Genomic DNA, 122598 nt, shown 5'->3' on the forward strand with positions numbered 1-122598 from the left:
AAGCATAAACCCAAATGGACCATCGTTTTATGCTTATGAATCTTATTAATCATTTGTAACAGCGTCCTCTATCATAACCACATCTCTGCTGTGTGAAAATCGAGTAAAACTTGTGATTGTGATTTATTTTAGTCGGGTTTCCTCACCACAAATAAATGCACTGGGGTTGTGTGAGAGACCCATCCAAGATGGCGGCCGCGCTGGTCCGCTCCAGTAGGCAGCTCCATGGGGCGTCTACCTATCAGTGTTGTAGTCAAGTCACTATGCCTCGAGTCCAAGTCCAGGTTCGAGTCTCCAGTGTTCAAGTCCAATCATTAAAAAAAAATTTGAGTCGAGTCACTATTGATCCAAGTTCGTTGTAGGAACATGCCGTGACGTGTGATGTATGACATGAAGCAGTAATAATGGCGTTCCGGTAGCGAGTTATTTTTAGAACGTGAAGTCATATCACGTACATGTAGGGCAAATATGCGTTTTCCTCCACTCTTTCGCTGTAGTTACCCTAGTTTTACTTGATAAAACGACTGCTCTTTCCAAGTCTAGGACGTCTCCTAACTTTTTAAACATTGTTGTTATGGAACGTGCAACAGCGACTCGAGGTACGCTGATAGGCCGCATATGAAGGATGTTAAAGCCGCAAGCGGCGTCGATCGGCCCTCGCAGCCAAGCGCACTCCGGCCTATTGGCCACCGCCGAGGCTCCGGCCCATGACTCACAAAAAATCTGGTGTGGATCGGTCGATGCAGCGAGGAGATACAGCCGTTGGATAATGATAATGCATTTGGCCACCGGACCGGACTAAATTGTTCGGCGGGCCGGACAATTTATACCGATTCCCGGACGGTGACTACAAAAAGAAAAAAAACGGCCGATGACGCTATGAACGCCAAGCAGGAGAAAAACAACGACTTACCTTCCTATCAACTCGGCCCGTTTCCCAGTCTTTCCGAGCCCTCGACACTCAATCCATGGTTTGAGCTGAACGTTGGTATGTTGTTCCACAGTTCTACCAGTAAAATGGTCGCCTGGACATCCTCTTGTGAAAGTTTAACAGCTGTAAAGTCGGTCATATAGTTGTTGCATGTGTAATGGCTGGTTGCTACGTGCGCTCTCACACTGTTTGCCCAACCTTAGCAGCAAGGGGCGTTGCTCATGAGATGGTGACGTCACGTGCGCGGTACGACATTTAGATATTAAAATCATACACCAAATAATATTCTAATGACATATTAAAATTATAGCCTAATGATATAAAGAAAAGTCGAGTCTTTTTCTCAATTTCCGAGTCAGAATGATCTGAATGTAGGAGTCCGAGTCCAAGTTCGAGTCATCAGTGCTCAAGTCCAAGTCAAGTCACGAGTCTCTAAATTTAGCTAATGACTCGGACTCGAGTCCTACAACACTGCTACCTATATAATGTCTATGGTCTGACCAGTAGCACCTTGTCACTAGGGGGCGCTAAGGCGCACCCTATCAGAATCTCAGGTAAAAAATGTAGACAGTTAAAATAAATGATGAAATAAAAAGTATCTGTTCTCTGATAAAATGTGGCCAGTGACCGTGGACGGCGTTATGTTCCAGTAGTTCAGGCAGTGCCGTGTTGTAACCTCTGACCTCTGGTGCCCCGCCCCTAAAGGTTTTATCACCAGCCTGCCAGACTACAATCATTCAGCTGCTTCCTGGCATCAGATTCCTACCACAGCGATGCTGTTTGTGTGTTTCTCATCGGTTTTTGTGGATAAGGTGAATGAAAGGATTATTTTTTAAATAGGTTTTGTATCTTAACTTTTGCCGCAGCTTTTCCTGCTGCTCCTCCCTCAGCATCGCCACGCTGAGGATGCTGGGAATTATCCGTCACTAGAGGGTCAGAGAGCGAATATGCAACAGCAGACGGAGCTGCAGAGCCTCTCCTCCTGTCAGCCTCTAACAGACCAGCCGCACTCAGACGTTTCTGATAAACCTTTTATTACCATTAGTCAGGTTTCATTGTTTAGCACACAATACTGCATGTTAACACAAAGATAAGTCATGTGACTCAACACCTGTCCACCATCTTTGATTTTAGAGTCCAAAAGATGGAACCAAAATACCTAAAATGACCAAAAATCATAAAATATAACAACAAAAGTCAAACGTTGGTGGTTTCAGTGCTGCAGATGGAAATGTTGGAGAAATAGTTTTACATGCAAAAGACCAGAAATACAAGAGAAAAACATAATTTGCTGATTTTAAATTCAACTCTCCTCAGACCCTGACTCAGCAGGTTTAAGGTTCTGCTGCGGTGCCTGCAGGAAGTATTCACACCCCATGGCTGTTTCAAACCTTCTTAGCTTTCATGCATGAAAACATGATAAAAATCCTTTAAATGAGGATTTGCAAAAACAGAAACTAAAACAAGGCAGATGTTGCTGACCATCAGCAGGTGGATGTGAAGAGATTTAGGCCATTTGTCATTTAAAGGGTGAACATTGATGCAAACCCACATTTTATACTAGTTTGTAAAAGTTAGTTTTTTCTGTCCAAAGGAAACAAATTGTGCTGAACATCAAAGAGGAAAACATCCACGGGGGTGAATACTTTTCACAGACGGTGAGTGAAGATGAGGAGGAGGAAGATGAGGCAAAATGAAGGAGATCAGGACTTCCTGGTCTCTGCCCTGCAGACCTCAGACATCTCTCAGCTCCAGAACCACCTTCACATTCCTGGAGAATCCTCCAAATCTAGACTAACATCTGCTGATGTAATTTATTCCTGTGAATCAGGAGGACTGAAGCCAACCGTGCTCTGGTGGCCGATGCATCTACTCCATCCCTCCTGGAGGACCTGAACGCCTCACCAGGTCCACAGCGAGTCTAAAATCCAACGCTGACGGACTGATGATGATCGTTGTGACTTCCTGTAAATGTCTTTATTAAAAATGTCAGAACAGAAAGGTTCTGAGCAGAGACCGGTACGTCAGGTCTGGCCTTGCTGCGGTGGATCAGGTAGGACAGGTGTCAACGGCACAAAGACGGCAGAATCTAGCCTAAACATTTCTGCAAAGATACTCAGTTTGTGCTTTTAAATCTACTCACACGGCTTCATGCTGGAGAGAAGAGCAGCCTGATCACTGTAAACATCATTATTACCTCATTAAGTCACTACTGAGGAAACTAGCAGGAACCACGGGCACCAGGAGGCCAGCGTGGAGCTTTGCATGCAGACAACACCTCATGCATCTGCCTCAGTTTGAGAAAGGCAGCTCACTTCTCATCTGACAGACATCCAAGACGCTTTGCAATATACCAACGTTACGAAATTTAGCAAAACCCTAATATAGTCTTATAAAAACACCGGGGGGGTACATTCGTCATCGCTGCTTCCCTGCACGGCATGCTGTCTGCAGGGAAGCAGCGTTTGGAGCGCTCACGGTTCTGTTTGTGTGCTTTTCACGTCATAAAGGCCCTGAAGACGATGTGCTCGGCCGGCGCCGGCCCGGCATGCAGGCGGACGCTAAAGGTGCTGCAGGGAGCTGTTCTCCTGCGTGTCTCCATCATGGACTCAGTTATCTACTTTAAAGGAGAAAAACTCTGACAGCTTCCTGACTTCACATTAGATCAGCTGTCTTCATGAAGGATTCAGTCTGGTTCCACCATTCTGGGACAATAACAGAGTTTTCTCATGTTCCTGCTGCAGGGGGGGTCCAACCGGCACCAGAACACTGGTCTCTCACTGGGACAGGCTGAGAGACATTAGGGATCTGCTCTGAGCTCCTTCCTCTGAAGATGGACGGAGCAGAAGTCCTCAAGGTGGAGCTCCTTGGGTTGAAGCTTCTACAACAACAGGCAGTAATCTGAAGAGCTGGAGCAGATGGAGATGTTGGTTCTGGTGCTTTATGCCTGGAGGACAACCAAGGTCACCATGCCAAGAGGAGAGGGACCATGGAGCTCCCATGAAGGAGAATCTGATGGACCAGGTGAGATGGAGGCAGAACTTCTGCTGTATGAACCTCTAATGGAGCAGAACCTGGACCTCAGTTACTGCGGTTCCAGTTTCTGGATCGACCCGGAAACATGACAGCTGCAGAAACTGGCAACAGGAAAGGCGTTCTGAGATGGGGACGGCCGTGTGATGGACCTCTGGTAACCATCCAGACATGACTGACCAGAACCAGAACCGCCTTAAAAAGAACCAACGTAGGAATCTGAAGACCATGGCTTTCATGGTCTAGTCTGCTACGTTCCACAGCGGGGGAATAAATGCAGGAATTTCTTCACCAGAACCTGAAGGCGACTCCTGCAGCCAGAACCTTCGTTAGTTCAGCCTTAAAGGTCTCTGGACCGTCAGGAATCTGACGCTCCTGGAGACGTTCTCAGAGGCAGGAAGTCCTCCATGGACAGGATCAGGCAGCTGGTGGAGACCATGAGCTCTGAACATCACCTCCACCTGACTGCAGCTCCACCACAGACGAGGTTGGGGGGGGGCATTACTTGACCCAAACGTTCTGGAAAGCCCAGGTACTGGACCAGCAACAGTGAAATGAGAGGTGTAGCATGTGGACCGGGTCAGACCGGTGGCGTCGTGGTTAAATGCTGCGTGCATCACCTTTAGCATCCGCCTTCACAAAGAACTAAGACAGTAAACATGGTGAGGAGGGGGGGGGGTCTGCACGGGGCAGCTGGGGGAGCGGTTCAGGGCCCAAAGGACCTGGAAGACTGGTATTCACTGGGCACTTTGGGCTTGATGCCCTTGCTGTTGTAGTAGTCCACCACCTGGTTGGGCACTTCTGCTAGAACGCTCTTGGCCAGGGCGGCTGGAGAGGCCTGCAGAGGAGACAGAGCAAGCATCCCGTTAGTTTTTAAAGGAGCGCTGCGTCTGGAAACAGGTGAATGTGGTTCTAGCAGCTGTTTAGAAATGATGCTGCCATACATCCCAGAAACCAGCTGTTCTAAACATCTGTTTTCCAGCCCATGAGGAGAGCAGAACCTTCTGTCTAAATGTTGGTTGTTGCTCTCTGTGTGACCTCAGTGGACCTGATTGTTACCAGGAGATTTCACAGCAGGTTTGATTATCAGACTGATGATGAATAAACCATAACTGCGTGAGAGCTTCCTAACGCTGATCAGACAACAACACAAATGTTCCTCCACACGTATAAAGCCCTTAATAATCAAGCTCCATCATATATCAGAGCTCTGATTACCCCGTATGTTCCTAACAGAACACTTCGCTCTCAGACTGCAGGTCTGCTGGTGGTTCCTAGAGTCTCTAAAAGTAGAATGGGAGGCAGATCCTTTAGCTATCAGGCTCCTCTCCTGTGGAACCAACTCCCAGTTTTGGTCCGTGAGGCAGACACCCCGTCTACTTTTAAGACTAATCTTAAAACTTTCCTTTGTGACAAAGCTTCTAGTCAGAGTGGCTCATGTTACCCTGAGCTACCTCTATAGTTATGCTGCTGTAGGCTTAGGCTGCTGGAGGACATCAGGGCCTATTTCTCTCTCTCTGCTGAGTTCTCCTACTGCTCTCCATTCTGCATTGTTTGTTGTTATTTCAGCTTTTAACTTTTTGTTCTCTGTCATTTTTCTCTTCATAGAAGGTACACCTGGTCTGGTGTTCTGTTAGCTGTGACATCATCAGGGGAGGCAGATCATCCTCTATCACCATCTACCATAGAAAGTACTCCTGGGTCAATGTGAGCTTCTGAGCTTTCTGTGTCTCTGCTCTGTCTTCTCTAAGCCCCAGTGGGTGGAGGCAGATGAGCGTTCACACTGAGCCTGGTTCTGGTTCTGCTGGAGGTTCTCCTCCCTGTTAAAGGGGAGTTTTCCTCTCCACTGTTGCCTCATGCTTTGAATTTTATGATAAGCTGCTTTTTTAGTAAACTTTAACAAACTGAAAATAGTTTTCATTTCTATTTCTATTAAATACATATAAATGTAGGTTTAATTGTGGAAAAAATGTAAATAAAGTATTTATGTCATAATTACGTTTCCACCTGCATCTGTCATGCAGGAGGACTAAAGGCCTCAACAAACTCCAACCTCTGTGTCTTATTTAAAGCGATGGAAGACTTTTCTCTGAGCCATAAATGAACTCCTGATTTATCAGGACTAATCAGGTTCAGTCCAGTATAACTTGTTCTGTTCAAAGGAAACACTAAACCTGAACAAAGAGGTCAGAAATCATATGATCCACTTATACATATGAATACATATGATTCGTTTTCATGAATTTTCATTTTTTTGTGCAGCTTGTGATCAGAGGCTCACATGTTTGAAGCTGCGAAACGGGACAAACTGGACGATGTCCCGGAGGACGGGTTCTCCTTTGGGCGACCGGAGGATCCCGTCATCCCCGTCCAGCATCTGCATGTCGCTGAAGTCGGCGTTCCCGATGCCGACGATGATGATGGACATGGGGAGATGGGAGGCCTGGACGATGGCCTCCCTGGTGTCGGACATGTCGGTGATGACGCCGTCGGTCAGGATCAGCAGGATGAAGTATTGCTGGAGACGTTAGGAGGAAAGTTCTGAGGTTAGACGGTTCAGTCCAAGCCGACTGACTGGGAGAGATGAAGGCAGCGTTTCACCATGGCCTCTTTGGTGTGGACCTCCTGGGAGGCGGACTTGGCGACCTTCTGGATGATGGGGGCGATGTTGGTGGGACCGTAGAGCTGCAGCTTGGGAAGGCAGGCCTGGTAGGCCTCCACCACGCCCTGAATGCCTGAGCAGAAGACAATAACCGTAAGACGTCTCAGCCTCACAGATGTTGCTTAACCAGGATGTTAAAATGGAGTCAAACACACTGGAACTAAAAATGTACAATATTATTATAAATCTGGGAACCTTCTGCACAGAAAGACGGTAAAAAGGGAAAAGGGGCTAATCAGGGACCCAGATCTGTCTGAACAAGAGAAGCTTAACGGCCTCCGGTTCTCACAGGTTCCTCCCTAACGAGAAGAAGTGACTCGTTAGGGAGGAACCGTCCTGCTGCCGACCCTGGAGGCCAGAGGCTGCAGTGATGTGACTGAAGGCCACAGAGGAACAGGCTGGGCTCTAATTAAGCTGCAGAACTCAGGAGTGACCATTCAGCAGCCTGCGGAGAGAAAGACCGTCTCACTGAAGAGAACGGCTGCCATCAGGGAGGACTGAGAACGTTCCATCTTCCTGTTAGAGGAAATGCTTTCATGCATGTTCTGCTCCTCCACAACCTAAAAGTTCACAGCCTGATTTAGACATTGTTTAAATCTCTGCTTCAGTCCGTCTGGGTTTCCCCTTCCTGCTGAAGCAGGAGATCAAACGGCTCAGATTTAGTCTGGATTGGGCGTCTTTGGCTGATCTGAGTAAATATATTCAGGTTCATGATGCACCTTCTACAGCTTTATCAGGCTTTTGTCTCTGATCCTCGTGGGTTTTACTCAGACACAGTGGTGGGCAGCTGGATGAGGTCAGAAGGTCTCTGAGGCAGAATAAACCTGCAGAAGGTCAGAAGGTGGAGGAGCCACCAGCTGATCTGTGGGATCAGTGCCGTCAGTCAGGAGGACGCCGCCTCCTCGCTTTCTTCCTCTCTGGCTGGATCGATCAGCTCAGTCTAGAGGTCGTGGTCATGAAACGGAAATGTGACTAAACTGAGCTTTCTAGGACGGGGGGGGGTTAAAATCAATCAAATCTAAAAGTCCGTTTTCCTGGAGTCAACATGAACTCTAGGTTTCACCTCTGATTCCAGATCTTCACGTGAAAATTAAACCCAGACGTTAGGAATGCTGATCAGACAGAAAGCAGTTAGCATCAAGCTGCAGCAGAGACCGCCCCCCCCCCCCCCCCCACTGGGTTTAAGTTAACCCTGTCTCTGCTGGGTTTAAGTTAACCCCGTCTCTGCTGGGTTTAGGTTAACCCCGTCTCTGCTGGGTTTAGGTTAACCCCGTCTCTGCTGGGTTTAGGTTAACCCCGTCTCTGCTGGGTTTAGGTTAACCTTGTATCTGCTGGGTTTAGGTTAACCCCGTCTCTGCTGGGTTTAAGTTAACCCCGTCTCTGCTGGGTTTAGGTTAACCTTGTCTCTGCTGGGTTTAGGTTAACCTTGTATCTGCTGGGTTTAGGTTAACCCCGTCTCTGCTGGGTTTAAGTTAACCCCGTCTCTGCTGGGTTTAGGTTAACCCCCCCCCCCCCCCCCCCCTCACCACCCCGCTGGGTTTAAGTTAACCCCGTCTCTGCTGGGTTTAGGTTAACCTTGTCTCTGCTGGGTTTAAGTTAACCCCGTCTCTGCTGGGTTTAGGTTAACCCCGTCTCTGCTGGGTTTAGGTTAACCTTGTCTCTGCTGGGTTTAGGTTAACCCCGTCTCTGCTGGGTTTAAGTTAACCTTGTCTCTGCTGGGTTTAAGTTAACCCCGTCTCTGCTGGGTTTAGGTTAACCTTGTCTCTGCTGGGTTTAAGTTAACCCCGTCTCTGCTGGGTTTAGGTTAACCGTGTCTCTGCTGGGTTTAAGTTAACCTTGTCTCTGCTGGGTTTAGGTTAACCCCGTCTCTGCTGGGTTTAAGTTAACCCCGTCTCTGCTGGGTTTAGGTTAACCTCGTCTCTGCTGGGTTTAGGTTAACCGTGTCTCTGCTGGGTTTAGGTTAACCTCGTCTCTGCTGGGTTTAAGTTAACCTTGTCTCTGCTGGGTTTAGGTTAACCTCGTCTCTGCTGGGTTTAGGTTAACCCCGTCTCTGCTGGGTTTAAGTTAACCCCGTCTCTGCTGGGTTTAGGTTAACCTCGTCTCTGCTGGGTTTAGGTTAACCTCGTCTCTGCTGGGTTTAGGTTAACCCCGTCTCTGCTGGGTTTAAGTTAACCCCCCCCCCCGTCTGTGGACACCAGCAGCAGCTCCTCCTGGATCCTCAGCCTTATTCCTCTGGTGTCTGAGGCTCTCTGCTAAATAACTCCAGCATTTTTCTCGTAGCCCAGGCGGAGAATCGTCTGAGCTCCTACCTGCACACTCCGGGTTGTCTTCGTTAAAATTCACAGCGAAGTCGTGGGAGACCTGCGGAGAGACAGGAAGCTGCTTTTGATCTTTGACTCAAGGAGAAAAGTTCAGGGTTTGCTTTAAGCTCAGCTTCCTCCATGCTGCAGCGTCTAGATTTCATTCATAACTAAAACAGAGACCAGTCTGACCTCAAGGTCTTTAAATCGTTCAGAGCCAATCAGAGCCGTGTTCTGCTGGCCTGAATGCAGCATCAGATGCATGCAGGTCAGCGGGGGGCGCTGTTTAAGACCCCCCCCCCCCCCCCCCCGCTGTCACACGGAGCCGTAATCACGACGCCGGCTGGGCCAGAGTGCATGCTGGGAGAGCGCGGCAGGCGAGTACCTTGTAGTCGGGAGGGATGCGCGCTCCGAAGCCGAACGCCGGGAACATTTTATCACTGGAGGAGAGAGAAGAGGCGGAGTTAGAGACGAAGAGCAGGAGGCAGCCTCTGATTGGCTGAGGAGGGATGACTTCCTGTCCAGAGGAGAAAACCTGAGCAGAAGCAGAAGTTCAACATCAATGACACAAAAGTTACATTTCTGGCTTCAACGTCTGCATTTCCTTCTCAGGTTGAAATGATTGTCCTTCATCAGCAGATCCATGGCCCCCTCTTCATCCTCCTCCCTAACTCCTGATCTCCTGACCTGCTGGTTAGGAACTTCTGGACCAGATCTTGGCTGATGGTGACCCGTTCTGGTTCAGATCTGAGGCGTTTCCTGACTGCAGGTCCACCTCTTTCTGATCTTTCACTTTGTTCTCACTTCAGCCCTGAGAATCCACAGATCATCACCAGACTGTTCCTGCATGGCTGCAGGAGGATGGAAGAACTTCCTGGAGGACCTGAGGATCCAACTCTTCCTCCACGTCAGAGTCCTTGTGCAGAACTGGAGAACCAACCTATGGATTGGATCATGAGGCCGCTCTGCAGGAACCACACAGATCTCTCAGCTTTCTTCTCCAGATGATCCAGACAAGCAGAAGATCTAGAACCGTGTCTCTCTGGTCTCTCGTTGTCCATCCTGTTCTTCTTCCAGGACCTCCGTCTGTTGTTGATGGTCCTCTCAGACTAAAGGGACTTCTTCACCACCGGCGTTGTCTCACCTCCTCCTGGTGCTGCTCCTGTCAGCAAGCTCTGCACCGGTGGTTACCTGAGACGGCCCTGGACCATGGAGCATCCCCTGAAGCTGAGGATCCAGAGACGGTTCTCTGAGCTGGTTCTGGTGGGAACCAATGATCTCAGCTGGTCATGTGACGTACTGACAGGAAATTACATCATCAGTTTGGGCTGGAATCCATTTCTGTATTTGAGCTTTTTTAATGATTTTAAGTTTCTGAAATGAAGGAATCTGCTTCTGATGAGGATCAAACCTGAAGCTGCAGAGTTTCTAGAACAACATCGTGTCTCTGAGACGGAGAACCGGGGATAAAATCCTCTGTTGACATTTCCATGACGCTTCAACCAGATGAAACGTTCTAAAAGGTTCTTTATGTAATTAAACAACGGCAGGCTGCAGAGTTTCAGCAGAACAGACGGAGAACAGATGGAGAACAGACGGGGAACAGACAGAGAACAGACGGAGAACAGGTGGAGAACAGACAGAGAACAGATGGAGAAGTGAGAACATACTGAGAACACACAGAGAACAGATGGAGAACAGACAGAGAACTGGTGGAGAACAGACAGAGAACAGACAGAGAACAGATGGAGAACAGATGGAGAACAGACTGAGAACAGACTGAGAACAGACTGAGAACAGACAGAACAGACAGAACAGACGGAGAACAGACGGAGAACAGATGGAGAATAGGTGGAGAATAGGTGGAGAACAGGTAGAGAACAGACGGAGAACCAACAGAGAACAGACTGAGAACAGGCGGAGAACAGACAGAGAACAGGCGGAGAACAGGTAGAGAACAGACTGAGAACAGGTGGAGAACAGACAGAGAACAGGTAGAGAACAGGTGTAGAACAGACAGAGAACAGACTGAGAACAGGTGGAGAACAGACAGAGAACAGGTAGAGAACAGGTGTAGAACAAACAGAGAACAGATGGAGAACAGGTGGAGAACAGACAGAGAACAGGTGGAGAACAGACAGAGAACAGACAGAGAACAGGTAGAGAACAGGTGTAGAACAGACAGAGAACAGACAGGGAACAGGTGTAGAACAGACAGAGAACAGACAGAACAGGTGGAGAACAGGTGGAGAACAGGTAGAGAACAGACCGAGAACAGGTGGAGAACAGGTAGAGAACAGACTGAGAACAGATGGAGAACAGACAGAGAACAGGTAGAGAACAGACAGAGAACAGGCGGAGAACAGATGGAGAACAGACAGAACAGGTGGAGAACAGGTGGAGAACAGACAGAGAACAGGCAGAGAACAGATGGAGAACAGGTAGAGAACAGACTGAGAACAGATGGAGAACAGACAGAGAACAGGCAGAGAACAGATGGAGAACAGACAGAGAACAGACTGAGAACAGGCAGAGAACAGGTGGAGAACAGATGGAGAACAGGTGGAGAACAGACAGAGAACAGACGGAGAACAGACTGAGAACAGAAGGAGAACAGACTGAGAACAGGTGGAGAACAGGTAGAGAACAGGTAGAGAACAGGTAGAACAGACGGAGAACAGACGGAGAACAGGTGGAGAACAGGTAGAGAACAGGTAGAGAACAGACGGAGAACAGGTGGAGAACAGACTGAGAACAGGTGGAGAACAGGTAGAGAACAGGTAGAGAACAGGTGGAGAACAGACAGAGAACAGACAGAACAGGTGGAGAACAGGTGGAGAACAGGTAGAGAACAGGTGGAGAACAGACAGAGAACAGACAGAACAGGTGGAGAACAGGTGGAGAACAGGTGGAGAACAGGTAGAGAACAGACCGAGAACAGGTGGAGAACAGGTAGAGAACAGACTGAGAACAGATGGAGAACAGACAGAGAACAGGTAGAGAACAGACAGAGAACAGGCGGAGAACAGATGGAGAACAGACAGAGAACAGACGGAGAACAGGTGGAGAACAGACAGAGAACAGGTGGAGAACAGGTGGAGAACAGGTGGAGAACAGACAGAGAACAGAAGGAGAACAGACTGAGAACAGGTGGAGAACAGGTAGAGAACAGGTAGAGAACAGGTGGAGAACAGACAGAGAACAGACAGAACAGGTGGAGAACAGGTGGAGAACAGGTAGAGAACAGACCGAGAACAGGTGGAGAACAGATGGAGAACAGACAGAGAACAGATGGAGAACAGACAGAGAACAGACGGAGAACAGACGGAGAACAGACAGAGAACAGGTGGAGAACAGGTGGAGAACAGACAGAGAACAGAAGGAGAACAGACTGAGAACAGGTGGAGAACAGGTAGAGAACAGGTAGAGAACAGGTAGAACAGACGGAGAACAGACGGAGAACAGACGGAGAACAGGTGGAGAACAGGTAGAGAACAGACAGAACAGACGGAGAACAGACTGAGAACAGGTGGAGAACAGACGGAGAACAGACTGAGAACAGACGGAGAACAGACGGAGAACAGATGGAGAACAGGTGGAGAACAGACGGAGAACAGATGGAGAACAGATGGAGAACAGATGGAGAACAGACTGAGAACAGATGGAGAACAGACAGAGAACAGGCGGAGAACAGATGGAGAACAGACAGAGAACAGACGGAGAACAGGTGGAGAACAGACAGAGAACAGACTGAGAACAGGCAGAGAACAGGTGGAGAACAGATGGAGAACAGGTGGAGAACAGACAGAGAACAGACGGAGAACAGACTGAGAACAGATGGAGAACAGACAGAGAACAGGCGGAGAACAGATGGAGAACAGACAGAGAACAGACGGAGAACAGGTGGAGAACAGGTGGAGAACAGACTGAGAACAGGCAGAGAACAGGTGGAGAACAGATGGAGAACAGGTGGAGAACAGACAGAGAACAGACGGAGAACAGACGGAGAACAGACGGAGAACAGACGGAGAACAGATGGAGAACAGGTGGAGAACAGATGGAGAACAGACTGAGAACAGGTAGAGAACAGACGGAGAACAGGTAGAGAACAGACGGAGAACAGGTGGAGAACAGACAGAGAACAGGTGGAGAACAGGTGGAGAACAGGTGTCTGTAACGAGCGCAGAGGTCCAGGTGTGCTGACTCACCTGTCGTAGTCCTGGCAGATCTCTCCCACGGCCACCAGGGCCTTCAGGTACTCGTTGGGCTGGAACGGGTGGATGTAGTGCAGAGAGCAGCTGTTCCGCGGGTCGCCGTTAGACGCCGTGAAGTCGATGGCCACCTGAGGGGAGAACAGCCAATCAGAGGCTCTGGTTTCTGCGTCTGAACAGCAACCAGGAGAAACTTCTCATGGTGATCAGACAGGAAGCATCAGTGACCGGAGCTGAGAGAGAAACGTGGAGGTTCCCTCTGGAGACGCCATGAAAGCGCCGCGGCGTCCTCCTCCTGTTTGCTGGCCTCCCTCCTCTCCTGGTTCTGGGATGGAACGTGAGAACGGCCTGAGGGGAACCGGAGGGAGCGAGGGAGCAGCCGGCCTGCAGCCTGTCGTCCCAGCGAGGTCCTAACTGGGACACGGAGGCTAAGGAGACGGTTGTCTTGGTTACCGTTGCCACGGCGACGCCAGGGAGACCCAGACAGGAGCGTGAAGCGGGACGAAGATCCGGATCCTGTGAGAGGTTCTGGGATCCTGTGTGTGTGTGTGTGTGTGTGTGTGTGTGTGTGTGTTACTGTGTGTTATTGTGTGTTATTGTGTTATTGTGTTATTGTGCGTTATTGTGCATTATTGTGCATTATTGTGTGTTATTGTGTGTTATTGTGTGTTATTGTGTGTTACAGTGTATTATTGTATGTTATTGTGTGTTACTGTGTGTTATTGTGTTATTGTGTGTTATTGTGTTACAGTGTATTATTGTGTTATTGTGTGTTATTGTGTTATTGTGTGTCATTGTGTGTTATTGTGTTATTGTGCGTGTTCTCACGGTGAACTGGATCTGGCAGCCTCCCATGATGTAATCCAGGAAGGAGTGCATCTTGATGATCTGCAGACAGAAAAAAATGAAAACACTCGTTAGAAGCTGCAGCTTTGTTTCAGAGTTACACTGGAGCGTCAGCTGACCCGAGGCAGCCAATCAGAGGAGGGGATGCTGCAGGTAACATGGTGAGGAACATAGATAACGGTAGAAACGTTCCACACAGACTCCCAGAGGGAACATCAGCAGACCTTCAGGCCTCCAGGAACCAGATGAGCTCAGCGACTGATTGGGTCAGCAGCTGCTCTCTAGAACCCATCAGAACCCACTAACACTGAGCTGTGAGAGTGGACATTAAATGACACGGAACGTTCCCCTGATCATATTTATCCTTTCTGTTCTCAGAGCCGGGTGGCTACGGCCCGCTTTGCTCTGACAGAACCGGGTCAGGGGGAATGTTCATGTCTGCTGGACGCTCCGACGTTCTGCAGACATTCTGCTGGACGCTCCGACGTTCTGCAGACGTTCTGCAGACATTCTGCTGGACGCTCCGACGTTCTGCAGACATTCTGCTGGACGCTCCGACGTTCTGCAGACGTTCTGCTGACGTTCTGCTGGACGCTCCAACGTTCTGCAGACGTTCTGCTGACGTTCTGCTGGACGCTCCGACGTTCTGCAGACGTTCTGCAGACGTTCTGCAGACGCTCTGCTGACGTTCTGCAGATATTCTGCTGACGCTCTGCAGACATTCTGCAGACGTTCTGCTGACGTTCTGCTGACGTTCTGCTGATGTTCTGCTGGACGCTCCAACGTTCTGCAGACGTTCTGCTGACGTTCTGCTGGACGCTCCGACGTTCTGCAGACGTTCTGCAGACGTTCTGCAGACGTTCTGCAGACGCTCTGCTGACGTTCTGCAGATATTCTGCTGACGCTCTGCAGACATTCTGCAGACATTCTGCAGACGTTCTGCTGACGTTCTGCTGACGTTCTGCAGACGTTCTGCTGGACGCTCCGACGTTCTGCAGACGTTCTGCTGACGTTCTGCTGGACGCTCCAACGTTCTGCAGACGTTCTGCTGACGTTCTGCTGGACGCTCCGACCTTCTGCAGACGTTCTGCAGACGTTCTGCAGACGCTCTGCTGACGTTCTGCAGACGTTCTGCAGACGCTCTGCTGACGTTCTGCAGATATTCTGCTGACGCTCTGCAGACATTCTGCAGACGTTCTGCAGACCTTCTGCAGACGTTCTGCAGACCTTCTGCAGACGTTCTGCAGACGTTCTGCAGACGCTCTGCTGACGTTCTGCAGATATTCTGCTGACGCTCTGCAGACATTCTGCAGACGTTCTGCAGACATTCTGCAGACGTTCTGCTGACGTTCTGCAGACGTTCTGCTGACGTTCAGCTGACATTCTGCAGACGTTCTGCAGACGTTCTGCTCGCTCTCAGTCCTTCACCAGGACACGAAGCTGCACCCTAAGACCCGGTCCCCCCCCTGCAGGCCTGGCATGAGTGGAAATGAGCCGCCTGTAATTGGGGTTCTGATGAAACGTCCCTCTGTGGACGTGGGAGTTCATCTGGTGTGGAGTGTCCTCAGCCTAAATGTAATGTCGCTGTCATTCGGCGGCAGGGTTCCCCAGGGTTCCCCAGGGTTCCCCAGCGCGCCGTCTCTCCTCAGCAGGAATGTCAGGGTGAGCAGCTGCTCAGTAATTGCTTCTTCTGAGCTTCGGCCTGCAGGGAAAGACGAGCGGCTGCTAGCCAGACGTCACCTTGCACTGGTTCAGAATGACGATCCCCGAGTTCTTGTAGTTCTTCTTCTTGACTTTGTACTTGGGGTTCATGCACGGCCACTGCACCTGCAACACAAACACGGCGGCATCAGTAGAACCTGCAGCTGTGGATCATCTGCACACATGAACGTTCTGCAGCGCCGCATGGAACCCTGGACAGGTAAAAGCTTAATCAGCACAGAACCCGCCGGGCTGAAGGAGAACGTCTGGGGTTCTGACCGATGGAGAAGGTTCTCTGAGCAGCAGCGATGTTGGACCGTGACGGGCTCTGATAGCAGCTGTCTAGAACATCATGGTGGGCTCGTTCTGCAGAGCAGAAACCTCAACGATCTGAAGGAACATTTGAAAGAAGTCGACCAAATGTTCTCCACAACACGAGAGAAGGTTCTGCTAGCTGATGAAGGTTCTGCAAGTTCTACCAGCTGCAACAGGACGAGCTGCTTTATGCTAAGTAAATGTTTTAGAACCTGAGGGGAGGGAACGTGTTCCGTCAGTGGGAAACGTTTACCCTGCAGCAGAACCTGCTCTGGAGGTAGAACAGCTGATTCTACTCAGAACGTCACATTCAGGCCCTCAGGGAGCGATCTGGGGCAGAGGGTGGTGCTCAGGGACTCTGTGGGAGTTGAACCAGGAACCTCAGCCTGTAGCGCCCCGTTCTCTAACCACTGGGCTCTACATGCTGTGGATCTGGAGTTCTGGCAGCGAGTCCCGGTGTTTGGGCCGCGGTGCCGCTCAGGCTGACACTCGCTCAGTCGGTAAATTGATTGTGCAGCAGGAGAACGCCGGCTGTCTGCTTCCACTCCCACAGCAGACTAACGAGCTGCAGGAACACGTTCCGCGTTCTGCAAACCTGCAGCTCAGAAGCATCAAACTCCTGGTCCAGAGTTCTCAGATCAAAGTTCTCACCTGCCGCCCGTCGATGGCTCCTCTCATCTCTGTGAACGAGGCCTCGAACTCGCCGATGTAGTCGTGCTTCCCGTTGGAGTCCCAGTCCCACACGGTGCACTGGATGGAGAACAGGAACGTCAGAGAACACTGGATGGAGAACAGGAACGTCAGAGAACACTGGATGGAGAACAGGAACGTCAGAGAGCTCCGGATGGAGAACAGGAACGTCAGAGAACACTGGATGGAGAACAGGAACGTCAGAGAACACTGGATGGAGAACAGGAACGTCAGAGAGCACTGGATGGAGAACAGGAACGTCAGAGAACACTGGATGGAGAACAGAGAGCAGAAAGACGCTGCTGCTCCTTTTCCACCAAACATCTGCAGAACCGGACCTTCTGGGCCGAGCCAGATGTTCTCCTCTGAGTCCAGCTACTCTGTACCCCCCCCCCCCCCAGAGACGGATAGAGAGCTGCAGACGTGGAGGAGTGATATTACACATAGATTATTTATATTTATAGGTAATCCACTTTATAATCCAGTGCAGTTTATAGTAATCACATTTTTAAATTCTCTTCTTGAAATGAATGAACGTTCTGCTGATTTGTGTGAGAATATCCAGCCTCTGTTTGAAAGAAGCTGAAGGAGTAGACGTGTTTTCAGGAGGAACGTGGATCATGAGGAAGAACCCAGGAGAACTCCTGCACCTTTAATGACGTGCTGCTTTATAACGACCCCACAGCCTAACGAGCTGCTGCTGGTTGACAGACGGCCTCAGATCTGAGGAACGTTTATCTGACGCTTAAAGCCTCTCAGAGATCACAGCAGCACGCTGCAGATGTCCCAGACATCACGTGGCTTCATGTTTTCAGAAAGGTGAGACATCAGCAGCAGGATTCCACTGTTGATCCAGCATGCATGGACGGTTATTCTCTGCATTCATCATCAGGAGCCACCGGGTCCTTCCTCGCTCATTAAAGCAGCGGCGGCTGGACGAGCCGTCATCTCCGCAGAAATGAAGCAACACATCAGGATAACGGGGAAGGAGGAGGCTCCCCCCTTCATCTACCTGTGAGGAGACACACTGAGGCTTTTAATGAGCTGTCACACTCACAGCTTCATTCACGCTGACAAATTAGCAGCTCAGATGTTTGCTGGATGGAGACACGGGGATTTCCTGCTTCACAGATTCTCAGCAGACCTGCAGCGAGCTCTCAGACTCGTTTACCTGGAGCTGATCCCACCTGCAGGGCCGTTTAGCAGCAGAGGGTTCTGGGTAACAGGAGCATCCAGCTCCTCCTGCTCCTCCATCGGTTCCTCATCCTCCCTCAGCGTCAGAAACACTCAAACATCACATTCAACTCAGAGCAAAGCAGCTCAGAACCTTCTGGGTCCAGATCAGGATGCAACTGGTTAGAACTTCTAGTTTCCACACAGACGCCGTTGGCCTGAGCTCCCTGCTGCTCGTCATCAAGGTAACACCTTAACGAGCTTCATGGAGAGGAGATGACTTCTACTGGGTTCAATCAGAAGCTGATTGTCAAACTTCTAGATGTTTTATTTCAGCTGCAGAGAAAGTGGTGACTGAAAAATCATCGAACATCTGATAGCATCCACAATGGCGTCTCATTGGGTGATAGAATAGAATAAAATAGAATAGAATAGAATAGAATAGAATAAAATAGAATAGAATAGAATAGAATAGAATCCTTTATTGCCCCCAGCGGGGACATCCAGGCGTATCAGAAGGTCACATCATGCACATGTTTACCTGTGCATAAAACCACAGACATCAGGTTTTGTTCCCTTTCTTTTGCACGGCTTATTGATAATCCCTGCACACGTAAATCAACTTCTATGCAGATGACATCTAGCTCTATAAGCCAATAAAAGCCACCGATCCCAGCAGCTACAGAGTCCCACATTTCCCCATGTTTCCTTACCTGACTCCGCCAGATAGATTTGCTCCGCATATCCATCTGGAAACCTTCCGTTGAAGTAACTTTGGGAAGGGGCGAAAATACTGGTTAGCTGATTGGCCTATGTTGGTGATAGACGGGCCAAATGAACCAATCAGATCCAATCCCGTTGCGTCACACCTCAACCCGCCTCAAAGCCAACGCTGATTGGACGTTCGTTTGGTGAACGGCTCCAAATTTTCTTTAAGGGAGAGTAGCCAGACTGATCTGCGAGTGAAACCTTGAAAGCTCGCGAGATCAGGATGGTCTCACGAGGCTACATGTTTCCACCTTCTAACACAAAGAGACGCATTAATCAGCGATATCTTCCTGCTTAGTCCTCGTTAACCTGCTATAACCTACCATAAATACATTATGAAGCAGGAAATGAGCTACAGCAGCGCGTGTTTGCAGCTGGCTAGCAGCGGCACATCAATAATTAGCCTGCCGCCACATTAGCTCACCAGGCTAGCTGCTCGTTACTAATTACCATAAATTTCCTGCTTGTGTTACGCAGGAACAGGATTAAAGTGGGAGTGGTGGCCTTGTGGTCAGAGCAGAGAGCCTGCCTCCTGAGAAGGTTGAGAGTTCCCCGGTTTGAATCCCGCAGACTGAGCAAACCCCAGAATGCTGCCCAGAGGCGTCCCGCTGCTTAGACGCAGAGGACACCTTTGTTGTAATGACAAATAAAGATAATTACTTTAATTCTGCTGCAACAGATACGTCCACAGTGTTCAGGATGCATGAATGAACACAACAGCCTCCATAGTTGTTCAAACCTGGAACATCTGCCTAATCCAGTGGTTTCCAAACTGCATCAGGATCCCAGCAGCTGTTTGCATTCAGTCAAATCTAACATTCACAGTTTCCTCTCATCTGATCTTCATCCTGACCTGCTGCTGATTATTTAAAAGCCCTGGACACGACCCCTGGCCCTGACTGAGGGTCTAAACACACCTGATGATGGGGAGTCCTGCCAGGTAAAGACGTGTTTAAGCAGCTAGAACCATCACTCTGATGAATTTCTGAGGCTCCAGCCGTGAGAAGAAGATATAAAGGTTGTCTGTCCCTGCAAACTGAAGCCTGGCCTGCTGCAGCAGCCAATCAGACGTCCAGATTTAGCCTGGCGCCACCACCTCCATGGACCGACACCAGAGACACAGAGAGCTTTACCTGCAGCTTCCGCTCATGGTCTCCACTGCAGAGCGAGTTCAGAGAGACTTTGAAGGTTTTCCACACAGGATTCAGATTATTCATGACCGTCTGAGGAGGACAGAGACAAGATGTTAGACCTGAAGCTGCCTGAGGTCTGCAGCATCCTGCAGACAGTCACATCTGCTTAAATCCAGCATTTACCAAACCTGACTTATTTCCTCACGTTAATACCAAATGAGCATGCTGCTTCATGCTAACCATCTTCACCCTGTTTACCTATTGTTAGAATTTCAGATGTTTAACGGTGGAATCTGCAGCTTTCATGATTTCCTGCTGTTATCAGCAGATTATAACACCGCTGCAGTTCTGCTACTTCCTCTGGGTTTTATTCCCTGTCTGTCTGGAGCAGAGCTGTAAAGTAACTAAGTACAAATACTATTTATAGTGGAGTAATTATTTTTTAGCTTACTTTTTACTTCTTTTCCTTACATTTTCATGCAGTTATCTGTACTTTCTACTACTTTAATTTTAAAAATAGTCTCATTGCTTTTATTTTAATTCTGCTTGTCGATATAAAACAAGGTGATTGTGATGGCAGTACTGCAACAAGCTGTTCACTAAACGCTCCAACAACAACTTAAAAAGAACAAAATATGAAGAAGAACATTCCATTTTCATGATTATTTATTATTTCCTTTTTTGTTTTTGATTAACTGCTAAGATTAATCATGCATTGTGACAACACTGTCTAGTGTATACAGAAAACCATAAAAATTGTTATAAGAGGGTGATGCTCTCATTTTCATGTCCAGTTGTGTTATCATCTGTTGTCTTCATCTTTTCATTTACATTCCAATAGCAAGTCAAAGGTTATTGTCTCTAAACTTTCACTTTTTGCACCAAGACTTAAAGCCAACCTTCTTTTCTGCTCCATGGATCCATTAATATAACTTTTAATATATTTGCGTTGTACTAAACCCTGGTATCTATAATTCTGCTAGAGTGATAGGTGTTAATACTTTTAACACCTCTGGTCTGGAAAATGATTCATGTTTGATTTCAGCAGCTTCCTTCACTGAGTAGACAAGAACCTGATGTTCTCCTCACAAGAGGTCCAGCTCTCTGGGCTCAGAAGCTTCTGGGATGGACCAACATGGACCAGATGGACCATCATGGACCAGATGGACCAACATGGACCTCCAGAAAGCTGAAGGTCAAACAGCATTTCCTGGTGCTCCGGGTTTATTTGAATGAATTATGGTTGTTTTTGTAGCTTACTGTTGTTAACATAAAGTGTCAGTTTTTCTGGGGACTTCTGAAGTGTCATGTTCTCTGTGAGTCTCGTACCTCTGTCCTGTAGACGAGCTGCATGGTGGCGTCGTCGTTCACTCGGTAGATCTCCAGGAACGGATCAGATTTACTGAAAAAGTCCTGAACAGAAACACAAACATTGAGCTGCAGATCAGCTCTGGATCCCTCTGAGATCTTCCTGCAGGACAACCTTCCCTCCTTCACGCTGTCAAGCTGTTTAACGAGCAGATGGACCTTTAATTCTGCTTCATTTAGCTGCAAAGACTGGGATCCTAACCTGAGGACCAGAACATTTAGCTTATTATGTTATAATATGCATATATTTATATGCATATTATAACATAATAATTATATTATAACATAATTATAACACTCTGCTCTCTGTTTATTTGGGTCTGCTTTCTGGAGAAATGTCCCAAAGTTCAGCTGCAGAAATGTTACATCATGTTACAGGATACCAGTTTCTGTTCAGACGCTTTTTTTACCAACCACAGCAAGCTGAAAACTTAAAAACTGCTCCTGGTTTTCTGTGGTTTAACGCTTAAATCCTGAAATATTGCTCCTGCTCAGAAAGCTCTTACCTTATCGTCCAGCTTCCTGGCGCTGAAGGAGAGCTCGATGTAGTCGTCGTTGCCCGTCAGCTCCTCTGCTGAGATCTGGAGAGACGCACAGGCTGATTACGAGGCGAGGCCGCCGTCATTAAGGCAACAACAAACACTGAATATTCAGATCAGGAGCAGAGAGGAGAAACAAGCCAAGGCCTCCGGGGCTCCTGCAGAGGCCTGGAGAAGCTCCAGCAGCAGAGACGCTCTGGATGCTGGTGAATCAGGAGGAAAGGTGCAGCACAGAGAAAACTGGAGCAGGTTTAAAGGCCAAAACACAGCAAAACTAAACTGGGTTAAAAATATGACCCAGTTCAGAGACATCTGGAGTAACAGCAGCGGCTGTTTCCTGGTTGACCTGCAGGTGGCGCTGCATCAGACGCAGAAAAGCGTCCGCTTAGATCTGAAGGCAGAACATTTCACCTCCAAGAGTGATTCTGCAGATGAAGATGGACGGTTGGTGAGGATGAGGAATCCAGGTGACGATGAAGATGTCCAGCTACCATCCAGAACAGAACTTCAGGATTCTTCCAGGAAACATTTTAAGATTGTTCTCCTCAGGGCTTCTTCCTCTGAATAAATAGAATCTCTGTTTTCTTCACAGGAGTCCTGGTTCTGGGGTTAAAGGAGCGTAGCTATAATAACTGAACACTGAGAGCTGATCTCATGTTTCCTGAATAAAAACCGGGGTTTTAAAATAATTCTCTTATCCAGAAAAGCGTCTCTGGTTGTGATCTGCAGCAGACTCATTATTCGCCTTTTCTTTCTGTTTTTTGGTTGACTGAAGCAGAAAGATGGAGCCGTGCAGCTCGTCAAACATTATAAACTGAAGTGATCAACAGGAAGCAACGACCCAGTTGGCCTTCCTGGAGACGGACCAGAACCGCTGGAAAGATAAACGATCCGTCTGCAGAGCTCTGAGGCAGTGAGCCCATCAGGACTTCAGCAAATGTAGACACAGCAAACAAACTTTCTACATCTGTTCTCTCATATAATGTCTGACTTTTTATTGGAGCTTATTCTTTGTATTAATCATATTTCTTAAAGCCGTGAGGCGCTGGACAGATGAGGGTTTATAGGTCCTAATACTTTTGTCTACCATGTGACTTCATGCTGGTCTCTAATTGGTTAAAGATTCTCTGCGTCGGCCAATCAGCGCTTTTTGTCATTCATCATCCAATCGGATCGCTCAAACCCTCAAACCTGAGAAAGTCGCGCTCCTGGAAGCTTAGAGATGCTAAAGTCCCAAAACATGATGCAAACGGAGTCAGACCACAACGACAAGAAGGAGAGAAAACTCCTTCATTTATTTACACAGTAATAACCTCATAACTTCATTTATTTACACAGTAATAACCTCATAACTTCATTTATTTACACAGTAATTACCTCTGGGTTTCGCTGGAGGAAAACAAACCTTTTAATTGACCCTTTTTTCTATTCAACCACACGTCTATTGATCGATATACATTGTTACTAAATTATCGTCTATCCCTAAATATTATAGTCATAAAATTATATGACTCAAAATAAAAAAAGAAAAGACGGATGAAAGAAAAATGAGAATAAAAATGAAACCAAATGAGAAAAACTCTTAAAATGAGAAAATTCAATAAAAGATTAAAAGACAAAGAGTTGAAAATAGAAAAATGCAAGAGAGAGAGAAACGGGTTCAGCTGGTGGCAGGTTCATTCCTCAGAGACCAAAAACATCCAGACATCCTGATGATCCAGCCCACAGGAACCAAAGTACCAGAGTTCTGGTCTCTGGCGGGTCAGAACTGACCCAGACTGTCAGAACCAGCCAGTTTGCACATTCTTTGGGCTCAACTGACCAGAAAGAAATGTCTGTTCCTATCTGGGTCCATCTTTCTGCTGAGTTTATTCTTCTGTAACAAAGTGGAATAAAAATGAAAGGAAACGTCTTTAGAACGTGGGAACGTTCTAAAGACGTTTCCTTTTAACGCTGCTGATGCTTCTAAAGCGTGACCACCGCTCCTGTTCTGCCCTAAAGTTTGAACCGCGTTTCATTTTCTGCTTCAGCGTTTCTCCCGTTAATTAAGAAGTCGGGCAGCCGTCCTACTGAGCATGCTCAGAGCAGCGGTGGGCGGCGCCGCCCTCAGTAGCGGCTGACAGGGACAGAAACAGAACCTGGAGGTTTTCCTGCTGCAGACAGTAAACGTCTGAACAACTGAAAACATGAAAAATGCTCCTTCCTTTGCTCCTTTGTATCCAGCAGCTCCTCAGCATTGTGTCGCCAGATTATTGAAGGTCCAGCGGTTTAACCGGCTCTGCTTTGAAGAACAACGAGCTGCGGCCCACATTTGTCAGAAAGTTCTTGCCTGGTTCCTGAAACCAACCGTGTCCTTCTCTGAGAAGCAGAAACAGCTCAGATGTTCTGATGTGAGATGATCCAGTGAGTCTGAGGAAAACATGGCGCCGTTGCTAATCTGCTGCTTGGAAAGAAGGAACGCCATCAGGGAACCTGGGATCCAGGAGGACGGACCTCCATGGAACCCACCAGGGTTCCTCCAGGATTAAAGCTGACAGGAGGAGGAACATCAGGATCTCTTCATTTTCTTTTAAATACCATGAAGTTGGCCAGCGGAGAACACCTGCAGAACCACCTGAACCCGACCCACTTCCTGCCCCGACCTCCACGGAGAGGAGAGTCAGACTCACCGTGATGATGGCCTTCCCGACGGTTCCGCCGGGCCGCAGCAGAGCTTTGGTCAGCTTCCTCTGGGAGATGATCTGCAGACAAACACAGAGAAAACCTGCTGAAAACGTGGAGCGCGGGTAACCTGAGACGTTCTGAGGTTCTGACCAGCTGAGTCCCTCAGGGGGCTCAGATGTCTGCAGATCCAGACAGACACAGAAGGTTCTGACCGCCCAGAACCGCCCAGACTAAGGATGAAGCTTCCTGGTGTCTAATCCAGACGGGAGGACAGAGACGTCTCCCACAGAGAGCAGCTGAGCTGATATCTGCTCCATGAGAGACAGAACCGGTCCACCAACAGCCAGAACCACAGCAGGGGAACCCACCATGAAGATGAACCAGAACCAGAACTAAATCCCAGAGCAGCGTCCCCTGACAGAGGAGACCAGAGAGTCTCTGAATCTTTTAGAGGCTTTTCACAATAAAACAGGAAGTAAAGAACAGCCATGAGTCAGGAAGGGGAACTGCAGAACCCAGAGACGTGCAGCAGCAGGTTCTTCAGCCTCTTTACAGACGTCTGCAGGAGGAAGTTCCTCCTGATCAGGAACCGCCGTGGTCAGCAGGAGACAGACGGAGCTCCTTACGTTCCTCCTGGAGCTCTGCTAGCAGGAACCATCAGCCATCTGGAGGAGCTGGCAGCCGAGCCCAGAGACGCTGCTGGCAGAAGCAACAGCCAGGAGGAAGAGGAGGAAGAGGAGGATGTAAGAGATAACTGCTTCATCAGACTAGACTGCTGCTCCTCTTTCCTTCAGCCCTGAGCGGTAAAACCTGTTTCTTCTCAGGAAGGAGAGCTGACCATGATCAGGTCCTCTCTGCTGAACGTCCATTTCCACCCGAGCAGCAGCAGATCATGACTGAGCTTCTCAGCCCTCCGTCCTTCAACACGTTCTTCACATTTCTCTCAGTCTTCAGGACCCTGGAGGACCAGAAAGTCCTCTATGAAGGTGTCAGGATCCTGATCATCAATCAATTCATAGAAATGAATTAATTAACCGACTCACTGCTAATCACAGTTAATTATATTTCCACTCAGCTTAACGATAATTGAAGGCTTTTATTGTTTTTTCTTTGACATATTTTAAAAAGTAAAACCGTGAGATAAGCTGAGCTTCAACAATCCGTGGTTAAGACAGCGTCTCCTCGTCCTCCAGAGCCAGTGATGGTTCTCTGGAGCGTCTGCAGGTCAGGCCAGGTGTTCATATGGACTCTGGCAGCTGGATGTCTGCAGGTTTAATTAAATGAGTCAGTTTTCTCCTCATGGCTCTTCACTCAGAGTTAACCCAAAGCAGTGCTGACACCCTGAATAAAGTCAGCCGCGGCACGCTGATGATCGCATGAGAGCGACATTCTTGCTTTGCTGCTGGGATTCTGACCAGCGTCTCTGTTCTCATCGTCACACCTTACCTCACAGGTGAACGATGGGCGGAGCATGACGTTCCCATCGCTAGCTGGACTGAGCAAGCCGATGTTTATACAGCAATGCTGTTTTATTATGTTCTATAGGTCTTGCCATATATAATTTCATATCTAAGGTGTTGCCATATTGGTTTGTTCTTTAAATTAAGATTTTAGTTTCTTTGTTCTTCTGTTCTTTGTCTGTTTAGAAGTATTTCTGTTGGTTCTCTGTCAGACCTTTCCCTTTGGTTTGATAGTTAATTAGTCTCCCTTCCTCAGCCTCCCTGTGCTCCTTCTGGCCAATTTCCCTCGTTCTCCTGATAAATCTATCTGCATTTAGTGTCATTCTCCACTCCTCCCTCAGTATTTATGCTCTTTGGTTCTTGTTGTTCATCACTGGGTTCTTCTGGTGGACCGCCTGATGTTCAGTTGCTTTGTTTCCCAGCCTGTTTCTCCCGTTGCTGCTGCCGTTGCTCCTGTTCTCCTGGGATTTCCCCCTCAGGTCAGTTAAAGAACTCATTCAGTCGCTCTTTGGTTCTTCACAGTTCTGGACGGACGGGACAGAAGGTGGACCGCGGTCTCCAGGCTGGAGGTGAGGCTCAAATGAAAAAGTTTCCTGGTGCTGCAGAAACATCAGCGGTGGCCCTTCTGGTCACCAGATGTCCCCGTCGCTCAGAGCTCTACAGATTTAACTAAATGAGTCCGTTTTCTCCTACAGACGGTTTGTTTGAACTGATAAACAGCAGCAGTCAGGGAACTTCTGCCAACCTTCTACCCCTTACATATAATTACACTTCATTGTAATTATATTCCACATTTTCATCATGTGCTTTCATGGCTGTGACAGAGAGATATTCTCATCAGCCTCACTAACATTTATCTCAGAGGCTAAATCCATCCATGTCTTCCTTCCTGCTCTAAAAACAAAACCTGCATGGAAGCAAAATTATTCTGCCTGACTTTAAACATTTAAACAGAATTAGTCTCTGACATGCAGCTCTTTCCTAATCTACACAGCAATGTTGGCTTGGTGTCCGTTTCAGGTCATTCTGCTGCCATTGTGACAAAAATAAATAAGTTATATCCAGAAAACATCAACGCAATAATAATTCTAATCAAAATAATTAGATTAAATTAGATTTTCTCACAGAAACAACGGAAGGAAAACTGGATTTCTTTAAACCTCCTGAAGTCGCTTTAATGAATTTCTGCCGCTTTAGAAAAAAGGCTGAGAAATGTTTGTGGGTTCTAAATGTTATTTATGAAAAACAAGCTCTATATCACACAGAGCCAGATTTCTGTCTCACTCCAGCGTTCTGTGTCATTTCCTGACGTGTTTACCGACTCGGCTCGCGCTCTCAGGTCTCTGCAGGAAATTGAACTCACAGCGGTAGAAAATGAAAAGAAGGACTTAAAGTGCTCCTGCAGACGGAGGAAAGCAAACCAGCAGTAGTCAGAATCATTTGGGATCTTAATAATAAGAAGAAGATCTTAATTTAATTGCATCTGATTGGGTTTTTATGAAAGATTTTAATGAATTGTTTGCAGAAGAGCTTCACCTTGAGTCTGGTGACGGGCTGTTCTTCTGAGACATCATTCCTGCTGTTTAAACAGCTCCATCAAAGGTGAATAAATATTACAGTATGCAAATACAATGACTAATAAAAAGGGGAACTGTGTGCTGGAGGTGCCGTTGTTATTTTCTGGTTGAGCAGCTTCTCTTTAGATTAAAAGTGTTTTAATGCATCAGAATATTCCTAACCTGCTGGTTAAAAGCTCTGTGAGGATGTCAGAGAAACACATTAAAGAGTTTTTCACCATGAGGATTCGCTGTGAAGCCGCAGGCCGGGTTCCCCGGTCAGGAACCTGTTCATGGAACAAATCACATCTGACTTCTGGCTCTGGGTCCAACATTTCACCTCTAATTATGATGGATGCTCTCACTGCTGGGAGCAATGACCTGCCTGGATGTCATTTGGCCTTCATGCAGACCTGGACCGGAGAATAACGACCATTCTGGGATCTGCCACATCTAGGATGGCCACCAGGGGGCAGCAGCTCAGTAAGGGGGCGACGTCGTTCAGACCGGACGCGGTTGGAGCAACAGGGGCGTCTGGTGGACACGCGTCTCTGGGCGCCAAAAGAAAGGTGACCGGACGTCCCACACATCCAGGGACGGTCCCCGTTTTGGAGGACCTGTCCCCGGCAGAAGCTGTCCTCGCAAATGTCCCAGATTTCAGCGAATCCTGATGGAGTGAAAAGGTTTAACGCAACAGGAGCTATTGACCCGGTCCGGTCCCGGCGTAGAGGAGCTGGGCCGAACCGGCCTTCCCGCCCTGCTAAAGCAAACCAACCCCCAGACAGAGACTCTGCGGAGACATCATGGACGTCCCCGGCTCTCATTAGAGAACTCTGGTCACTTTAGTCAAGAGTCCTGCAGCGTGTTTTAAGATTTAAACCGTCTGACAGGCCCTACATGCATCTAACGTCGTCAACGTGTCCCAGACTTTCTGACGCCTGAAATGTGTTCAGCCTGAAATTCAGAACGTGTTTCTTCTGCAGGAATCTGTTATTCTTTTATGTTCGTTGTTAAAATACCAGAATTCGTTGCTACGCCTTGATTCCATGTTACATTCTTTATAGTATGGGTTGGTACATTCAGCCGGTTGTATAGCAAGGTCTGTTTCGTGTTTTAAATCTGTGCCCTCTTTTAACTTTGAGCACCTGCCCCTCCAACCGTCTCTGCACGGCCCTGTTTATAATATTATCTGCTTGATTATATAAGTTTTAAACAACAAATCAGATGTTATGATCAGTTAAGCAGCACTTAAGGAGACTTTTTTACAAATGCTTTAAACCTTACCTGAGTAATTTCTAGTGTAGCTACTTTTTACTTTAACTGTATTATTCTAGTAATAGTGCTACTTTTATCAAAATTAACTATTAGATTATTTTTGTCAGATTATTTCATGTGTACCTTAGCAGCTCTAAGCCTCTCTCTCTCTGTTTTTCATCCTCTAATCGCCACTTTTTCTTCAACATGGACGTTGAGCCTTACCGTCGGCCCATTCTCTCATTTCTGTGAACATTATCTCTCGTTAAACAGTGAAAAGACGTCTCCAGCAGAGCTTCTTTCTCTGCTCATCTCTGCACGTCAGAGCGTGCAGTGAAAGCTTTCTAAACATGGCCGCTCTCCTCCATGACGGCCACTGATGGCGTGCTGTGTGTCTCATGGGTAACAGGTCATAGTGGGTCACCAGGACCGTGGTTTGGTGCCGGTCCAGTCCTGCTGAGCATGTTTCCTCACCGTCGTCCCTAAATGGACTGAGAGCGCAGCTTCAGGGTTCCTCTGGAGGCTCACCTGCACAGAGGCTCACCTGCACAGAGGCTCACCTGCACAGAGGCTCACCTGCACAGAGGCTCACCTGCACAGAGGCTCACCTGTCCCAGCGTGCACTCCACGGAGCCCAGGAAGTCGGCCTCCTTCAGCCCGTTGTGGCCGCTGTTGATGTCGTACAGCTCCAAGCGCAGACGCTGCACCTCCTCGAAGTAGAAGTCCAGGGTGAAAACCTTGGAGTAGGTGGGGTTGACGCAGCTGCGGATCACCTCGGTGCGGTCCACCTGTGGAGAACACGCAGGTACAGCATGAGAGCAGAGAACAGACGAGTCGGCTCATCCTGACGGGACGCGAGCTTTAGCTGCCTAAACAGGCGCAGAGCTACAGAAAGCTGGTCAGACGGAGAGGAATGCCACTGAGTTAGCAGAGATGTGCTGAGAATGTGCAGCCTGGAGGAGAGCTGCGCCTCCTCCTCTCCTCCTGCTAACAGATGGCGTTCAGGCTGCTGCTCCTCACCCAGCTCTAATTAAAGACGCTTTAATTGGACACTTAACGTTTGTCTGAATCAGCTGAAAGGAAAGCCGATGTCCTGTGAATGCTGGCGGATCAGAACCTTCTCTGCGTGCGGCTGGAACGTGAGGAACCGTCCAGCAGGCTCTCTGATTAGTCTGGTCTGCAGCTAGGAGACGGATGGTGAGAAGTTTCTCTAATTAGAGCTAAAATCCTGCTGCTGCTGAGCCTGAAGGCAGCATTTATGCCGCTCACCGCTGCTTCCTGCTCCCCTTCAGGAGCTCCTTCTGTTCCTGATGCTCGCCTTCTCCCAGAGACCAGCGTCCCGTCTCTGTTTACCAGGTGAGACAGGTGTTCCTCAGACCTGAGCCGAGGCAGCCAGGCCGGCTGAGCTTTAGATGTTCTGGCTTCTTCTGGGACCTCCTGGATTCTGCTGGGTCTCCTAGGAAGGTTCTCCACAGTTCTGTGGGTTCTCCATGTGTGGACCATGGTTCCCTAGAGTCCCAAAGCCTTATGGCGGTCTTTGTTACCTTCCCAGGATGATTTATCTGTGTTTAAACGTCTCAGATCGGACAGTAAAGCGTTTTTTTTCTGTAGCAGACGGAAACTTTCTGTATTTTCCAGGGTGAGAATTTAATGACACATTTTAATCTTCTTAAAAGGAAAACTTAAGACTCAACAGGAAATATTTTTTCATTACCAATTACTTTTTTTAACATAGTGAAGAGACTATGAGTGTTTCTGCAGAGTCCGGTTAGGCCTGTGGAGCATCGGGTTAAAGGGTTAAAGGTTTAAAGGTTTAAAGGGTTAAAGGTGAACTGAACTCAAATCTGAAAATATTGAGAAAATCATTTATTGAAGAATTTTTCTCTGACCTGAAACTAGAAGAACTTGTTTTTAGCCTTTTTGTCAAAAACTGCCAACGCGGGTTTCTCTCTGGGGGCGGAGCTACGTGACGTGCACCACAGCCAGCTACAGGAAACCACAGAAGAAGAGTGGTCAGCCATACCTGTGGGAACCTGCAGCTCTGGAATCACCTGAGGACTCTTCAGGCTGGGATCCTGATCATAAGGACCGACTGGGAACGGTAAGAACCGAATTCATCCGCGCCTCATGGTGCAATGAGGGATGTAGTGGAACCGTGGAACCGTGGAACCTCATTCTGGGAGGATTTGGATTCTGTTAGCATTCGTAGCCGGCCTCTCTGCAGGCACGGTGCTGATTTCCACTGATGATGGGAGGGGAGGCGGGTCAGTACCTTCTCCTCGCCTGGAGGTTAGCGCTCTGAAGGTTCTGTAGCTCAGCTGGAAACGCTGCATCAGGGGTTCAGGTAACGCTGCCGTCTCCTGTCAGACCCACAGGTTGGAGACGGCGTGAAGGATCCATTCAGCCGTCCTGATGCAGTCGGATCAGCAGCCGCTCTGCAGGAATCTCTCATCCTTGGTTCTCAGTCTGGGGGCCGCGAACAATAAAAGTCTTAAGAGCGAACAATAAAAGCTTATTTTTGACCCGTTTTGTTCTGTTGGGATGGGGCCAAACATGGAGGACTGGCAGGTTTTACAGACTTTATTCCTTCAGACTTTATTCTCTTAAACTTTATTCTCTTAAACTTCCTGGTGAAGGGACTCCACACCCATCAGTTCAGCTCCTCATGGGACGACGGTTCCTCTGCGTCCTCCTCTGGACTCCGGGTCTCTGGGAGCTTTCAGAGGACGGCCTGGAAGGAACGCTGACGCCACGTTTAGCTGTCGCTCTCTTCGCTCTATTCTTTCTCCACTTTTCACAGCTTGCTTAATTAAAGGATCCAGGAATACATCGTAGAGATGTCTGGCCTGCGGGGGCCGTGTGAACGTGAAGTGTGATGGTTTAATGAAGACTGGAAGAAATAATGCAAATATTCAGAAATATCTGAAAGATCTCCACCAGCAGCTTCTATTTATGGACGTTTTACTCTTGTTTATGTTTTTTATTCTCAGCTGGAATAAAACCAGCAGCAGGAAAACGAGGACAGGCTGCGTCAGATCTGCTCTAATGTGGATTTTTGTGCTAAAACACCAGTTGTTATTTTGGTAGAGATGAAAGTCTTTGTTGATCATCATCATCATCATCATCATCATCATGTCCTCCATCCATTAAAACTAAAAGCTGCTCTCATGTTTTAGCTGCAGCATTTTGCAGAAGTGAATGGATCTGTTGTACGTCTGCATGGTTCTTTAGGATTTAGTTACAAGCTCTGTTCTTGCTTGATGCTGAAGAGAAAATGTCCATTTTATGTCAGTTTACTGGACAATTAATCTTATTTTTAATTATATGATCTAGCATTGAATAAATTTCAGTATAAAGCAGCAAACATTGACAGATTAATGGATTAATTAAAGACGATCTAACATGCCGTATTGATCAACGTACGGCCAACACTCATTACAAGAGCACTAAAGATGTTGTAATTAAAGCTCGTTAGGGATCTATCAAACCGTCTCCAGCCTGTCAGAAGCTGGACGGAACCCATTTCAAAACTGGGTTCTTTGTTCTGAACTGTTTCAGTCCTCGTATGCATTAAAGGAGGTCAGAGTACAGAACATAAACCAACGTTTTTAGAACCTCTCAGTTCTAAAAGATTGTTCCTTGTGCCATCAGACGGTGCTGTTGGATGTCTCATGAACCCAAACCCATCTATCTCCAATAAATCTATACTGTTACCTAATATTTCAATTCAGTTTTATTTATATAGGTTCATTTAATAAATGCTGCCCTGAACAGAAAATTAAACTCTTCTGTTGAACCAGTCGTAGATCTTCTAATTCCCTAATCATGTCTGTACTCCCATCTGATCCCCGCGGCTTCAGGACGAAGAGGAGGGAAAGCTGAACCAGAACCAGAGCATGAGAAGACCGGATAAAACCCAGAAGAGTTCAGGAAAGACATGCTGAGACGGTACGGTGTGAAGACGGAGACACTAATGACTTCGTTCTGACATGATCCATGATGGTCTGAACATAATGTGGACTCTGACCTCCGGTCTGTTCCCAGAACCCAGCAGGAGGGAGGAGGAAACAAGACGAGAGGAAGAGGAGCAGAGGCTGCAGGGTGAGAATGAAGAGGAACAACTTTTCTCTTTCTGTGGCTCTAAAAATACTCCAGTAGGGCAGAAGATGAAGATCTGATGAAGATGAAGATCTGATGAAGATGAAGATCTGACCAACAGCTTAGAAAATAGTCCTGCTTTCTGCCCCGTGTCTGACTGCTGTGGACACTTACTGTGGACATTTACTGTTAAAACACGTTTACCTCGTCAGATATCTGGACTCTGGTGTTTCAGGTCATCAAACTAATTCATTTACAGACTAAGAATGAGAAAATACGTCACGTTTACATCAGGCGCACTCAGGTCAGTTTAACACATTTATAATAACTTGATGCTGACCAGCGTCTATTTGCACGTTGATTGGATTATCAATCAGCATAAACCGCCCCTCTCATTCAGATTACAATCCCCGTCTGGTAGAGTTTAATTCGATCACAATATTCAGACTGGCTTGTTTATCTGATGCTGTTTTATTCTGATCGGCCCTTTTTTCAGATCGCTTATGTCCATGTGAACGTATACTGAACTGCTGGAAAGCTGGACTTTACAGCTGCTGGAAATCAGCGGTCCAGTTTGAAATAACGGTGCGTCTTTAAAACCCAAATCAGTAACAGTTTGTTAAACATCTGCTGTCAGGGGCCCCAGATCCACAGTGGTGGACCTACAGGGGCCACTTGGTCCAACCATGTTACCTCTGTTTCCTTTTCATTAAACATTTAGGGCTAGCCAAGCTTTAATATCATCCGAGCCAACAACGACGTGATTGATAAATTAAGTGAGATAGATTAAATTAAAGATTTAAATTAAATTAATTAAATTAAATTAAAGATCTATCTAATTAATTAAATTAGATAGATCTGGAGATCGTCGGCATAGAAGTGAAATCCAGTTTCATACCTTCTAAGTGTGGAGCCCAGAGGCAATAAACACAGAGGAACAGCAGAGGAACTAAAACTGTTTTTGCTGTATCAGTTCATTTCTTTGTGATTATTATTGTTAGATCGTTAAAGATGTGTTTTCTGTTTTAGTTCATCCTTTTGATTTTAACTTCCTGGTTTATTTTATGTTCTTTCCTGTTAGAGGCTTCCTCCGGTTCCTTTGTGTTTCTGTTCCTCTCCATTCTCGTTAACTAGTCTCCCTCCCTCAGCTGCCCTGCCTTCACTCAGCCGTTCCACGCCTCATCTGATTGGCTCCTCCGGTTCGTTGGTCATCCTCCATCCCTCCCTCAGTAAATCCGCTCTCCGGTTTGCCACGCCTGCTGCATTTTATGCGTTTCATGTCCGTTCTCCAAGTGGATCCCCGTTTAAGTTCTCCTCAGTTTAAAGTTCTTTATCCCAGTATGTCTCAGCATTTCAGTCCCTCAGAGACCAAAACATGACAGATCAACTGAAATATAAAAGTAAAAATGCTTCAATTACATTTCATTTACTAACAAATGTGGTGATTAAAAACCTTTATTTCCTTAAAATGAAAGCTTCCAGTGGGAAGATGTGTTGCTGCAATAAAACCTGCGTTAATTTAGGGTTTTTTAACCAGGGGGGGGGGGGGGGGGGGGTGCTGTGTCGTAGTCGCTGCTTTTGGAAAGTTGGACTCAGTTTAACTTTATCTCTCTTCACCTGCTGCTGCAGAAACATCTCCAACAGACAAATTCCCACAGCCGCTGATGTCCAGCCACTTCCTCTCACGGTTCCTTCTATCAAAGGTCCGTTCTTCTTCTCTAAACATCGTTATTCCAGCTCCACTGCTTCCTTTAAGCCCAGAGCCGTCTGAGGTGAAGCTAAATGTGAGGAGGGGAAAATGCAGGGGCCTTCAGGAGACGGAGCGGCTGCAGCTCTGAAGCTGATCCCTGAGCCAATAAAACATTTACAGACGCAGAGCAAACATCATCCATAATAAAACCACCATTACGCTTTGATTACTTACAGGAACCGCTCAGGTCTGAACAAGCCTTAAGTGCCTCGTAGTACGTCTGTGTCCCCGTTATTATAATCCCCGACGACACAGAGGGACGGCCAGGGAAGGAGAACGCAGCAAGCTGGTCTTCAGGAAGAAGCAGGAGAACCCTGGTCCTTCAGGCCGGGTCAGAGATCATCGTCGAGGTTAGATGACCTCTGACATTTAACGATAACAGGAGCGAGCAAGAGCTGAAGTGCTGCTGGAGCTGGAAAAGCAGCATTTCAGTGCAGAAACACCCAAAGTGGGACAGAATGAGGACCAGAACCACACAACAGGTGGAACCAAGCAGAACATGTGAGAACATGTGAGAAGGTGTCAGAAACCAGAGACCGGAGAAGACAGGCAGGAGTAAAACTACCTGAAGAAGCCAAGCAGGACAACTTCTACAAAAAAAGGCAGGAAGTCAGCCAAGACACAGAATCATTAATGATCATTACAGCGACTTGGAGCTAATTCGCTTTTTATTTCTGTCAAAATCATCTGATGAAGACAAATAAAGTTAAATCCTTCAGCAGAGCAGCTTCTCCCTCCTTCAGGCTCGTTAATGAGCTCGTTATCGACCCTGAGACGCTCAGGGGTAGATCTGTGTTTTATAGATCTGTAATGTTAACAACATTACTACATAATAATAAAATGTCTGATTTAACTACTGGCCAGCCAGGCTGGCACAGAAGATCTGTTCTAAAGTTAAAATATATGACTAGGAGGATTTATAGACAAATATTTGAGTTTAGTTCTTTATCCAGAGCAACATTTACACAGAAACAGGCTCCAAATGTTGGTTAAACGATGGCTCTGCATTAATAGAGCATGCAGACTTTACACAGGCTTCCCCATGCTGTACCAGCAGCAAAGATGATTTACAAAACAAGGAAAAATACTTTAGAGGTATTAAAACTAGCATACTTTAATTAAAGATGTGTGCAACTAAGTAGGTGACCTTAGGAAACATACAACATGTGTATTTATGAATAAAAAACACCAACAGATTATATACAAGAATGAACAAAACGAGTAAAAACAGCGGTTTGGTCTAATTAGAGGAGCTTAAAGCAATCAGGGATAATTGGTTATTATTTGCTGAGACGTCTTTGAGATCAAACCTCGTAGCATCAACATTATCATCAGCAGTACAACGTAAACAGTTTCAAATGTTATAGATATTTTATCTCTGCTGAAACCGTCAAATTAGATCATTTTTCTCATTCTCAGTAAATACATTTTAAATCTCTGGTCTGTGTTAAATTCAAGCATGTATGGGAGCACCCTGATGTTTTGCTTGTGCCTTGGGCCGGCTCCACGTCACGGCTAATGTTAGCAAACAAGCGCTAACCCCACGGCTAATTATTGGGAATTGCAGGTTTCCACATTAATTGTTGTAGCGTCTCGTATATTTAGTTCAACAAAACAGAAACGATGTCTCGGTTAAATAAAAGTTAATAAACATGGCCAAATTAAGGTTTAATCCAACATTAGCAAAACAATAAAGGAATAACAGTGGCAGGTCTGCAGGGCTTCATCTTCTCCAACCATGAGTCCATCAAAGCTGTGGATGACATCTCACCAGCGCAGCCACATCTGGCAGAGCTGCCGCTCACCCGGTTTATTACTGCAGATGTTGGTGCCGTCATAAAGGTTCTGACAGGAAATTATAAATCATGAATAATCATACATTATTCATGCCTAACAAGTGACATCTTCCTGCTCTAACTATGTCCCACATGGAGAAGGCTTGTTGTTAGTTCCCACCCTGCACAGATCCATGTTCCTACGGTGCTTTACAACAAACTATCAGGTGGATCAGCTCCCTGAATAAAACGAGCAGAGAGTTTATTCATGCAGTTAGGTTTTAGTGATTAACCAGAAAAGAGTGAAATCAGCTCAGCTGTACCGCTCCAGTCCTCCAGAGCTAAATGGTAACTGGACTGAATTTATTTAGAGGTCTTCTCATCATACTGACCTCTCAAAGAGCTTTACCCTAAAGCCACGTTCACCCCAATCACACCCATCTCTAGACAACTCCAGGTTAAAGGTAGAGTCGGCGAGTTTCCCCAAGTCCCTTTCTGAATAACTGCTCCAGACGGTGTTATCTGCTCTTCCGCTCTTCAGGGGGATTGTGTGAAAAAAAAATCCCCCAAACAGTGTTGCCAACTCCTCAGTAAGGAAAGTAGCTATTGGCTGGTCTAAAAGTCGCTAGAAGTCGCTGAATGACGTCATCGCCTAATTTGCATAATCTGCCACACGATGTGATGTGCATATTATTGACGCTGTGTGAGAAATAACGTCGTTAGAGAGAGACAAAAAGTGAGAAAAAACACTCAGAATATATATAGAGCTACTTTTTTCTGTCCATTAATGTTTATTTATTATTATTATTATTTTATTTATTTTTTATTAATGTTTATTTTATTACAATACTAACCCTCCTCCTTTACCCGGGTTTGAGACCGGCAAAATGAACCATAAAGAGAAACTATGGCGGAGTTACAAATTTTTTCCTTTCAACTTTTTTTCAACATTTTCTTTTTTCTCTTGTGGTCCACTAAGGAGCCTACAAATCACGGTAAAACATGAACATGTGGCTGTGTGAATCAAATGCCGTTTTTTATTTAAGATAAAATATTTCAAATTCAGTTATTTATGATCAACATGCGCCGTCAATCCCAGCGCATGTTAGCTTTATTTGCAGTCTGGACGCTGACGGTAAACATGCTGTGGCTCTGACTGCAGCGCTGAGAGGGACTCCTGCGGGAGGGGGAGAACGGGGGAGGCGCCCCACGGCAGTACCTGCCGCTGGAGGACAAGAGTATGAACGATGCATGCTTTCACGTCAGAGTCTCCAGAAGTCGCTAGATTTGTCGCTAGTCGCTTTTTTGAAAAATAGTCGCTGGAGGGGTCTGAAAAGTCGCTAAATATAGCGACAAAGTCGCTGAGTTGGCCATACTGCCCCCAAATCCTCTCTGTTCTTCCTTCTTTCTACTGAGATCTTCCTCTTCTTCTCATAAACATGAACACGGTTCACTTCTTCTGACTCTCAGCCATGTTCAAAGTCTACGGTTGGAGCAGCGTAGCTACAGGGAACGGCTAACAGAGAAGCTAACCAATAACCGCTAAGCTAACTGCTAAACTAACGGCTAAGCTAACAGCTATGCTAACGGCTAAGCTAACAGCTAAGCTAACCAGATACATAAACACTGGAAGTGCGCATGAGCAGCCAGCAAGCGGAAACTAACAGTAGATAAGATGATTCCCCAGAACCAGAGGGACGGGGGGGCTGGGTCAGAACCAGAACTCTGCCATTTGGACCGAAGAGCAGGGATTGGTTAACGTTTACAGGCCTGCAGCTCCACAGAGATACAATTTTTTGTAAATACATAACTTACTACTGTCAGGATGGTAGGATCATTTTACCCAGAATAACAAAAAGTGTTTCTGAACAGGACTACCAGCTACAGCTTTAAGTGCCTTGCTGTTGTGGGAAATAGATAATAACTGATTTCCTGTTACTTATTGCATACAATGAAACAGTGAAATTCCAGAACTTTATTGAGAACCAGAGCAGAGACAAAGTAATCACACCCTGTCTGCTCTCAGCCCTGGTCTGACCAGAGCAGGCGTAGCAAAACATCTCAAACCCAGACATTTAGAGTCTCTCAGAGAAAAACACGCAGCGCTGAGCTTCATTAACCCGATGATGTTCTCCCTCAGCACAGCTGCTTACATGAGCTGAAGAAGATAGGGCAGAGGGGACTTCACCTGCTACACTGTTCATTAATACTTGCAGGAGCACATCCACATGTGGCTATGGGGAACTGGAATCAAACCCGCAACCTTCTGATTGTAAGACAACTACCCACAGAGCCAGGGTCACGGCGGAGCGACTACGGGCCGGGTGTGTCGGTACCGGCCCGGGCAGAGCGCTGGTCGGGGAGTTCAGCTGGTGGACAACGGCTCTGCAGAACTGGATCGGTTCCGGGTCGATCCTGAAACGCTCGCCACTTTAGTTTCTCCTCGTCCTCTTTTCAATTTTCTGTTTCCGAGATGTGAGGTTCCAGGCCCAGCTGCAGAGGAACCGCTGGAGAACCCTCGCTCCGCCTCAGGTTAACATTTAAATATCTCCATCTACATGTTTGATGTGACCAAGCTGTCCAGACGTGGCCGGTAATCAGCTGCAAGGAGAAACTCCTGCTGGAGAATCCCAGAGAAGATCTGACAGAGTCTCTCTAACGAGGATTTTAATTTGTTCTGCCACCTTATTGGTCCAGAGACGGCTCTGCTGGAGCTTTTCTGCTCCTCGCTCTGACCCGATTCAGGAGGTTCCCCCTGACCGGAGCTGCAGGTGGAAACGGCTCCACCTGGACTCCAGACACAAGCAGACAGGTGAACCCCTCACCTTCCCTATACAGCAGATTCCTCTGGAGGTGAAGTCTGGATGGATCGCTACCAGGAAGCTTAATTTGCTGTAAAACCAAATTCTGGATGAACTGAAGGGTCTTGGGTCAGATTGTCTAAGCCTCGGCTTGCTTTTGGATCAGAGGGAGAAATAACCCTGTTAACATGGAGAACCACAGATCAGCTGAGATGTTTTAAAATCTCAGTCCAGGTCGGGATGGAGGACGGGTCCTGAGGAGACTCAGAACCTGGAGATCCAGTCCTGACGTGGCTCCACAGCCGACGGTGAGAACCTGGACTGGAGGTTCTGTCTGCTCTGGTTTTTATTCAGCTCAGGAATAAAACTTCTCCAAAGGAGGTCAGATTTTCACTGAGCCTCTGAAGCTGTCATTTAAAGAGTCCAACCGACCCAGAGGAGAACCGTCAGGCCCGGTTGACCCAATAAACAGTAGAAACTGTTTTAAAATAGACCTGAAGTTTATCAAAGATAAAATCTCCTATCTATGTCTGACTTATACTCATAATGTAGCTGTGTGCTGTAGAAATAACCCAACCTGCTTTGGTGGTGATGCAACGTCCAACATCCAATCAGAAGCCTTTCTGGTCTGTTGCTAGGCAGACTAAGAGACATCCATCCATTCATCTCCAGTTTATCAATGATGGTTCAGGAGGAACATCCAGACTCACGGTGTTCCCAGAACTCAGGGGTTTCCTAGTTCTGGTTCTGGTTCTGGCTCTGGCTCTGGTTCTGGTACTGGTTCTGGTTCTGGTTCTGGTTCTGGTACTGGTTCTGGTTCTGGTTCTGGTTCTGGCTCTGGTACTGGTTCTGGTTCTGGTTCTGTCCCAGGGTCCGTCCACAGAGGGACCTTCATGGAAAGCCTCCAGAGGGAGAAGTTTATGAGGCATCCTAAACCATCTAGCTCCCCTCCTGCCCCAGATGATGGTTCTCCTCACCTCGCCTCAGAACCAGAACCCGTCCGCCCCACAGATAAAAAACATAAACAGACGTTTGAGTCCAGCTTCACCGGAACCAACCATAAGCCGGTGCTGGTAGCAGAGGCCTGGCAGGGAGAAGAAGCTCCTCCACCGTTTAAACATGAGACGTCCACATTAATCTGCATCCAGATGAAGAACCTCTCTAAGTTATTCTGTTTGTTCTGAGGTTCTGATTAAAGCTTTATTTAAGTGCAGCCTGTTGTTGTTTTAACCTTCAGAGCCGTTTTGGGCTGAAATGACTGCTTTTAGTGCTGAAGCATTAAAACGTCTGCTGCTGCTCTAGTTGCTCTTTAACTCATAAATGAATCAATAAAGTGCAGCGCTGCACAGAAACTGTGAAGTGTGTCAAATCTGGCTCTGTTTCCACCACCATGCGCTGCAGATGAAGCCTGCAGAGCGTCTCCACTGCTTCCTGCATCGGTTGCACCACGGCGAGCTGCAGCAGCCTCCAAACACCGGCGGCATGTGGCCGACCTCAGAGAGGAGCAGAGCCGCCTCTCATCATCGCTGTCAGCGAGGGAAACCGGACCTCAGAGAGGAACCACAGCTGTCTCACAGATAAAACCCTGATTCTGCCTCTGAGGCTCAGATAGAGGCTCTGGATTCAGTGGATCCACCTGGTTCTGCTGATGAAGGACGGTTCCTAACGCACCCACAGACTTTTCCTCTGAGGAGCAATCTTCTCTCTCACCTGCTGCCAGAACTTCTGTGCTCCTCAGGCCTTTAGGGACCCACATGTCGGACCCAGTCAGTCCCCCGATGGACCGGTACCGCTGCTCCATCAGAGAGCTCTGCAGCGCTGGAGCTGCAAGACTGCTGCCTTGCTAAAGAGGTCCTGGGTTTGATTCTGCTCATGGGGTTTGCATGCAGGCATATGTCGGTTCTCTTTGGGTTCTCCTGCTTCCTCCTGGCCTTCAAACACATGCATGTGTTATGGAGGTTAATAGTGCTGCGACGGACAGGTGAGCTCTACCTGCCCGGGCGGGTCAGCACACCTGTGTGAGGTGGGTGAGCCATCTGCATGCTGCAGGAATCACACTTCTTAAACTTTGCAGAAATACTTCAGCTGATGACTTCATGATCTCAAGTTTTGCTGCAATATTCGTTTATAAATGTGTGAATAAACTTATATATACAAACAGCTGGACAAAGCAGCCAATCAGATTCTTCCTCTGTCTCTTTAAGAAAATATTAAAAGGCCCACAGGTGGTGGATCTGACGGATCTACCTGCCGTCTCTGGTGGATCTGAGAGGAACCGGGGTCCGCTGGATCAGCCCCCCTCTGACCAGCTAACAGAACCGGGACGGCCCGTTTGGGAAAAGAAGTTCTGGATCTGGGACTCAGTGGCAGTGAAGACGGCAACCAGACAAAGACATATTTGTTCATGTTGCTCCAGATCAACCCGGCTGAGCCCGGCTCCACCACGCCTACCATGGGACCGGTTCCCGGGTCGGGACCGGTTCCCGGGTCGGGACCGGCCCAAAGCAGCTTAAAGAGAGGCCAGACGTTTCAGCCAGAACTCACTAAAGGGTTTTATAAAAGCAGATTAAATTTTATTTCTATAGCGCTGATTCATGAAACATTTCATCTCAGTGATGACAAAGATGATGGGAGCGAGCCAGCCAGGAGGCAAGGAAAGGTTCTGACCCGCTAGTAACAGCTGCCTCCACCTCTGAACCATCCATGACCTGAACAGATGCTCAGAACAAATCAATGCATGGAGCGCCAAAACGTTCTCCAGCTGAACAGAAACAGAAACAGAAGTTATTCTCTTTGGACCAATAGAGGAGAGATCCAGAGTTAGCTCACAGCTTCAGCTGCTTCAGCTAGGAACCACTGATCAGGCCTGAAACCTGGGAGTAGTGATGGACTCACACCTGAACCTCCATCTAAAGACAAAGTGGACCTTCTAGAACCTGGAGAACATTTCCAGGATTAAAGGACTGATGTCTCAGCATGATCTGGAGAAACTAATCATGTTTATCTTTAGTAGAACTGATCACTGCAACAATCAGACTAGAACCTGTTCAGAGCTGCTTTCAGCCTCAATAACAGCAACTCTGACCAACATGTTGATGTTTATTCATGTTTTCACCTGATAGAATTTAATGTTTGTTATTGTCTCACAACCAGAGACTGTTTCCATGAGTTTATTTTGATGTTTTCATGATATAAAACACTTTAAACGCCTCGCTGCTGTGAACCCAGACTGAGACAAACAGGGAACAACGTTGATGAAGAAATCTGGAAAACTTTTGACAAATCATTAAAACAAAATGGCCTTACAGGAAAATAAAGTCCTGGTTTGAATGGTTTCTACAATGTGCCTCCTGCCCGTAGCTTGGAGGGGGGCTTTTTATTCCAACACTAAAACAGAAACCAGAAAAGTCCTTCTGCTGTGAGAAAGCGGAGCTGGAGGCGCTGAGCAGCAGAGAACCAAAGCAGTCGGTGGTTTACCCTGATGGATCTTCACCTGCGGGACAACGAGCAGCAGGACGGATGTTTTCTGCAGCTGAACCACCAGCAGCCTCTGAATCAGCAGCAACGGCCTTAATGCCACAGAAAGTGGTGATGAAGCGCAGAGCGGATCAATGCAGATGCTTTCAGACATTTATCTGCACAGAGGAGTCCTGCAGAACCTTTGTTCAGATGAAATAAGATCCAATAAACACAAGAGAGCTTCCATCATCCTGAGGAACATCAGGAGTTCTGACCCGGTTGCTCTGGGTGGATTTTAACCAACAACCAGGAACACAAAGACTCCTGTTGCCTCCTGTCTCTAAGAATCTGCTCCAGAGGATCTGATCCACCAGCAGAAACAAAATCCTGCATGATCAAGACCAAGAGAACCAAACCCAGTCCATCCAAGACCAGCAGAACCCGTTAATGATCCAGGAGGTCCATAACAGTCTGTGGATCAGCTCGTTTACCCAGAACCTGAGGATTACTGAGCTGGACTGGACTGAATTAAACCAAAGTGAGCGACTTTAATCTAAATGTAATTAAATCTAACCTGGCTGGGCAGAACTGAGCTGAAGACATGCAGCTGAACCAGAACTTCAGGGTTACCATACCAGACCACCTCGGCGAGTTAAAGCACGGAGCGGCGTGCAGCGGGGCTGACGATGGAGACCCACCTCCATCCACTGGCCGTGGGACTTCATCTTGAGGATGACGCAGGGGTCGGGTTTGGACAGGGCGTCCCGGTCTGAGATCCCTTTGCAGGTGAGGCGCAGCTCCACCTTGGTGAGGCAGGGGCTGCTGAACAGACCCAGAGAGTTGGCCGCCGACTCGTAGATGTCACTCATGGTGGAGGCGGGACGGGACGTCTGCAGGAGCAGGGAGCAGGAGACGGGTCAGAACACCACAGTGCAGATCCAGAAATACGGTAAAAAGAGCTTTACTGTGGTAAAAACACACGGTTACACTTCAGAGCAGTGATGAATAACCGGCTAATCTGATGTAACGTTAGGCCTGCAGCAGCAGAGCATGAGCCTATCAGGAAGGCCCAAATAAAGTAAATTAAACCAGAAGTAATGCAGTTATTAATAACATGCTATTCCAAAAAAAGTTATAAAAAACAAAGCAACTGGACTTTTTTCCGAAGTTTGAAGACGTTTCGCCTCCCATCCAGAAAGCTTTCTGATTTCAGACCAGACCAGGAACCCTAAAGCCAAACGATCCGCCCTCACAGTTAAAGCGTCCTAGAAAAGGTTCTGGTCGTGTTCTGCAGCCGCCACGCAAAGACCCAAACTTCCCACATCTGGGTTCATGTGTTTGCTGTTCCCAGCTGTTTCCAGCTGTTTCCAGCTGCATCAGGATTTAGCTCGTCCCACCAGCGGCAGATTGATCACTTCCCATCAATTTACATCTTCCAACAACAGAAACTTCCTGTCAGAATGAGGAAGGACCCACCGACCGGCACCACGAGCAGCTAATTACATTAACAGAGGACATTATTTTCTCCCTGCTGTCACTTAATGCAATAAATCCATGTAATTGCATTTGATGAAACATCTGCGATTCAGCTGGAAGAATCTAATTATGCTGAGCCCAAAGCGCTCTGGCTGGTGTTCCCTTGATGAACTCAGGCGTTGTCTGGACACGGCGCTGCTAATAAGCGCCTCGCTCCTGTTAAACAGCCGGAGATAACGGCTTTTATCCGGCGCTGAAAGACACATTCATCACTGGCGAACAAACTTGGTGACATATTCAGTGAAGAGCTGTAAACGCAGCCCTGAGGGCAACTTAACGAGCCAATTAACCCAGCAGGCCTGATGTTGGACTGTGGCAGGAAGCAGGAGTACCCAGAGAGAACCTCTGGTAAATCTGGTCTTCATTCAACAGTTACACCAGGAAAATACTGAAAACATAAACCATGTAAGAATAGTTTTTATATCTAAAGATGAAAGAAAATCACCGTCTTACAGGAAAATCATCACCGTGTCAGACTGAGACAGAAATTAACGCGTTGCTTTTTACACTTTTATTTCCTGTAAAACTCAATCAAAGGATATTTATGGAAAATATTCTTATTTTCATTGTTTTTTTTGCAGCTCTTTCATTCATTTTCCGTCCAGTTCTCAAACCTTCAGAGCTGTTCAGTAACCGTTGTTAGGCGGTTTGATCAGAACCGAGCTGAAGCGGTTCCTCCTGATAAATTAGCTCCAGTCTCCTGCTGTCCTTCCGTCTTCTTCCTGTCTGTCCTCCACGGTTTTATGGGACAGACGTGTCTTAAGCCGTCCCGTCTTGTCCTTTGAGTCCATGTAGACCCGGTGCTGACCAAGCTCTGCACCGGCGGCGCCGTGGTTCGGTTGCTCCCTCCTCTAAAAGCTTCTCCTGCACATCTGGACCTCCAAGCCTGAAGTTCTTGATGATCCAGATGTTTAACGTGAAATAAAGTTAACAGAACATTCTGTAGCAGAACGTAAATGTTGTGAAAAATGTTTTCAGGTTAATTAAGGTCAATTAAATAAGTTCATTTGCTAGGTTTTTTTTTTAAAGGTAACTTTTTGTCATACTTTTAGTACGCAGATTCTAAAATGATCATTTTTCATTCTTTAGTTGAATCTAATTTAGTTTCTGTATATAAAAAACATCCAATGTCAGAGTCAAGATGTTTTAAACATTTTCTCCAAATTTCCTGAATTTTTTCATCTGTTTTAAAGAAAACTGAGTTAAAGGTCTGAAAATATTTTATTTTTTACACTCATGATATAATAAAACTCTCAGTTTAGCCGCCTGCATAAATTCATTAATTCAGCTCCAATTTTCCCTCTTTCATGTCAAAATGCTGCGATTTTCAAAAGATTTGGACTTGTAGAAACTTTCAGAAAGAAGAATCTAAAATACTGAGATGATTTTCACAGAGAGAACAGGAACAGAACACACAGAACCCTCCAGAACCAAGATGTGAAGCTGCTCTTCATCGTCTTCGTCTGCGATGAGAAGGAGCCGGCTGATGACCTCCACCCTGATAGGAAGCCATCCGATCTCCACCTCCACCAATCGCTCCATCTCCACCCTCCATTATCCCGTCAGCAGCTGCAGATCATCTGATTAACCGAGCGAGGCGGCAGATACAGACTGGAGGAAATGTCAGATATCCTCCTCCTCCTCCTCCTCTTCCTCCACGCCGCCGGCTCGGGTAACACAGGATGTGAGGAGGAAGAGCAAACAGAGGCGATCTCACATGTTCTCTGAAGCAGGATCCACTTTCTCTGCTTCTGGTTAAACTCAGCGGGACTTTACTGCTGCTGTCATCAGATCAACGATCACATGAGATTCACATGTGAATCTCATGTGATCACACGTTACTGCATGTGTTGCACATGTGAGACACGCCATGCTGACACGCCTGTCCAATCACGTGTTTCAGTTTGCTGAGGTCCCGCCCTCCTGGTTGGCCTGGGAGAATTTCATGTTCATTCTGTTAATTTTTTTAAATAATTAACAGAAAGGCTGAAGAGATCTGGGCTGAGGACCCTCGTGGTTTTTCTGTTCACTTACGGTGTTAACGTCAGGTTCCACAGGTCTCAGAGCTTATCTCTGGCATCTTTGATGGAACTGGAGTTTGGGAAGTTTTTTGAGATGATGTGTTGTAAATTGATGCTATATAAATAAAACTGTGAGACACTGATGTACGTAATTGTCCTCCATATTGAAGGGGTGAGGAGAAGCAGGAAGTGGTACTGACCAAACCCGTTAATCAGACGCCAGATTTCTCCTTCCCTGGACCCAACTTTGGGAGCATCCTTCTTTTTTTTACATTAGCATGAAAACCTTTTGCCTGATAGTCTTGGCTCATCTTTGTGGATGTTAAATATTAAAGACTTTCCTGTGAAGCAGCTGCTTTCCTGAAGAACACTTTTCCCTTGAAAAAGAACTTGACCTGATAATTGGTCAGCTGGGGACGGACAGACAGGTAATGCCAGTGTTCGTACGTTCTCTAACCGCAGCATCATCGTTAACCCTGAGATTCCTCGTTAGCTCGCTGTGAAGCCGAGCAGATGGAGCCTGAAGGCTAACCTCGCTGTCTAGGATCCACAGGGGTGTGATTACTTAGTGTCAGGCTCCTGTGGATCCCACAGTTATGTTGCCGTTTTTGCACTTCTTTAGTGTCTGTAGATCCTGTCGTTGGTTTTCTGTCCATTATTTATGTTTATTCGTGGTTCTGTTTTATTTATGCCAGTTCTCAGTTCAGTTAGTTAAGTTATTCTTCTCTATCAGCGTTCCTGTTAGATTCAGCTCTCCTCCTGCCTTTCTCAGATCATTGCCCTCTCTCACCTTCAGTCTGATCACCTTCACGCTCCTCACCTGTGTTAATTGCCACCTGTCCATCTGCTCCCCCATATAATCAGCTGCTTCAGTCTCACTCATTGTCAGGTCCTCCTTTAAGCAACCGCTGTTCTATCTCTGCTCTGTCATGTTCCGTGTTTTCCGGGCTGTAAGAGGTATTATTATTTTTCTTAAACAACCCCCCCCTCCCCCCCAAACCAAAGCAGGAGGCTCAGAGACGGTTCTGACCCGCTGCATGGCTGTCTGGTCCGGGCCTGCAGCGCCTCAGACTGCAGAGACTCATCAGGACAGATCTTCCCTCCATCCATGATGTGAACCGCTGTGACTGCTGGACCATCAGAACCGTCATCTGGGCCGATCATTGCTGCTACCCATACCTGAACGCTAATAAAGTGTCTAAGTGTAACGCCCCGCCCCCACAGACACGTGATCAGGTGTATCTGCAGAGCTTTCTATGGTGCAGGCCGTGCTCCACATGGATGCAGCGTTTCAGACCTTAAAGGACTCCAGACTGGATGAATAAAAGCATTTTTCTGTGTGCATCTTAAACGATGACGTCATAGCTTAGCTTTCCTCTGTGCTCTGTAAACTTTTCTTTGTTCTGTTCATGCTCACCACTTTGAATTGTCTTGTTACTGAATCGTGCCACAAACAAACCCGGCTTCTCTTCTCTGACTCCCGCCTCACTTTCACACATAACAGCAAAGATGGCGCCGTCCGCTGTTACGGCTTCATTATGGCTGTTAGCAGCGTCCTCGGACTTTTCCATATCCTCCGGTTCTGGACGGGTCCGTTCCAGACCTGCTTCCTTGTTTGGAGCAAAAGGAGTGGTCTGCATCCCATATTTGAGTAAAACACTATATTTTATTGTGAATATTTTTTAATAATCGTCTATGAAAACATCTCGTGTTTGTCTGCATGCAAACGAGGCCTAAGTGTCTGCACACAAACAAAAGGCTTTTCTTAAACGCATATTTATTCTGTGAAATCTTAGGAAACATTTTGAAGTTATTAATGATGAAACAAAAACCACGAACTGTGCTATTTTTCTATAAATGATTGTTTGCACAGATTTTTGGTTTCAGCAGCAGATCTTAAAATTAGTAAGGATTTTCTAAAACTGTTTTCTTTTCTAAAAGCCATAATCTGGTGTGTTGAACTGTGAGTCAGAAATGTTTTATTTGAAGTTACCATTCATGACGCTGAGGAAAATGAAACGACAAATGCTTAGAGTTGGCCGACTGAGGATGAGCAGCTTTCACGATCAAAACTTAGATTGGTGAATAAAATGCTGAGAGCAAGAACAACAAAAACTGTGTTATGGTTTTTAAAACTCAGACCTGTGCTGGGAGAAAAGACATTTAGCGCCTTTAATTGAAGATCCCTGCTCTGACTACAAATGATGAATAATTAGGAAAATGTCATTTAGCTGTCTGATTATATGGTGGTGTAGTGGGTTAAGTCTCTGACTTTAATCTGGGGATCTGGGTTTGAATCCAGTCTGATCAGATGTGTATCGATTGTGTTTATAAAAAAAAAATAGATGCAATTGTATTTTTTGTTTTATTTTAGGAATAGTTCAGTGATAGATGCCGTTTCTTGGCTTAAAGACCTGCCTTGAAAGATGTCTGAGCTGAACTTTGTGACATTAACTGTTGCAGCAGCATCCTGTAATCTGTGATCAAAGCATTTAAATAAACTTCCACAATTACAGATTAAGTCTTCCCCTAATTTAAATGATATTTCCTTCAGTGTTGTTACATGTTTGAAAGATCATTCTGTCTCTGCCCTATTCGTCTCCTCATCTCAGTGTTTTGATAGTTTATGGATTATTTGTAACCAAATACTTAAAATGTTGCATCGATCGTTAGTTTTTTAATCTCAAAAAGCATCCAGAGACAAAAACAGAGGAAAGAAGGAATACATTGATCGGTACATTCTGACATTTGTAGTTTTCTTTGCCTGTAACCTGAAAAAGATTCTCTCTGATGGTGGAAAAGTGCATAAAGCAGCTCCACAGACACCGCCGTGTACTACAGTTCCCATGAGCCTTAGCAGGTTGTTGCTATGGAAACAGCCCCATCCTGACTGAGGCCAGTGATCTGAAGGAGATACGATAATGTAATAAATGATTATAGCATTCATCCATTCATCCACTCATCCATTCATCCACTCATCCATTTATCCACTCATCCATCAACTCATCCATTCATCCATCCATCCTTTCATCCATTCATCCATCCATCCATCCACTCATCCATCAACTCATCCGTTCATCCACTCATTCATCCATCCATCCCTCATCCATCCATCATCCATCCATCCATTATCCATCCATCCATCTACTCACCCGTTCATCCACTCATCCATCCATCCATCCATCCATCCCTCATCCATCCATCATCCATTATCCATCCATCCATCATCCATCCATCATCCATCCATCCCTCATCCATCCATTATCCATCCATCCATCCATCCATCCACTCATCCGTTCATCCACTCATTCATCCATCCATCCCTCATCCATCCATCCATCCATCCATCCATCCATCTACTCACCCGTTCATCCACTCATCCATCCATCCATCCCTCATCCATCCATCATCCACCATCCATCCATCCATCATCCATCCATCCATCCCTCATCCATCCATCCATCATCCATCCATCATCCATCATCCATCCATCCATCCATCCATCATCCATCCATCCATCATTCATCCATCCATCATCCATCCATCATCCATCCATCATCCATCCATCCATCCATCCATCCCTCATCCATCCATCCATCATCCATCCATCATCCATCCATCCATCCATCCATCCATCATCCATCCATCCATCATCCATCATTCATCCATCCATCATCCATCCATCCATCATCCATCATTCATCCATCCATCATCCATCCATCATCCATCCATCATCCATCCATCCATCATCCATCCATCCATCCCTCATCCATCCATCCATCATCCATCCATCCATTATCCATCCATCATTCACTCAGAAACATGATGACCGGCTGCAGATCTTCAGACCAAAGCTCTCCAGAGACTCCTTGCTGTCCTCCTCATCTTTCTCTCCAGAAATAACCAAGCCGGACGTCAGCAACAACCAGCTAGCAACAACGAAGCAATCAGAGCAAATCAGTCCAGAATAAAGTATAAAGTTATGGTGAGAAACAGAATAACCACAACTTCACCACCTCTTCTGTACGAAGACGCTGGTCTCATGCTTTGGTCTCACTCGTTCATACCAGCTGACTTCCATCTCTCCATCCTTCCTTTAGCTCCATGCCGTCTGTCTGAAGCACCAACCTGTGACGTTCCCACCTGTAAACCACAGGTGAACCTCCTCCACCTACGGTTCAGCTCCGCCCTAATCTGACCAGACTGCGTCCTCCCAGGATTTCACTTTCTTCAGCAGTGGAGTCTGGTGCAGTGACTGCTCACCGCCACCAACCTGTAGCAGCTTTTTCCAGGTCTTCCCGGAGCTCTCTGGGTTCTCCTTGGTTCTCCTCGGCTCTTACAGGAGTCGGTTTGTGGTGAAAAGAGGTTCTCTCCATATCTGGACTTCACATGCACAGGTGTAGCCATCAGCTCATGCAGGTGCGTGTACCTCAGAACGGCAGCTGCTGCTGTTGGTACATTCTTAACGGTGAGACATGCAACACTGTGGTGATGGGAAACCTTTGAGTGCCTCAGGTCTTTTCTTGACTCTGTTCACTTCCCAATGACACACATAACTGCATTTATGCAGTAATCTGCTGGGATTTGTCTTTGTGTGAGAATTGCTTGTTTCTTTGTCTTCATGCTGCAACAGTTTCCCACAAAGCAACTGAGGACCAGCAGCAGCAGCGAGCAGCATTAAAAGGTCTCAAAGCTTCAGCAATTATCACATGCAGCTTAGAGAGCCCAGCAGATAAATGGTTTCCCTGAGCGCAGCAGAGATCAACCAACAGTGACCTGAAATAAATCTCCACAGGTCCTCAGACTGCAGAAACGCCTGAACTGCACCTGGAGTAAAACCAGCTGGGAGGAGATTATTTCTGTCAGGCTGGAGTAAAACAGAGGAACATGCGCTGATGATCAAAGTGCTTCATCAGGGCAGAGATGACAACATGCAGCAGACTTTCTCCAGCTTTACCTGCAAAGATGAGGAAAAAGCTCCAGCCCGGTAAAAACATCCGAAAGTTTGCAGCTTCAGCTCCGAGGCGCTGAACTGAGATCAGCTGCGCAGCTTCATCCTCCTCCTCCTCCTCCTCCTCCTCCTCCTGTGGCTGCCGGGGAGCCTCTCCAGCCTGCGCCTCCTTCGCTCCGTTTTATACCCGGAGAGGTCTGGCGCACACGCCGCGGAGAGGAGGAGCGGAGCGCCGGGGAGAGCGGGCAGCAGCGCCGCCTGCAGGCCGCGTCAGGCGGCGCTGCTGCTGCTGCTGCTGCTGGAAACAGCAACAAACGATTAAAATACTTTCCAGAAAGCAAAACTTATATATAGATTAATGACCGTACAGTGAAATATTTCAAGCGTTAATGTCTCATAATTTTAATGTTTTACGCTCACAGTGGATGAAAACCCAAAATTCAGTAGCTCAGAAAATATTATTTTTATAATTATAATTTTATGTATAATACATTATAAAAAAAATTATGATAGGAATATTACATCAGATCAATTAAAAAAAATAATATTTTAAACAGAAACATCCGACTGTTCATTTCCACGGACTCATCGACGCAGTAGGTGAAGCTGGGGGCCGCTGGCTCAGCACAGGCTCCGGGTCCTGGAGCTTTAGAGCCTTTTATCATCGTTCTCAGAGATCTTAAATCCAGGCAGGAGGTCTGGGGAGGAGGGCGGCCTCGTGGTTAGAGCAGCTCGCTTTAGTTCTGAGAAAGCTGCAACAACCCGGTTTGGTCCCCACAGACCTGAGCGTGACTCTTGACCACAGATTGTTCCACAGGGGCCACTCAGCACGGCGGCCTCTGCTCCCTGAGGGATGGGTTAAATGCCCCTCAGTGGGACTATAAAGGGAAATAGTTATCAGCAATAAGAAATAGTTCATTTTTCCACAACATTCTACTCTAGCAGTTTTATTTTAAACCAATAATTACCAGCACTCCTGCAGACGAAAGATCAGTTACATTATTATTATTATTATTATTGTTATTATTATTATTGCCATTAATGGGGTCTTATTTTCTAGAGTGTCCTGTAAGCTCATATATTCATGAAGTTTAGGTCAAACCCCTGATCCCTGAGGGATCAAGGAAGATTGTGGCTGATCCCTTCACCCCAGCCACAGACTATTTCAGTCACTTCCCTCTGGCAGGAGGCTGTGCTCCATCAGGACCACAACTCTCTGTCAGAAAATTTTTTTAACATTATGTGGAAGTTGCCGGTTTCTTAGTTTGAACATAAATTGTACAGTTTTGAATTTTACAAGGTCCCAGAATTTCAATACATTTGATTTAAAAAATACTGGCTTTGTATGTTCCCAATATCTTAGACTTAGACTTAGACAACTTTATTTGTCATTTTGTATGCAGAGAGTGTGTACAGAACGAAATTTTGTTGCATACAGCTTTGTAAATTGCAGTAAATATTAAATTACAGTATAAGGTGCAGCAGTGATTTAAAAGTAAACAATTTAAATGCAGGAGAAAGTCACAGTGTACAGGTGAGTATTTTATTTTTAAAAACCATTTGTATGTACAGAATTTGATTGTGCAAAGGGCATTTGTTCAAGAATGCATTTAAAAACTAAGAGTTCGGCAGCATTTGTAATGCTGGATGGAGGTGCAATGATGTGAAATGTGCAAATATGCGAATGTTGGGCAGAGTTTATGGGTTATAGTTCAGCAGTTCAGCAGCAGTCCAACAGTCTGATGGCAACAGGGAAAAAGCTTTTGCAGAACCTGGTGGACCTGGAACCTCTTCCCAGAGGGCAGCAGGGAGAACAGTCCATGGTGGGGGTGGGGGGGGGGGGGGGGGGGGTCCCTGATGATGTTACGGGACACACAGCGCTGGGATGAAATGTCCTTAATGGAGGGAAGAGGAGCTCCGATGATCCCTTCTGCTGTCCTCACCACTCTCCTCACGTTCTTCCAGTAGGAGGCACTGCAGCCTCCACACCACACAGAGAGACAGCTGGTCAGAATACTCTCTATGGTGCTTCTGTAGAAGGTCGTGAGGATGGGCGGGGTCAGGTGGGCTCTCCTCATCCTCCTCAGGAAGTAGAGTTGTTTCTGTGCCCTCTTCACCAGTGACGTGGTGTTCACAGACCAGGTGAGGTTGTCCGTGATGTGCACCCCCAGGAACTTGGTGCTGCTGACCACCTCCACAGCTGAGCTGTTGATGAGCAGTGGAGCGTGGTGAGGCTGGTTCTTCCTGAAGTCGACGATGATCTCCTTCGTCTTCTCCACGTTCAGGATCAGGCTGTTGTCTCTGCACCAGCCCACCAGCTGCTCCACCTCCTCTCTGTAGTCCTGGTCATTGTCGTCTTTGATCAGGCCCACCACCGTTGTGTCGTCTGCAAACTTCACGATGTGATTGGTGGTGAACCTGGGGACGCAGTCGTGTGTCATCAGGGTGAACAGCAGGGGGCTCAGGACGCAGCCCTGAGGGGAGCCCGTGCTGAGGGTGATGACATCAGAGGTGTTCTGATGACCCAGACTGACTGAGGTCTGTTGGTGAGGAAGTCTAGCAGCCAGTTGAAGGGGTGTGCTGAAGCCCAGATGTTCCAGTTTTCCCACCAGATGTTGTGGGATGATGGTGTTGAACGCTGAAGTCCAGGAACAGCATCCGCACGTGCGTGTTCTTCTCCTCCAGGTGTGTCAGGCTCAGGTGAAGAGCAGAGGAGATGGCGTCCTCAGTGGAGCGGTTCCGTCGGTAGGCAAACTGGAACGGGTCGAGTGTTGAGGGGAGACTGGAGACGATGTGTTCCTTTACCAGCCTTTCAAAGCACTTCATCATGATGGGAGTCAGTGCAACAGGCCGGTAGTCGTTGAAACAGGTGACTTGAGGTTTCTTTGGCACCGGAATGATGGAGGCAGACTTGAAGCATGCTGGCACTGTGGCTTGGTCCAGCGAGGTGTTAAAAATGTCTGTGAGGACACCAGCCAGCTGACCTGCACACTCCTTGAGCACCTGCCCAGGTATGTTGTCGGGGCCTGGGGCCTTCTGCGGGTTGACTCTCCTCAGAGTCTTCCACACGTCGACAGTGTCAAGGTGGAGGACCTCCTCTTCCTGATGGGGAACAGCTTTCACTGCTGGAGTTCTGTTTAGTGCCTCAAACCTCCCAAAGAAGTTATTTAGTCCATTAAGAAAATCAGCATCAACTTCACCCACTGGGGGGGGGGGAGGGCGTGTTGTATTCTGTGATCGCCCTGATGCCTTTCCACATGCTCCTGGTGTTGCTGCCGTGTGGAAAAGCTCCTGGATTTTCTGACTGTGGTTCCGCTTCGCTAGCCTGATGGCACGGTTCAGGTTGGCTCTCGCTGTCCTCAGAGCCTCCTTGTCTCCAGACTTGAAGACTGAGTTCTGCTTTTAGCGCTTGACGGACCTCCTCTAGAGGTTTATGTCGTCTCTGATCAGGCCCACCACCGTTGTGTCGTCAGCAAACTTCCCACTTTATGTAGTATTCTGACTGATTGTTTTTTGAATTGTGTAATCTTGTAAACTTGTTTTTTTATGAATTGCCCCAAACTTTTAGCTTCGTGAGACCATCCTGATCTCGCGAGCTTTCAAGGTTTCACTCGCAGATCAGTCTGGCTACTCTCCGTTGAAGAAAATTTGGAGCCGTTCACCAAACGAACGTCCAATCAGCGTTGGCTTTGAGGCGGGTTGAGGTGTGACGCAACGGGAAGCGCGTCAGTTCAGTCTAAAGAACATGGCGGTTTCAGCCGATGAAACTAGCGTTAGCGTGGCTATCGAGCAAGTTTTATCGGAATTACAGAGTATTTCTTTGCTGAGCTAACGAGCCTTTACCTGCAGCAGCAAGAGTAGCTTGGCTTGTGGTTGTGTTTTCAAATCTGATTGGTTTATTTGGCCCGTCTATCACCAACATAGGCCAATCAGCTAACCAGTATTTTCGCCCCTTCCCAAAATTACTTCAACGGAAGGTTTCCAGATGGATATGCGGAGCAAATCTATCTGGCGGAGTCAGGTAACCAAACTTTCACACAATAAGTCAAATATGGTGCAATGAGATAATTATAAAATATTCTCCACAAAGCAGCAACCCTTTTGCCCAGTCTTGAGTTTACTTGGCAGATCTGATGTTGCCAGCTAACTTCATGATTCAATATGAATCCAGAAATTTGATCTCATGGACTCTTTCTACATCAACACTGTTATTTTGGTTGCATTGATTTCTAATTTACTACAGTTTCCAAACATCATGAATTTTGCTTTTATCTAAATTTAACAATAATTTATTGATGTTAACATGATGAACAAAAACATCTGTAATGATTTAAAAAGATGAAGCTTCTATGCTTGTTCAAACACCTTCAGGCTTCTTTTCTCACCTGAATCACTTTGCTGATCCCTGAAATCCAGGTGACCCACTGCTTCTCATATTCCCTTAATTCCCCCCAGCAGACCAGGTATGACAGCTGGAAAATAAGGTCAAATATATCAGTTAAATCATCAGGATGGAGGAAAATGATAATAACCGATTAAATATATTTGGATATAATTATGCAATTTTTTCCCCCTTTTTGCTTAGTGTTATTGATAAGTTTTTGTTTTTTATAGCTTTACCGTAACTATGAAGGAAACCTGCTCTAAAAACAAAAATACCGATCCTTGTCTTTCTGTTTTATAACTCATGTGTCTTTAAAGCCAACATATTGCAGCGATAAACTCTAATAACTTTTAAAAATACACACTTGAATAAAACTCGCATACCTTTATTTTTGAAAGTTTTACACAGGAAGTTAAGCGTCGTACTTCCGGTAGTTTCCTGTAGCGTCATAAAAGTCAGAAACGCGGAAGTGTCAGAGAAACAAAGGCCGGCGGTGACGGAGTTCTGTTTTAACTGTAAAGTGTTTTTTTTTCTGTGACCTGGGAGACATCAGAACCGTGAGTTTTATTTATTTCATTTCTTTAACGTCACAGATTCGTTAACTTTTCGTTTCTTTAACTTTCTGCTCGGGTCGATCAAAGCGGACCGACGTCAGGCCACCAGGTGAAACCTCCCAAAGGTTCCCGTGTTTAACGGCAGTTAACGCCGGAAAAGTCACTTTTTATCCGTGTTCCGGTGAGCTCTGTTGGGTCTGAGAATGTTTAATGCAGTTCTGCAGCAGGGCTCGGTCCACATCCGGTCCGGGGTTTATTTACGATCACTCCCATTCCTGCCTCTGGCTTTCTCCCGTCGGTCCAAAACAGGCAGCCAGAACCACCAGAACGAACCGACGGCGGGTAAAAGTCCAGCCGAACTTTCTACAGAACCCGGTCCCGTTCAGGCCATCGCTAAATCTCTCTCCTCGTGGTTCTGCTGGGTTTCCACGCGCATCTCGGTGAAACCTGACGGTTTCTGGGGGGAGTCTGGTTCAGGTGTCGCTGCCGGATCGACCAGGAAGCGATTTAAGGCTAAAAGTTGTAAATCCTGCAATGAAATGTTCCTCTGAGTCTTTGTGGGGTAAAATAACGCGTTAAATGTTGACATTTCTGGCCCAGGTTCGCCTCAGAACCCAGCGGGATGTTTTCTGGCTGCTGCTTTTCCACTTTCACTTTCAGAGAAATGAGAAATCCCCTGAAAACCGGCGCGTCTGCTCGTGTTTTGGGTTTAATCTGCAGGAAATAAAGACACGATTCTGATTTTTTTTTTTTTTAGGCGTTTTTCTTCCAGCTGCAGAAGTCAGGACGTTCATCTGGTGCTGCTGGGGATAAATGGATCTGTGTTGGATATTTAATTTAGTTACCACAGATCTTTTCCACCATGGCATTAATATGGCAGCGATGAACGTGACCAGATGCATCCTGCAGATAAAATGATCCAAATGATCCAAATGATCCAAATGAACTGTTCAGGCTGTTAAATTACATGGAAAGAATGGAGCTAAATGTTCGGCGCCGTTAATGTTCCGCTTGTGCAGCACGATAAGAGCTTTTTATGTCCACATGAAAACAGTCGAGCTGATTTTGATCAGCTGGGCCAACAGAGGTCACCCTCAGCGGTTCTGGTTCCGGTTCTGTTCTCCAGTTCACATGGAAACGTTCTGCTGATGTACTGAGCTGGTCCCGGTCCAGCAGAACCCGGGTGAATCGGATCATCAGAGGCACTCTGACCGAGCGGCACCGAGGACCCGGTCCGGCCTGTTGGACCTAGAGGTAGCAGAACCCTTGGAGGGGTTGGACCCCCTGGTCCATGCCCCGTCCTCTGATCTGGACCGGGTCAGACTTCGGTCTGGGTTCTGTAGTGTACCGAGGGGAACCGGGATCCACCTATAATATGAAACTTTGTCCGACCCGTCCCTCAGGCGGAAACGGGTCGCCACTGAGCGTTCTGGTGCCGAGGCTCTTGCTCAGGGACCCAGAGGGGCAGCCTGTGGGATTCAAACCGGGGACCTGGGAGCGTCTCGGACCGCTGACTCACCCTGAGGTTTCTCTTGTCTCTCAGCTTCATCATGGCCAACGACGTCTACTCGCCCACCACGGTCTCTGATCCCAAGTCGTCCTTCTTTCTGGGTTCTGGTTCCCAGTTCCTGGATAAGGTCCGCTTCCCCCTGAAAGTCTCTGAAGTGGTGAGTAGAAACGTTCCCTAAAAGTTCTGATCTGTTCTGGCTGCGCATGTCCCTGTTGGTGTACAGTTCTGCTCCCTGAGGTTCTGCTCAGGTTCTGCTCAGGTTCTGGACGCTGGTGCTGCTGCCGGCTACCGTGTGGTTGGGTGGTTCTGTGCAGCGTCCTGATGGGTTTTAGATCCACATATGGAGGTTCTATCAGAACCGGGGGAAGGATGGGTTGTGATGTCATCATCAGAACCGGTCATCCTGGTCCAGCTCTGACTCCAAACAGGACGTGAGTTGATGTAGTAGAGAAGGTTCTGGTTAGGTCCAGTTCTGCCACGGGACCAGTTGGACTTTAATGAGAGCTTCGGGTGGATCCGTTCTGGTCCAGTCGGACTCTGGACCAGTCTCTGTTGGCTGGAAATGGGTTCATTGTTCTGACCGTGGAACTTTGCTGCTTTTTCTTTGCCTCAAGACTACAGAACAAACGGGTCCGATTCAGACGCAGGTTTTGATTCGGTTCCATACGTTTAAGTTCTGAAGCTCGGGTTCTGTCGGGTTCGGTTTGTTCTGCCAGACGGAAACCAAATCGATTGAATCCAATTTTGCAGCCAGGATCTGCCTCCCATTCTACTTTCAGAAGCTCTAGGAACCAGCGGCCCTGTAAATAAGCGCCTAGAACCGGAGAAATAGGCCCTGATATTCTCCATCAGAACCAGAACCAGCCCTGATGTCCTCCAGCAGCCTAAGCCTATAGCAGCATAACTATAGAGGTAGCTCAGGGTAACATGAGCCACTCTGACTAGAAGCTTTGTCACAAAGGAAAGTTTTAACATTAGTCTTAAAAGTAGACGGGGTGTCTGCCTCACGGACCAAAACTGGGAGTTGGTTCCACAGGAGAGGAGCCTGATAGCTAAAGGATCTGCCTCCCATTCTACTTTTAGAGACTCTAGGAACCACCAGCAGACCTGCAGTCTGAGAGCGAAGTGCTCTGTTAGGAACATACGGGGTAATCAGAGCTCTGATATATGATGGAGCTTGATTATTAAGGGCTTTATACGTTAGAAGGAGAATTTTAAATTCTATTCTTGATTTAACAGGAAGCCAATGAAGGGAAGCTAAAATTGGAGAAATATGATCCCTCTTGTTGATTTTCATCAGAACTCTTGCTGCAGCATTTTGGATCAGCTGAAGGCTTTGAACTGCATTTTGTGGACTTCCTGATAGTAAAGAATTACAATAGTCCAGCCTTGAAGTAACAAATGCATGGACTGGTTTTTCCTGGACACGATGTTTCCGGTTCCAGTGGTTCTCTTCCGTGGTTCTGGAACACCCGGAAAGCTTCCTGTCCTGCAGGTCCGCTGCAGTAGAACCTGAGTCCTGGTTCTGCTTTCTGTGCAGCGGTTGGCCCAGTGACGGCAGTCGCTGCGGTTCCTGCGGTTCCACGCTCCCTGAAACACTCCCTGTTTACTTCTTCTCCTCATTTGGTAGAAACCAGGCTGTTATTCAGATTACTGGTTCCTGATGCTAAGGTTCTAGAACCCATCAGACCAGAACCAGAACGCCGTTGGTGTTCTCACCTGGCTCCAGCCCAGGTAGTACTTCCTGTTTCAGGGTTTCCAGCCATTGAGGATGCCTGGTTCTGGTGGCCCTTTGGACCTTCCACTGCGGTTCTGGACATGAATGTTTTCAGCTGAGCCTCCAGAACCGTTCTAGTGGGTTTATTTCCAGGGAATCATTTCCTCTGCAGAGCGACACTAAAAAACATTTTAGTTTTTTCTGCTTCCTGACATAAAAACATTTAAACTCAGATTACCGGGTCAGAACCAGAACCCGCTGCAGAAACGTGGCTTGATGAGACGTTTGAACGCTGCTTAAAGCTTGTTTTGAAAAGGTTCTTGTAATCTGACAAACGGGCCTCATCAGAACCAGACTCTAGTTTATTGAACATGAGTCACTCAGAGATTATAAGTCCAAAGGTTCTGTAACGTCCGCGGGTTCTCACTGGGTTCTCGGTTCTGTTAGGTTCTGAATTACCAGCAGAGTGAGCCCGGTTGTCTGTCCTGTGATGGACCCGACCCGACCCGGTGCTGCAGAGAGTTCTGGGCCCTCCTGGACTGAGTGTTCCTCACGCGGCAGGAAGCTGCAGACGGAACCGAAACTGCTGCAGAACCGGCAGTTAGCTGCCGTCAGCAGTTCTGGAGGCGCTGACCCGGTGCTGTTGCAACAGCGGGGGGGGGGTGCATCCGGGCCCACCGGACCCGGCACCAGTGGGAGCGCTGCAGAAAGAGGATGTTGGAGCGGTACCGCTCTGCAATCAGCAGAATCTTGGGCCCGGACATTGGTCCGATCCGGGGCGGGTCCAGAACATCCTGACCGCCACCAGAACCAGCAGACGGTCCGTTGGATCCACAGCGAGTGAGGAAAAATGAGCAGAACAGAACCTTCTGGTGGTTCTGGTTCTGGACTTAATTCTTTAATAAATCCTCCGTCTGATTCTGATTTACAACTGCAGTCTGGTTCTGGTTCTGATGTATTACCTTCAGCTCTGTGGTTCTGTCTGCAGAAAGCTCAGAACCCAAGCTGGGTCCAGTAGAACCAGAACCTTCTGGTTCTTTTGGCCTCGTTGAGTTCTGGCCTTTATTGGACCTCCGCCTGAACAGAAGGAAACGAGTCGGTTAGTTTTACTGTGATGTGAACCGGGTCCAGACAGAACCCAGCAGAACTTCTCTGCTCAGAACGCTGAAGGAAAGCGTTGTGGGTCAGATGCAGGACGGGTTCTGGTTCCGTTTGGGCCGATCTGGACCGGTTCTTGTAATCAGAATCTGACTTTGTGTTGATGGTGCAGACAAAACAGAACACATATATATATATATATATATATATATATATATATATATATATATATATATATATATATATATATATATATATATATATATATGTGTGTATATATATATGTATATGTGTGTGTGTGTGTGTATGTATGTATGTTCATAAGGCCGGTAGCAGATGGTAAAAACTGTTGTTGTGGCGTGAGGTTCTGGTTCTGATGGACTGCAGCCTGTTCTGGTTCTGGTTCTGATGACACGCTGCAGCCTGTTCTGGTTCTGGTTCTGATGACACGCTGCAGCCTGTTCTGGTTCTGATGGACTGCAGCCTGTTCTGGTTCTGGTTCTGATGACACGCTGCAGCCTGTTCTGGTTCTGGTTCTGATGGACTGCAGCGTGTTCTGGTTCTGGTTCTGATGACACGCTGCAGTCTGCTCTGGTTCTGATGGACTGCAGCCTGTTCTGGTTCTGGTTCTGATGACACGCTGCAGTCTGCTCTGGTCCTTAGCGGTGGCACCAGCGTACCAGATGGTGATGGAGGAGGTGAGGATGATGATGATGATGAAGGAGAAGAACTGCACCATCATGGAGTCCATCCTCTGCTGGGCTTCCTGGGTGTTCCGCTCAGACACGCCCAGAACCAGCGTGCTGCTGAGCCGGTTCTGCTGGTTCTGCCGGTTCCAGGCTTCTGCTGTAGCGCCAGCAGAACTCATATTTACAGGCATCAATGGGCCCAGCAGGGCCGGTTCTGATGGTTCTAACCTGTTCTGGTTCTGACCCGGTTCTGCAGCTCCTCTCCCTGGTGGCCTTCGCCCTGGAGGAGAGCGTCTCCTCCTGCAGCAGCTGCCACTCGCTCTACTTCTTTGAGTTCGTCAGCTGCACGGCCTTCCTCTTCACCGCGCTGCTCCTCATCCTCCTCGCCACCACGCTGCACAGCAAAGTGGGCCTGAGCTGCTGGCCCAAAGTGGTAAGCTGCTGCAGAACCCTCAGGTTCTGCTTCTCCACACGTTCTGAGCTGCTGTAGAACCCTCAGGTTCTGGTTCTCCACACGTTCTCAGTCTGAACTTCCTGGTTCTCTGTCCTGCAGGACTTCTTCTACACGGCGGCCATCGCCGTGCTCCTCCTCCTCTCCTCCATCATGTTTGCGTCCGGCAACGACGGAACCTCCGTGGAGACCGTCGCCGTGGTGAGAACCGGACCCGGTTCCCGGCCCGCTCGGTTCTCCGGACCCCCCTAACGTTCTGCGTGTCTCCTGCAGGTTTTCGGCTTCCTGGCGATGGCGGCGTTCTGCGCTGACCTCGTCTTCTTCCTGAAGGTCAACGGTAATCCGCTCAGACGTCAGGCCACGCCCACCACCAACGGCGGCCCGGCGCCGCCGGAGGCCGAGAAGCTGAACGGAGCGCCGTAGGAGAACCGGGTCGGCCCGCTCCGGTTCTTCACGTCATCAGCTGTGCCTTTTATCACCACCAGGGGGCGGTCTCTCTGAAAAGCAACCAATCACGGAGCTCCGTTCACTTCTAGAACCAACAGACACTAAAATCATGGAACCACTAAACTTTCCTCCTTCCTGGGATCAGACGCCTTCCTGGTTCTGGTTCTGGTTCTGGTTCTGTCTGCTTTGTGTTTTCTTCTCACTAACAGTCGTCAGAAAATGATAAACTTATAGAAATTAGCTGCAGCGCTCCACGATGTGCCAATCTTTCTCTAAATGTCTGTTTTTTTTCTGTAAAGTGTCTTTTTTTTTTGTATATCTGCCTGTTTTCTTCTGGGAGCGTTTCAGGAAGATTTTTATTTTTTCCCTGAAGGAAAACGAACATTTCTGCTTTTTATTAATCAAAAGGAAACGTTTGCTCCGACCTGGACGCTCTGCTCCATAAAGGTTCAGGTAGACATGACCAGCAGGTGGCGCTGCACACCTTATTTAGGGAGAAGTGGTGATTTAATCTGGTTCTACTTTGGATCCTGGGTGATCTCTGATCGGCTCTGAATCCTCAGACCTTCTGAGATCTTCTGAGATCTTCTGAGATCTTCTCCTCCTGCTGCTGTTTTTAGACCTTTCGCTGCCGTTCAGCTGCCTGAACGTCTCCATGCTGTTACAGTTTTACTCTCTCCGTGTTTGAAGGAGCCGTCGGGTCCATGTGGGGGGGGGGGGGGGATTTTTTTTAGACAACCAGGACTTTTACTCTTTTTTAGAAGGACTTTCTCCCAGTTTTAAATGTTCAGCCAAACATTTCTGGAGCTTTTCCTCCAGCAGTCGCTGTCATCCAGACACTTTCTACGGCTTTAAGTCCAGAAACAGAAGCTGCTTCAGCTTTTTACTTTTAAAACACCAAATTCTCCAGATAAACCCTGAAAGCTGAAGATCCTTCAGAACCTTCCTGATAACCTTCTGGACCTTTTTATTAAAATCAGAAAATGACAATCATGGAACCAGGAAATGCTGCCAGAATCATGGTTCTGGACCCAGAACCCTGGTTCCTGTCGCTGAGGTCCGTTCAGGGCCAAATGAAGTTTTAACCGTCTGCTCTGTGTGTTCATGTACATAATGGCCACGCCTTCCTCTTTCTGGAGTCAGAACCTCTTTTTAATAAACTTTTGAACTTCTGCTGCTGCTGCGTGTTTCTTTAAGCTCCGTCTGGAAGTCGCTGATTCAGAGTCTGAGAGGAACCAGCAGAACCGACCCAGTTCTGCCGGAACCTGGACAAAATAAAATAAAAACTGCAGCGTGGAAAGTTTCTGGAGAAATGTTGAAGTCCAGGACTGGAAACTCTGCCTGGAAGTTCTGAAGTTCTGATGTGACCCGGTATCGGTTGGCAGCCATGATGCATTCATACCCAGACAAACTGCTGAGTCACCGGTTCCTGTAGGAGATCTGACAGGTTAAACAGAACCTTCAGGTCCAGTTTCTCCAGAACTATCCAGAGGTGAAATCTGGGCGTGGCTATCTGCACTCTGGGCTCTGATTGGACAGAAAACAGGAAGGAAGGAGAGAAATCCCTTTGGTTAGATAGAGAAACTGGACCTGAAGCTTTTCAGTTAATGGATTTTCTTCCTGTTTTTTAATCACGGCGGTTAAAGAAATGTACCAAATAAATTTGCTCCATGTTTCTCTCTGCATCCAGCAGAAATAGCCTCAACTGTGGCTAAAATGGGACTTTATATTGATTTCTTATTATTTCTGACAATAAAACAGACCTTCCTGAGGACATTTTAATCAGAACCTGGACAGTTTACACCTGATCCATCTGAGCAGTAGCTTGATAAAAACCTTAGAAACATGAAACCACGTAAGTAATTATTATTAATTACTGCTGCCTTGTTTAGGATCACCCAGCTTTCATGTATTAACGGTCATCTAAACATCAGAGTTCCTAATATAGACTCTTCTCTTTATTAAACTGATCCATTATTGGCAAAAATGTTCAATAACCACAACAAACAGAATACAACGCAGCTGCAACTCAGACCAACAGTTCTGATCTGTGGCCACAAGATGGCGACAAATCACCGTAAATCCTGAAGTTCAGTTTAACTTTGAAATTTATTTACTTTCCACTTTTCATTTAAATATAGGAAGTTTTCCTTGAAATTATGACAAATCTATTAATCACAAATCTGAACTTGAACATGCGATTTTTATAATTGCTTTATCTGAGATTTCCAGAGAGATTTGTAAAGTATAATTTGGTTCATTAGAGGATGTGGAGCAGGAGGTGGTGTCTGGCTTTTTAGTCATAATGATGATAGATCAACAGATATTTCTTTATTCTATTGGGGCTGGATCTGTTTTAATGGAGCTTGTTGCTCATAAGAATATTGTTATATATCACCTCCTGGTTCCTTTGTAAGGCATTTAATTGATAAGTTGTCTATCTGCCTTGAATGTATTAAGGAAAATAAACTGCTATATTTCAGGAGATTCTTTTATAAACATCCTATAAAGAATTCAAAGAATTCAAAGGAACAAAAAAAAAATTATATATATATTTTTTTTACATCAGATTTTTTTAAACACTTTATCTTCTAATTATTTTTTCCCCACTTATCCATAAAGCGATGAGTCAAAAACAATTAAATATTAATAGAAATTCCCTGGAAATAGAAAAAAATTCTGGGATCTTTTATTCAGATCTATCATATTATTCCCTACTTTTCATTTTTGTATAATTAAGATTGATGGATGTAATATCAGCAAAACCGACATAAAACAAATCTGAGCAAATCAAACATCTGTAGATTTGAACGTTTGCTTTCCAGAAAATCCTGGGATGACATCTTTGGGGCAGTAAAGCTTTAGCACATAAAAACTTCCTCAACATGGTTAAGACTGGCTTTAAAAACTGCTGGATAAAAAGACCTTCGCTCCGTCAGAGCAGCACATCTACTGAATGTTTTAAATGTCATTTCATTTCCAGCTCTGGTCAAAATGATGAATGTTAGTTTAGATACGCGCTTATCTTTTTATTTGCTCATGTAACTATTGCTGCTCCAGTTCATTTTTGTTGTGTTTGTTAAAACGTTTCTTTTGCTTCTTCTGTATAATGGACTTTAGAAGCTGATGGAGTTCTTTGCCTCTTCCAGCACTCTCATTCATTTTAAATGTATCTTTCATGTATTTTAACACGGCGCTAAATAAAACATGAAAACCAGTGAAGGTGTTTGCAGAGCAGCTGCAGTTCTCTGACGTTCTCCCTCTGGGAGCGCAGAGAACCTAGCGGTGAGGAACGAGCCGAGCTCCAGCTCAGAACCGGCGGCCTTAAAGGGCCAGACGCCCGGTCCAGACCTCCAGCCTGCAGGGCGGTTGCTTGGTGGATGGAGACATCAGCCTGGGAGGCGGGACATTTGTTTGGCCCGCCAGCCGTTGTACTTGTTTGCCATAAAGTTTTATGGGTGCATGTGTAATCTGGAGGAACCGAGCCGAGCCTGTGGGAAACCGGCCCAGTTCTGCCTGCAGCCAGATAGGATCTGGGTTTCACATCGGTTCTCATTATTATTCCTGTAAATGTTGCCTCTTGTGGACCAGAAGTTGCTTTTAGCTCACTGGTTCTGATCCAAAACTCAGGTAAGCCATGACTGTCAAGATTTGTTCTGATGAACCTGAACACCACCAGTACACACACAGAGCTGCGTTTAAGGAGCTTTACTGAAGTAATGGAGATGCTGACCAAAGACTGCACCGGGCTGGAGCAGTGAGGGTGGAGATGGCTGAGGGTGGAGATGGCTGAGGGTGGAGATGGAGCAGGTGGGCTGAGGTAGGGGTCTCAGGCAGACAACAAGGTATGAATTCAGATGATCCGGCGGAGAAGAGCAGACTGAAGAGCTTATAGGTCTGACAGGTGTATTTAGTCCGGATGATCAGAGCAGCAGGTGAAACTGATCAGGCCTGGAGTGGAACTGAGTGAACGGTGGAAAGATCTGGAACTGTCTGGTGAGACTGCAACCTGAACCCTGATAATGACGTGATGGGCTGCTTTCATTGTTTTTGCTGAACTGGGCTGAGTAACTGTTTAAAAAGCACAAAGTGGCCCGGCAGACGTGGCTTTGTTCTTCATTTAACTGCAGTTCTGAGGTTTGGCCAGCAGGTGTCAATAGGTACCAGCAGGTAACCATGAAGCCACAGTATCTCTCTCTACAACTGAAGGTGAAGGCTAGCTTTCTGATTGGCTCAGCCCAGAACAGTGACGTTTGACCTGTCAGGGTCCTTACTGGGGGCAGCGATGCATGGTCACAGCTACAGGTTCTGGATCAGCAGCAGGTTCTGGATCAGCTGCAGGTTCTGGATCAGCAGCAGGTTCTGGATCAGCTGCAGGTTCTGGATCAGCTGCAGGTTCTGGATCAGCTGCAGCGTTCTGATCCACTTTCTAGGCAGACCTGTGAAAACACCGCTGCGGTGATCAGTTCTACTAAAGTTAAACATGGATCAGTTTCTCCAGATCCTGCTGAGACATCAGTCCTTTAATGCTGGAAATGTTCTCCAGGTTCTAAAGCTTCTGTCTCTGTGTACCACCGGGTCTCTAACCGGGTCACAGTGACGTCTCCACAGCTTCATCCAGGAACAACATCAATGCTAAAAAGCTGGAATCTGATGGAGCCTCCGTTCCTGATTCCTTCCTACGCTCTAAAGGTTCATTTATTAAAATAGTTTAAGTTCTAAACTAAAGAAAAGAAGCTGGATAAACTTTTTACTAACTTCCAGCCACCGTGACCCACAGGATCCACTCAGATCGGTTCTGCTCGTCACGGCTGTGTGGAATAAACCCCAGAGGAGAACCTTGAACTCCGTCACAGTTTACAGAGAAAAGAGTCGGACCAACGTTCAGTTCCAAGGAAAACGGATCTTCTCTCTGACCTCCGGGTTAATGTGTGAAGTTTTATCTCACGTTCCCCTAAAAGGAGCTCCGCCCTCCAGACTTCTGCTCCAACATCCTTTATTCCTCTGAAAGGAGTGACGATGGATTTAGAACCGCTGACATAAATCATTACAGCTTGTGGTCCATGGTTCTCACAGCATCTCACTAAATCTGTCTCTATTCAGCCGCAATCTCTGGATCCAAAGCAGATGAGTTAGAAGCAGCTTTCTGGTTTCCCTCCTCTGAGTTCCCTGAGTTCTCTGTAAGTTCCCTCTGAGTTCCCTCTAAGTTCCCTGTAAGTTCCCTGTAAGTTTCCTCTGAGTTCCCTCTGAGTTCCCTCTGAGTTCCCTGAGTTCCCTCTGAGTTCCCTCTAAGTTCCCTCTGAGTTCCCTGAGTTCCCTCTGAGTTCCCTCTGAGTTCCCTGAGTTCCCTCTGAGTTCCCTCTAAGTTCCCTCTGAGTTCCCTGACCCATGGTCAGACCCAGCTGACTGGCTGGTCCACCTGAACAGTGGAGGAAATGAGAACATAAACTTATTTAACAGTCAGCCATTTATTAATATGTAGAAAAGATAAACTTTATCGTCGCCAGGGAGAGAAATGAGTTCCAGCAGCCTGATGGGTTAAAGGTGTGGCTCTAGTGACGTCATTTTATTAAGGGGGAATAAATAAGAGGAAAAATATTGAAAAACCATGAATAAAAAGTGGAGAAATTTACATAGAATATATATAAAGGAGGCGAGAAAGTGTTTTCTGTATTGCATGATAATGTCAGTAGTTTAAATGGTGGTCTAGAAGGTTGCTGGTGTGACGCCGTCTGATCGCTGCAGCGCTTCACTTTCCAGGCTGGAGCATAAAAACAGAAAAAAGAAGCTTTGATCAACTCTGTTCTCCTGCCAGAGCTGAGAGCCGGTCCGTTCTGGTCGGTTCTGGTCGGTTCTGCCGGCAGGTGATCCCAGTAAAATGCTGACAGGTGAGAACGCTTTAATGTCAAAGCAGGAAAATAACTGGTGAGTAAAAATAATTAAGCAAATTTAAATAATAACGAGTGTGTAAATAAGGTGCGTTCCAACATTTTGATGCTGTGATGATTTAATTTTATGATCTTCATTATGTTCTTCTTCACAGCTGTGCTGATTTTAAAGCACTTAGAAATACATTTATTTATAAGTTAGAGTTCTATGAACACGTGCATATATTTACCTGTCCAGCTGTTCCAGCTCACCTGAGCAAACTGACTCCATGACCTCCTCTGCAACCATGAAGTTTTGCCTCTTCATCGTCATTTGAGTCAGGCAGCGAAGGAGAGACCTAAAAGATGCCAGACGGGTCCAGGGTTGGGGAGAACTGCAGTGCAGGACAGGTAGGCACAGGTGGAAGAAAAGGTTTTATTTAACCCTAAAACATATTTATTATAGAAAAATCCAACATTTGGGTCAAAACAGCCAAACTACTCAAACAGACACTGAGACCCAAGGAGAAGCTGAACTAGTGACACAAACTGGACCCAACGTCAGAACCCAGACTGCTGAGTGGTTCTGTTGCTCTGAGAGGAACCGCGTGTTGGCGTCTCGCTCAGGTGGAGGAGCTGCAACAAGCAGAAAGGTTAAAACGTCTGAGGGAGGATCACCTGGACAGGTGGGAGGACTACCTGGACAGGTGGGAGGACTACCTGGACAGGTGGGAGGACTACCTGGACAGGGGGAGGATTATCTGGACAGGTGGGAGGACTACCTGGACAGGGGGAGGATTATCTGGACAGGTGGGAGGACTACCTTCACTGGTCCAGCACCTGGAGCCTGCAGAGCAGCTCAGCGCTGCTGCAGGTCCTCCTTGCAGAGCAGCAGCTGCAGAGTTGCTGCGCCTCCACAGCGGAGCAGAGGGAGGAGCCGGGCTGCAGCAGACCCAGGCCGGCGCCTCCCTACATGGACCTGGGACTCGGTGCTTGGTGTGTGGAGGGAGCGGACGCAGAGCGCCACATCTGTAAGTAACTGTGTAAGGCTTGGAATGAAGAATGCAGCAGAGGCCTCCTTAGATCTGCCGTCTGAAGCTGAAATCAATGCGTTTCTCAGGCTAACCAGTTTTTATGAGCAGTTTGAGGGTTTCAGGGTAAATGCTGCTGTTCTTTAAAGTCATTTATAGATTTAATTAAAACGTAATTTACTGCTGCTTTCTTTTGTCCTTTTAAGGTGAAACGCGTTAAAATGTCTGATTATCATCGTACTGCTGCACTTTCATAATGGCTGGACCTACACATTAGTTTCTTAATTAAATGTTTTTATGTTATTATGTTTAAATGTTTAATGTTTTTATGTTATGTCTATGTAAAAAAACTCTTTTGGAGTAAAAGGATGTATAAATAATTTATAATTATTTTCAATTCTAAAGCAACTCAAAAACTCAGTTATTTGCATAAATCTGGGACTTTGCTGCTCTTCACATTTCTCCTGTTGATGGTTCCCAGCCGGCTGGAGGCTGCAGGTACAAACGGACCGAACCAAACCGAACCGGGTCACAACCAGACCAAACCGGGTCACAACCGAACCGAACCGGGTCACAAACGGACCGAACCGAACCGGGTCACAAACGGACCGAACCGGGTCACAAACGGACGCTCATGTCTCCCTCCTTCCCCGTTTCTAAATCTGTTTTTCTTTAAATGTCGTTCTGAAGCAACAGCCTTCTCCACAAACCGTGGCGCCAAATGCTGCTGGCTCTGCAGCTTCAGCATATTTGTGGGTCATCAGCAGTGTCTGCTGCGACCTCAGTTCTCTCTGGAGACCTTTTGTTTTCTTTACGCCCATTTTTATGACTCTTCAGTCAGGCGACAGAAAACTGGAAATAAGACATAAAGATCCCAGCGAGCTGCTTAGAAGCATCTCAACGTTCCTGCTACTTCGCTGCATCCCTTCATGTCCATTAATGATCCTCCCTGGAGAAGGAGGAGATGATCCGAGCCCAGACCATGGTCCTACCTCCCACCAGCTCAGAGCCAGGCTGCAGGAACCAGGAGAACATCTGGAGAACCGCTGCATCTGGTCCATGATGGTCCATCCCAGGAGCCTCTGAGCCTGGAGAGCTGAACGCTGGATGAACGTAGAAGAAGCATTTAGAGCAGGGGTGTCAAACATACGGCCCGCGGGCCGGATCCAGCCCGCCAAACAATTTAGTCCGGCCCTGTGGCTAAATGCATTATCATTATTAAAAAAATAATAATAGTGTCCTGTCTGGCAATGTGGCAATAAGATGCCACAAAGAGCTCATCAGATTTGACATTTTCTCAAGTGGACAAGATAAAAGGAAGAGAATGATAAAACAATTATTGAAAAAAACATGTACTTTGTTTAATTGAAAATATGCAGTTCCTAAATTGTCCACGAGGGGCGCTGTGTTTTAATTAGCAGATTAAGCTTCAGTTGTGGAAAAATTCAAATCATTTCTTAATTTTTATCTGTTTGATGTATTTTGTCATGTAGGACAGTGTTTTTAAGTTCCAAAAAATGTGAATAAATGTTTTTCAACATTGTATAATCACTGTGATCAATTCTTATGCATAATGCACAAGTAAATGTTTAACTGAATAAAAGTATTGTTGAAATTGCACATACTTTTCTTAAAAACGCTGAGGTTATTCATAATATATTGTGTAAAAGTGAAATTAACTTAATATAAAAATCAACAAGTCCACATTTATTAGTTCTATTTAATCTTGCAATGAGTTTACTTGTGTGGCCCTCTTGAGATCAGATTAAGCTGAATGCGGCCCCTAAACCAAAATGAGTTTGACACCCCTGATTTAGAGGCTTTATTAATCTGAGTTTATGAATGCAGCTTCTTCTGAACACATAACCTCCTGCAGGAGAAGCGTCTCCTACTTTGGTTCAGAACCTTCAGGTCCGGTCAGTTTGCTCCACAAACAGAGATGCAGGGTTTATCTGGGTCCTTCGTTGCATAGTTTTATTCCCACTTCCTGTGCGTGTCGGTGCAGGAGGCCATGTTTGGTCAGAGTTTACATTTCTAGGCTCTCAGTCATTAGCAGGGAGCGCCAGAACCAAGCAGAGGTCCAGATTAGGATCAGGACTGTTCAGGATGACGGTCACTCCCCCCGTAATTCAGCACCGTCTGCTGATTTGTTCCTCTCACTTCTCTGTGTCTCTGCAGCAGAAACTCCTGCAAACCGTCTGCAGAGGCGAGAAGGATTGTAACGCCTAACGGCGCATTAACTAACAAACTGAGAACTTCAGATGGAAGTAAAACATTCCTAAAAGCACATTTTGTGTGTAAGGCTTCTCCTGTTTAAAATAAGATATGTAATAATGTATAAATGTGGCGCATTATGCAATAAATGATCACAGGCGACGCTTTGCTGTTTCAAATGATTCACGTGTTAAGATCCATAAAATGACCTTATTAACAGAATATTGATTAGAATGAACATAAGAGCGTTGTATGATTGTTTATTACATAATGGACATTACATTATATGTTTATATATAATGTAATATAATATAATATGTGGTAAGATTGTTACGTTTTGCAGCGATTATTGAAAAATGCCGTTTTGGTGACGTTTAAAAACAGTTTTAGTTTAAATGTCTTAATTTCCTTCATAATGAGGCGTTACAGGCTTCCTGACAAAGTCTGAACTGTTGATGAAATCTTTTTTAGCATTTATCGTCTGAAGACGAGAAGAATGAAGCTGCTGCAGAACCAAAGTCCCATTCTGGGTTTTCCTTTAGAAAGTTCTGGAGTCAGCAGGAAGTCGGACCTCTGCCTGCTGCCGGTCCGTCTGCCACTTGTTCTGGTTCTGGTTCTGTTCTCTTGTCCTGCTGGGTTCTACAAGCTGCTGGGATGAAAACAAACTTAAAGGCAGATTAAAGGCAGAAAGGAGCAAACATGACTTCCAGAGATGCTTGCTGGTCTGGTTTTAGTTTCTTCAGCCGTGATGGTTTCCTTCACCAGATGAGACGAGTGGGCCAGAACCGGGTCACGCCATCAGAATCTGAGTCAGAAGGGTCTGCAGGAACCAGCTGAGACCCTGAGCAGGTGACCCTCAGCTGGAGCTGAGAAGCTCTCCTCAGCTGCTCCTCCATGTCTGATGGCCGTCTTCCTGTTTATCTGCGGTCAGGGCGGACATTTTTCTCAGGGCAGGAAGTCACTTTGCTTCTGTCTCCGTCTTATAAACACTTCCTAGATTCTGAGAGCAGGCTGCATGGATGTGCTGACGGATCATCACAAACACGGCGGCCTGTGTATGTGTGTGTGGGGGGGGCATGCAGAGATGATGCTGCTCACTGTAAACGCTGCTCCAGGTGGTCCAGATGCTGGGGGGGGGGGGTCATTTACAACAGACAGCTGCGTTAATGAAGCAAAGAGCAACTAAAACGGTAATAAAATGGTTAATTCTAACATATGATGAGTTAATAAGATATGAGCTAAAAACAAGAGCAGGTTTACAGAAACTGATCTCCATTTTTTTATGTAATTTTAAATTAAAGTGAAAATGGTTAAAAGTTTATCAAGTTTTACTTTAACACTGCCTGCATGTATCTCGTGAATCGCTGCTGAACAAAAGCATAAATAAATAAAAGCTCCACAGTCGACTTGAAATGTTCCACAGAAAGAAATCGTTGTTTTATTGAACCGAATAATAATAATAATAATAATAATAATAATAATAATAATAATAATTGAACTTTATTGCTCTCACAATGGAGAAATTCACTTCTGCATCTTAACCCATCCCCTCAGTGGGCTGCCATGTGCGGCGCCTGGGGAGCAATCAGGGGTTAAGGGTCTTGCTCAGGGGACACAGAATGGCAGCTTGTGGGAGTTGAACTCAGAACCTCTGGGATCGAAGCTCTGTGCTCTAACCACTAGAAAAACCACTCCCTAACTGTGGATCTGAATAAAGTCAGAACCACCATCTGAGACCCTCAGAGGCCTCAGATGCTGGTTCTGACCCTGGTTCTGATCCTGGTTCTGACCCTGGTTCTGATCCTGGTTCTGATCCTGGTTCTGATGCTGGTTCTGACCATCCACTGGTGGACCTTCAGGCCTCTTCGGTCACAGGAGCCATCGAGGTTTCCCTGGTTCTCCTCCAGAGGGTCCATCCTGATCAGAGGTCCAAAGCGGCTCCTTTCTGTGAGGAGAAGCAGCAGCTCTGAGCCCCCCCCCCCCCCCGCCCTCCAGAGGAAGCTCATTTCAGCTCATTGGTTCTGGTCCAGACCTCAGGACCATAGACCCAGAAGAAGACATTTAGAAGACACATCAAGCCCCAAAATGACATTAGATGTGATATTTTACTGAAGAACAATCAGTTCTGCTTAATGGATCCCTGATGGAGTCCAGAGAGGCCTCACCAGGAGCCACGGCTCATTTCAGAGCAGCGCCGCCACCCGGAGAGTTGGAGCCTGGCGCCTGTGGTGCACAGGGAGGCCCGGCAGAACCAGGACAGAACCAGGACAGAACCAGAACCAAGGATGAAGTTAGCGGTAAAACCTGAGTGCTGAGTCTAAATGAGCTGATTTAAATCACAGTTAAACACTAATATCCACCCAGCAAGACGTGAGGTGGAGGTTTCCTCTGATGAGCATCAGAACCAGTCCGGGTCAGAACCAGGACCCACCATCACTGCTGGTCCTCCTGCTGCTCCAGGCGTTCATGTAGCTGTAGCTCTTTGAACCAAACCCTCTTTACAGAGTAAACCTAACAGCTTCCAGCGTAAAATGACTGAAAGCCTCTCTGGACACGGATCTGATTCACTTTATTAGAGACAAACAATAAAGAGTCATTTTTGTTTCCTTCAGCCGTGGTCCATGGTTTATAAAATAGCAAAATTATATTTGGCTTTGACCCACTCCGTTCATGCTGCTCCTTAAAGGTAATTTCTCCAGAACTGTAGGTAAGAAACGGACAAATCACTTTCTGAATAACTGCTCCAGAACTTCTTACCTGGTCTTCCGCAAAAAATCTCCCAAATCCTCTCTGGTCTTCTTTCTTTCTTCTTCTCATAAACATGAACCTGGTTCACAGCGACTGTCAGCCATGTTCAAAGTCTACGGTGAGAGCAGCAGAGCTACAATGAACGGCTAACCCCGAAGATAATCGCTAAGCTAACAGCTAAGCTAACAGCTAAGCTAACAGCTAAGCTAACCGCTAAGCTAACCAGATACATAAACACTAGAAGTGCGCAGCCAGAAAGAGGAAACTAGGAAGGAACGAGCCACACACTGGCGTTACCTGAGCATTTCAGAATAATGACATGTGGGACGACCGGTGGATGAGATGTTTCCCCAAGAACTAGAAGCCCAAAGATCATCTACTGTACCTTTAATATTAATGTTATTGCTCAAAAGCTGAACTTTTCCCTGGTATTCCTCTGAGAAAACCTTCTAGTTTCTTCTCGTCCCTCAGCCAATCAGTGACCAGCATCTCCACTCCTGATCATTAGCCGGCCTGGTGGAGCCGGCCAGCAGAACCTGTGGTAAAGGGGCTGCTTTGGATGTGCAGGGGAGGGATAGTTGTTCCTGTCCACCTTCACCACATGCTTGCTCAGGAGGAGGAATTGCTTTGAAGTCATCTGGGTTTCCTGGTGGGGAGAAGATCACAGGTTCATTGATGTGGTGAAGGAAGATCTGCAGAAGGCGCTCAGGGCAGGAAGCGGTAGGTGTAAAGGGTCTGCATAGCGCCCCCTACAGTGAGCAGGAGGAGGGATGAGAAGTGTTAAAGTCTGTTTCCCTCAGGCGTAGAGTCAGAATCAGTGACTGCTCTCACATCGGCTGTGTTATCCATGTTTGGAGCTGCAGAAGTTCCCGTTCTCCAGCTTCCGTCTCTGGTTCGCCTCCACTTCCTGTTTTTCTGTTTTTACTCTCTGGGCTTCGTTAGGAACCTCGTTAAGCTCAGCTCCTTCATTAGCAGCACTTTGTATGTTATTCACAGTCCTGTTGCTATCTCGCTGTTGTCTTCAGATTAACGAGCTCACCTGGCCACCATTAGTCCTCAGCTCCTTCATGGTCCCAGCTGGACCCGTCCAGATGGTTGGTAATCGACTTCAGGTGTTCCTCTCAGGCTGCCGCTCTGGAAAACTTTGTGGAAAGGTTCAATTCAGTGCAGCTCCTTTAGTTTCTATCACAACATTGAGTTTACTCTTCTGATTGCTGTCCTCTGGATCATGAATATTTCCCCTGATTCGTTACATGCATCCAGAAAAGCATCATCCAGCTGATGCTTTTCTGAGTGTCCTGAATATTAGAGGAGTTACTATTAAAACAGGTCAGACACACGATGCCAGGATCCTGCATGAGCGTGTTAGTCTAGATAAGACAATATCTCTGGCTTCTAAAGTAAAATAAGAGTCTAATACCAAGAGACAACAGAGGGAACCGTTAAGGAAAACATTTAATCAAAGACTACAGGAGGTTTAATTCACTCAGAGCGTTTTCAACAAAGCTTGTAAAACTTTTGGAAGTCAGAGAGAAAATCGGATCTTCTTCATTAACTTAATGTTTTTCCATTTTTGTTCCACGTCTGTAATTTATTATAGTAGCACAGCTGTTATGAGTTACAATCCTGCTAACTCCAACTTTACAGAAATGTTAGAAAAGAGAATAGTTCTGAAATCTCACCATTTACAGGTGGATTTGATCCGGTGTGGGATTTTATTTGTTCACTGGGGTTGTCTCCTGTTGTGCTGCTGAAGTGCTTCTGAGCCAGAACCTGCATGACCGCTGGTTCCAAGCTCCAATCCAGGTGAGCCGACGTTTCCTCCAACACACCTGAGTCATGTGAGCCACCAGCTGTAGTTCACATAGAACCCAGCACAGTTCTCCTAGGTTTCTCCGGTTCTGCTTGTTCTTTCTTTATTCAGCTGTTTTTAATCAAATTCCCCCTCAAGTGTGTTTAGTTTCAGAAAATGCAGATTTCTGCCCGTTGTCGCCTTCAGGCAGCATCCATCATGACTGCAGGTCAGAGTCAGACATGAAGGAGTTAGTTTCTCATCGGCCTCCTGATCCCAGCCGTCAGCTCAGCTCTCATCATCAAACACACACAGGAGGACTGGCCTTATTTTTAGACTTAAACTTAGACTTAGACAGACTTAGACTAACTTTATTGTCGTTCTGTCTGCACAGAGTGCGTACAGAATGACGCAGTTTAAAATCCTCTGCATGTTTAGTGAAAGCCTGCAGAGGAAATCCTTGCTTCCTACCCAGCTGTGTGTTTTCCTCAGTTCTTAATGATAAAGGTCCAGGATGGTATCAGGAGGACCAGAACCAGAACCAGAACCTGCATTTTAAAGCTCATTCAGACTAAAGTCTGAGTAAATGTCTACGTGGTTCTGGTTCTGGTTCTGGTTCTGGTCTCCTCACATTCTGCTGCTCCTGACGAGCGGCTGAAGCTGGATTTATCCAGCAGCTGCACAGATTCGTCTCTTATTTCTGACACATTTATCTGAACTGAACGGGTCTCTGCCCACATTGTGGGGCGGTTTGGGTCCGCTCAGAGACCCAAAGCCCTGATCCTCCTGAAGGCTCCAGCTGTCTGGCAGAAGCTCCAGACGGGTTAGTTTCACTCTCCACACGTTGGAAAGCAACGTCACGCAGACACAGCAGCTGCTGGATCAGAGATGAACTGAGCTGTGGCCATTTAAGGTCATTTAAGACACACCTGCTGCTAATCACCTGAACTACAGGTAATTAGCAGCAGGTAATTACAGGTAGAATGAAAGAGGTGTTTATGGAGCGCGCTGCTGCAAAGCCACTGCTGTGTGATGATGGAGACGACATCTTTCCCTGGAAGACGTGTCAGACGCAGCTGGTCATCCTCCATGGGTAATAAATGCTAAAACGTCTTGCCATACCGAGGCAGCGGGCTAAACGCCAGGCTGGCCGTCAGGTGCTCCGGTACCTGCCTGATCAGGCCGCTCCTGAAGCCACGCCTCCGACTCTCTGGTTCTGGATCAGGTCAATCATGTCTGGTGTCCATGTGGAACAAATCCGTCCTGTTGGACCATCAGAACCAGAATGACGGGAAGATAAACAGGAACCGCTGACAGATTATAGGGAAACCTGCTGTTTGCTCATGGACCCTTCAGCAGGAGGGCTGGAGGTGGGACCTTGGTTTCCTGTCAGCCAGGTTCTTCCTGGTCCAGACTGTGGATCAGTACCGGAATCAGTGAAATTCTGACGGTTCTGGTGCTGCTGGGTTCCTCTCTGACACTTTGCTCAGCTCAGAGTCCTTCCTGGGAATTAACCCTCTGACGCAGCGACAGCTTTGAACCCGTGGAGTCGGACCGGCTCGTGTTGGTGGAGGTTCTGTTGGACCTCTCGGCTCAGAATCACATCCTGACAGCGGTGTACTCTGAGCGCCGCTCCAAACGGCCGGTTCTGTATATATTCTATAAGATCTGTGTTTAGATTATCCAGAGAGCAAACATCTGCTGCTGGAACGGTCCAATCAGAGACGCTCAGAGCGGGGAACCGGGTCAGCCGGGCACCCAGGGCCTCGGTGTTTGACAGATGTTAGAACAGATGTTAGCGTTCAGCGCTGCAGACCCAAACCGGTTCTGTCCTGCGGGCGCTGCCTTTGAACGGTTCTGCTCACTTCTGTTTCATTGGGCTGAGAAGATGTGGAGCAGCATGGGGTCCGCCCAGAACCCGGACCTGGTTGACTCCTAATGCCTCGGCCTCTCGTGTAGATTCAGGATTTTATTTGTTCTGATTGGTTCTGGTTCTGCTCAGATCCAAACGTTTTCCCCCTGAAGTAAAAGATTCTTTTGGGCTTTAGTTTGATGCCTGCAGGAAATGATCTGCTGCGTGGTTTGGACCCAGCGGTACTTTGGTCCTCGTGGTGCTGAAGATGCTGCTTTGGCGTTTACAGGGACAGGAGCAGTGTTCTGGACCGGGTCAGTTCAGAATCATCCTGGTTCTGACGCGCTAATCATGTGCTGGCAGCATGATCTCAGCGTGGAGGCCGGTTCTTCCGGGCCGGCGCTGGTGGGCCTCAGCGGCAGATTCCCCTCCTGGTGGTTCTGGAGAAATTACACCTCATCAGCCGGGCCTCCTCATCAAAGGAGCTCTGGGAACCTTTAAAGACCCAGAATCGGCGCTGATGTTCTGGCAGAATTTGACCCGCGGGTCGGAGGAAAATGGGTCCCAGCTGTGCAGGAGATGCGACGCGGCGCCGTCTGAGACCTTAAAGCTCTGAAGCTTTGAAGCTTCGGAGGAGGTTCAGGTCCGCTTCAGTGGGATGAAAGCAGAGCAGCTGGTTCTGGACCGGGTCTGGCCTGCTTCCGGTTCCAGTCCTGATGGAATTAAACGTCTGATATTTATTTAAGAGATTTTCCTGGCCAGAACCCAGTGGACCAGAACCCAGTGGATTCTGCCCAGTTCTGTTTGGTTGGTTGCTCCTGATGTTTGGTGTCTGATCGTTTCCTGGACCTCTGGGAGCCGCACCGAGGTTCTGTCCAGAACCTGAGATTATCACCAGTCACATGGTTCATAATAATTACTTTAGATTACTTAGTTCAGATCAAACTGATTTAACCCGATTACATAAAAAAGACAAAAATCCTGGATGATTTAAGAGCTTTGTATGTTTAATGTGCTGCTAAGGAAGAACTGAGAGATGTGCATCGTTCAGTTAAAGTATTATTGCATAAAAACACTGCTATAATAATTCAGTTATAACTGAATTATTCAGTTATAAGAGAAATAAACACATAAAAGCTGCAGGCCAGGTCAGAGTTTTAGATGAAATCATTAACATTTACTGCAGTGAGATCCAGTTTGCTGCAGAGCAGCTGTGGCTGCTAGCAGCTCACCACCGTCAGGGTGTGAATGACTGCATGAACGGGTGAACAGAGCAAAGCGCTCTGGGGTCGTTATATTATATTTATATCAATAAATGTATTTATTCTCAGCCGCACATCGTTTTCTGACACGAGGCACGCTCTCAGTTCTGAAGAGTTTCTCTGAGCTGCTCTTTGTTTTTAATAACGTAGGAGACAGAAACTCTTTCAGAGGCAGCTGGATGTCTCGCTGTCAGGAATGTTGCTGCTGCTCTCAGTTATAGTTTAAAGGTTTGGTTAGGCTCGGGTTTAACCCTGACCCGAGCCTAACCAAACCCAGCAGAACCCAGCAGAACCCAGCAGAACCCAGCAGAACCGGATCCCGTTCTCAGTGACCTGGAGCCGCGAACAAAGCAGGATGCTCTGCTGTCGCTAATGCTGAACTCGTTCTGGGTCTGCGGAGCTTTCATTTGGCCTCAGGACCGTCTGAAGTGTCCAATCATCAGTGGAACGCCTTCAGATTCTTGGACCAGGGGTCCAAACCGAGAGGCCCAGGTTCTTCACATCAAACGGTCCATCTACGGAGCCGAAGCAGAGAAATGTGACTGCATGAATAGAGGGCGGTCCGTGTGGAGGTTCTTGTAAATAGAGCTGATGATTAAATGATGCAGAGCCCTTTAAATCCCAGTGATGGGCCTCATATGCTGCACATTAGAAGCAGCTTTGTTCCTCGTGCCCCCCCCCCCCCCCCCCCGCTCTCAGCCGCTGATTGAAGCCAGCCCTGAGGCGTGTTTGTGGGAGTCTCCAGGCTCGCATGAAGCATGAAGACGCCGATGGAACCGGGCCAAAGGTCTGAGCCAAGGTTCTCTGCTGGAAGGTAGAACGTCACCCCAGGAGGGAAAAAAGGAGAGTTAACAGTGCAGCAGAACCAGAACCAGAACCAGAGCCAGGAAAGGGTTCTGCTTGTTTCTTAAAGAAAGAACCGGCCCAGAATGTTAGGAGGTTTATTAACTAGAACAATAAAAACCTAACGTCAGATATTCCATCGTCTCAGGAGTCATTGAACCAAAATGAACCAGAAACCTGTTGGAGTGGACTTTGACTAGACCGTTCTGTTCTGTTTGGTTCTGTTCGGCCATCCTGTTGCAGATCTGCTGCTGTGTTTGGATCATTGTTCTGTTGGTGACCCGGTTCGGTCCAGAGGAAGAACCGGGTCCCTCCTGGGATCATCTCTCTTTCCAGCTCCTCATATTTCACATCTTTTAATGAACTAAAGTGTTTATTGGTCTCTTCGTTTTGATGATCTTGGGAGTACAGAAAAGGACTCGGGTCGTCCATTTAGTGTTTAAACGTGTTTCTAAGGATCCAGACGTCTCCTCTGGTGAAGGAACCGTTCCAGAGTGTTCTGATGCCTGGTGGACCTGGAAGAGCGGAGCGGGCAGCGCTGGTGGAGAAGCAGCAGGAAACAGTTGCTGCTCATCCTGGCTGTGATGTGGTCAGACGCTGCTGCCCTCAGATGACAGGAAGTGGCCCGGTTCTGCAGTAAGTGGATCCAGATGCTGGAACGCCATGGAGACGCCGTTTGAATTAATGAAGCTCTCAGAACCGCACCAGACGCTGCAGACCGGGTCAGAGAAACCGGGTCAGACTCGAGGCGCTCAGACGGCGAGCCGGGTCTGGACCTGATACCTTCAGCCTCACTGAGCTTTAATCATTTCCTGCTGCTGTGGAGTCACTTCCTGTGGTTCTGCTGCTGATTTATCCTCTGACTGTCAGGCTGACAGCCGACATAATTACGCCGTTAAACCTCGTTACCGTCTGAGATGAAGCAACCAGGAGATTCCCTGAGACACGACAATCTGAGTTTCACAAACTAATCTTCAGCATTTTTAAAGGTTTCATAATCTCATTTATAAAACATTATGTCTTAGAGCCAAAAACCACAAAATGATAAATGAGGACGTTCTGTTTTCAGTCACGTTATCTTTATTATTCTCAGTCTCAAACCAGAAAAACCAACATAACCAGGATCACTATCAATCTTTTCCCAATAATGATGTATAATAACATCAGTTTAGCATAAAATCAACATGTTTCTTTTCCACAATAATCTTGTTTTATACCAGAACATTTACTGTGTGAGCTAAAAACAGACTTTTACTGACTTTAACCCCCTGTTGAATAAACTGAGAGATTTTCTGTTAAAAACTGCATCAAAGTTGCTTTTTGACGTGTTTTTTAAAGCATTGCTGCCGTTTTCCTGCACTAATCAAGCTTTTATCTCCAGAAAATCACAGAAAGTCCACATTTCTGAAACCCTGACCTCTTCAGGACTGAATCATGTTCCTGTTTGGTTCCTGGAGGATCTACTGTCCTCTCTACCTGAGATCAGCTCTCAGGTGGCAGGCTCCTCCATGCAGGAATGTTCTCCAGGCTTTGGCCAGAACAGATAAATGGTTCCCCAGATGGTTCTGGTTCTCCTCTCTGTGGGACGTGTTAGGGAACCTTAGCCTGAGGTTCTCCAGGACAGAGATTCTGTTTGCTGTGGTTCTGGTTGACGGCGCCGTCAGCAGCTCTCACCTCCATCCACCGTCTCCTCTGTGTCTGTTTCAGGAGGAGATAAACCCACGGTTGTCCAGCATGGAGGGGAGGTCCAGTCTGCTGCTCTGCCTCGTCATGGCGGCGTGTTGTCGTGGCAACGGCGCTCAGACAACAGGTGGGTGCGACTTCACCGCTTTGCCTCACACGCCACGCTTTAGCACCACGACACCTGTAGGACCTGCATGTAGCCGCTCACACCTCCACCAGCTTCAGCAGCACCGCTACTGACCCAGGCCCGTTAGGGCGGGGCCAGGCCGGTTAGGGCGGGGCCAGAACCGTTAGGGCGGGGCCAGACCCAACAGGGCGGGGCCAGGCTCGTTAGGGCGGGGCCAGGCGGAGCAGCTCTGAGCAGTCAGCATGTTTCCTGCAGATTGAATGAACAACTGAAGCTTAAATGAGGATTCAGCTCAGATTGTTCTGCTTTGCTTCACGTTGGTTCTAGTTTATCCAAACTGTAAACGTTTAAGGTCCTTTATGGATATTTGGGCTCTCTGGTTTGAAGACCAGTTTGGGTTGTCAGGTTAAAATCCCTCTGTCTGCTGCAGGTAAGACGCTGTCTGCTCACAGCTACTCCACTCAGCCCATACTAAAGCTGCTGTATGAGCAGATGTCTAGTAGAAAAGAAGCTTTAAAGCCGTCTGAAGGACACAAACACCAGCTAGGAGCTTTCTTTCCTCACGCCTTGGAGCTTAGAACCCTGCTGCTGTCCAGAATCTATCCAGAACTGGACCCAATCACGCTGCTTAGTCCAGCTTTCCTGTCACCGCCTCTGTCCTGACTCACCTTCACACTTCCTCACCTGCGGCTGGGACGGCGTCCGCTCTGCCCTGTTCCTGTGTGTCCTCCCCTTGACCTCCATCCTCCCTCAGTCTGCACCCAGGAGGCCGTGGCCGACATGGTCTTCCTGGTGGACGGCTCGTGGAGCATCGGCTTCGACAACTTTGAGCAGGTGCGGCGGTTTCTCTACACGCTGGTGGACAGCTTCGACGTCGGTCCTGATCACGTCCGGGTCGGCCTGATCCAGTACAGCTCCCATCCTCAAACGGAGTTCCGGCTCAACTCCTTCCCGGACAAGCAGGCGATCCTGGAGTACATCCAGAAGGTGCCTTACCTGGGGGGCGGAACCAACACTGGAAAGGGCTTGGACTTCATGCTGAAGAACCACTTTGTGGAGTCCGCCGGCAGCCGAGCGGGGCAGAAAGTGCCGCAGATCGCCGTGGTCATCACCGACGGCAAGTCCCAGGATGAGGTGGAGCTCCACGCGGAGCAGCTGAGGAGCAGGGGCATCGTCTTGTACGCCATCGGCATCAAAGATGCAGATGAAGACGAGCTGAAGCAGATAGCCAACAGGCCGCACAGTCAGCACGTCCACAGCGTGTCTGACTTCAGCGCCCTGCAGGGCATTTCTCAGAACATCGTCCAGACGCTCTGCACCACCGTGGAGGAGGCCAAGAGGCAAATCCAGCAGCTGTCTCAAGGTAAAGAGCTGCAGACTCCAGGGAGGAGTCCGAGCGCATCCACAGGTCTGAGTTCTGATTTTTATCTGAAGGGTCTACAGAGGAAGGCTTTGATTGGTCCGTTTCATTACGATGAAACCATTTAGCTTCCCTCAGTCATGTGACATGCTTTCTGAGGTCTTAATCCAAATTTCTGTGAAGACAATCAGTCCATCAGTTCCTCTTTCAGCCCATCTTCACAGTTGTCTTCCTCTTCACCCTCCTCTTCCTCTTTGTCTTCTCTGATTGGTCCTTCAGCTTCACACAAAGCCAGTTCACAACAAGTCATGTCAAGTCAGTGTCTTTAACCGTTTCCCCATCGCTTCAGAGTATTTGGTTAGGATTTTACCTCCCAGGCTGTCATGAAGTAATCTGTTCAAGGACATCATGCACTGCTTCTATTATTATTTTATTCTTACATTTTACCAATAAAACCTGAGAAGTATTAGTATTAGTTCTGACTATTAAAGGAAACAGGCGACCTGGTCAGAGGAGGAGAAAATGAAACTATCTGGTCCACACGTGAAACCTCTGGAGCAAACTGACGTCACATGCACACACATAGGGAAGCATGGTGGCGGCAGCATCATGCTGTGGGACGGTAAGCAGATCAGAGGTGATGGAGGATGGGTGGAGCTCCAGGACCATCAGGGAGGAGAACCTGTTAGGAGACCTGAGCCTGGGGTGGAGGTTCTCCTTCCAGCAGGAGAACATGCAGCCAGAAATATTATGGGATGGTTTAGATCAGAGCAGATTCAGGTTATTAAATGTCCTAGTCAAAGTACCAATTAAGAGCCGACCGAGAATGAGTCCTAAAAACCGATGGATGTTCTTTAGGCATCTTGACTGATCTTGAGCCAGTTTTAAAGAACGGGCAGAAAATCACACCTGATGAAAACCTGCTGCTGGACCTAGAACCAAAGCGGGTTCTGCAAAGGTTCAGCGAAGGTTCTGCAAAGGTTCTGACCCGGCGTGGCTGGGTACAAATGCACGGCACACTTTTTAAAAAGTACACAGCCTTTATCTTCAGGTTAACACTGGATCTGTTAATCCCAATAAAATCTGCTGAGGGTTGTGGTTCTGACGGGACAAAAACGGGACCAAGTCAGGGGTGTGAATACTTTTACAGGTCTGTAATTCAGGTCGATCCAGATCCCAGCCAGTAAAATCCTCTACAGTCCGATCACAAGTAATTCAGTTCTAGTTCTAATAAATGCCGCTATGTTCAGTTCATCAATGGTCTAAACCAGCAATCCTTGGCTTTGCAGCAATCTCTCCCCTGAGCAAGCACAGGGTGACAGTGGAGAGGAACATTGCTGATGAATCCAAGGCAGATCATCTGATGGTGGGTTCTGATAAACTGCTGATGCAGCACAGCTTTGGCTGATAAACCCACGTTGACGTCACGTCCCTCAAACCCCAGAAACCTGTGGTGACGTCGGCTTGTTGGTCTAAACGTTTGGGCTCAGACCCGCGCCGTCCGTAGAAGAAACGAAGAGCTTAGAACCTCCCTGGGCTCAGAACCGGAGCGCAGAGCCTGACTTTCTTCTCCTTCGTTTGCAGAATGCGCCAACGCCAACATGGCCGACATCGTCTTCCTGGTGGACGGCTCCTCCAGCATCGGCATCCATGACTTTCAGCAGGTTAGGTTGTTTCTGAAAAGCCTGGTCTCAGGCCTGGACGTCGGCCCGGACAAAGTCCGGATCGGCCTGGCTCAGTTCAGCAGCGACGTCCGCACGGAGTTCCTGTTGAAGCAGCACCAGGACGCTGCATCTCTGCTCACCGCCATAGACACTTTCTCCTACAAGACCGGCGGCACGGAGACCGGCAAGGCCATCGACTTCCTGATCTCACAGCACTTCACGGAGGAGGCGGGCAGCCGAGCGGCTCAGAGAGTGCCTCAGATCGCCGTCATCATCACTGACGGAGACTCCACAGACGAGGTGGAGGAGCCGGCCCAGCGCCTGCGACAGCACGGCGTCATCGTCTTCGCCATCGGGGTGGGAAAGGCCAACCTGGAGGAGCTGCAGCTGATCGCTAACCAGCCTTCCCAGCTCTTCCTGTTCACCATCGACAGCTACGAGGCGCTGCAGAGGCTGACGGCGGGTCTGCTGCAAACGATCTGCATCTCCATGGAGGATCAACGGCAAGGTGAGGCTGCTCTGTGGCCCAAAGCTGCACCTTCAGAAGATGAAGGTCCAATCCTTTGTCTTCTGAAGCACAGCACAGGGACACATCATGACTAGACATCTAATAATTTTGTTATATTTGAAGTCCAGGTTCATATATTTGACTTCCAGTCCAGATTCATGCTCCGTGTAAAACAGCACAATAACTACAGGGTCGCTGTTTTCTTGTGGAGATCTCAGAAATCACTGCAAGATGCCAGAACTATCCCAACATTTTATGCATTTGATGGAAAACGTGCAATATGAAACAGCTGCAGATCCATATGGTTCCTTTAGACTTGGACAGACTTCAGTTGCACATTCATGATGTTTTGAACGTATAGCAGTAATTGAAGCCATGTTTGTTCCCTGCAGCTGTGATTAAAAGACTCGCGGTTCTGGGAGTCAGATTTTCCACATTTGTTTAAAAAGCATCTAAGACGAGCTGAGATCTATTTGCTGTCAGCAGAGATGCAGAAAAAACCAAACTAACTGTGGAGATGTGGCTGTTTGAAGACCTTCAGCCTGCAGTTCCTTGGTGACGTTGCCAGCTACCCTTAAACATGTCTTGAAAGCAGCACTTATTCCGTGTCTTTGTCTTTCAGCTTTGCAGGAGAAGTTTGCAGACATCTTCTTCCTGCTGGACGGCGGCGTGACCTTGACTCAGTTCCAGCAGATCAAAACTATGCTCACCCGACTGACCAACCAGCTGGACTTCGGAGCGTCCGCCTATCGTCTGGGCTTGGCCCAGTACGGTCGGACCGTCCGAGAGGAGTTTCGCCTCAACCAGCACCAAACCAAAAGAGAGACCCAGGAGGCGGTGAAGCGCTTTCAGCATCTGCGGCTTCCGCCTACTGAACCGCGCAACCTAGGCGCCGCCTTGTCCTACGCCAGCACCAACTTTTTCACCGAGGAGGCGGGAAGCCGAGCAGCTCAGGGCTACAGGCAGTTCCTGGTGGTTCTGAGCGGGAAAGACTCCAGTGATCCGGTGTTTAAGGAATCCCGTATAATCAAAGCGGCAGGCGTCACCGTGGTGGGAGTGAGCCTCGGCATGTCGATGGAGGAGCTGCGCGTGGTTGCCACCGCGCCACATGCTTACCCGATCAGCTCCATCAACGTGACTCTGCTCAGGCAGATCTTTGAGACCGAGGAACCAGAGACCTTTCTGACTGGAGGTTAGTGGTAGATCTCACACCTTTCCTGGTGTCTGCATCAGGGAATCTGATGAACGAATGATTTAGTTCAGACAATCCAGCAAAATATTAAATATAATATATAATGTAAATATTAATTAAGTAGTAGTAAGATCTCTCTGGGTCTCAACCTGCAGAGAACATGTAGAGTAGAAGTAAATAAAGTGATAAAACTACTGTTTGGTGCATTATTCAGACTCTTCCAAACTCCATTCTGGAGGCGGACACTGACCTCTACATGAAAGGTTGTTGTGAGGATGAACTTTATCAAGTTCAATCCCAACCTGCAGAGAAATTAAAGAAATGTTTTGTCTTGTAGAGGACAAAGTAAATGTTCAATTAGATTTTATTTATATATCTCAGGGCTCTTTCCAAAGTCAAATTCAATTAGTTTATACAGATTGGTCAAAAAGTTTCCTATTTAAAGAAACTCTGGAAACCTGTTTAATATGGGATTTAAATGACGTCTTGGTCGAAAACAACACCAAGATTTTTAACTTTATTACCAGAGGCCAAGTTAATGCCATCCAGATTAAGTGATTGATTAAGAAGTTTATTTTTTGAGCATTCTGCCAATCGGAAGCATATATATAGCAAACTGACCAGACTGAAAACTAATCTAATCAGATATATGTTGGATCAGTTTTCAGTCTTGATCTGGTCAGTTTAAATCTGCATTATGGTGTCTGAACGTGGAGTTGTGATTTCTCCGCAGACTGCATAGGTGCCAAACTGGCCGACATCGTGTTCATCGTCGACGAGTCGGGAAGCATCGGTGTTCCAAATTTCCAGCTGGTACGCTCCTTCCTGTACTCGATCGTCAAAGGCCTGGAGATCAGTCCAAACAGAGTCCAAGTGGGTATCATGACGTACAACCAAGTACCTACAGCACAGGTCTACCTGAACTCGTTCAAGAACAAAGACGAACTGCTGAGCTTCATCAAGATCCTGCCTTATCATGGAGGTGGCACAAACACGGGGGCTGCCCTGAACTTTTCCCGGGAGAACATCTTCATCGAGGAGAAAGGAAGCAGGAAGGATAAGGGAGTGATGCAGCTGGCAGTGGTGATCACAGACGGAGAGTCTCAAGACAATGTGAGCCAAGCAGCGGCTGATCTCCGTCGTCACGGAGTCACGGTCTACTCCGTAGGAGTCCAAAATGCCAACGAGGACGAGCTGACGCAGATGGCTAGCTATCCTCCACACAGACACGTGTTCATTGTGGACAGCTTCACTAAACTGAAACCACTGGAGCAGAGCCTGCAGAGAACCCTCTGCTACGACATCCTCCACCAGGCGGTCTCAGTCAGTCTGAGAAGAACCGGCATCAAAGAAGGTCTGCAACCCTTTCCTTAGATTCCCAGTAAAAGGATTTAGACGTGTTTGTCAAGCTTTCATCTCTGTTTGTGTTTCCTCCACAGGCTGCGTTCAAACAGATGAAGCAGACATCTTCTTCCTCGTCGACCACTCAGGAAGTATTTATCCGGCAGACTTCAGTGACATGAAGGCGTTCATCCTTGAGTTTATTGACACTTTCCGCATTGGGCCTCAACACGTCCGCGTGGGGGTTGTAAAATATGCCGATTCACCAACTCTGGAGTTCGATCTGATGACGCACCAGGATCAGACGGCGCTGAAGACCGCAGTGGAGGAGATTCAACAGGTGGGAGGCGGCACAGAGACCGGGAAAGCCCTGAAGTACATGAGTCCGCTGTTCAAGGACGCAGAGACGAGCCGCGGGCACAAAGTTCCCGAGTACCTGGTGGTCATCACTGATGGGAAGTCAACAGATGAGGTAAAGGCTCCTGCAGAGGCTCTGCGGGCACAGGGGGTGACGATCTACTCCATCGGGATCAAGAGTGCCGATGTGGAGGAGCTGAAGGAGATTTCTGGCGACCCTAAAAAGATGTTCTTCGTTAACAATTTTGACGCTCTGAATCCAATCAAGGACGACATCATCACTGACATCTGTACTACAGAAGGTAAGCTTGAAGGACAGACCCAGCCTCTGCACTCATTTAGTAGGAATGATGCCCTTCATAGACGAAACGGAGATATCCTCCCAAAATGTTCCATGAAGGATGATGGATCTCTTGATCAATTGTTGGTAACCTTGATGCTTCTCTCCCCATGTCTGTCAACAGTTTGCAAAGACGTACCAGGCGACCTGCTGTTCCTCATCGACAGCTCTGGAAGCATTTACTCAAAGGACTACAGCAAAATGAAGGACTTCATGAAATCTATCGTCGGCTCGTCTTTCGTTGGCAAGAACGAGGTTCACATCGGAGTCATGCAGTTTGCCGATATCCAGAAGCCACAGTTTTCCCTCAATGAGTACTTCACCAAAGATGAAATGATAGCTGCCATCGATGGCATGGAGCAGATCGGTGGGGGAACGCTCACCGGCAGAGCCATCTCAGAGGTGTCTCAGTACTTCCATCCAGCCAACGGAGGACGGCCCAGCCTGGCCCAGAGGCTTGTTGTGATCACTGACGGAGAGGCCCAAGACAACGTCAAAGCCCCCGCAGAGGAACTGAGGGCCAAGGGGGTTCTGGTCTACGCCATCGGAGTGGTGGACGCCAACACCACCCAGCTGCTGGAGATCAGTGGGTCTGCAGACAGGATGTACACTGCGAGGGACTTTGATGCTCTGCAGGATCTGGAGAGACAGTTGTCCTTGGAGCTGTGTGATCCAGAGAGAGGTCAGGACCATATTTATCATTCCAGGATTATTCTTCAGCCATGCTACGAAAAGTATTTACCCCCCTGCAGATTTCTATGATGTCCCACATAATATCTCAGATTATAAAACCAATGTTGATGCCAGACAACAGTGTTTGTCCGCTCTGCTGAGTTTTACTGCAGGGCTTTCCAGCCGGACCGGTTTGATTAAGGCCATGCCTTAATCTGGTTTAATCCATTTTACTGGACCACTTCAGAACTTTCATTTAGTTCTGTTTGAACCATTAGTTAACATGCTAACTGAATTTGCTAACTGACTTTGGATCAGTGTCCTGCTACATAGAGACTTTAAGGTCACAACATGTCGGCCTGATGATTACAGCAGGTTCTGAAGCAGCTAAACAAGCCCAGACCATCATACAACCACCACCGTGTCTGATGTTCTGGTTCTGAAAGACTGTTAGTTTTACTGCAGATGTAAGAGGATGCAGGCCTCCAAGAAATGCCCCTTTGGTCTATCCAGGACTAGATTTGTGACCCTTTCCAGTGTGATAGATGTCAGCGACCTGAACTTGAACATCTTTAGATTGAGACATGATGCGTTGCTCTCTGAGATCTTTTAGCCTACTTCATCTTGTCAGACAGGTTCTGTTTAAGTGAGGGCTTGATTCCACTCATCAGTTATGAACTCTGGGTTTGACCTGTGAAACTGAGCCATAAAGTGCGGTTAATCGCAGTCAGTACATGATTTAACACAGGGTAATTACCTTTTCTAAGTAGGGCCTGGTGTGGGCTGGGCTTCCTATCATCTGACCAGTTTTTCACCTTCACTTCCAGACTGTAAGAAGACCGAACAAGCAGACATCATTTTCCTGGTGGACGGCTCCACCAGCATCACCTTGGCCAAGTTCAGAAGCATGCAGAAGTTCATGCAGTCCATGGTGAACCAGACCACGGTTGGCAGAAACCTGACTCGCTTTGGAGTCATCCTCTACTCCACCTACCCCAACTCTGTCTTCACTCTGGGTCAGCACAGCACCAGACAGGATGTTTTTAAAGCCATCGCTGACCTGAAGTCCCCGTACGGAGACACCTACACAGGACGGGCTCTGCAGTATACGTTACAGTACTTCGGCGCTGAGCATGGAGGTCGGGCGGAGTTCCAGGTGCCTCAGATCCTCATGGTGATCACAGACGGAGACGCGACTGACCGCTATAGCCTGACTGAGCCATCGGTGGCGCTGAGGAACAAAGGAGTCCAGGTGTTTAGTATCGGAGTGGAGGGAGCCAACGTGACCCAGCTGGAGATCATGGCTGGTGATAAGTCCAAAGTTTTCTACGTGGACAACTTTGAGGCCCTGGAAACGCTCTACAAGAACATCTCCAGTGTGCTCTGTGAATCCACCAAGCCAGGTAAGACAGCCGGGGTTTCTCAGAGGCTTTGTGCACATTTTAGGTCCTCCACCCTAACCCAAGAGTAGCAGCCTTCAATACGTCTGAGTTTAACCAAAACAAGACTAGGAACTGGAACCAGAACCAACTTCCAGACAGGTTTCAGCAGAAATGGAAACTTTATTTCACAGGAGCTCCATGATAGTGAGGTTTGGATTAAAGCACTTTTTAAGCCTATCTTTGACTAAAAGCAGGATTAAAACATCAACCTTCTCACAGTGAACAAATCTGCCGACCAGTAAGGAAAGGATCCAGATCTGGGTGAGAGAACAGTTCTTTGTTGAACAGTCAGTGAGTTTCTGATGAGACGGCTTGGAGTCTCCTGACCGTTACTGGTCCTGGTGGCCACCTCGCCCAAGATGACACACAGTAGAGACAGATTCAGAAATATTTTGTTTAAAAGAGGTTTTTAAAGCCTTGGCAGGTGGTGAGATACTGTCAGTATGAGCTGACATTGTTTCAGTGATGAACTCAGAGTCCAGCTCATCCCTTCACCCACCTCTGAATCCCCGGGTTTCTCTTCCCAGATGGAGCTCCTGATCTCCCTCCTCCTCTCTGCCTTAGCGTCCCTCGCTGTGGTCCAGACCTTGCGGAGGAAACATCATTGAACGTCTTGATGTTTGCAGCCTTTCTCCTGACATTTCCTCTCCTTTCTCCTGCAGCTTGTGAGAAACAGGAGGCGGACCTGGTTTTCCTCGTTGACCAGTCTGGCAGCATCAATACCAATGACTACTCCATCATGAAGAACTTCACCATTGAACTGGTGAAGAGCTTTCAAGTCAGCAAGGACTTGGTCCGCGTTGGCCTTGCCCAGTTCAGCAGCAGTTTCAAGAACGAGTTTTATCTTAACCGGTTCCACCAGGAGAAAGACATATCCAGCCACATCTCCAGCATGATCCAGGAGGGCGGAGGCACCAACATCGGGGCAGCTCTGGAGTCCATAAAGGAATACTTTGAGGCTTCTCGCGGCAGCCGCAGGTCCTCAGGAATCTCGCAGAATCTGGTGCTGATCACAGATGGAGATTCCCAGGATGACGTGGAGGACCCAGCTGATGCTCTCAGAGCTTTGGGAATTGAGATATTTGCCATCGGCATCGGTGACGTCCATAAGTTGGAGCTGCTGCAGATCACTAAAGATCCCAGGAAGCTGTTCACCGTGGAGAACTTTGGCAGCCTGGATGCAATCAAGAAGAAGGTAGTGGACACCATCTGCAAGTCCAAACCCCCCTCAGAGGAAAGTGGTGAGTCGAGAGTTAAATCTGGACCTCTGTTTTATTTTCTATGATTATCGGTGCATCAGAACCAAACATGAACTGTGTTTTCCCACAGACTGCTCCATCGACATCACCTTAGGGTTTGATGTCTCTCGGAGCGTTGAGAATTTATCCAGCAGCCAAAACAAGCTCCAGGTCTTCCTGCCAGAGATCGCCCGCTACCTCTCCTCTGTGCCACGTCTGTGTTGCACCAAGTCCCCGGTCACGACCAACTTGGCCTACCGACTGTTGGGCAAGGACGGGCAGACCTTGTACGACTTCAACTTTGAGGGCTACAACGAGGACGTGGTGACGAAGGTCATGACTTCTAGTCTGCGGGAGCCGTCTTTCTTCAACACGGCTATGCTGAGATCCTTTGAAGAGAAGTTCAGGACTCAGTCCAGAGCCGGTGTGAAGGTAAGTCAGGGACACTGGAGACCTCCCATCATCCTCCCTGGTTTTTGTAAAGTGATGCTGCTCTGCTGCAAGAGGACCAGAAACTTCATGGCACATCAGAATAAAGTCTGTCCAGCAGCGTTACATCTAGTTGCCCTTCAGGCGTCTGGGGTTCTGGTTCCCCAGCGTCTGCCTCGGTGCTCTGGGGGTCTTTGGCTCCTTAAAAGCCACTACTGAGCATTTTTCTCATGGATAAATCTCACAGGCACAAGTTCACTCTCACCAACACCTACAGGTGGATCCAAGTACTGCAGACTCACTTCTATCCATAAACCCCTGTTATTATCTCCAGCTGTCACTTTCTACATGTCGTATTAATTAATCCTGTATATTCTTCAGTGATGGTATCAAGGTGTTTGTACCTGTAATTCTTTATCAGCTGGTTCTGCTGTTCTTTATATCTCTCTCTGCAGGTGTAGAAGCAGACTCAGAGGATGTTATATCACTCTCTCCCTTTCATCTCCTGTTTCTTTCTCCTTTTCTCCCTTTTAGCATTTTGTCTGTTTCTCTCCTTTTTTCCTCTTCTACCTGTTTCTGTGTCCATTGAACCTTAAATAGTCCCAGCATAAAATCTAATAAAGCTTCTTGCAGATATAAATCAAGTGGAGCTCTATGGAGAAAGCAGTAAAGCTCCACGGGTGAAAGTAAAATCTGTTAGACTCTTTTTGGCTTCAGGACAACAACTCTTTAGTGCTACACAGCCAGACAGGACACATAAAAAAATAGTTTGTGAGTTGTCGTCTGGTTTCAGCTAACTGACCACATCCATGTCAGCTACATGTGCTTTGAGAAAACCTCCACCTTTTCCTGAAGTGTGTGTGTGGCAGTTTGGGTGCTAAGACTTTCAAACGAGATTTGAACCATTTCTAAACATGATACGAATACAGTGACTAGCTAACCGTTAGCCTCTATGCTAAAGTTATCCTCTATGCTAAAGCTAGCCTCTATGCTAAAGCTAGCCTCTATGCTAACGTTAGCCTGTGCTTTGAAGCTAAACAGGCTAAACTTTAGGTCTTGTTTCAAGAGTTAAAATCTGCAGCTCTTGGACCCGTTGTCCACAGAAATTGGAAAACCCAGACTCACTGAAAGTTGCGTAATACCCACACACATACCTCTCAACTTTTGACGACAGTTGAGAGTAGGGTGACCAAACGTCCGTATTTCCCGGGACATGTCCGTATTTCACGTCCTGTCCCGGGCGTCCCGGGTTTTTTTTATAAAGTGAGTAAATGTCCTGTTTTTTTAAATTACCTTCATTGGTACGTCACGCTGCGTGTGACGTAATCCCTGAGCCGCGTCAGGTTGGGCAGCCCTGTTATTAATCAGAAGATAGAGTCCTCCCTCGCGCTTGTCGGCCGCGCTTGTCTCTTCCCCCCCCCCCCCCGCTCGGCCGGGTTTGCCTTACAAATTGCAGTATAAGGTGCACAGTGATTTCAAAGTAAACAATTTAAATGTAGACAACGCAGGAGAAGTCACAGTGTACAGTTGAGTTTTTTTTTTTTAAACATTTGTATGTACAGAATTTGATTGTGCAAAGGGCATTTGTGCAAGTATGCATTTAAAATTTGCAGAAGAGAATTTGCAGATGAGTGGTTTTCTTGGTCATTTCTTGGGTCTAACCTGAGACCAACATCTCCCACCAGGTGCTGGTGATCTTCTCAGATGGACTGGATGAAGGCGTGATGACTCTGGAGAACGAATCTGAGAAGCTGCGGCAGTCTGGTACACACAGACGCAGATCAATGCTGCCGATGCCGCGGCCTCTTCAGCTGTTAACGAATCATCTGAACGTTTGTTTGCAGGCATCAGCGCTCTGCTCATCGTTGCCCTGGAGGGCGCCCGTAACGCCGCTCAGCTGCAGATGGTGGAGTTCGGCCGAGGGTTTGGCTACAAGCTTCCTCTGAGCATCGGCATGCCGAGCGTCGGCAGCACCATCCTCAAGCAGATCGTAAGCTGTTTGGGTTTTCAGGCACTGCCGGTCCCACAGCGCCACACTTTACGCCACTTAGCTCCTGCAGATTAGCATTCACTGCACAAACATCTAGATTTAGGTTGGAGAGCAGCTTGTGTCCATGTCTAGCTCGTCTGGGATCCTCTGGGTTTCAGCTTTTTATTTTTATTGATGTGAGGATCAAAGTAAACCCAATATCTTTGGGAACTCTGTTTATTTCCCTCGAATTGAGACACATTTGTAAGGAAAATGCATCTTTGGGTGCATCTTGAGCTCGGTAAAGTTCGGTTCTAAAGCAACAGAGAATGAGGCTCTGGTCAGATAAACTTCTCTGGGCTGCCAGATATTAATCGCAGGTTATCTTTGGTCCCAAATTCTGGAAATACGCTGGTGCCGACTCTCCAGGACATGAAGGTCTAACGTACGTCGGCAGAAGGACTTCTTTTATTTCTTAAAGTAGTTTCTCCTCTGATCCAAAAGGCTTCTTCAGTCGTCAACATGGTTGGCAGCCATTAGGCTCACCGATGACATGAAGGTCACTGACCCAGGATGGTGTTTGGGTCCAATCGTGTCTGTAAGGAGACGTTCTGCTCTCTTGGTGGACTGTAGGTGTTGGAAGCCTGAGGTCATCTCCTCCATTCAGTCTTGGTGGTCTTTCTTTAGCGTGGATGGTTTCAGGAGGTCCAGCCGTCTTCTGTTTGAGGCCCGGTCCTGTTTAGCTCCTCGCTCCGTTGCTGAACAATCAGATGAAGCTGGAGTCCACAGAGAGAACCCGAGCATGCAGAGCAGAACTTGGTGCTGCGAGGCAGCGGCTCCGGTCTGCAGCTCTCAGTAAATGTTGAAACAACAGAGCTGTTGCAAAACGTTTCAGGTTTAAACCTGTGACCCAGGCTGGTTGTTCTGTGATCTCCGTCCAAACTTTCATCTCTTCCTGAGAAATCTTGTGGTTTTCCTGCAGAGACCTAATAAAGCAAAGATCCTCCTGTTGCAGTTAATCACCTCCGCTTCTCCAGCCGACAGCTGCTGCAACAAACCCAGGGAGGATGATGTAAATGTGCATTATTCTGGCCTCTGCTCCACACATGGGTCCCATTTATCGTTACGCCAGCGGATCCCAGCTGGATGGCGTGGTAGAGAGATGTTTTCCTGTAGCGATGCGTCTTAGTGCTGCTGAGCAGATAGAAACCCCAGGGACTCGTTTACTGCAGAAAACGTGACGGTTGTTCCCCAAACATGCGCTGGTAGAGCAACAACTCCAGACAACCCGTAAACAGAGGTGGACCTCCAGCAGGACCGCTCACTCTGTCACAGAACCGCCAGCTGCTGCTTTTACAGCTATTTTTTTCTTTAAACGTTTGCAGCCAGAGTTGTCGGCTTAGACAGAGTGAATCAGTTTCTCTGGAAGTCTGAGACGAGGTTGGAAAGCATTAATGAGTCAGTTTACAGACTGTGGAGGATCAGCTTCCTTCCAGGAACGACCAAAGGAGCCACGATGACCGCAGGCGTTTGATTAAACTTCACACAGTCTGACCTGAAGGACCTCAAGGTCTCCTTTGACCAGAAGGGTTAAGCAGGGAGTTCCTCAGAACTTCATTCTCCCCTCAGAGGACCTTCTGGGATCCAGAATCTAGTTCTTCCAGCCCTGATCCACATCTCAGGACCTCCGCTGAGGGTTGAACTGAACATGGAGAAGTTGTCTAGATCTTCAGCATTCAGCTCAGCTCCTCCCACGCCGCCTCAGACTGGAGGAACGGCGATTATTTTCAGGAGTGCTGAGCTTTACCCACATGAACCAAATCATTGGGCCCACCTGACAGTAGCAATCATAAGGCTGGACGTCTGAAACCTGCAGAGGGGTACCATCAGAACCCTGGATGGGTGAGGTGGACCATCATGGACAGCAGCTGTTGGAGAAGCTGGATCAGATCATCCGGCTCCTCACGGTGAAACTGTCTCGCTCTGATGGTGTCTTCTCCCTGCAGCATCTCAGCCTCATCAGGAGGAGACCTTTCTACGCCTGCAGAAGGTTTTTATCCCTGAATCAGGTTTCTGACAGTCAGAGGAAACCCAGACATCTGTAACAAATTTCACCCCTGAGCAGAAATCTGCCCTTTGATCCATTTTCTTCACCCAGAAGCCTTTCAGATGTAGCAGCAGGCAGAGAGTGGATGTGGAATGAAGATGAGCAGATGTCTGTTTTCACCTGCGTGTCTTCTGCTGTCCTTCCTGCAGGACTCGGTGTCGGACAGAGAGTGCTGCAACGTCATGTGCAAATGTTCGGGACCAGAAGGAGACCGAGGCTCCCGGGGGCCCCCAGGGCTAAAGGTGACCCACGTTTGAACTTCAGACATAATGTGTGTCAAAAAGATGAAAGCAGAGACCTGGAGCTCAGGTCAGCGGCTGAAGCTTCACAGAGAAGCAGCATTTCATGCATTCCAGGCTGCAGAGAGCGAGGGAACATCAGTCAGAGTTTAGTCTGTGCTGATGGCTCAAAGATTGCAGCTACACTGCAGGGATCCAGCAGATCACAGCAGATGAGACGTTTCACAGGAAGAGAACCTGAGCTCCAAGCTTCTGGGAACATTTTAATTCAAATCACCATGAATCTGTAGAAAAGGATGTTGGAGCGTGGCTGGTTCTCAGGGCTCGCTGTCCTGCATGTCTCAGCGGTTTCCCGGCTTCAACGCGCCTGATTCAGATGTCTGCAGGTCGGCCATGGCCTGTCAGTCAGACGTCAGCAGGGATCCGCTGCGCTGAAGCCGGGAAACCCAGAAACACGCAGAACCAGAGATCCAGCGGTGAAAATCACTGATCTGGCTCACAAGGAGACGCAGTTTTAGCGGCGCCGTCATCAGGTGAGCAGCAGCTATCAGGCAGTTACTGCAGCGTCCGACAGTCAGACCCAGAACCCGCTGGTGGTGCCACGGATATCCTGACCAGGACCTGATGGGAGTCCAGCGGCACCGAGGTGCAGGACCGGTCCAGGTTCTGTGGAAGTGCTGCAGCCCTGACGCTGTCTTTAGCCACGATGTTTAATGCTCAGCTAGCTTTAATAACGGGTCAGAACCCCACAGACAGTTTTTAAAGTGCAGAAACATTTCCAGACTGTAGTTGATCATCTGGAATTTACAGCTCTATGATAGACGAGAAGCCGTGTTTCAGCTACGGGTCTCTGCTGTTCATTGGAGACGTTCTCGTCTCTTCGGTCTGAGGACCAGGAGAACAAACGGCTGTTTCTGCGCTGAACGCTGATAAAGGTGAAGATCAGAGCAGGCAGGTGGTTCAGGTGCTTCAGGTCCTCAGGTGGGGACAGGACGCTGTCTGCCGTCTCAGAGGTTCACTGCATGTCTCTGTGTCTGTCTTCATGATCCAGGGCGTTCGGGGACAGAAGGGACACCCAGGCTTCCCAGGAGAGGAAGGTGTCGCTGTGAGTCGCTCTCATTTATTCTGTTGAAGGTTTGAAACCCAGCGTGGTCCAGGTGTCTCTACCTGTCCCCTCATGGTTCAGCCTGTCTCCTTTTCTTTGACTGGACTCATCTTCTCTTGACCCGTCTTGTCTCTTATCTTCTTGTTCTGTCTTATTTCCTGTCCTTTCAATTCAATTCAATTCTATTTTATTTCTATTTATTTCTATTAACATCACATCACCTCAAGTCTCTTTCCAAAGTCAGACTCCATCAGAAGTCAGAAAGTTTCCTCTCTAAGGAAACCCAGCAGGTTGCATCAAGTCTCTCCAAGCAGCATTCACACCAGACCAGGTGTACCTTCTATGAAGAGAAACTGACAGAGAACAAAAAGTTAAAAGCTGAAATAACAACAAACAATGCAGATTGGAGAGCAGTAGGAGAACTCAGCAGAGTGAGAGAAATAGACCCTGATGTCCTCCAGCAGCCTAAGCCTATAGCAGCATAACTATAGAGGTAGCTCAGGGTAACATGAGCCACTCTGACTAGAAGCTTTGTCACAAAGGAAAGTTTTAAGATTAGTCTTAAAAGTAGACGGGGTGTCTGACTCACGGACCAAAACTGGGAGTTGGTTCCACAGGAGAGGAGCCTGATAGCTTAAGGATCTGCCTCCCATTCTACTTTTAGAGACTCTAGGAACCACCAGCAGACCTGCAGTCTGAGAGCAAAGTGCTCTGTTAGGAACATACGGGGTATGTTCTCTTCTTGTCTCGTCCCAGTTTCCTTCTCTTCTTTCTTGTCTCTTCTCTTCTAACAGTCCAGATGAATCGTAATATCGCTGCTTCCTTTAACCCAGCAGCTGATGATGCTGAGGATGTAATGCTGAAGGTCCTGAACTCAGTGAGCTTTGGTTCAGCTGGAAGAATCTGCAGAACATCTATAGGTTCTGCAGGTTCTTCTTATGTTGCCTGCATGGAAGTGACCAGCGCTGACTCAGCTCCGTCTCTGCAGGGTGAAAGAGGCCCACCTGGACCCAGCGGACCTGCAGGGGTCCAAGGCTGTCCTGGACTCAGAGGACAGAAGGTAGGGCAGCTCTCTGAGCGTTGGTCTGCGTAAACGCTGACCAGCAGAGCTCTGACCGCAGCTGCTTGTCTCCGCAGGGCGGCCGAGGCCTCCGGGGAAACAGGGTGAGTGACTCAGAGCAGCTGGAATGGTGGAGGAGAGGAGCTGCACGGACTCAGGAATGCCTGGACAAACATGTGAATCCAGATAAAGTCTGATTAGAGGGCCGTGTTTGTGACGCTGCAGGGTGAAGACGGAGAGGATGGACTGAACGGAGTGGATGGAGAACAGGTACCGACACCACACCAGCAGGTTCCACAGGATCTGCAGGTTCCACAGGATCTGCAGATCATTTCACGTCTTCTCTGCAACTTTTCCTCTCACACTGGATCAGAACCAGTATCAGAACCAGGAGTCTTTATTCTCACTATGTAATAATCCCACAGTGAGGGTTCTGGTGAGACAGTTCAGACGCAGACCCCAGCCAGACAGCTGAGAGTATCTAGTCCTCAGCAGAAAGAGTTGTTCCAGTTTAAAGCAACAGGTCAGGTTTTATACTTTAAACGAGCCGTTAGAACTGAAGACAGAACGTTGTGGACCAGAGGCCGGTCCGATGGGGCCGCTAATCCACAGCAGCGTCCCAGGAGCATGTAGGGCCAATTAAAACCAATCTTGGTCCTCTTTAGTGTTTTAGTAAACATCCTGATCTGCTCTCAGCTCATGTTTCAAACTCAGGACTCGCTGATTAAGTTCCTGAAGAGTGATTTCCTGTCTTTGAAGCTGTGTCTGGTACCTCCATGGAGGCAGAGAGGAACCAGGAAACACTGATAACTTTAGTCTGGCCTTTACTTTCCGGGTGTTTTACTCTGCTGCCCTCCTGCTGCGGGGCAGTATTATTCACAGCGCCCCCTGCTGGTAGGACAGGGGACTGCAGCAGCAGAACGGCTCCACCGTGGCTCAGCCCAACAGAACCCTGAACAATTCAGATTTATTCTGACAGAAATGATTCAGCCTGAAAAGAGTCAGACGTGTCTGTGGGAAACAGGAAGTAGTTCATTCTTTCAGTAGTCGTATCACCCCCCCCCCCCCCCCCCAACTACTGCCACTAAGTGTTTATTGTGCAGTAATCAGATCTTTTAGCTCTTTAAACACTTTTTCCCTGATTGTTGCAGTAAAAGCTAAAGACCAAGCTGCTCAGTCAGCGCTGAAGGTCCGGTTGGTTCCGTCACAGACTCCAATTTCAAGTGAAGAGTATCTTTACTGTTTGTGGTGTAGTTAGCATGCTGAGGCGTGGTCACCTACCTGGACCATCTCACAGGAGAAGCCCAGGAAGCGGGCGGTGCCGCTCGCTGGTGCCGGACCCGGTCGGCCTGTTTGGGTCTGTGAGGAAATGAGCGGGTGTGTTCAGGAAGGGGCTGATTGCAGGACTTTCCTCAGGCTCCAACGCTTTTCTGCTTCTGTTTGCAGGGACAACCAGGAAAGGATGGAGCGCGAGGAGAAAGAGGAAGTCCAGGAAACCCGGTAAACGCTTTTCTGATCAGAACCTGTCCCGCTTTGGATCAGATCGCACCTGAAACCCTCCAGAATTCCAGTTAGTTAAGGCTTCAGACGCCAGGAGAAACATCACGGAGGTTTCTGCTGCGGTTAAATATGTTCCTGCAACAACGGAGACGGCAGAAGAAGCTGAAGGTGTCTGCTGGATCCAGGAGCTGCTCAGCATCCACGGCGTCTCCTCCACCAGAACCAGAACCGTGGATTTCATGTGATCAGGTCCTCCTGCAGCAGAACCGGTTCAGTCCAGCGTTGCTGTTAGCCAGCAGGAACACAGGAAGCAGAACTTCCTCTTTGGTGGAGCAGATCAGACGGCGGAGTAAAAGCTCCAGGACGGTGATCTGGTTAATCACCTGGAAACTTGGCAGCTCTGATTCTGAACAAAGAAATGAAGCTAAAGTCATAAACAGCTTTCCTGCTGTAGGAACGTTTAACTGCATCAAATATATTAATAATTCATCTGGAGATCAGCTCCTAATGAAGCTGTAAACGTCTCGTTAGTCAACAGTTGGTCTCTGACTGGATCAGAGGACGTTCTCCACCTGGACTGTCTGACATTTGTCCCTGTCGTCTTCAGGGTATCCCGGGAACCAGAGGGGAGCTGGGCCTGGAAGGACAGCGAGGACTGAGAGGAGATCCGGTGAGTTTCTTCTTCTGTTTCTTCTGAGCGGCAGGAACCGGGTCTGGAACCTGCAGAGGAGCATCCAGAACAGGAAGTCAGACTAACGGCCAGCAGGTTTTAGTTTAACTCCCTGATCCGGTTAAAGTCAGCCGGCTGACAACTGGACTCTGCCGGCGCTTAGAGGCCCTGAGGAAGCCGATCAGATTAACTTCTGACACATTCTGCACATAGTTCACCTACGTCGTGATATAAACATGGAAACTAAACTGTTTACAATGACTCAGCTCTTATAAATACTGTTAATCTGAGAAATCACGTTGAGAAAATATATCAAAGGTAAACTTCCCGTTAGACCTTTCTAGGAACCTCCCAGAAGCTTCCTGGAATTTTCCTGGAATTTTACTGGAATTTTCCTGGAACTTTGATGTTCTGCCTCACTAACTGTAATCCTGTAGTTTCTTATAACAGAAGCTTAAAGGTTGCTTTGTAGAACTTTATCTTTTGGAAGTCTAAAGTTACTTTCCACAAAAAGTTCCCAGTAAGTTCTAAAGTAACCTGATAGTTCCTGGAAGGTGGGTGATAATCTTGACTTTCTCTTCAGTTCTCTGTCTCCTCGTGTGTTTGGGTGCAGGCAGAAAACCCGGAGCTGCAGCATGAAGGGAACGATGTGGGATCTTTAGCTGACAGGAGAACAGATCTATGTTCTCGTAAAAAGAACAAAGTTAGGAGAACCCTGAGTGAAACTGACAGCTTATCAGAGCTTCAGAGCCTGGAAATCCGTTAAAGACTCAGAACGTCAGCTTCTGTCTGCATTCATGTTATTTATCTGGACAGAAGCAGCCGGGTTAACGAGCTTAATGTGCAAACGAGGAGGATTTATTGTAGCTGCTGACAGAACCCTAAATACTCAGCCTGAAACAGAGACCGGACTGCCTTGGTTCTGTGTAGCTAAAGGGAAATAAGGAGGGATTCCCTGGAGCTGCGTCCCAAATCATGTTAAAGAAAGGAAGAAGAAGGAAGTTTGGAGACACTTTTCCCCCAATCAGCACAGGAGAGAAGACTCGTTTTGGTTCTTTAAGTTCTTTAAACATCTTTTAGTCTGTTTGTAAGGAATGTTGCAGGAAAAATGATCTCAGTGATCAGGGAACAAAGGTTCATGTAGGAGAAGAAGAAAGCTCAGAGAAAAACTGTCCCTGTTGTCCTTCCTTCATTTCAGCGATTCATTCTGCAGGCCCACAGCATGACGCTGCCACCGCCGTGCTTCACTGCAGGAATGCTGTTCTCCTGGTTCCTGTTGGCGTTCTGTCAGATCTGCAGCGTCTAACCAAACTGTGCTTGTGTGTTGTGCTGCAGGGGGAACCAGGCACTGACAACACGTCCCCGGGGCCCAAAGGAGAGGCCGGGTACCCAGGCTTACCGGTAAGAGACGCCAGGCTGCCGGGACGTTGGAGCATCAGATTACATCTGCAGTAAAAACACGTTCAGCCAATGAGGCACGGAGATGAATGACGCTGCAGATGCTTTTACTCTGAAATGCTTCATTCAGCTCTGACCCGCGCTGATGCTTTTACTCTGAAATGCTTCATTCAGCTCTGACTCTGACCTGATGCTTTTACTCTGAAATGCTTCATTCAGCTCTGACCCGCGCAGATGCTTTTACTCTGAAATGCTTCATTCAGCTCTGACTCTGACCTGATGCTGGCCGGGAGTCCAGAACAGGAACAGGAAATCAGAAAGTGAGAGATAAACGTCTGCAGCAGACTGAAGGTTTATTCTGGCTCAGCAGAACAGTCTGCAGATAAAACTCAAACATTTAGCTTTATTTCTTAATCATGGATGAAAAGCACAGAGTTTAGATCCTGACTGATGAGGAAACGTGAAAAAGAAATCATCTGAATTATTAAATTTAACAGATCTTCAGGAAAACAGTGAGCGGGTCTTTCTAGTCCAGACTCAGAAATAATCTGCTGATTAATTCACAATGGATCCGGTTCTGAAACACGAACCTGGAGAGGCCAGGAGGTCCGGATCAGAACCGCTGATGCTGATTCTGATGGTTCCGGGTCATTAAGGTCCAGAGTTCTGGTGCTTTGTGTCTGAAACATGTGTGAACCAACAGGGGCCTCCCGGACTGGACGGACCACAAGGAGAGACCGGCGGCGCTGGAAACCCGGTGAGACTTTACGCTCCGCTTCAGTTCAGACGGCAGCATGTTCTGGTCAGCAGAACATCCCAACTGGGCCAGAACCGCAGCCAGAACCGCAGCCAGAACCGCAGCCAGAACCGCAGCCAGAACCGCAGCCAGAACCGAGCTTTCACTGGCGCCGTTAAAGCTTCCAGCCGTTATGTGAAATGTTTAGTCTGTAAATCTGTAGCAGCTGAGCTGATGGACTCCAGGTTCTGATCCCAGAAGGTCCTGAAGACTAGTCACCAGTTCATTTATCAGTTCATTCACCAGTTCATTCATTCATCAGTTCATTCATTCATCAGTTCATTCATCAGTTCATCCATCAGTTCATTCATCAGTTCATTCATCAGTTCATTCATTCATCAGTTCATTCATCAGTTCATCCATCAGTTCATCAGTTCATTCATCGGTTCATTCATCAGTTCATCAGTTCATTCATCAGTTCATTCATTCATCAGCTCATTCACCAGTTCATTTATCAGTTCATCAGTTCATTCATTCATCAGTTCATCCATCAGTTCATCAGTTCATTCATCAGTTCATTCATTCATCAGTTCATTCATCAGTTCATTCATCAGTTCATTCATTCATCAGTTCATCAGTTCATTCAGTTCATTCACCAGTTCATTTATCAGTTCATTCATTCATCAGTTCATTCATCAGTTCATCCATCAGTTCATCAGTTGATCCATTCATCCATTCATCAGTTCATCCCTCCATCATGGAGCGTCTGCAGCTCTTCATCAGCAGACCAGCGTTTCTAGTTGCTCTCATAGATCTCAGGTCCATAGATCAGTTATTGGTAGAATAATAGAAACACAGCAGTTAGAATAAATAAGTAGATATTTAAAATCTGCTGATTATCTCCTTTATGAATATTTAATGCATCATATCAGGTTTTCCTGGTTCCTGATTGGTAGATAAGTTAGATAAGGAATCAGAGGCTGTAATCAGTTCATCGGTTCACCAGTTCATTGGTTCATCGGTTCTTCTCCCATCTTCTGTGTCTCAGGGTCAGCCTGGAAGACAAGGAGCTCCAGGTGAAAAGGTGAGAACGTCGCTCAGCGCCGTCTGTGTGTTCTGTTGTTAGAACCCATTTTAAGCTGGTTCTGTTGCTGCAGGGCTCAGCTGGACCTCCTGGTTCTCCAGGACTACAAGGCGTCCAAGGAGCTTCAGGTCCTCAGGTAAGACTCAGCAGCTGTCTGGGGCAGAAAGGTCCGGTTCAGGTTCTGCAGAAGATCTCAATTTACAAACCATCATTTACCAGAACATGTTTAAGGTGAGGTTCTGTGAGGTTCTGTGAGGTTCTGTGAGGTTCTGTCTGTTGTCTCTGCAGGGTCCCAGAGGGACCGCAGGTCCACCAGGACCCAGAGGAGGCCCGGGTCTTCCAGGACCGCAGGTCAGCCAGATCATGTCCTCCCTCCTACGTTCCTCAGGTTCCTTCAGTCTGGCTGCTCCTCAGACCTTCATTCCTCTCCTTTAACCAGCCCAGCAGCTTAAAGCCTCTAAACTCTGGTTCCTCATGGAGAACGTTAACCAGCAGTTATCTAACAGCTTCACCTCCAGACCAGAGCAGAGGCACCAGCAGATGTTCCTGCTGAACTGGGCAGGAATCAGCTGGAAGTGGTCAGAACCTCCAGACCCAACGTGGCTGGAGGTTGTTCTGGATCAGAACCTCATGAAGAGCTGAGCTCTGAAGGTTCATGAGTTTAACTCTGGAAACCTGAGAATACGTTTAAAACGGTTAAATGTTGACTTTATATTTGGGAGTTGGATCTTCTCTGAACTTCAGCAGACCTTCCTGTCACCAGATCTGGACTTCAGCTTGTTGTCCATAAATCCTGCAGACGCTGACGCACATCTGGGAAACATCTGCCTGCTGCTCGCCTACAGAGATCTTTCTGCTCACGTCTTCTTTACAGAACGTTGCTTCATCACTCTGCGTGTGGGAGGACGTCTCAGTGTCTCTGGTGTCTCTGTCTCAGCGTGGACGGGGGACACTCCAGGCTTTACCAGTGAGCGCCACCCAGAGGCAGTCAGCGGACCTGCAGCCCTGCTTTGACTGAACGGATGAAAAGCTGCAGATCTGCTGTAGCTCAGCCTGCAGGGAGACGAAACGCAGCGACGATGATGATTGTTTAGAAAGATCCAGAAGGTCCAGAACGGCCGAACCGGACCAGAACCGCAGCAGCTGCCAGCAGCGGGTCAGAAGGACGCCTGGTGGACGCCTGGTGGACGCCTGGTGGACGCCTGGTGGACGCCTGGTGGACGCCTGGTGGACGCTGGCGTCGCTCTGCAGGCTGGGACCGGGCTCAGTGATTGGCTCAGGTTCCTGTTACCTAGCTTCACTCAGGTGCTTCACCTGGTCCTGCCCTGGTTCTGCCCTGGTTCTGCCCTGGTTCTGCTCAGTAGAACATCTGGAAGATCTTTAATCTGCAGCCCAAAGAGGACGGACCGTCCCTGACGTCCGGTTCTTCTGTCTACCTGGACCTGTTCAGCAGTTTTAGGACCGGTTCTGGTTAACAGCATCAGATTTAAAGGATGTGGTCATTGGACCTCAGAGAACCCGGTTCTGGCTGAAAACCCGTGAATGAGTTCTGCCAAACAGAGACAGCTGCTGGTTGATCAGAACATTTAAAGCGACGTTGTCTCTGATTTAATGAAGATCTGCAGAGGTTCCCAGACTCCTTGATTCTGTCCAGAACCTCTTGGACTCTAAAGAGCCTAAAACTAGAAATCTTCTCCCTGTTTGCAGCGTTGTTGATGAGATGTTCTGTGAGGAGCAGGAACCAGAACCACGTTGGTTTCAGCACCAAGCAGAAAGATCGTTTCCTGTAATAATCGAGAACAAAGAGGATGGGTCTGTGGAGCAGCAGACTCTCTAACTGCTGATCCTCACGATGCGTTCAGGGACCTTCCGGCTCTCCCTGATGCATTCAGGGACCCTGCGGCTCTCCCTGACTCTGCTCCCTCTGGCTTCCTGCAGGGTTCTCCAGGAGTTCTGGGAGAAGCAGGAGCAGCCGGTCGGCGGGGAGCGATGGGACAGAAGGTGCCTGACGCCGGTTCACCGGTCCGGCCTGAACCCGGATGATCCGGAGCGGATCAGCGCCGGCTCGGCTCATTCTAGGTTTGTTCTGTCCAACTGAATGAAAATGTGACTGCTGCTGTTCTTCAAGGGCCAACCAGGAGAACCAGGAGGTCCAGGAGCTCCAGGACCACAGGGACACGGAGGACCGCCGGTACGACACACCTGCTTCCTTCTAGTGGATGATAGCGAGGTGGTTCTGGTTCTGAAGCCTGGGTTCTGTTTCAGGGTCAGGATGGCAGAGACGGTATTGGACCTCCAGGACCTCGAGGTGCAAAGGTAGAGCTGATCCTGGAGACATCAGGAATGTTTCTGCTCTCCTCTGAGTGTCTTCACGTTGATCATCTCGTCTTGTTTGCAGGGAAACCCTGGATTCCCCGGCTATCCGGGTCTGACGGTGAGTTCTGCTGTTCTGATGTTCTGGTGTTCTGATGTTCTGATGTTCTGATGATCTGGTGTTCTGGTGTTCTGATGTTCTGGTTTTCTGACGTTCTGATCTGGTGTTCTGGTGTTCTGATGTTCTGATGTTCTGATGTTCTGATCTGGTGTTCTGATGTTCTGGTGTTCTGATCTGATGTTCTGGTGTTCTGATGTTCTGGTGTTCTGATGTTCTGATGTTCTGGTGTTCTGGTGTTCTGATGTTCTGGTGTTCTGGTGTTCTGGTGTTCTGATGTTCTGGTGTTCTGGTGTTCTGATGTTCTGGTGTTCTGGTGTTCTGACTCTGCTCATGAAGACTTGACTTGACTTTCACTGAGGTCAGAAGATTTTATTCATATGTTTGAATGTAAAGAAATCCAACAGGAGTTTAAATGTTTTATTTCAGAGAAAATACACATATATTTTACAGATAATAGAAAATATGTGGTACATATTAAATATTTCACATTTTCCCGTCACAAGGCAAATTTATCTGTAAGGCACATTTCAGTACAGAGACAACGCAGAGTGCTTTACATGATTAAAATATAGGAAAATAAAACAGAATAAAAGCAAGTAGGAATAAAATGTAGAAAAGAGATAAAACATAAGAAAATAGAAACTAAAAGCAGAGATTAAAATCAGCTGGACTACAAAGTTAAATTAATGATGTTTCAGTAGAACAGTTTAACTAGAGCAGTTAAAATCTTAAACAGATGTTTTTAATCTTGATTTAAAGGAACTCAGGCTTTCATCACTTTTACAGTTTTCTGGGAGTTTGTTCCAGATCAGTGGAGCATAGGAACTAAATGCTGCTTCTCCATGTCTGGTTCTGGTTCTGGTTCTGGTTCTGGTTCTGCAGAGCAGGCTGGAGCCAGAAGATAAACATCTAGACGAGCTGAAGACGACTTTCTGTTTAAGCGTCAGAATAACAAACAAAGAGCATTTCAGTGACTTTGAGCATTAACTAGTTGTTGGTACCAAACGGACCGTTTCAGAACCAACGGTCCTGCTGCTGCTCACAGAGAACGGCCTGAAACAGAGAAATATGCGTCAGCTCTGCGTCACCTAAGGCCAGGTGGAAACGGGACGACGTTTCATCTGATTGGGCAAAAATATTATGGCTGCAAGCAGAGTTCCCAAAGCTATGCTGCGCAGAAAATAAAATCCAAGCTGAGCTGTAAACAAAATAATAATAGACCAAGTTGTTTTATACTATTTTGCAACTCTGGTGAGACGGTGTTCCACAGTCCGCTCTGTGAGCGCAGGTGCTGATGGGAGCGCGCCGCTGATTGGTGGGTGGGGCAGACGGCTTTATAGTTGGGCAGGTTGCGGTGTGCGTCTTTGTTCTGGACTCCGTTAAAGAAAAAATTACCGAGCTATGCTGATTAGAAAGCTGCTGCTCTGAGTAGTTCTTCCTCCCTCTGTCATATTTGGGTTTTCGGTTTCAGAACAGGTGATATCAGCCAGGTAACTAAACTCAGCGTCCAACCAACCATGACTTCAACGCGAGCAGGAGCATAAAAGAAGCCCTGATCAATGGATCGCAGATAACCAGTGGCTTCACCGTGACAACGACAGGAAATAAGCCTTAAAGAGCGCATGAGTGGAATTAGGAAACTTTAATGAAGGCATATGGAGAATATTTAACCACAGGAAATAATGCTGTTGGTGCTGAAAAAGCGAGTTGGCTTGATATGAGAATTATTTGATGGAGAATTAAAGCTGTTTTCTCCCACTTCACTAATTCAACACAAGAGGTGGGAGTGGGGGGGGGCGCATTAATTACAAAAAGCATTGAAAGGACATGGCAGCCAATCATGATGAAGTTTAATCAGGTAAGGTTAAGTTCTAAGTTTTCCTATGTTTAAACATACTCAACTAAATAACTAATTGTATACATTCAACATGTGCAATTAATATTAGGATGGTGGGAGTTATTGAATAATTGAGATGTTCATCTTTTTGCCAGCATTGGTCACACATCTTTCTAAAGATGAGTTGAACTTAATTGTCTTGTAAGTGTTTAATTTGTGCCAACCTCACTTAATATTAATCATACAGGCGATATGCATATTTTCAGCTGAAGTAAAGGTAGTGTTATTTAAGTGGAGAAATGTGCAGTAGCCCTAACAGTGTTGGGGGGGGGGGGGGTGAATGGAAACTAAAATATATGAATAGAACAGTAGAAATGGAAATGCCAAAATTTGACACAGAATTAATTATTGCTCTCATTCTGTAAAGTTCTGTTATTATAGAACACCTTTAAACTATAACTGAGTGCAGCAGTAACATTCCTGACAGCGAGACATCCAGCTGCCTCTGAAAGATTGTCTGCGTCTCCTGTTATTTAAAAGCTGTCATCGTTATATAAAACAAAGAGCAGCACAAAGAAATTTATCAGAACTGAGAACGTTCCCTCATTGTGTTAGAAAAGCGATCTGCAGCTGAGAATATTGAAATAAATCACCTGATGACCCCAAAGTGCTTTACATTGATCAGTCATTCACCCATTCACACCCTGACGGTGGTGAGCTGTGTTAGGAGTCACAGCTGCCCTGGAGCAGACTGACAGAAGAGAGGCTGCACACCACATGCATGAGCTAAATGTCTCTGCAGAAAATGTAAATAATTTAATGGAAATAAGAGTGGAACTCTGAAAGATGTGCACATCTCTCAGTTCTTCCTTAGCAGGACCCTTACTCTGAAATAAAAAATAATCTATACAGCTATACAGCTCTTTTGTCTTTTTCATGTAATCGGGTTAAATCAGTTTTATCTAAAGTAAATAACCTAAAATAAATGATTGCTGTAGTTTGATTCTTTGATTAAACAGCGTAGCTTGATATAACCTCAGGTTTTGGGCAGGTGTGATGGAGCCTCAGTGTGTGATGTTGCTCACGCTTAGGGAGTCTGTGTTTGCTCAGACACGTGGAACATCAGGGGGAACATTGCTGCAGGTCAGAACCCAATCAGTAGAAATGCTGCAGAGCGAGGAGGCTGAAGCTCTGCGCTGGCAGGAACCAGGACTTTAGATCCTGCAAAGTGACGCTCAGACAGCTTCTTCTACAAAGCGGGGGTGAACCAGATTTAGTTTGGACCGTTTTACCAGAGCGGAGCTGAAAGAGCAGCGAGGCTGCAGGAAATTCACCTTCAGCTGTTAGCAGCTCCAGCTGGCTGCTGGCCATTTAGGTGATCTGTGTTTGGATGGAAAGCTCTCCTTGTTTAGCTTCAGTTTAATTCCTGCAGCAGCTGCTCTCTGAAGTTTCTGTCAGGACGATAAGATCCACTCACAGCCTACTGCTGTTTGCTCGGCCATCAAACCTTTATTTACTGCTCAGAGATGCTCTGGGTTCACGGAGCCGACCGCCTCGCCATAATGTTTGGGAACGCTGACAAACAGACGGCTTTCCCTCCGCAGGGGGAAGACGGGCTGCAGGGACCTGCAGGAGAACCCGGACGCAAAGGGAACCGAGGGCGAGCGGTGAGTCCCGTCCCATCAGGACCTCAGAATGACAGCTTTCCCCCGCAGAGACGTCTGACATGTCTGTGCTTGGACTGATGCAGGGGAACTCAGGCCTGGCTGGAGAATCCGGAGCGCCCGGAGAACCGGGATACCCAGGACACAAGGTGAGTGAGGGGGTTAAGTTTAGAGGCAGCAGACCCTTAGGGTGGAGTAAAGTCCACCCCTGTTCTTAAAAATGAAGGTCCAGCTGGGCTGGGCTTCAATTTCCAACCAAAGGCCTCAGAAACCTTCAAATAATCTCCCGCAGACACGGATGTTGGACCTTTGTGAGCCATTATTATAAAGCTTAATGTGTTATAAGTAGTGTAGGGCTGATGCCGATACCGTCTGTTTGAACTTAAAGTGTGTATATATGAAAAACTGCATACTAATTAGGGCAGTAGAACTTTTTATTGCCTATCTGTAATGGGTAACAATAGTTGAATAAACTTTTGGCTCTCAAAGGCCAGAATTCAATTCAATTCAATTCAATTCAATTTTATTTATATAGCGCCAAATCATGAAACATGTCATCTCAAGGCACTTTACAAAGTCAAGTTCAATCATATTATACAGATTGGGTCAGATTATACAGATTGGTCAAAATGTCCTATATAAGGAAACCAGTTGATTGCATCAAAGTCCCGACAAGCAGCATTCACTCCTGGAGAACCGTAGAGCCACAGGAAGAGTCATCTGCATTGTACATGGCTTTGCTGCAATCCCTCATACTGAGCAAGCATGAAGCGACAGTGGGAAGAAAAACCACCCATTAACGGGGAAAAAAACCTCCGGCAGAACCGGGCTCAGTATGAACGGTCATCTGCCTCGACCGACTGGGGTTACAGAAGACAGAACAGAGACACAACAAGAGAGACAAAAAAGCACAGAAGCACACATTGATCTAGTAATCTGTTCTACATTAGATGGTAGTAGCGGGTGATCTGTCTTCTCTGGATGATGTCACAGTTAACAGAACGCCAGACCAGGTGTACCTACTATGAAGAGAAAAGAGAGAGAACAGAAAGTTAAAGCAGAAATGACAACACATAATGCATAATTGAAGAACAGTAGAACTCAATGTAGTGAGAAAATTAGATCCTGATATACTCCAGTAACCTAAGTCTATAGCAGTAAAACTATAAAGGTAGCTGAGAGTAACATGAGTCACTAGTTATAATTTTTGTCAAAAAGAAAAGTTTTAAGCCTAGTCTTAAAAGTAGACGGGGTGTCTGCCTCACGGACCAAAACTGGGAGTTGGTTCCACAGGAGAGGAGCCTGATAGCTAAAGGATCTGCCTCCCATTCTACTTTTAGAGACTCTAGGAACCACCAGCAGACCTGCAGTCTGAGAGCGAAGTGCTCTGTTAGGAACATACGGGGTAATCAGAGCTCTGATATATGATGGAGCTTGATTATTAAGGGCTTTATACGTTAGAAGAAGAATTTTAAATTCTATTCTTGATTTAACAGGAAGCCAATGAAGGGAAGCTAAAATAGGAGAAATATGATCCCTCTTGTTGATTTTCATCAGAACTCTTGCTGCAGCATTTTGGATCAGCTGAAGGCTTTGAACTGCATTTTGTGGAATTCCTGATAGTAAAGAATTACAATAGTCCAGCCTTGAAGTAACAAATGCATGGACCAGTTTTTCAGCATCACTCCTGGACAGAATGTTTCTAATTTTGGCGATATTCCGGAGGTGAAAAAAGGAAACTCTGGAAACCTGTTTAATATGGGATTTAAATGACATGTCTTGGTCAAAAATAACACCAAGATTTTTTACTTTATTACCAGAGGCCAGGTTAATGCCACCCAGATTAAGTGATTGGTTAAGAAGTTTATTTTTTGAGGACTCTGGCCCAAAGATTAAAACTTCGGTCTTGTCAGAATTTAGATGCAGGAAATTTAAAGTCATCCAGCTTTTGATGTCATCAAGACATGACTGCAGTCGAAGTAATTGATTGGATTCATCAGGATTTATGGATAAATAAAGCTGAGTATCATCAGCATAACAGTGGAAATTAATCCCATGCTGTCTGATAATTTTGCCTATCGGAAGCATATATATAGTAAAGAGAATTGGTCCAAGGACTGAACCCTGTGGTACTCCACAGGTGACCCTAGAGTTTGAGGAAGATTTATTATTAACATGAACAAATTGGAATCTGTCTGACAGATCAGATTTAAACCAGCCTAATGCTTTTCCCTTAATCCCTACAGTATGTTCAAGTCTTTGTAGGAGAATATTGTGATCAACTGTATCAAACGCAGCACTGAGATCTAACAGGACAAGTATAGACACAAGTCCATTATCTGAGGCCATGAGAATATCATTAGTGACCTTCACCAGAGCTGTTTCACATTGGTGAAAATCATAACATGTATAATATTAGTGCGACAGTAAGACAGTAAAATGACATTAATAATTGAATAATCTCTTTTAAACCCTGAGTTTTGGCTCTCAAAGGCCATAATAGTGCAACTTTCATGAACTTCTATAACATGTATAATAGTAGTCAGGAGAGAGAAGGCTGCGTTTAAGTGACATACAAACATCAGAATGGTATCGGTGCCTATTTGTTGGTACTCGCTGATGCTGATGCCACCATATTAGTGCTGGATCAGAACCCCGGCCCATACTGGTATCAGTATCGGTGTTTTCCATCCCTGACTGACGCTCAGAGTCTGGAACTGAGTAGATTGCAGCAGTAAAGCTGCAGTCGTAGCTTCAGAAAGGTGATGTCCTGTAACTCGTGATTCTCTCTGCAGGGTCCCAGAGGTTCGCCTGGATTCAGATCTATGACTGTAAGTCCACCTGAGAAATGTCTTCACCTGTCTCTGTCCAAAGCTGCAGACCGTTTTACAGCCGTTGTCTCTTCTGCCAGGAGTGTCAGCTGGTCGCCTACGTCAGAGACAACTGTGGTAGGTTCAGCGCCGCCATCAGGACATGAAAGCTGCAGCTCGTCTCTCATGCATGTCCTCTCTCCTCACAGCTTGTTCCTTGGGTACGTATCTCCAGAACATCTGCAGAGGAGGACGAGCTGTGACTGCTGGCTGACCAGCCCCCCCCCCCTCCGTTTATTCACTGATACCCACACCTGGGAGTCTTTGGGTTCACACCTGCTCATCTCCACCTGTTCAGAGTTTTCTGTTAATGAAACATCCCACGTTAAAAACCACAGCATCAGCGTTTAGACACCATCAGACAAACTGGGCCTGCTGGACTTTTCCAAGTTGGCTACAGGAGAGCAGGCTAAAGGATGAGAGTAGAATAAGATGTAGAAAACTGCTGAATGGTGATAAACGTGCTTCAGTCTTAAAGAAATGAACCCTGGCTGAAGAAATGCCTTCATAATTAACATTTTCTTCAGTATCTGCTAAACTCGGGTTCTTCTTCGCTGGTTTTTAGGTCACTCGGCGTGTCCAGCCTATCCCACGGAGCTGGTCTTTGGTCTGGACATGTCTGACGGCGTGACGCCGGCCGGCTTCGAGCGGCAGCGCTCCGCCCTCCTGTCTCTGCTGGAGGACATCAGCGTCGCAGAGAGCAACTGTCCCAGAGGCGCCCGCGTGGCGGTGGTGGGATTCAGCGCCCACCCCAAATACCTGATCCGCTTCCAGGACTACCGGCAGAAGGCCCAGCTGAAGGAGGCGGTGCAGAACATCGCCTTGGAGAGGACGTCCAACAAGCCGCACCTGGGCGCCTCCATGCGCTTCGTTGGTCACAACGTCTTCAAGCGTGTGCGGTCTGGAACAATGCTGAGGAAGGTTGCTGTTTTCTTTACCGCCGGCCGTTCAGAGGACGTTAGCGACATTGTGACCGCTGTAATGGAATACCGAGCCCTGAACATCATCCCAGCCGTTATTTCATTAGCCAGAGCTCCTGAGATCCGTGGTGCCGTGGAGGTAAGTCTCAGCACTCAAACTGTTTCTGTGCCGGATCAGATCTGGTTCCTCTGAGGTTCCACAGGCTCCTAAACCCGAGTCCCAATAATCTGCTCACATTCACACATGTAACTGTATGTTTTTGTTCACAGCAGAAACTTTACAGCTAGGTGATGTTATCCTTTAGCAGAGGACGTGATTTTGTTTGCAGACGATATGATGCTGTGCTGCTATGCCCCCCCCCCCCCCCCAGAGCTCTGACAGACGCTGTTTACTCACAGGTTGATGACTCCGGTAACTCCATCTTCACGCTGCTGACGAGGAAGGAGAACCTGGCTACTGACCTGAGGAAGATCAAGAACTGTGCAATCTGTTACGGTAAAAATCACACCAGAAAGCTCAATGACCCGGAACATCTCAGAACCTCATGTCTTTACAAGACTAGACCAACAGTGAGTGAGCAAACAGTCAGGGTCTCTGAAAGACCTGATGAAGGCCTTTAAGGTCTGGGTCAGGACTTTTATTGTCTCCATGGTAAAGTTGAAAGCTTCTCTGATTCATCGCGTATGTGAACACCGCCTGATTGGATCCAGCTTCCACGTCAATCCAAGTTGTCTCTGCGTTTTGTCCAGACCCCTGCAGGCCTTCAGAGGAGTGCTCCTTCATCCGGGACCCGGCGCCGCCGCAGCAGGCGGACCTGGACCTGGTGATGGTTCTGGACGGCTCCAGGGAGATGCGGGCGGATGAATACGCCGGCGCCAAGCAGCTGCTGGGTTCTGTGGTGGAGCAGCTGGCCGTAAGCCCTCAGCCCCGCAGACCTGGAAGCCAGGCCCGAGTGGCCGTGGTCCAGCAGAGCGAAGCTCAGGCCGCTAAGGTGGAGTTCAACCTGCAGGCCTACCAGAACCAGGACCAGATGAAGAACCACCTGCTGGACAGGACGCGGCAGCAGAGCGGCTCCTCGCTTCTGGGACGAACGCTGGACTACGCCCTGCAGGAGGTGCTGCTGAAGGCCGGCCAGCCGCGCAGCAGGAGGGCTCTGCTGACCGTGGTGGCCACCCAGACGGCCTACGGCGACCGGGCCAAGCTGCGCTACGTGGCCCTGAAGGCCAGGTGTGAAGGCGTGGCCGTGTTCGTGGTGGCGGTGGGCGATCGCTACAATCAGACGCAGGTGGAGGAGCTGGCCGGTCTACCTGTCCATCAGCACCTGATCCACGTCCGCCAGCTGAAGGCCGAGGAGCAGGGCTACGTTCAGCGCTTCTTCAGAGTCTTCCTCTCCGTCCTCAACAGTAAGGTCATCCGATGCAGACACTAAATCTACAGGTTGATCAAATCTGGACACTGGGACTTCCTCCCTAGTCAGCGGTTATTAATGTCGATGCATGATGAGTTTCTCATGAATGTGTTCCAGAGGGAATAAACTCGTATCCTCCCGCTGACCTGAAGGAGAGCTGTGCAGGGCTGGTTGGTCAGGAACAAGGACAGATCTCCTTCACAGAGTAAGAATAAAAACATCCGTTTAGGTTCATTAAAACCAGGGGCAGCAGGTCCTCTGTTTACAGGTGACAATATATCAGCTGGTTTTATTAGAACTAACTTACCTGTAGTCAGAAATCCTGATCCACATTACTCCAAACCGTCTGAAGGTCAGGATTTGCTACGGATTTTCACTTTTCACCACTTTAGACCAGGAAGCAGTGGTACGTTCAGACTTAAAGTGAGATTCGTCTCTAAACAGCAAACCCAGATAGCCCCTAACAATTTAATATAACATAACTGGGATTCACACAGAGCCTGTAACTTAGCCTAATAATCCCGTGACCCCTGGCTACAGGTCCAGGCCCACCAGACAGGAACCAAACAAAAACAACCCAATGTGCTCCTAGTGATCGTTCAGAAACATTTAATAACTGTCACATAATGTTTGAACGCCCCTTATTGCCTCGTAGTCAGCCTGGTTTGTCTGTCATGATGTTGCTGCTGTCTGCAGGGTGCTGGCTGATGGCGGGCAGACCTATGTGGAGGAGTTTCTGGAGCAGACAGGTGGTCAGACTCAGACCGACCTGCTGGACATCATCCAGAGTCCGGCCAGAGGAGACGTTCGGACGTCGGCGCTGGGAACGGATGTGAACGGTAGCCGACACTCAGTCCAGTCCAAACAGCTTCATTCAGACACGGGGAGGTCAGAGGCCTGCAGCTCATCAGCTCTGTGATTCATCACTGCTGCTGCTTCTTTCTGGGTTCACTTAGCGCGTGTTGTCGTCTCTGGTGTTCAGCTGCATGTGTTCTCTGTTAAGCTGCAGTCTGTGAGAGTCTGGCTCAGTGAATGAGAGTCCGGCTCAGTGAATGTGAGTCTGGTTCAGTTAATGAGAGTCCGGCTCAGTGAATGTGAGTCTGGCTCAGTAAATGTGAGAGTCCAACTCAGTAAATGTGAGTCTGGCTCAGTAAACGTGAGTCTGGCTCAGTAAACGTTAATCTGACTCAGTGAATGTGAGTCTGGCTCAGTAAATGTGAGAGTCCAACTCAGTAAATGTGAGTCTGGCTCAGTAAACGTGAGTCTGGCTCAGTAAACGTTAATCTGACTCAGTGAATGTGAGTCTGGCTCAGTAAATGTGAGTCTGGCTCAGTAAATGTGAGTCTGGCTCAGTAAACGTGAGTCTGGCTCAGTAAACGTTAATCTGACTCAGTGAATGTGAGTCTGGCTCAGTAAATGTGAGTCTGGCTCAGTGAATGTGAGTCTGGCTCAGTAAATGTGAGTCTGGCTCAGTAAATGTGAGTCTGACTCAGTGAATGAGAGTCTGGCTCAGTAAATGTGAGTCCGGCTCAGTAAATGTGAGTCTGGCTCAGTAAACGTGAGTCTGGCTCAGTAAACGTGAGTCTGGCTCAGTGAATGTGAGTCTGGCTCAGTAAATGTGAGTCTGGCTCAGTGAACGTGAGTCTGGCTCAGTAAACGTGAGTCTGGCTCAGTAAACGTTAATCTGACTCAGTGAATGTGAGTCTGGCTCAGTAAATGTGAGTCTGACTCAGTAAACGTGAGTCTGGCTCAGTAAATGTGAGTCTGACTCAGCAAATGTGAATCCGACTCAGTGAATGTGAGTCTGGCTCAGTAAACGTGAGTCTGGCTCAGTAAACGTGAGTCTGGCTCAGTAAACGTGAGTCTGGCTCAGTAAATGTGAGTCTGACTCAGTAAATGTGAATCCGACTCAGTGAATGTGAGTCTGGCTCAGTAAACGTGAGTCTGGCTCAGTAAACGTTAATCTGACTCAGTGAATGTGAGTCTGGCTCAGTAAATGTGAGTCTGACTCAGTAAACGTGAGTCTGGCTCAGTAAATGTGAGTCTGACTCAGTAAATGTGAATCCGACTCAGTGAATGTGAGTCTGGCTCAGTGAACGTGAGTCCGGCTCAGTAAACGTGAGTCTGGCTCAGTGAACGTGAGTCCGGCTCAGTAAACGTGAGTCTGGCTCAGTGAATGTGAGTCTGGCTCAGTGAATGTGAGTCTGGCTCAGTGAATGTGAGTCTGACTCAGTAAATGTGAATCCGACTCAGTAAATGTGAGTCTGGCTCAGTAAATGTGAGTCCGGCTCAGTAAACGTGAGTCTGGCTCAGTGAACGTGAGTCCGGCTCAGTAAACGTGAGTCTGGCTCAGTGAATGTGAGTCTGGCTCAGTGAATGTGAGTCTGGCTCAGTGAATGTGAGTCTGACTCAGTAAATGTGAGTCTGGCTCAGTAAATGTGAGTCTGGCTCAGTAAATGTGAGTCCGGCTCAGTGAATGTGAGTCCGACTCAGTGAATGTGAGTCTGACTCAGTGAATGTGAGGCTGACTCAGTGAATGTGAGTCTGACTCAGTGAATGTGAGTCTGGCTCAGTGAATGTGAGTCTGGCTCAGTGAATGTGAGTCCGGCTCAGTAAACGTGAGTCTGGCTCAGTGAACGTGAGTCTGGCTCAGTAAACGTGAGTCTGGCTCAGTGAATGTGAGTCTGGCTCAGTGAATGTGAGTCCGGCTCAGTAAACGTGAGTCTGGCTCAGTGAACGTGAGTCCGGCTCAGTAAACGTGAGTCTGGCTCAGTTAATGAGAGTCTGGCTCAGTAAACGTGAGTCTGACTCAGTGAATGTGAGTCTGACTCAGTGAACGAGAGTCTGGCTCAGTGAACGTGAATCTGGCTCAGTGAATGTGAGTCTGGCTCAGTAAATGTGAGTCCGGCTCAGTAAATGTGAGTAAATGTGTGCTCTGCTTGCAGCCCGCTGTCAGCTGGATCTTGATAACGGTTTCCGGTGTACCGACTATGTCCAGGTGTGGTTCTTTGACAAAACCATGGCTGCATGCTCCCCGTTCTGGTACGGCGGCTGTGGCGGCAACGCCAACCGCTTTAGCACGGAGCGCGAGTGTTTCCAGGCGTGTGGCGTCCAGAGTAAGTCTGACCGTCAGCGACTCGCTCCACTGATCTTTAACGTGTGCGTAACCCTGTGTGCACGGCCTGCTGCAGCAGTCCCACAGCAGAAGGGACCGGTTTCTGTTCTCTGGCCGACTTATAGACCAGAATATCAGTGATATGTTCCTCGGAGGTTTCATTAGATTTTACAGTTAAAGCGACATTCCTGTTTAGAGTCGTATTCTTCACCCTAACTTCTGGAGTCCTCTCCTGAGCCATGCTGCTCCGGTCTTCTTGGTCCAGCTGGTTGGCTTCTGTTTCTCCACCTGCTTTCTGAGGACCTACCACCAGATCCCAGCGAGGTGCAGATCTCAGCAGTTTTCTGACCGCAGGTCCAAAATGTTCTCTCATAGATGAGAGCTTACAGAGGATGGTAAGATGAGGGGCAGAAGCAGCTGAGAAGAACAATACGACAGGAACCATGCTGCAATATTTCCTCCTTCCTGCTTCCACAAACACGTCTGCATGAAGCTCAGGTCGCCATGACTCCTCTGGGTGTCTGCACAGCTCAGATGTTGCTCCTCAGTCTGTAGATACATTTACTGCTGTGTTCAGGAGATCTGACCATCAGCAGCTGTTTTGTCTCACAGATCCCAACGCGAGGCTGCAGATGGAGATCCCGGTCTCCTCTGAAGGTAATCTTCTCCTTTCTGGTTTCTCCCGTCTCAGAACGCTGTTCATGTGCACGCCTAATATCAGTCACTTCCCACAGGCTCCGTTTAACCTGTCCAGGCGGTTTACCACCATAAACTTCAGAGTTTAGCCTAAACATTTATTCTAATACGGCAGAGAAATGATCACAAGGTCACAAGGTCCTGCCAGAGGGCAGGAGCCTGACTCAAAGCCACAGGCTCTATTTCTAAGCTCAGACACTCCCTAATTAAACCGATATCTAATTAAACTAGCTTTAACCTTTAGCAACAGATTACTGAGTTTAACTTTAACAGAAGCCACCTAGTTTCTGTTTCTGTCTGGAAACAGCAGAAGCTCCAGGTCCTCCTGATGGATGCTGAGAGGTTCTGAGCTTCAGACTGGTTAAGAGTGATGGGTCCTCCATGGAGCCGTCTCCAGATCTTCAGTTATCTCTGCATGTTCCCAGACGTCAGCCTCTAACTGTGGTTCTCTCCATGCAGACCCCTGCCTCCTCCCCCAGGACCCGGGCCGCTGCGTGGACTACACCGTCATGTGGTTCTTTGACATGGTCCAGAGAGAGTGCGCACGCTTCTGGTACGGCAGCTGCGGGGGGAACGCCAACCGCTTCAGGACCAAGGAGGAGTGCGAGAAGATGTGTGTGAGGCAGACATGATGAGGAGGATGAAGGTGACGGCTGGAGCGGAGGCCGCAGGACTTCACGGCACCAGCAGGAGGCGTCTTCTTCTTCTTCAACACGGACTATGGAGCCCCTGAAGGGTCACACTGAGGAGGTCTTCTCCAGGGTTTCCAACAAAAGTTCCCTCTGATCTGTTCAAAGAACCCGTTTTGTCTGTGAAGACCTTTGTTCACCAGATCTGCATTCATCTGTTGGTCCTTCACACCCAGATCATCATTACATTCCCAACGTTCTCAGGCAGCGAGGACTCTGCAGCGGTACGGAGCATTTCAGAGCTGCTAGACGAGCCCAGAGTGTCCGGCTGGATCTCAGGAGGTCTGAGGTCCAGCCTTCAGAAGCAGGAGGAGCTTCCTGAGAACATCAGCCCTTCATCTGGGATGCAGAAGCACCATCTCCAAAAAGCAGAGCATCATCAAAGACCAAACTGAGCATGAAGACAGAGGTGGTGAGCAAAGGTCCTGTAGAGAAGGTCTGGGTCCAGAGTCCAGATCCTGTTCAGCTTCAGCAGAACTTTCCCATCATTCTGGACTCTGACTGGACCAGAGAAATGTTCTGCTGTCAGGTTCTCCTGCAGCTTCCATTCAGCTGGACTCAGAACCTACAATCGGATCTTTGCTGCGACCGGGCGGTTCTGTAAAGGTTCTGGGAACTTTGGTTGGAAAATGCTCCTCGGTTTGGAAACGGCAAACTCGGTGTGACCCTTCAGGGCCGCCGTAGGACTCCTGTAGGCCCGTCACCAGACTGAGCAGGTGCTACTTTAATGGACCCGAGGATCATCTGGTCACATTTTAATGTTTAGAGGGAATCAAAGGTCCGTTTTCTTCTTCATGGATCATTAAGGTGGTTGAGGGAGAACAACAGCGCCCCCTTCAGTCCCGTCCCTGACAGCACTGGTGTGAAAGCAGTGCTGTCAGGGACGGAGATCTCTGACCTTCTCTAGATGGTCCAGAGTTCTGGTTCCTCCCTGGTTCTGCCCTCAGCCCAGCCTGCAGGGTTTCTGCAGCGTTTAGCTCTGATGGAAGGAGGCCGATTGGGTTTCTGTGTCGATGCAGCCATAATTATTCTGCAGGTTTCATTTTAAAGCTCCTGCTGTTTCATAAAGTCATGCAGCAATGGTCCCAAGGCCCGGAGAAGACAACAGCTCTGAGCTTCCCGTTGCACGGACTCAGGCAGCAGGCCTGGGTTTATAGCTCCCAGCCTGATCACCGTGTCCTAAAACCTGTCGCCCAGTGAAATAATGTCCAAACATTCTGGCTGGTTCTGATACCAGAACCAGAACCTGAACATGTGTAATGTACTGCTGCAGAAACTGAATAAAACCATTAGAACGGGTGTTCTGGTGCGTCTGATGCTTCCTCCCCTCAGGTCTGCTTCATCCAGCTGACTCCATCAGATGTTCCTCACATCTTCATCAGATGTTCCTCACGTCTTCATCAGATGTTCCTCACATCTTCATCAGATGTTCCTCACGTCTTCATTAGATGTTCCTCACATCTTCATCAGATGTTCCTCACGTCTTCATTAGATGTTCCTCACATCTTCATCAGATGTTCCTCACATCTTCATCAGATGTTCCTCACGTCTCCATCAGATGTTCCTCACATCTTCATCAGATGTTCCTCTTCTCTCAGGGAAACAGCAGCTGCTCCTCCTAAGTTCTGGAAGCGGTTCTGGATTCATCAGGACCGAGCTCACATGAATAGATCCGGTTCCTCCTGCTGCTGATCATCACTTTTATTCTAAAGCACATTTTAAAAACCGCAGGAGAGATAAAAGTGCTGCGCATTAAGACAAGAACAGGTTAAGAAAATAAGTTAAAAGCTTAAAAAGGAGTATTTTTATCATCCATACCAGACAAGATCAGTGTGTTAAAGTGTCTTTAATTTAAAAACAGGAAAAGAGTCTATCTGATACTGAAGGCTCAATTATTGTAGAACTTGGCAGCAGCAGCAAATGTTAGTGAGGGGCTTTAATAATAAAGCTTCAGCCTAACTTTAGGGACCGCCAGCATGCGCTGATCTAAGACCAACATGGCGGAGCGAGGTTGTTCAAACGTTAAAACCAAATAAAGCTTAACATGAACTCTGTAGGGCCTACAGGTCATGATGGCTGACGTGCTTTTAGAGCGGTCTTAAACTAAATGATGAACAAGCAGCTTTATGGCTTCATTCCCTCCTACCAGCCACGCCTAGCTGTTACTCTTCTACATCCTGTTAACGTCAGTTTCCCTGCAGAGGGAATCTGGACGGCAGCCCTGGATCATGTTTCATGGTTCTGGTTTAAAAGCCCGGCAGACGGGCTCCAGCAGCAATGATGCACCTTTAATAGACCCAGAGCAGAGGTGATGGACCTGAGTTTAAACGCTTCACTTTCAGCCCAGAGGACAGCAGCAGAACCAGAAACCTCTGCAGACGCTTTAAAGGGGAACCCCCCCCCCCCCCCCCCCACCCCACACACACACACACACACGTTGTTTTACCAATAAACTGTTATAATACTGTTTACATATTCTGCTCATTATTTAGATAAATTAGAGCAGATTTCTTAAAGTCCTGCTTTTCTGTCTAAACCGTCAGTGTGGCGCCTCCTAGGGTTAAACGGCGGTATAGCAGTGAATTTCTAACTAGGGTTTGTTTCTGTGGCTGTGACGTACTTCTGACGTAATGACGTCAGTAGCTCTGCCGCGGTGGGGATAAAACCACTGAGCTATTTAATACACTGGAGTGCTGATTTTGCCGAAAAACTGAAGTCACTGGCCGCCATCTTGCTACTCCCTACTCTCCCAGAATCCCACAGGATTTGGTTGCAACAACAAGCAGTTTTCTGGCTGTGTGAAAACGTTTCACAGGTAATTCTACAGTCAGTGGATGTACTAACACTATCAACTACTAGGAAATTAGGTGCTGAAATATTTTACATGTTATTCTTATTAGATATATATATATGTATATATAAGTATGTGTATATGTATATATGTATATATATGTATACACATATGTAAATATGTGTTTTTGTATATTGTTATTTATATATTTATAAATGTTAAACATATATATTTAAATAAATAAAATGCAAAATATTTCAGCACATGACTTTCTCAGTACTTGATATTTTTAGAACATAACATAAAACTATATGGCATTTGACATTTTAAAAGTCTTAAGCCCCCCTGAACATGAGAAAATCCTCGTTATTCGATGCTGTAGCGCACATATTCCCTAGTTACTGGGGGAAATAGGGAGTACCAATATGGCGGCTGGTGGCTTCAAAGCGACTCGTTCTAACAGACGGTGATTAGCACTCCAGTGGATAATAGAGCTCA

At 47.4% G+C, this 122598-nt stretch overlaps 3 protein-coding genes across 4 annotated transcripts; 2 read left to right on the top strand and 1 right to left on the bottom strand.

Moving 5' to 3' along the window:
• Positions 1-1956: 1956 nt before the first annotated feature.
• cpne4a (copine IVa) lies at positions 1957-51137 on the bottom strand. Its single transcript, XM_036135602.1, has 16 exons — positions 51002-51137; positions 43186-43377; positions 29213-29392; positions 24340-24411; positions 21638-21712; positions 21093-21176; positions 19764-19853; positions 16651-16749; positions 15724-15810; positions 13966-14025; positions 13135-13268; positions 9312-9366; positions 8936-8987; positions 6566-6699; positions 6246-6482; positions 1957-4802 (listed from the first exon to the last, which is right to left on the bottom strand). The coding sequence occupies exons 2-16, from the start codon at positions 43354-43356 to the stop codon at positions 4671-4673; spliced, it is 1662 nt and encodes a 553-aa protein (XP_035991495.1). The 5' UTR covers positions 43357-43377; positions 51002-51137; the 3' UTR covers positions 1957-4670.
• A 4659-nt stretch (positions 51138-55796) lies between these two features.
• cmtm6 (CKLF-like MARVEL transmembrane domain containing 6) lies at positions 55797-63018 on the top strand. 2 transcript variants are annotated; one of them, XM_036135603.1, is made up of 5 exons: positions 55797-55936; positions 57477-57600; positions 61204-61403; positions 61447-61599; positions 61672-63018. In XM_036135603.1, exons 2-5 carry the CDS (start codon positions 57484-57486, stop codon positions 61724-61726), a joined length of 525 nt encoding a protein of 174 aa, XP_035991496.1. In that variant the 5' UTR covers positions 55797-55936; positions 57477-57483; the 3' UTR covers positions 61727-63018. The 2 variants fall into 2 exon arrangements, with proteins under 2 accessions (XP_035991496.1, XP_012709866.2); XM_012854412.3 differs by having other exon boundaries at positions 61204-61380; positions 61501-61599.
• Positions 63019-68654: 5636 nt separating this feature from the next.
• On the top strand, positions 68655-120608 carry col6a4a (collagen, type VI, alpha 4a). Its single transcript, XM_036135605.1, has 42 exons — positions 68655-68743; positions 81162-81264; positions 82019-82627; positions 84209-84796; positions 85419-85988; positions 86722-87342; positions 87428-87988; positions 88151-88708; positions 89526-90101; positions 90803-91381; positions 91470-91810; positions 93493-93571; positions 93652-93797; positions 96033-96125; positions 97174-97227; positions 98216-98287; positions 98365-98391; positions 98513-98557; positions 99734-99787; positions 100395-100457; positions 101793-101858; positions 102559-102612; positions 103640-103675; positions 103749-103811; positions 103964-104026; positions 105614-105676; positions 105804-105866; positions 105941-105991; positions 106074-106109; positions 109551-109613; positions 109697-109759; positions 112406-112441; positions 112522-112558; positions 112630-112641; positions 113046-113539; positions 113800-113896; positions 114151-114804; positions 114927-115014; positions 115506-115697; positions 117808-117925; positions 118521-118581; positions 119080-120608. Exons 2-42 carry the CDS (start codon positions 81189-81191, stop codon positions 119250-119252), a joined length of 8295 nt encoding a protein of 2764 aa, XP_035991498.1. The 5' UTR covers positions 68655-68743; positions 81162-81188; the 3' UTR covers positions 119253-120608.
• Positions 120609-122598: the final 1990 nt, after the last annotated feature.

Source organism: Fundulus heteroclitus, chromosome 3 (genome assembly GCF_011125445.2).
Source record: "Fundulus heteroclitus isolate FHET01 chromosome 3, MU-UCD_Fhet_4.1, whole genome shotgun sequence".
NCBI lineage: Eukaryota > Metazoa > Chordata > Actinopteri > Cyprinodontiformes > Fundulidae > Fundulus > Fundulus heteroclitus.

Coding starts and splice junctions, on each gene's coding strand:
- cpne4a (XM_036135602.1), bottom strand. CDS start 43,356: ATGAGTGACATCTACGAGTCGGCGGCCAACTCTCTGGGTCTGTTCAGC. Junction 19,854..21,092: donor AGCTCGTCTACAGGACAGAG/GTACGAGACTCA, acceptor TGTCCTCCTCAG/ACGGTCATGAATAATCTGAA. Junction 9,367..13,134: donor ATCTGCCAGGACTACGACAG/GTGAGTCAGCAC, acceptor TCTCTCCTCCAG/TGATAAAATGTTCCCGGCGT.
- cmtm6 (XM_012854412.3), top strand. CDS start 57,484: ATGGCCAACGACGTCTACTCGCCCACCACGGTCTCTGATCCCAAGTCG. Junction 57,601..61,203: donor CCCTGAAAGTCTCTGAAGTG/GTGAGTAGAAAC, acceptor CCGGTTCTGCAG/CTCCTCTCCCTGGTGGCCTT. Junction 61,381..61,500: donor TGAGCTGCTGGCCCAAAGTG/GTAAGCTGCTGC, acceptor TCTGTCCTGCAG/GACTTCTTCTACACGGCGGC.
- col6a4a (XM_036135605.1), top strand. CDS start 81,189: ATGGAGGGGAGGTCCAGTCTGCTGCTCTGCCTCGTCATGGCGGCGTGT. Junction 109,614..109,696: donor AAGGGAACCGAGGGCGAGCG/GTGAGTCCCGTC, acceptor GGACTGATGCAG/GGGAACTCAGGCCTGGCTGG. Junction 112,442..112,521: donor CTGGATTCAGATCTATGACT/GTAAGTCCACCT, acceptor CTCTTCTGCCAG/GAGTGTCAGCTGGTCGCCTA.